Genomic DNA, 144179 nt, shown 5'->3' with positions numbered 1-144179 from the left:
CTATCTTCTCCGGTGGTTCTCTCACTGTGGCTGAACAAGTTCCCTGAATTCAAAGAAAAATGCCAGAATCTTATCTTTCGGATGGGTAGAGGTCATAGACACTCGATCGATTTCTAGTACGATCCGTTAAGCTACACTCTCAATTTCGATGAAGGAACAGATGATGATCATCAGAATGAAGAATAACCTCTGAGGAACTTCACTTCCAGGCTACCTGCTTCGCCTCGAAAATCTGTGGCTGTGAGTGAGATCAGGGCATTTAGTTAGAGATTAATCTTGGTTTCTTAATCTCTCTTCTCCCCTCTTTCTCTATGTTCTATTTTCTCCTTTCTTATCTGTTCTTCATTGAATATTGTACAAAGCCAATCTTTTTTCTTTCTTCGTCTCTGTCTGAATTTCATCTCTATAGCAGACAAATCTGAGAAGACCTGGCTTTAGATTCCTCTTATCTTTGATTCTGGAACAGGGTTTTGTGATATATACGGTAAATGAAGTGTAAAAGGCACCCTACCGACACCAACACCAATATCGCAGGCGGGAGCAATCGAACAAGAGCAGTGAGGAATAGTCTGATTCCTCTTATGAGGAGAAAGAACCTAAGCATTTGTTCTTGTCCTTTGCACAGGAGCTATTGGAAGTATGGCGTCCATCGAACTCGCCACGAAGATCGTGGAGTGCTAGAACCCTAAACCCTCTTTGTGATTCGAGTGACCGGGGAAGGGGTTGTGAGGCTAGGGATGCCCTATGCGTAAAATGGTAAGCTCACAACCCATGAGGGGTATATTAATCATTTGAAGGTAAAATTAACCAACACCGTAACACCTAACTAAGAGACTGGGCTGACAGTAACAACTAACCTAAACTCAAGGGGTGCGGTTGTATAATTTAAAAACATAGGGGGTTGCTCTATATTTAAGACAAACCTCAGGGGTCGTAGTGTAATCTTCCCTTCATATACAAATAACTTTTTATAATTATATTAGGGGAGAGATAACACTACCTGGTTGCGTGTGGCGCGTGGCCCTGCACCAGACACAAGGCCGTGTGAAATGACCACCGTGCCCCCGTGGAAAGGTAAAAATCCCTAAGGGTGTGATGGTCATTTTGTAAGGCCCTGTGTCTAGGCGCAGGGACCGCACATCACACGCAACCAGGTAGCATTCTCTTTCCTCATATTAGATAATAGAGTAAATTACTTGGACACCCCCTATACTATGGCTATTTTGCTTAGTCTCCCCAATGTTTGAAATAATTACTTGAACACCCCTTGTAGTTTACCATTTCTTTCAAGTAGGCCAAGTCCGTTAGTTTAGTGATGATGTCATCGGTTAAATTTTTTGTAATGCCTAAACTACCCTTAAAGGATACTGAAGTGACAGATTTACGCCCTTCTTCTTCCGTCTGCAACCAAAAAAAACCAGTAAATAATGAGGAGCAAAACCATGAAGGGAGAGGAAGAAGGAAAAGAAAGGAAGAGAGAAAGAGAGAAAGCAAGGGAAATAGAGCAGGATCGGGTAAGAGTGAGTGAAAGGGAGTTGAAATATTGAAGAAAAAGTTTCAATCTGGTAGCAGCAGCTTGGATTCCAAGTTTTGGTTAATGCTCTGTCTTGGGTTCCTATTTGAAGTGGTGAAAAAAATCAAAGAAGAAAAGGGAAAAATCTAGGTTTGGATTCTCTGTTCTTTCTTTTGGATTTTTGAGTTTTGTTCTGAAAGATTCAAACCTGAAATGCTGAAATAAATAGAAGAAGAAAATCGAGACGGATTCTCGCCTCCTCAATCTCTTGTCTAACCTACTACTCTAGAAAAATTGCCACATCATTTGTAAGGTTTTCAAGAAGATAATCAAAATAGTGAAAACAAGAACAAGTTCAGATCTGTCGAGATCCATGGCGGAGGTAGAGAGCCAGAAAGCCCCAAGCCTAGCTGCGCAATACTCATTATTTCCATGGCGAAACGAGTTCAGATCTGTCGAGATCCATGGCGGAACAAGTTCAGATCTATCAAGATTTATGGAGGAACGAGTTCAGATCTGTCGAGATCCATGGAGGAACGAGTTCAGATCTCCATGGATCTCGACAGATCTATTGAGATCCATGGCGGAGGTTTGTGCTGGATTTTCAAGACTGAATGTTGTGAGACTCCTGCCATTATTTCCAGGTCTTTTCTAAAATCGATTTGGGTTTGAAATCTATTAGGGTTTGAAATCAGTAGGGGGTAGGGGCAGTGGGGTTGCATAAGGAAGAAGGAGGAGAAGGGGGTAAAACTGTCAAATTTCATTGTTTTCTATTGAATAGGTGATAAGGGTAAAATAGACATTTTCTTTTAAACACTAACAGCAGACTAACACCGTCAGGTTTCAGGGGGTGTCAAGTAATTGTTTCAAACGTTGGTAATCGTAAGCACAATGGCCCTAGTACAGGAAGTGTCCAAGTAATTATCAATTCATAAGAATGGAAGGATGGAAGTGGATACAACAATGATAACAACTCAATCTTTTCTCAACTAAATGGGGTCGGATACATGAATCCTTACCCTCCAAACATCTCTATTCAAGGTCATACTTGATATAAGGCCTAACCTATGCACGTCTTTCCTCACATTTCTCTTATGGTTATTTTAGACCTGCCCCTAGCTCTTTTAGTTCCTTCAATCTAAATCAAATCACTTCTTCATACTGGAGCATCCTACGACCTCCATTGAACATGGACATGCTACCTCAAACGATTTTCTCATAGCTTAATCATTTATTTGGGCAACTCCCAAATCCACTCTAATATGGTCATTGTTTACTTTATCCTTCCTAGTTTTGCCACACATCCACCTAGCACATTATCATCTTTGTTACACTTATTTTATCTATATGACGCTTCTAAATTACCCAACACTCCGCTCCATACATCATAGGCTAACATATCCATTAAGCTCTTTGATATTTAAAAAAAAAAAAAGGGACCTTTTAAGACAATTGCTTGCTAGGTTAGTTGGTGCCTTGTTGATAGAGTGCATTCTCCCATGAGATCATGGGTTTGACTCCCTTGTCTTCATCTTGTGCCACAAGGCCCTCCCTTTCCCCTTTTCCCCCTCCCCTAAGTCCCATTGGGAAATTAGGTAGTATAGACCAAAAAAGGGAGAGAAAAAAAAGGGGAGGGACCTTTAATAGCCTCTATGAGGGTGGACACCTCATTTTGTCATTCCCCTCGGAGGATTCCGTGACGATGATGAGCATCCTCCAAGACGTAGAGTCGATTTATCTGTAGATGTAGCGCAAGTGTGTATTACCCGAGCCCGTCCACAGATTGTTCAAACCCCAATCGGACCTAAAACCATAGCCCCAAAGCACTCCAAGATCCCCTGGAAAAGCTAGCCCTTATCCAAACCTCTTTGGAACTAGCTTGGCCCAACACAAAACCAACCCAAAATCCCCAGTCGACACCCATACCTGGAGCAAACACTAAAAGGCCCCGAGTTGACATCAACCCTACCTACCATCAACATCGATCCATCCCCCCTTGAATGTCGACCAGAACCCTTATATTGTTTATCTCATAGCACACAGGACATTCATGCCGACACCCGAAGCATTTCCATCGATGTCAACAGTTGTTTATCGACAGTAGCTCGATGTTGACCTATCCCCTCTTTGATGTCGACTCGACCCTGTGCAAATTCAAGAAGCCCAAACTTATCATGTTTAGCTCCGATTTCACTTTCTTTCAAGCCCAAGCTTATATTTGGCAACTTAGATGTGAATTTGGCTTTCTTAGGCCCAAAGTAACTCCTCCTTTGGCAATAAACAACTTGTTTACACCTCATTGACCATAACTTTGACCAAACACCCATCGTTAATGCAAAGACATCCATTTCAATGCTTTACCAACGATCCGGATCAAACCCAAAATCCTAGCATGAATTTGGGAGTGCAAACACCCCCTACAACTAGAAATACACCCCCTCTCACTTTGAGGAGGATCCCCGGGTTGAGTCCTTGGACAACTCTGTAGGTCCTATCTTGGCTAGTCAACTCATATCGAGTGATCTTCGAGTATGGACAACGAAGTGCTGCTCAAAGGAGAGCCTGAGAAGCTCGAATTATCGGCAATATTATTTCTACGTACCAATCGCCTAAATCAAAAAAGAGAAGCTAGCCTCCACTTTTACTCAAGTGCAAATCCTTCTAATTAGGTAACGTCTTCTTTCATTTATTTTCAACTAAGCTTTTTGTCCCTTTCTCGCATTCGTTTTGCATCTCTTATTGATGTGTGAACTCATCTCCTTAGATGATGACCACACACACTCTTATTGTTCATCCTTTATACGTTTTCTTTTAGCTATAATCCCTATCCCATGTAGTCTAAGACTCCCCTTTCTTTGCATACATGATACATCTTCCTATTCTCTTAAAGTATGATTTTCATGATTCACTGATTCGTATGTGACTAACATGTTCATGTTTAGTTTCTTTCATATTTATGATGATTTGCATGTTTTATGATTTCTCTTATGATTATGATGTGACGATCATCTATGGATAGTTGTTTCCATCTTCATATTTGGTATCACCATAGTCTCTTGTATGCATGCATTTAGTTTGGACATTCTCTTTACCTTCTAACCATGTTTTCTCTTGTTTAGATTTAGGTTCTTTTTGCATCTCTTCAATATATCATTAGTATATTCTCATGTTTTCATGCATCATATACGTCCTTGCATACTTTCTCTATTTTCATAGTTTTCATCGTTAGAGTAGGTGTTTCATCGGTATATTTCCAAAATTCAATTTTTCTTCATGCTTCAAATTCATATTATCATGTTTTATCCATGTTTTCATTGACATCTTTGCATTCTAAAGATATCCTCTTCATTTACCATTCATCCATGCATCTTAGGCTTGGAGCTTGCATATTTAAGATAGGTTTCCTCATATGTTGTTCATTCTTATCTTGTATATTATCCGTTTACATTATGTATATATACTAACTATGCAGCTAAATACTTCAGGTATGTTTTCCTCAACTCTCCCTTTATTTTACATTCATGTATACTAGTCCCTACCATGCAACCAAACTCCCAGGTATGTTTTCTTACACTTTCTTGTACTTTTTCCTTTATCTTTACTCTTTCTTGTACTTTACATTCCTTCATCAAAAGCATGTTATACCATTGTCTAGCCAAGTAATAGGAAGACCGGCTTGATCGGACAGACTGGGGTACCTAAGACCTTCCCCGAACCGTAACTTGACCCGTACCCAGACCAATGGATCAATTAGTCACCAAAGAGCATCACAAAAGAACCAACTTTTCATTATGTGTCCTAGACCCTCCTTTAGGTGGCGACTCAAACATTCAATTCACTTAATTCTCTCTTCTCCTCAAAGAGGAATGAGGTGGAGAACACGTGATGGTCCCCCGCTGGTATGTGGTATAATTGCAGGGGATAGGTGACCAACTTTGAGGGTGGTCTTCCTCCTTGAACAAGGTTGGGAGAAGAGATATTTTTAATTCATTGATGCCCTCACCCAAAGACCCTTTACAATATATAAAGACTATGGAAAGATTCCATTTTAGGAAAAAACCTAATAGACTTGTCAGACCCTATCACATGCATTTTGGCGTTTCTCTAACAACCCACTACACACATAATCCTTTAAGGTTACAGGCCGTTTCTTGCGTCTATGGCCCCTTCGCGAAACTTCTTTCTCCACGGTGGTAGTGGACGTGGCAGATGATAGAGGAGATGACGTAGCTAGTTGAATCATATCATTGCCTTCCCCATCGCCCAGAACCTTGTCCTCAAGGTTCAAATTTGGGTACAGCTCGCGAAGTATTGAAACATCTTCCCAAGTCATCTCTTCTAAGGGTAGCCCTTTCCAATCAACCAGAACCTGATGGACCTGCCGGCCTCGCAACTGGAGATGGCATTGATTCAAAATTGCAAAAGGCTCCAAGGGTGGTGCATCTTCAGACGCCATTTCTGGCCACCGAAGGGATTGAGCAGCTGGTTTGCCAACACAACGTTTGAGAAGAGACACATGAAATACCGAGTGGATGCGCGCAGTCACGGGAAGGGCGAGCTTGTAACCCACCTTTCCAATCCGCTCTAGGACTTGGAATGGACTGAAGAAACGACGCCCAAGCTTCTGGTTGGCGCGTAAGGCAACAGTCTTTTGGCGATACGGTTGTAGCTTAACAAACACCCAATCGCCCACCGCGAACTCCCTCTCAGTGCGATGCTTATCAGCCTGAGTTTTCATCTGTGATTGAGCACGGGAGAGATTCAACTTCAGAGTACGAAGGAGCTGATCCCTATCCTGTAATGCGCTGTCCATAGCCTTATTGGTTGTATTGTCTGGAATGTATCGAGAAATAACCGGTGGAAGCCGCCCATATAGAGCTTGATATGGCGTCATGCCTGTCGCAGTGTGATAAGAAGTATTATACCAAAACTCTGCCCAGTGTAGGTATTTTCCCCAACGTGCCGGGTTATCCGCAACGAAACTGTGCAAATACATCTCAAGACAGCGATTAAGAACTTCTGTTTGCCCATCCATCTGGGGGTGATAAGAGCTACTCATGGCGAGAGTAGTGCCTTGCAGGCGAAATAATTCACGCCAGAAATTGCTAAGGAAAATGGGGTCACGATCATTGACAATGGACATGGAATGCCATGGAGCTTGGCAATCTCAGAGGCAAAGACCTCAGCTATACGATAACTGGTGAAATGGCTGGAAAGGGCGCAAAAGTGCCCATATTTTGTTAATCGATCCACGGCAACCAGAATTTCTGTCTTGCCGCCCGAGGCCGGCAAACCCATTACGAAATCCATAGAGATATCTTCCCAGACCTGATTTGGGATCGGCAGAGGTTGTAAGAGTCCAGCCGGTGAAGAGTTAGTGGCTTTCATTTGTTGGCAAACAGAGCATTCTGCTACATACTTCTTGACATAAGCGCGCATGCCCTTCCAATATAAATTCATGGCCACACGACTGTAGGTCCGAAGGAACCCAGCATGCCCCCTAATGGAGACTCATGAAATTCGCGAAGGAAAAGCTCACGAAGTGGTGAATCTGGTGCTAACACCAAGCGTTGCTTATAGTATAACAACCAATTGCGAATAGAGTACTCTGGGCATGAGGTTGGATCGTGCTTAAGTTGTCGACAGGTGTCACAAAGGGCTAGGTGCACACGAACCTCTGCACGTAACTGATCCAGAAAGGCAAAGGTGGGTGCTGTGAGTGCCAAAAGAGTGGAGAGTGGAGCAGGCGTGCACGACAGAGCATCGACAATCGAATTCTCCTTGCCCGATCGATACACAATATCAAACACAAAGCCAAGTAGTTTAAATAACCAATATTGCTGCTCTGGGGTCTGAATGACTTGAGAGTTCAGTTCCTTTAAGCTCCTCTGGTCGGTGATGATGGTAAACTTCTGGCTGAGAAGATATTGGCGCCATCTCATGACTGCTTGGGTCAGTGCATACATTTCACGAACATAGGCCGAGGCAGCCTGCATTTTTTTAGACAACTTTTTACTAAAAAATGCAAGAGGATGTCCCTTCTGTGACAACATTGCCCCAATACCAACGCCTGATGCATCAGCTTCGACCGTGAAGGGCACCGAGAAGTCCGGTAGCGCAAGAACAGGGGCTGTGGTCATGGCTTGTTGGAGTTGCACAAAAGCGGTTTGAGCTGGGGTAGACCACTGGAATGAGCCTTTGCGCAGTAGATCAGTGAGAGGCGCTACAATATGTGCATAGCATCGGATGAATCGACGATAATAGTAAGGCCTAAAAATCCCCTGAGGGCCCGGAGAGAAGCTGGAATAGGCCATTCCAACATGGCTGAGATTTTGCTTGGATCCATATTCACCCCTGTCGCAGATACCACGTGTCCCAAGTAATCGATAGAGCGTTAGCCAAAGGCACATTTGGAACACTTCGCAAATAACTCATGCGTTTGAAGGGTCTGCAGCACCTCTCGAAGGTGCTCCAAATGTGTGCTCCACGATGGACTAAATATCAGCACATCATCAAAAAAAACCAACACAAAGCGACGAAGGAACGATCGAAAAACTGCATTCATCGTCGCCTGACGAGGCATTTGTGAGGCCAAACGGCATAACTAAAAATTCAAAATGGTCGTCATGTGTTCGGAACACTGTCTTGTGCACGTCCTCGGTACGAACTCTGATCTGGTGGTCGCCAGAGCGGAGATCCAACTTAGAAAGTATTGAGCTCCCTGAAGTTCATCCACAGTAGGAATAGGGAAATGATCCTTGACTGTGATCATATTCAGAGCACGATAGTCCACACAAAATCTCCAGGTTCCATCCTTCTTTTTCACTAGAATGACTGGAGAAGAAAAGGGGCTTGTGCTCGGTCAAATGATACCCGCGTGCAGCATTTCTATCACCAAACGTTCAATCTCTGCCTTTTGATAGTGAGGTTAACGATACGGGCACACGCTAACTAGCTGAGTGCCTAGTTGAAGATGGATGGCATGGTCCTGAGGCCGTGATGGGGGTAGACGCTGTGGAACAACAAATACATTCTCAAATGATGCTAGCAATTGTTGGAGGTCATCGCTGTCGCAACCAAGGGCTGGAGTGTGGTAGGGCTGAAGTTCAAGACAAAACAGAACTGCAATAGATTCGGTGCCCAGGACGCGACGAACAGCATGAAGTTGAAGCTGGCATGGAACTATAGTTTGATGTCCCAGCAACTTGACACGTTGGGTACCATCAGAGAATTCCAAAGTGAGTTCGCGATAGTCAAAGAGGACCGGACCCAGCTGGGCCAGCCACTGAACCCCCAATACCATATCTACACCAAAAATAGGTAAGATGAAAGCATCTACAGTAATTGGGTGATTAACTAATCTAACAGGTAAGTTCGTGACCATCCCTTCGCATGTGACACGATTGCCGTCGCCGACCGTGACCGAGATATTTGGGGCAACCTCAACTGGGAGGTGCAAATGCTGGGCCACGCGACTTTGGATGAAATTGTGGATGCTTCCTCTGTCCACCAAGATCTGGATTGGCGTGCCATAGATGTAGCCAGTCAATCGTAGAGTAGTAGGATATGGCTCGTCGGACATGGAATGATAAGAGATTTCAGTGGAGGCGCCTATCATCGGCAGTGGAGAATCAGTGACCTCCATAGAAAGGCCCTCGCCAGGCGTAGTAGAATCATCCGTAGTTGTGTCCTCCTCGTTATATTCCAACAAATATAGTTGACAATTTTTACAGCGATGACCCGGAGCATATTTGTCATCACAGTTATAACAGAGTCCCTTCTCTCGACGCTGTTGCATCTCTGCAGGGGAGAGCCGGCGAACCAGAATGTAAGGAGGAGGGGCTGGTAATAATGGAATAGCCGTTGGCGTCGTAGAAGGAGGCAACGCTGGAAGAGTAGTTCGGTTGGGGCTGGATCGCAACGAGAAGCGTCGGGTGTCCAGGAACTTAGCTTCCTACAGGTGAGCGAGGCCAACCGCTTGAGACATGGAGGTGGGCCTAAAGGCCATAACCTCATTATGACTGTCCGAACGTAAGCTGGAGATGAAACAACTAATAAGGAACGCTGGTGGCATAGGCACAGTACGGTTGGCTAGCGCTTCAAAACGATCCTGATATTCAGCCACGGTGGTGATCTTAGTTAACTTAGCCAAAGAGGCTTGAGGATCATCGAAGTCAGAAGGGCCAAAGCGAACCTCCAAGGCCATGGTGAACGCCGCCCAGGAAGGAAACTGTGTCAATCGAAGCATCAACCGAAACCAGTGAAGCGCTGGACCATCCATATGAAAGGACAAAATCAGAAGGCGTTGATCATCGGTAGTGCCATGGTAGTCGAAGAATCGCTCTGCCTTAAAGATCCAGCCAACTGGATCGTCACCATCAAATCGTGGAAAATCTAGCTTCATAGAGCGTGTTTGGAGGGGTCTGGTGGGGGAAATGGCGTGAGAAGTGGAGGCAAGATGTGGGGAACCCAACGGTGATGGTGAATCGGAGGGAGGCGCAGAGAGACGAAGAGCCTATTCTAAGCTCATATACAGATTGGTTTGAAGGGAGTCTAGGCGTTCGGCTTGAGCGGTGGAGGACTCGCCCAACAGCTTGATCGCCTCATCCAACTGACGAAAACGAGTGCCTTCCGCAATTGCATAGAAACGCAATGAAAGCACCAATGGTATGTGGTATAATTGCAGGGGATAGGTGACCAACTTCGAGGGTGGTCTTCCTCCTTGAACAAGGTTGGAAGAAGAGATATTTTTAATTCATTGATGCCCTCACCCAAAGACCCCTTACAATATATAAAGACTATGGAAAGATTCCATTCTAGGAAAAAACCTAACAGACTTGTCAGACCCTATCACATGCATTTTGACGTTTCTCTAACAACCCACTCACACATAATCCTTCAAGGCTATAGGCCGTTTCTTGCGTCTATGGCTCCTTCGCGAAACTTCTTTCTCCACGGTGGTAGTGGACGTGGCAGATGATGGAGCAAATGACGTAGTTAGTTGAATCATATCACCCACCATGTCAATGTCCTCACACCAAGGGCTACAACATAATTCTCATCATCTCCACTCAAAGGTATTGCAAATATTAGAGCTCTTAGAGCACTCTTGCCTACAAGCAAAATATATTATCTCAAATTCAATTGCTAGAGCAATTGTTTGGTGTCCTCTCAATAGAGTGTACTCCCAAGAGATCACGGGTTCGACTTTCCTACCTTCACCTTGTGCCTTGAGGCAACCTCTTTCCTTCCCACTCTCTTGTAGGTAGAGCATATTAGATAGATAGATAAAAAATAATAATAAAAAAAATGGGACGTAATATTTCTATTTCATGGGGAAAAAGACACCTTCTCTCTTGCCTCTACGTTGTTTCTTCCACGTGCACCAGTAACTACCTTCAATCCAATGTGTACTCCAATTTCTTGGCTAATTTTGCCTTCAAAATAAATGAATTTATCTTCCTATTGGTTTGGCTTTATCGGATCTTGTAGATATGGATGCCAGGGGCCATTCCTGTCAGAGATTGTAGATGTTTGGGTTACAATCCCATTGGCAATTATTACCACAGTTGGTTGGAACCCAACACGTTATTGTGTGGGTCTTAGGAGACCAAATTTTAAATTTAATATCCTTCATCTCCCCCTTTCCCTTCCATTAGGGTTCAAATAAGCGGAATCAGCAATGGGATCGGCCTGCTGTAATCGTCCCAAACCCTAAAAATCCTTCCTAGATCGAATGGTTCTGATCTGCAGGAATCGGGATATAACTCGACCGATTTTGATTTGAATTGATCAATTAGATTAGTCTGATTCCCATTTTTTAAACCATGCCTGCCATGCTCCTTTTCTCTTTGAATATCAAAATCCACGTGGCGTTTCTATATTGTAGTAATAGTAAGATTATGCTTTGAGGCAATTCCTCGAATTCAGATCCTCTACTGCTGAGTTGACCGGTAGGACAGTGTTGTCAAGATATGGTGAGACGTGCAATGTCTGTCTTATCCTTGTCCGAGCGCCTTGCCCAAGTGGGAGTAAGGCGGACATTGCACACCTCACCGTGTCTTGCCAGCATGATCCTGCCGGACAGCTCAACAATAGAGAATCCAAATTGGCCTTTCCCCCTCCCCCATTATTGCATAATTAACCATCCTTTTCATTGTAATAAATTTACAAATGTGGATAATCAATAGAATGATAGAAAGAAAAGGCCAAGGGGTTTTGGATTGTAGTAATTGGTTTCATGAGGGAAGACAACCCATAATGCATGCATTATACGACTCCACTGAGTTAATAGGATTGACATTTCAACAACCAAGCATATTATTTATCCGGTCATGATATATGGCATAATCACACGATAATATGAATCATTTACACATTTTTGCATTTGAGATCAATGTATCGTGATGGTCACAATTTTTTGGCAGTAGAAATGGAAGTACAAATTACATATGTGATACAACACTACAAAGCTACCTAGGAGATTGCAATACTATCATGCTACAGAGATCCAGGGGATCGGAGGGAAAGGGAGAGTGAGGATCCCTAGCGAGAAGAAAACAGCCGACCCCATTGGATTGAAATCATAGTTTGGTGCTCCAATTAAACTTTTTAGGTGACTTCTATGGGTCAGGCATCTAAAAGATCCGAGGTGTCCAAGTTGAATTGCACCTCATGAAATAAAAAGATTTTTGGAAAAAAGAATGCTACCTGATCACATGGTCAGTGTGGCATGCACCTGATATAATACTGCCCTACTCTCATGGAAAAGCAAAAATTCTAATTAGATTGATATTTGTGCACACATTCCCATTGACCAGCACACATGTGCAGGCTCTAGAGGCCTAGGTAGCGTTCTCACGCCACAAAATTTTTTAAAAGAAATTAATGAAATAGGATGATACCATGTGGCACAATGCGAGTGTATTTTTGTTTGGTAATAGTACAATGCAAGAGGCAACGGTAAGTAAGGGTGTTAAACGGTCCGGTTTCTGTTAAACGGTTTGGATCAATTCGGTTTTGACTGTTTGTGGATAGAAACCGTAACCAGACCGTTTAACTAAACGGTCTCATAATCAAAACCTGGACCGTTTGGTAAACGATTTTGATTAAACAGTTCGGTTAAATGGTTCTATACGGTTTTGGTTAGATGGTTCTGTACACATTTTCTACTCTATTTATTAATATTAGTTATTACTATTACTTACTAAGTTATTAGGTTTTTTTTTTTTTGTTGAAAAAAGGAAATCATTAATGAAGAAACATGACTACTTAGTAGTTGTTACTTGCTAGATTTTGACTTTTTGTTTACTAAAAAAAAAATTTTTTTGTTAAGTTTTAAAACGGTTAGGCAGTTTAGTTATAATCGATTTTAATTGGATTATACAGTTTGGAACCATTGGATTAATCGGCCTAAATCGAACCAAACCGATTAAAGAAACGGTGTTATTTTTAAAACCATAACTGGACCATTTAACTAAACGGCCTGTGGTTTTGGTTTAAACAGTTCGATTTGGTTTCGATTTAGTTTTGACACCCTTAACGATAAGGTTGCTCCATTGTGACCATGTGGTCACTGGTTCAACGCAATAAACAACCTCTCTATGAAAGCAAAGGTAAGGGCTACATACATTATGACCCTTCCCAGAGGCTCAAATCCCGGAATGGCAGGAGCCTTGTGCACTAGATACGCTATTTAATAGTATAATGCAAGAGGATTGGTCTACTAAATAAGTTGCATTGTGGAATTTATATTATGAAGAAAATGTATCTTGTTAAATTGTGGAATAAAATTTGTTATTGATGGAGATAGGATTTTTAAAGATATGGTGTTCACATTGTCATTGATTAAGACTTTTAAGGGTTAAATTTAGGGAAAATTATGAGATTAGACTATATTGGGTTTGGTCTTACCAAATTAGCCAGTGACAGTTTCACTTAACAAAATTAAACAATATTGGGTTTTAATTTACAAAAGTAACCAATACAGTGTTTCTTCCTCATTTACATACTTCGTTTTACTTTTTTGCCCTCAATACTACTTTTTTTCTTCCCTCCATCTTCTTCTGCAACCCATGCAATCCCATCCAATCCCCTGCCATGTTCTTCCTCCCGCCCAACCCCCTACAATCCTCTGTCGCAGTCGCCGGAGCTGCTGCTGCATCTGCGGTCTCTAGACTACCATCCTCATGATCCTGCTCGCAGCCATCGTTGGTGCCATCATATAGGTCCTCTACCTTCCCCACCTTCCCCATCTTCTCCATGACGGCAGTCCAGATCTCGCAATTCAATGTCATGACCTCCAACGACGGCTCTTCCTCCAGATTAAACTCCAAGATCAATCTCGCCATTTTTACTAGGAACACAAACAAAAAGCTCTTTTTCTTCTATGACCCAGCCACTATCACCTTGAGATCCGATAGTGTCTATGTCGGCAACGGGACTTTCCCGATGTATACCCACGACACCAAGAACATGACCCGTTCTGAGGGCAACGGTGACAAGCACCTGTGAAGATCTGGACTTTTCGCGTCGCCATTGAAGTCGGATCTAAAGAAGGGAGGAATACCAAAGGGGCGGTACAGTTGGACATGAAGGTGAAGGTGGGAGGTCTAAAGACGAAGAAGGTTATGATCAGGGTTACATGCGATGGTCTCAAAATGAACATTTCGGAAGGGAAGACTCCGGCGACTCTGACTTCATCGTCTGATACGACGTGTAAGGTTAGGTTGCGGATCAAAATCTGGAAATGGACTTCCTGAATAATGTGATTTCCTTTTTTCCTTTGCGTTTTAGTTTTCTCCTGAGTTTTATTGTCTCAGAAGTTTAAAACAAAGTTATTTTCGGGATTTTTTTCTCTTTCTGGGTTGAAGATTATAGCTGGTTTGTAAATGTAAAGGATCTGGTAGGGAATTAGTGATGGAAAAGAAAAGGTTTAGGATACTATTATTGAATTGATGTACAATCTTTTAGAATTGGATTTTAAAATTAATTTACATTTCTATGGAAGAACAGGGGATGGGGCAGGAGGGATTGCAGGGGTTTGGTGGAGTTGCAGGGGGTGGGGTAGGACAAAGAACAGAGGGTGGGGCAGGAAGGATTCTAGAGGTGTTGGAAGGGTTGCGGTGGTGGGGCGGGAGGGATTGCAGGGGCTGGGCGTTATTGCATGGGGTTGAAGAAGAAGAAGAAGATCGTGAAGATGCTTCCGTTCCAAGAAGAAGATAGAATAAGATGAGGAATGGAATAATTACATTGAGGGCAAAAATGTAAAAAGAAGTTGAAAATGAGGAAGGAACATTATATTGGGTACTTTTGTAAATTGAAACCCAATATGGTTTAATTTTGTTAAGTGAAACAATCACTGGCTAATTTGGTAAGATCAAACCCAATATAGTCTAATCTAGTAATTTTCCTTTAAATTTTATTTAAGTTGCTCTTTAGACTGGGGAAAGAAGAAAAAAAAAACAAGAAAAGAAAAGGTGTACAACCCAATAATAATATGAAAAGAGCTGAAGAAGATGCATATATGGTGTCTGGGGGGTTGTCTGGCGCATATGGGCTTCCAAATTCAATAATAAGTGATTTTCCATTATACCCATCTCTCCAATAGTCAAAATAATAAAAAATGTAGTCCATGGGTCAGAGAATTATGCTTTAGCAATAAAGACTTTTATTGTGCTCTTCTCTAATCGTGGTTCGTAGTGTTGGGGTAAATTTGCCTGGATCCCAAATATTGACCGATTCAATATCAATTCATTGATACGATCCATGGGTAAATAAATAACAAAAAATGATTTTTACTAAAGAGCATGGACATTTCCATCTGATCTCGACCATTTTAGAGCAATCTAAATCAGTATCAGCCGAGATCAATCCTAATCCAATTTTCGATACCTTAAACCATGTGTCTGATGAAGCAAAAGTACTTCCAAACTTATTGTAATAAAACGAGTGACAAACCTTTTGGATACTTGCCTAAGTATTCACATTTGGTCATGTATTTTTTTTTTTTTTCTATTGATAAACATTTGAATAATGTAATTACCATATGTTGTGGGTACCGCGGCCTCTCCCGAAATGCGATTTACTATGCAGTACGTATACGAAGCTTGACAAACGATTTTTTGTATTTTGACTTATTTCATTTTTGGTTCCTTATATAGTCACTTTTCTCCATTATGTGCTCTTAAGCTAGTGGTATAAGGACCCATTTAACAACAGTGGTTCCTCCGCTTTTATTTGAGGTGAAATTGAGTGCACTTGAATTAATACATCAAGAATTAATAATTAACTGTAGGTTGGATTTATTTGTTCTTATGTTAGTAAAATAAGGATTCATATTTTCATAAAAGGGCAAAACAAGAAATAGACCAAAAAAAAAAAAATTTTCTATAAGGAAGATCTAAGGCCTAATTCTACCATGTTGAGGAATGACGACGTGGCAAATCTGATTGTTGGGTATGTAGAAAAATTGCTAGTTTTGCCACATGTCAAATTTCAATATCAGAGTCAACCATATACCCTGAGGTCATACCCTACTGTGTATATGTATGCATCTCACTGTATCCAGTGGACCCTCTTGTAATCATGAATTCTATTTTGCGATCTACTTCCAAGTGATGGCATGGTAGAATATATATATATATATATATATATATATATTGGGAGAATGTTCTCTGTGTTGGGGGTGCATGCTGCGCCCAGATACATGATGGTGGATGCAATGACCACCCTGCCCCCTGAGTGGCAGGCCCATGTGTCTGGGTGCAACCTGCGCTACGGCACAGAGAACATGAGTCCATTGGTCGAAAATATTTTCCCTTGTTAATTAATCAGGTAATTTGCCAGTTAATTACTTAATTTTTAAGTAAAAGAGATTTACCAACCCCCTCAAACAAAAAAAAAACCCTCCCCTTGCATGGTTGGTCGGTTACACTTGCAATTTGTATTGCTCTGTGACGTTGACATGCATACAACATAACGCCATGGTGAATGCCTTAAGTCGGCGAGGATGGTTACCACCGATTCAATGCCCCAAGGAACGCCCAAGGGAGTTGTAGCTTGTAGAGGCAGGGGACAGGGAGAGCCAAAGAGAGAGTGTACTGAAGAGGGGCAGTGGAGGGGGAGGGGGTAGGGGGGAAAAGGAAAAGGGGTGATGGATTTTTTTATTTTTCCCCCTTAATATTGGGGAATTGCCCAAATTCACATCCACTACATAACAAATTTAAGGGAGAGAGAACGTTGATTGGGCACGTGTGGTGCACTGCTCCTGAGCTCAGACACAGGGGTGCGTAAAATGATTGTCGCACCCCCATAAATGACAGAATTTCCCGAAGACACGACGATCATTTAGTGTATTCCTGTGCCTGGGCACAGGTGCAATGCACGTGCCCAAGTAGCATTCTCTTTTTCAAAATTTAATTACAAGAAAATTAGGTTTAAATTTTGTTTTACATTCACTAATTTTGATTTTGAAAAGGTTTACTTAATCCCCCAAGTTACTTATTGTTCATAGGTTTCAAGGAAAAAAAAAACTGAACTTCCTAAAATACCCCAATACTTCATCTTTTTTATTTCCTTTGTATATGGAGAGAGAAGATGAAGTATTGGGGTATTTTAGGAACTTCAATTTTGTTATTTTTTTGAGACTCATGAGCAATAAGTAACTTTAGGAATTATATAAATCTTTTCTAAAATCAAAACTAGTGGATGTAAACTAAATTAAAACTTCTTATCTTGTAATTAATTTTTACATCTAGTGGATCTAGGCAATTTTCCCTTTAATATTTCATCTCTCTGATTACTTTCCTGATCCAATAAAGTGGATTGGTTTGGGGATAATTGGCCAATTTAGATAGGAAATTTGGATCATAATCAACAAAACCATTATGGCCACAATTCCCCTCACCTTGATAAATCATTATACAAAGGAAAATGCATGACTTATTCAAAGACCAAAGCTCATTATCGTTTCGTGACATTAGATTTTTCAAAAATAAATAAGATCTTGAATTTATTGTCTTTTTCCATATGCAAAAGGATACTTGGATAGGCACATCTAGCGAGTTTTTTAAATAAACAATGGCTAATTTTGCCATGTGGATGGGTGATTTTTATTACAATAACAAGAACAACTGAGCCTTATCCCAACTAAATGGGACCGATTACATGGATTCTTGTAAAGAAAAATAATAAAAATAATTGTAAAAAGGAAAGAGCACAACAACATTTTTTTTTTTTTGGGTAATAAAGCACAACAACATTGACATCAACTCAATAATATACAAACTCCCTAAATAGGGTCAACTACATGGATCCTAACCTTTCAATCAACTATATTTGAAGTCATACTTGAGACAAGGTCTAAACTGTGTATGTCTTTCCTCACAACTTCTCTTATGGTTATTTTAAGCATGTTGGCCCTTAACTCTTTTAGATCCATCAAAATTAATCAAATCACTCCTCCATACCGGAGCATCCCAATGCCTCCATGGAATGTGGCCATGCCACCTCAAACTACTTTCACGAACCTTATTCTGTATCGGGGCAACTCCCAAATCCGTTGTAATATGGTAATTCTTTACTTTATCCTTCATAGTTTTGCAAGATTCATCTCAACATCATCATCTCTACTACAATTAGTTTATCAATATGACGCATTTTAATTGTCCAACATTCTGCCACATACATCATAATCGGATGTACGACTGTCTTATAGAATTTACTTTAAGCTCTAAGGGAATATACTGACCAAACAACACCCCGGGCGCAACTCTCTATTTCATCCATTCTATTTTAATTCTTTGGGCAACATCATCTTCTATATTACCCTCTTCATTTATGACGGAACCCAAATATAAAAAATGATCGCTTTAAGGAATCTCCCTCTCGTCAATATTTACCACCTCCTTAACCGCTATTATGTGACTAAAGTTACACCCATATACGAGAATCTTTGTTCTACTTAACCGAAGACCTTTTGATTTCAAGGTTGATTGATCTCCATAACTCCAACTTAACATTAATCCCTACTTTTGTCTCATCTACTAACATAATATCATCAGCGAAAAGCATGGACCAAGAAACCTTGTCTTGTATGTCTCTAGTTAAATCATTCATGATCAAAGCAAACAGATAAGGGCTTAAAGTTGAACCTTGATGTAGTACAATGGTAATTGAGAACTCACTACCTTGACCCCATGGTTCTTACACTAGTCACCACACCATCATACACACCTTTAATTATGTCCACATATTTGCATGATACTCTTCTCTTCTCCAATATGTGCCAAAATAGCTCTCTTGGAACTCTGTCGTAGGAATTTTCTAGGTCAATAATGACCATATGGAGATTCTTCTTGCCCTTTCTAAATCTTTTTACGAGTCTCCTAAGTCCATCGCTTTCATCGTGGATCGTCCTAGCATAAAATCAAATTGGTTCTCCGATATAGTAGTTTCCTTTCTTAGATGAGCCTCAATAACATTTTCCCATACCTTTGTCGTATGATTCATAAGTTTTACGTCTCTATAGTTATTGCAGTCCTAGACATTCCTTTTATTTTTGTAAATTGGGACCACAATGTTTCTCCTCCATTGATCCTCATCCCTAATTAGTACTTGACCATCTTCAAATTTAATACATCTAACATGGTCAAAATCTCGACTCTTTCTTTCCCTTTAATTATCCTATATATAGTTTTTTTTTTCCTTTACTTTGTGTTTAGTTTTTTATAAAAATCCTAATATTTCCTCGTCCTTGCTTTCCCCACAATATTCATAGCTTCATTTCTAGCAAATAATACCTTTCAAGATCTTCTATCTCTTAAGTCCATTGCCATGTCTTACAACTAGTTTTCTTAGTCTTATTAGTTGCTTGGACCTTTTCATCCCACCACCAGGTCTCTCTAGGGGCATGGCGTTTACCTTTTGATTCCCCTAGAACCTTTTTAGCAACCTTCTTAATACAAGCCGTCATCTCATTTTACATCGTATTAGTGTCGCTTTCAAAGTCCCTCTTAAAGATGTTAAACGGTCCGATTCAGTTAAACCATTTAATTAAACAATTTTAATTTTGAAACCAAAACCAAACCATATATTAAACAGTTTCATGGTTTCCGTTTAATAAATGGTTCGGTTCGGTTTTGATAAATGGTTACTGTTTGATTTTGGCACCGTTATGTACATCTTAGGGTGTTAAGCTGTCTGATTCGGTTTAAACTGTTTAATTAAACAATTTCAATTTTGAAATCAAAATTGAACCATTTATTAAACGATTCGATTTTGGTTTCATTTGATTTTGCACCCTTAGTACTCCCACTTTCCTTGTTTGACCACTTTATAGTAAATGAGTACTTTTTTACTATTGGATATATAATTAATGGCATAGATAAATAGATTGGCCACATGTAGAATTCTAGACTTAAATTTGATCATTTTCTTACCAAAAAAAATTCGATCATTTATTTTCCCTTGTAATGGGTTACCCTCTTGTGTATCTCTATCCATCCCCTAGTGGTCTTCTTAGTTTTTCAATGCTTTATTTTGTCACTGGGAAATCATTGTTTGGACTTTGGATTAAAAATTGACATGTGGGTAGAGGATATATGTGTCTACTTATCCATAAAATTTGAGCCTCACTTGATTTTTCCATGTGAAAAAATGGGGTGCTCGTCTAAGAAACCTTTTGGACAAGTGTATCTAAAATAGTCACATTTTTTCATAAAAAAATAGTTACCTTTTTTTTTCTTCTACATGATGCTATGTGTTTGGGCTAAAACTTGCTAAGGTTGATGTTTACCCTGAAATATAATGTAAAAGCAAAAATTGTTACTGCGCTAAGTTACATAGGAGATGCCATCATGCCTATGAGGATGACCTAGGTTTCTATCACATGACTATCACATGACAAATGAGATGGGGTTCAAATTTTGTAGATAAATAGACCTACCCTATTTATTGAGTTTCAGTCCAAATATAATTCACTAAAGGAAAAAAGATTTATACAGATTATTTTGGAAAGAAAACTCTGTTCAATAGTGTGGCCTACGCAAGTGGTCCCATGAGTTTATCTATCTCCTCTCCAAATGAAAAAACATCTATGCACCTTCGTTTTAAGGAGATATGACATATGAAAATGCTAGGTCGGCCACACTCTCGAACAGGAAATTACTTCCTGGTTCTTTTTTACACCGGCATTTTTCTCTCCTATTCAGACAATTCAGAAGCTAATCCGGGTAATAATAGGTCAAAAAAATTTCTTGTTGACGCGGCACAAATAGAAGGCCCATGGGATTCCCCACGTCGCCTGCGTGGGGATCGTTTTTCCCTTTATTTATTTTCTCCCTTTATGATAATTCCCAGAAGTATAGTAGAATCTCGCAGTCATGGTCGGCCGGCGGTGGCGTTCTCTCGCCCGTGTGCTATGTAGCCAGTAGCCAGCACCCAAACTTCCCGCTAAACAATCTTACATAGGGTCGTCAGTCTCACCGGACCGTGTTTCGAGGGTGTCGAGAATTCTTGGGGAAGTTCAGGTATATTTCAGCATTCGCATCTCTGCAGTCTCTACCATTTTCTTTTCTTGTTTCTCTATTCTGTCAGTGCATTTGGGGTGCTCTCCGATTGCAGTCATAGCATTAGGTTCATTTCGTATATAACGCAAAAGTGAGAGGGGCCTTGGGATTTTCTTTTTTTGCTTCTGTTCCACCATAGAACTTGACTGGTTGAGTTGGAGTTACTTTGTTAGGTTCGGCACTCTGAAATTCTAAGTTTGAGTTGTTGGACACTTGGGGAAATTTCTTCTATGTTGGGTTCTTTGATGGGTTTGAGCTCTGAATGATTGCTGTTATCTCTTTATAGAGGTCCTTGTGGATAGCTTTAGCTTGGTCAAGTTGATTTGTTTGATTCAATAGTTAGGGTCTGTTAGTAAAACCTATCGTTTCATCCAAAAATGCGTACTAGGTCTCCACATTGAGTATTGGGAGAGAGAATTGACTGGTATCTTTATCACTTTACCAAACTGAATTGTAGAAACTCCAGGTGATTCTGAAATATCCCTGTGAATTAGTCCTTTTCTTTATTTTAAAAATCAACCCATTAATTTTGTCTCTATTTTTGCACAATGTTGTAAAAAAACAAGGCTCAGAAATGTGAGAAGGTTGGAATTGGTCTGGCATTGACCTTTTTTTGGGAACAAAATCCAGAGTTCTTTCTCATTTATAGGCAGAACACGTGTTCACTCATACTACCGCCTGGGGGAGGGGGAGACTGCTGAATGTTGGAAGACATATAGTTGTGCATTAATTTGGATGTTTAAGCCTTTATGCCTCAGTGATTAAATCTAGCAACCAAATGACAATACTCCATATGGTCTACGTCAGGATGTTTTGTATCATTCTATTTTCCTTCACTTTCTTTCACAAGGAACTGATGAACAATAGGAGGACTTTACGGGATTCCTTAACTCTAATGGTTATCTACCAATGACATTCTTGTCATTGGTAATTTATAGGGTTGAGAACCACCATTAGAGGGATTCCATCTATTAGATATCCTTTTCCAAATAGTCTTTTGGTTCAGTATTAACTCTAATAGGTTATCTACCAATGACATTCTTGTCAACATGCTCTTTCTGCATGCATGCTATGCTGGTTTGCTTGCAGAATCCTTAAAACTTCTTAAACAAAGAAACTGTTTTTTAGGCTGTAACTCATGCTTCATTGTATGTTTGAAAAAACACCTATATTTTAGAAGAGAATGACAAAGCAAGCACCCTATCAATCTTTTACTGTTTCACATGTAGGTTTCCTGGATCCCGGTGAAATTTCGTACGACATGAATACCGTCAAGATTAGCTGGGTTGGGCAAACTTTTGCCCTAGCTAAGTGCAGTGACTCTGGAGGGAAGAAGTCCCGCATTCGCCGTTCAAAGGAGGAGAGGAAGGAGATGGTTGAATCTTTCATACAGAAGTAATTGTTTTCTCTAAGTTGCTGATTCAGCTTATATAGTTAACTGCTGCTTATTTCTGTTTATTGTATGAAGAGGTGCAAATTGATGGATTGCCTATGAAGTTGTACACTTTTCCCCCTTTTTATGTATTTATTCTACATTTGATTGTGTCATTGTGATTCTAAAGAACAAACCAACTTGCATGGCTCTCGTGCTCTCTCTCTCTCTCTGATAAAGTTTCCTTGTTTATCAGGAAGGATACTTACTTTATTTTCATCATTGTCATTTGACAATACAGTGCAGCAAGAAATGGGAGAATTTTACTTTTTGGGTCACCTCTTCAGCTTTATTTAGATGCCCTTAACAATCTGAGAGGTGAACTTTCTACTGGATCATCATGGAGAAGTTCTTACTAGATGCGCATAAGGAGCTCCTTAGATGAACTTGCTACTGGATCATCATGAAGACGTCCTTACTGGACTCTCATAAGGAGCTCAGTGGATGGCAGATTCATGAAATATGACATTAGTAATATGTAGTCCTTTTATAGATATGGTAGTTCTTGGATTTAAAATGTTTGGGTAATTTCAGAGATTCTGAAGGAAATTTATTTGGTTGTGAGATCTCTCACCATTAGTATGTTTATCACTTCTTCCAGTCCCAAGTCACATCATTCATTAGCATGTTTATCACTATTAAATTTATGTGATATGTTGAACTTGAGAAAATGCCCTCACTTTGTGTTGGCTATTTTTCTGTTGTAGAATTTGATGCTTTAATTTCTCTATATGGAACCACAGCTAATACATTCATTTTTGGTTTCCTTCTAGCTTAAATACAGCAGTAACATATTGAACCTACTTTAACTCTAAATTGTCCACTCTTGGGGACTAAAGTAATTTAACTTATGCTATGATGAACTAATGGATATCTGTCTATTATTGAGTTCTGCAATATTAAATTATTTAACATTAGTGATTAAACTCTTTTTAAACTAAGGTCTATGAATAATAATGAACCTTTTTGTTAATTTTTCTCCTTCGCTTCTTACTTAATTACTTATTAACTATGTAACTCAAAATGAATCTAGTATTGCTATAACTTGATCATTTGTCATTTGAAATTTACTTCACTGACTTCTTCTTTTTTTTGGCGGGGGGGGGGGGAGGGGAGGGATTTTTTGGGTGTCCATCTCTCAAACTCGTTTTGGTTGTGGACTGCTCTATTTGTTGGCAAATTCTCGATCTGAATGTTGCAGTTAAAGATGAATCTTTTTTTAAATATCCTTTCTCATCTTACGTGACTATTTAACTAGAAATGAATGTAGTACGCTTGTTTATTTTTGGGCTGCCCATCTCTCAAAATCATGTTGGTCATGGAGTGCTTTATTTTGTTGCAAATTCTCATCAAAATGTTGCTGTTCACAGTCTGGATTTGGTATTTATTTTAGACACTATCTTGCTTTCAGGTACCAGAAAGTAAACAATGGAAATTTTCCCTCACTTAATCTCACACACAAAGAAGTTGGTGGTTCTTTTTACACAGTCCGAGAGATTGTCCGGGAAATAATCCAGGAAAATAGAGTACTGGGCCCTGCTAAGTTAACTTTAGAAGAGCACGACACTGATCGAGTCTCTGAACATTATCCATTGGGATCAATTTCCATAGAACCTCAAAGTCAATTGTCCATGTCATCTTCTGAATTTTTCACAAGTGATAACCAAAGTATCCGTAAAGAACTGGTTTCATCTTCTGTTGGACAATCTACTGGTCATAATGAACAGTCAGAAAATGGGGAATATATCAATGGGACGTGGATGGTAGGAGAATATAAAGAATCTAATACAGAGAAATTCCTGGAGCAGGGCAGTGTCACAACACAAGTAGATAGTGAACCATTATTTGACAAGGTTCAAGTTGGTGAAAAATTGGATGGAGTTGAAACTGTTCAAGAAGCACCTATCCCCAATGTAACTCCGATTGCAAGGGGCATCAGTGTGGAGACGTTTCCATTAAAATCTGATGGTAAGCCAACTTATGACACAGATTGGATGTCAGGAGAAGCCAGTGACATACCTGAAACCCTGAAAGAACAGGAACCCAAGGAAGCAGAAACAGCAACAGGCAACACTGGTTTGTTGATTCACAGAATAGATTCCACAGAGGAAAATCTTTTTGGTTTGATGGATAAAAAATCAGCTGTAAACAATTCCGAATCATTTCAGGAAAAAATAGGTTGTTCTGAAACCCAAAACAGCACGGTGAGTACTCTTATAGAGGGCATAGGAGTCCCAGTTGAAGTGTCTCAGAATGGTGTCTTAACCTTGCAGGCAGATGATCAAAAGAAGGCAGTTATTGGGATTGAGGTTAGGCTCTGCACCATCTTCTATTTCAATTTTTTTAGTTAATTTGTATGCTCTGCCATTCATCTAGATGCAAATGTCATGAGACTGTGAGCCCTCTTACGTTCATTGTACCTCAAAGAATGAACTAATTGTATGGATCCACGCTAAAAATCTGCCGAGGAATTTTTGAAGGCTGAATGCCCTCTTGAAGCATGGGCCTTCTTGTTAGATTCTTTGCATTATTCACAAAATATGGGGATTGAATTGTTACTTAGGAGTTGTATGTGTCAAAAAGGAATTGTTATTTTCCTTCCCTCTTCGTTTTTTTTTATTAATAAGATTTCTTTATTAGGTTGAATGTTTAAGGAGACTACTTTCAATAATTTTGGGCCGGGTGTGATTGAATATGTTGCCTACCAATTGAACAATCTTCATGAAATGTGGGTTAGATAGGTGTACTCGATGGGCACTGGATTTTGGTTTACTTCCACTAAAACATTTCATTCCATAGTTGTGAATGCCATAAATCTCGTGGAATATTTTTTAGCTAATTTATGTAGGTTCTATTGTTCAATTTCAGCTGAAGTCAAAACATTTGCATCCATTATCCTTATAATTCAATGTTGTGCCTATGAGCATCATATCAGATCAACCTATATTTGCTTACTTATCCCCACAAATTATTTGTTATGTTAAAAAAAAAATTCCATTGAAATTTTAAAAGATCTAAACCAAGTGTTCTTTGTGAAAAATATTGGGAAGCATTAATATTCAACTATGATGGGTGAATGGCTTCCTGAACTGCTCACCCACTGAGGCCATCCTTTATGACCTAATATCTGCCATGTGCACTTTTACAGGGGCCACTTTTTGTGGATAGGTTGGGCCTAGGCCCTAGGGTCACCTTATCACATGTCATTCATCCCACATAGAGTTAGTTGTCTGTGTAGCAGAAAAATACTTTGAAAATACATTAGATAGTCAATTTTTTGGGAAATGATTGGAAAAAATGCCTATGCATTGGAGGTAAATGATTGACTCTGGCCCTGAAGTTTGCCATGTGGCTAATCCATCTGTTCGGAATTTTTAATCACCCTTACACATGGCACAACTTGGTGGGAGTAGTCACGTAGAGGGAGGCTTTGTTTTGCAGGACATCCAAAAGACCTTTTGCCAAATAGGATTATTCAGGCTTTGCTAAAAGGCTAAGTGTGTTCACAATTTTTTGTACTTTAGCTCTTGAATATTTTAATGTTGTAATAAATCTAAGTTTTAAAAGTCACTTAAATATTTTCTGTATTATGAACATTTTCAGAGTAATTGATACTTTTTAAGAAGACAATAGGAAGCAATGTACAAATGCAGCAGCAATTGTGAATGTTGCTAAAAAACCATATTGGCTACTTGTTGACTGGCTTCTTTTTCTGTTGGTAGTAACCAGGGAAACTGGTCATGTGCTGCTAATTTTACCCTTTAGAAGGGTTGCGAAGATGGTGCTGCACCGATGAATTGCTTCATAACATTGCCTCATTATTTAAATATTAAATGTATGAATTTTCAATTTTCTACATTTTCCTTATTCATAACATGGTCAACCAGCAATTATCTTAATTTTATTAGCAAAATAATTATTTACCAAAAGGTTCACCATGAAAAATTTGTGAATGCTGAAATTTTGTATTTAGGGAGCAAAGTGAAATGACCACTTAAATGAATTTGACAACTGAGGGTTTCCAATCCATTACGTCTATTCTATCCATGAAATTTTGTATTTAGGGAGCAAAGTGAAATGACCACTTAAATGAATTTGACAACTGAGGGTTTCCAGTCCATTACGTCTATTCTATCCATGTTTTGTTTTTTCTTTTTGTTCTCTTTTAATAATAATCTGTTCTATCCATCATTTGTGGGGGGTGGTTGTGCTAAGTTGTTTTTCTGTGCTTTTACAGCCTAAACTTGTTCCAGCTGAAGTTCATTCTCAGAATGGCACTGCATCCGGAAAGTCACTTTCTCAGGAGGCAATAGGCAAAACCAAAGCTGATAATCAACATGGTCAAAGCACTGGGGAAGGAGGCAATTCCACTTTAAACAGACTTAACCTGTAAGATTCTCTGAAATATGCGTTCCTTTTTCTTCTTTTTTTTTTTTTTTTTGGTGGGGGGGGGGGGAGGGGGAAGGGGTGGCGGTTTCTCAAATATAGTTCCGAGTTTATTATATACAGTTTTGATTCATGCAATAATTCATTTCTGAGAACTTCTGGAGTTGTGCTCCTGAGTTTCTTTAAATTTTGGTCTAATCCAAGTCTTTTTCTCTGTATATTGTTTCTTTCGGCAGTGAATCATGGGAAGGAGCAACCAAGAAATCTGGCAAGGCAGAAACAAATCCATTTTGGACAGTATTTAAAGGTTTTATCTCTGCCTTTGTGAAGTTTTGGTCCGAGTAATTTCCCCTTATTATGTTTTGAGTGTAATTTGAGAGGCATGTAGGATGAATGAAGTTCTGACCCCATTTAGTCGGGGTAAAGCTGAGTTGTTGTAGTTGTTTTCATACCTTCAAGGAGAATTCAATGCATAAATGGTTGGTGGTGGTTGGCCATATGTATATCTTTTTTTTGGTAGAAGTTGGCCATATGTATATCAATGAACCTTTTGTGATGTTGCCAGTGCCACTCGGCGTTTTCAGCGGGGTGACCCCAAGTACACTCTCCTTTATTTGTTCCTGGTTGCGGGTAATGCACCCAAAGCCCAAAGGGGAGAGTCTGGATCACGTCCTTGTACAAAGACGTTAACTAGTGTCTTGGTACATTTGCTAGGCGACATGTATCAAATCCATCACCGGCGACCATTTGGCCTTTCCTGGATGCAGGTAATGCACCCAAAGCCCAAAGGCCACTGTTTTCTTATTCTTCCTCCTCTCCATTCTGTCCGCATTCCTCTCCAGCAAACTCACCAATTTGGCCAATATCTGGGAGGGGCCAAGCCCAAACCTGAGGTCGTGGAACCTAGAGCTGAGGCCCAAGCCGAACCTGCCCAGCGCCAGAAAGCCCATGCTCTGAGAATTAAGCAAGGATGTGAAAGTTCCAGTGCCAGTCCCAGAGGTGCAGAGGCAGAGGGCGAGACAGAAATGGAGCTGGTGGAGTTGTGAGGCAACGGTGTTTTTCATGATGCGGTAGATATGGGGTTTCCATTTTTGGTGGTTTCACTACTCGCCGCTCACTGGTGTCTGAGGGCATGCATTCCTTCTTCCATTGTTGGTAGCCACTACATCCTGTCTTTTGAGTTTTCTATGTTGTGTGTATGAAGGAAGAAACGAAGAATGGAAGATAGAGAAAAGGGAGGGGGTTGGGGAGGAAAAATAGAGGGGATGTGGCGGGGCTGCAAGTTGCTGAGGGAGAGGAATTGGATAGGGAAGAGGAAGAAGAAGAAGAGGTGGATTCGACGAGGGGGTTAGTCCCTCACAAATGCAGGAGAGGAATGCGGATAGGGTGAAGAAGAAGAGGAGGAGGTGGATCCCAATGTTTTATATTAAAAAAAGGGGGAGTGTGGCCCCTATGCTTGCACGTGTCCAATGAGAGTGCGAGTGGAAGCGTCATGGGGGTTGGGATTTTGGCCTTTCATTGGGGGCAAGGAGATCATTTAGCCCCCCACTGTGTCTGGACGTGGGTGGTACACTCCCCACAGAACTTTTCTCCTAAAATAATAAAAAGCATAGCAAAGGCTAAATGGTTGCCGTGGTGGATTTGACACATGTCGCTTAACTAATGTACCAGGACACTAGTGGGGAGATCTATGCTGAAGACCGATATCCCTGCTGTGGCTTGATTGGAGCAACAAGTCATGTTTGAGCCATTGCAGATTGTGACTGTTTGAGCCTTGTCATTTTCACTAACAATGGTCATTTATGCTGGGTTATTGAAAGGGTGGTGCATATGGTTTTAATTAGGGTTCTTGATGTGATTCATAACCAATTCATCATGCTTTCTTCTGAATCAACAACAAAGGAAAAATGTTGGTTGGATGTAATAGTAAATAGTTGGGGGTATATAGAAGTATTAGCACCCACATATCATTTTCCACTACGAAGGGCACAACCCCACATCTATCTACCTTGCTCCACAAGCACACTTCTCAGTTGCCACATTGACTCTAGTATTCACTCATATATATATACATGAATTGGGGAATCAATTGGTTAAGACTTAAGATACAAGATCACCGGACGAAGGTGAACATCTCCACAACAATTTAGTGCCTATGTACATCTTACTTCTACCCACTTGTCAAATTTCAAGCTAAAAAAAATTCGCCATACAAGATTAGAGGTTGAAAATTTAATGGGAAAGGGCTTTCCATGCCACATCAATGGATTTTTATCCTCTCAAATGCAATGCACTGCCTAGTGCATCACACAGGAAGAGTGATGGATTTTTATCCTCTCAAGTATTGTGCACTGCTTGATGCATCATATAGGTGCACTAGGCAGTACACCGCACTTGAGACGATAAAGATCCCACATCAATCATGGTGCATGAAATGGTTTCAACAATGAGGGATCCCACATGATTAAAGAGGATAGAAAGTATTAGTATGGATCCCACATGGTCAGAATGTAAGAGGGCATGGGATCTTTTTCCCAAATTTGATGCTGGGGTAAGCTATTTTAATGATATAATATTATTTGTCATAAATGAAGTGAAACGAATGGCTTTCATTAAAAAAAATAAAAAGGTGAAATGAACGCAATGATATTCTACCAAAAAAAAAATGAACGCAATGATATGAAAACAAAAATAGCATAAGAACTTGTATTGTCATTATTGGCAGTGATTGTGTAACTAATTCAAATTGTTACTAAATGTAGTAAATGATACTTCATATTTCAATTAAACTACTTGGATTTGAGTAGGAAAATATGATAAGGCTAAGGAATCTATCTTAAAAAGTTTAGTTTCCAGTGTTTGATAATTTTTTAGTTTAATTACATAATAATTGATTGGGAGAAGGGGCAGCGTACGGTGTGCAACCGGGTGGTATTCTCTTTTATTTTTGGATTATACAAGTTTTTTTTCCTTCTAATTTCTTAATTAAGGGAGCGTCTCTTTGTTTGGGTCAGCCAACTTAAGATAGCTGAGTGGGGGTTAAAATGTGGTGGATTTATCTTGACCTAAATGTTTATTGTTCAATTATCCCCCTCCCAAATTTTTTTTTCTTATTCAGATGTCAAGTTTGTGTAGATATCATAGATAGGATCGGGTTTACCTCCACCCACTTTTGAATGGGATCAAGGAGCGGAAAATGGCGAGAATGGGTATCAAGAGGGTATTTAGGAACATATAAAATCCTAGGAAGGGTTTGTGAACCCTAAGATGGTGGGTGAACCGTCCTATATGGGTGGGGGGAAACTTTGTCCTCATAGATATATATGGGAGGATATGTGATTTTATTTGAGTTGAAATTTAATAGGTTGTCAATTTACACCATTCTTAGACATCCAGTGGTATGAGTTGCCACATCATCCTTTTGAATGGCATGATTAGATGTGCTACCGAGCCGACATTAGAAACAAACCACTCTCAAACCATCCCTAGCAAGATGAAGGTTGGATTTGATTCTAATCTATGCATGGTTTTCAAAAATCAGAATTGGATCGATCAAATCAGTTGATTTAAATTGAAAGTGGCCATTGCTTGTTCCCAATTACATCCAAAGCAACAAACTCTAGGGTGTTTGGGATCGAATCGTTGACCTTCAAATCTAATGAGTTGATTGTAAGGTTTTTGAGACCAATTCTGTCTTATTCCGATCAATCCATGAACCCATAACCCAAACCAGCCATAGTCATTTATGCTCGTAGAGTTTGCTGGCACTTTTGTAATAATTATTCTCGCAAATTCATCCTTTAGTTCCGTGGATTTTAACTATCAACGCTTTGTTCCGATGGTTATTTATTTATTTATTTTTAAATTACAAAATTATTTTTGGAATTAAATGACTTTTGCCTTTTTGGTAAACAAAAGGTATTGAAGACTGAAGTATAACTAAGGATGTAAATCGGTCTGAAATCGGGTATTTGGTTTGATTACGGTTCGGTTCCAGGGAATTTTAGTCTGATTCAGATTCGGACCACGTCCCATCTCAGTTATGAAATTTGATATTCATATCAAACCTATACGGTTTTGGTTCCTATTTGGTTCAGTTCCAATTCCTATACTTGGTTTATAGTTTATACTTTATACTACAATATAGTAGTATTATGAAATCTAATATTAATACTAGTAAAATATGTATTATAATATATTAATATTATAGTATATATCAATGTACTATAATATAATTCATAAAAAAAATATACTATAATATATTAGTATCTAAATTCGATTCTAATCATCGGTTCTGATGTTGGATCTGTATTGTATTCTGTATAGTAACCAAGTCCCGCCTCGGTTTTGTTTCTCCGTTCCCGATTGTAATCAAATTCTACTCTTGATTCTTGTTATTTGGTCCCATCCCAATTTTGGATTTCGATGCCGGTTTCAATTTGACACCCTTTGACTAACCCTTGAAAGCTCATGGAAACTTGGTTATTAGGGCAACGACAGAATTGCAAAAAATAAAGGTCCATAATACAGAAAATTATCCTCTCCAATTCCCTATAGCTCAGCAGTGCGATAGTACTAGTGTGGATGTCCGACATGTGGTAGTTTGGACATCCAATGGTTCAAGCTTATTGACTATGTTGAACTCAGACCGTCGGATATCCGAGCTACCACATGTCGAACATCCACACTAGCTCTGCCGCACTGCCAAGCTATAGGGAATTGGAGAGGATAATAATTCCCATTATACAACCAAGGGTGTAGTGTCTATCTGTTTTCTTTCACTTTTCCTGCCATTGGTTGTTTCTGATTTCTCAGGAGACAAAAAAAAAAAAAAAAGTCATTACTGATTACAATTTACAAAGAAAGAAAAAGGGAAAAAAAAAGACCAACGGTACCGAACAGATCTCATCAGTATCTCACACTCAGCCCTCCGCCAGAGCATAAACTGAAAGCAATAGGGGAATTAAGAAACACTGGAGAAAGGGGAAATTTTGGAGAAATCACTGTTAAGTATTATCTCAATCTCATCGAAAGTCTGTTATTCCGCTTCTGAGGGACGACTTTGACTGGAATGCATGCGTCCATCATCGATTGTTCGGATGGATTTTGTTGTTTCGATGATTGATGTTGGAGGTGGGAGTTGAAATGCAGCCCAATTCGCCCTCGTTCCGGAGCTCGGTGGAGAATCCGTTTGCCTTGGATGGCCGTTTAATTGGTGGTTTTGAGAGCCCTAGGGTGTTGTTCTTCCTCTCTTTCCTGTTTGTTCAAGGAGGAGGGATGGATTTCTCCAAAGTTGGAGAGAAGATTCTTAGCTCAGTTCGATCCGCCAGATCTCTGGGCCTTCTCCCTTCTCCTTCGGATCGACCAGAGGTATTTCGTTTTCCTTTTTCCCCCTTATTTTGAATCGGAATTCTCTGCCCCAAACCTTTCTCGGAAATTTCGGTTTTTGTTTGCTTAAAATGAAATTATTGGAAGCTGAACTACATTGACGGTGAAATCTGATAATTTACTCGGTATTTCATGTATAATGTGCTTTCATGATTGACTGGCCTTACGAAAGGTATGAAATTGTGCCAGTGAGCTTATGGATGATAACGCTTCCAGATAGAAAATCGAGCCTTTTTTTTGTTTATCATTTTCAACGTTTGTTCGTTAGTCCACGTGGAGAACTGCAAGTAACAAGTGTAGAATCCCGTGCAATTGATTATTAAATTAGTGTTCGTTGCCAATCTTTCAGTCCCGATTGAAAATCAAATTCCAACCCAGTTCGTACTTTCTTTGAGCTAACATTGAACCCAAAATTGCATTGTAGCTCTAGTTTGATTTGTCATTACATCATGATGAGCTCTCTTGCAGGCGGAAGCTGTTTGTCAATGTTCTGTACTCTCTTACGACTTAATACCTATAGAACCTATATCTTTGGGAGGGGGTAGGGTAGCAGAACTTGTGCGCTTAGTCACAGTAACTAATTTAAATTCCATAGTTGAATGTAGAAAATGGCAAAGATGTTAAGCATCCATTAAGAAAATTGAGTATTTATAGAACTTTGCCCCAAAAAAGGAGGCATTTTATCTTTTTTTGCTCTTACTCTTTCCAGACTTACAGCTATAGTAAGATTTTAACTAGCTATACATCAAGGTAAATTATGTTTAATTTACATGTGAACATAATTTATTGGATATTGATTTGAACTTTGCCTCTGTCATCCCCCCGCCCAAAAAAAAATAAAAATATTTATTATTTATATAAGTATTTGTCACTGTTCATATTGCTTTCTGCCTAACAATTAGTTGCCAATGAATATACTTGGAGATAATGCCATAAAATCTCCTATAATGTCCTGAATGAGAAGCTGCATATCTGCCTGAGATTCCATGCTATTCACTGCATTTTTTTTTTAATCACAAAGGAGTCCTTTTCAGATATAATACAAGTCAAACTGAGGTTAGATGTAAAGGAATTCAATCTGAATGCTTCAGCTTCCATGTGCACTTCGGAAACTAGCTGCTGGACTTTGGTGATGCAGTCATGACCGCCGATTGTGCTTAGGAAGACCTTATTTTGGGCTGTGAATGGGTTCTATAGGTCTTGGGTTACTTGTCTATGTGGTTAATTTTGTGATGGCCTTATTTTTAAACCCATACGGTGTGTGGTGACATCAGCACATGGGATTAGTGTCGTAAGTTAAGAATTTGATATATTTTAGGATTACGTAATAGCCAAGTTAGAGTTCTGTTTTGAGAGTCTTTATATATGTGAAAATACCTCCCATCAATTAAGCTTGATTTGCGTAAAGAATATTGAGTTTTCTCAAGAGATTTCAGATTTGAGCTGTTGAGCTGAGCATATGGGACTGGTTTTCCAGATTGGCCAGTCGTCTTTTCCCTTCTTCTTCTAGTTACTTCATCAGGTGTTCTCTTTCCTTTATTCGTTCTAATTATCCTTCTTATTATTCTCCATTTCTCCTTTCAATTCTACTACTTTCTTTTCTCTCTATTCGGATTCGTGTTCTTCTAATATACCTGCCAAAACTGAATTCTATCTTTCAAATCTGGTTAGTGAGACCAGTTAACATTATTATTGAACATTTGAACTGTTTATCAACTTAGATTATCAGATTCTGCTTAGATTCCTTAATTCTTGAATTGAGGCCTGATTATGCCAGGAAATGAGACCACTATTTCAGAGAACCAAATGCAAAAGTCGACCTTGAACCAGGGAAACCAGTGGGAGATTGATTGCAGCCAGGATCATTTGGGAGTAGCTCCGATATATGATAAGTTACGAGAGAGTTGTTTGAGGTGGCATGGCCATGTTCAATGGAGGCCTTTGGATGCTCTAGTACGGAGGAGTGATTTGATTAAGATTGAAGGAACTAAAAGAGCCATGGCAGACCTAAAATGACCTTAGGAGAAGTGGTGAGGAAAAATATTCAAACTTAGGCCTTTTATCAAGTATGACCTTGAATAGACCTGATTGAAGGGCACGGATCCATGTAGCCGACCCCATTTAGTTGGGATAAGCCTGCGTTGTTGTATTCCATTATCAATTATGTTTAGTTCATTTTTGCATGTTAGTGAGGGACCTGTTGGTGGTTTCCACTCCCTCTCCCCCCCCCCCCCTTTTTGCTGTTGCCTTCTGCAATGATGGAGGAAGTATAGGGAGGTGAGTGTTGTTGGCTGTGTTTGTTCTCTCTCTGTTTGTGGGGTTGGAGGTGGAGGGGGAGGTGGAGGGGGAGGGGTTCCTTTTCTTTTTTGATTGGTCTTTTAGTAGTTCTAGCCACTGCCATGGCTTTCTTGGCACCATGACAGCTATGGTCTAGACCAATGTTTAATAGGAAAATTGGACCAGATGGTCGGGCCATCCACACCATTGACCTTTTATAGAAGGTATTCCATTCCACTTGGCTGACCGAATGGTGCTCAGAAACTGTTGGTTTGTCAGCAGACCATCCTCTCTTAACGATCAGACCCTTTGAATTCTTTGAACTGGATGGTTTTGATTATTGAACAGCTAACAACCAGTTGCAAGATTTTCAACAAAAAGTTAAGTGTGGGTGACGTAAACCCGTTTTTCGCAAAACTACGTCAGCCCTCAACCACGGCGTTTGTTATTTTCTGCACTATTACTGTATTCCATTTTAATATTTAAAAAAAATATGAAATACTAAACAATCCATTGTAAAAACTCGCACATAAGATAATTTGAGCCCAGGACAATTGTTGCCACTATGCCAGACACAGATACAGCAATTATACCAGAACGCACAAAGAGAAATGTTGCCACTACACCAGACATAAATTCAACAAATAATCCTTGACATATTTAATATCTTTTAATATACAGAACCATTCAAGACTGCCGGACTGGATGGTCAGACACTCAGACCACTGGATCACTGACCTTTTTGCCTGAACAGTCTGACATCCAGTCCAGTTTTAAAAACATTGGTCAAGAGAGCTTTTTCTTGACAGGACGCTGTAAAGAGCATATGAAAGTAATCTATTTGTTGGCTTCTGGCTGTCACTTCTGCTTGGATATCATCTTGTTACTTGGGGGGGGGGGGGGGTGTGGATTTCTCCTTGGGTTTGTATAGATTTTGTATGCTCTTATTAAATTGACTTCTAACAATGAAAAGAAAATGAGAATTTTTTTTGAGAATTTTTTTATTGCATAGGCATTGCTGGAAAATGCTCCTTCCATCCCAAACACACCTATACACACTGGGCGGTGGGTGGCATGATCGTGGTATATATTATTCTCATAATTTGTTTGTGACATTACATTGAATCATTTGTCATTACCTCCTAGTGCTGGTAGTCAGGGTGTATCAAATTTCATGCCTCAGTTTTGTTTTAACTTTTATTTGGACTTTTGTGTTAAAATAGTTATTGATTCATGCTTGCTTGCATTATTACACTTGAAGTCACAATGAAACTTAGATTAGTTAGGAGCCCTGAGATCTGAATATATTGTTATTTCCTTTTTGCAGGTTCCTGCACGTGCAGCTGCAGCAGCCGCTGTTGCTCGAGCTCTAGCAGGACTCCCTCCCCACCAAAGACTTAGTCTTCCATCAAGTTCTGAAGAATTGGTTTCCATTTATGGAAGCAGGCCTCGTGGTGAAATAGTTGAGGAATTAGAAGAGGACTTCTACGAAGAGGTTCAACTTTTCCTCAAGATGGAGAGGATGCTCCTGCATCATTATCTTTATTATCCTTATTCTTGTTTCTTTATTTTATTATTTTTTAATGTGAGTTCTGTTTCTGCTTTCTATTGACTCTAAATTTCTAATTGTATTTCTTGCCCTAATTTCTCAAAATCCCAATCCTACAATCGCATTCCTTAGCTTCCTGTAATTTTTCTATTAAATTTTATTATCACCATTTACACTTAATCCCAATTTCAAACCATTATTGACCTTTATCCCTCTCCACCATCTCAGCACTTTTAGCAGTATAGCCGTAAATACTCCACAGCCTAGGCTTCCTGCATCATTCCCATCATGGGCAATAAGGTGTAGCTCTTTGCATGGAAGGGGATGTGTAAAATTGTTGGACATTCAGGAGACCGGATGTAGGGAATTTTGCTGCTCCTAATGGGAACAACTATAGGCTATTGAATTTTCTACTGCGTCTTTTCATGTTCCTAGGGTTTCTAATTCAGAGAACAGGTTCAAGAGAATGGACTATCGACCAAACTTCCAAAAAGAAGCTGGATGACTAAGGTTACTTATGGGAGCTCCTACACTCCTAACGCCTGCTTCTGGTCCAGAATCAGAAGCCAGTGTGAAAATCAGTATGTTTGGGCAACTTCTCAATTCCAATTCCCTGCCAAGAAGCCAGAATTCATTACCCTTTTTTTTTAGGGGGGGGGGGGGGGAGAGGGGACTTGATCTTCTTGAGCTTCTATTGCTTATCAAGGGCATAAAACCCGAGAATCTGTCAGGAAGCTTCTTTGGCATCTTGGATTCTGCTTCTCCAACCTCAGAAGCAGGTTTCTAATACCCTATAAGAATACAAGAATCTGAGAAGCAGGAGTTTAGCCAAACATGCACTTAGAGCAACCCCGTGAAACCCACAAAGCTAAGTTGCCAAATGCCAACAATGTGGTTGGTATTATCAAAACATGCCGGGTCATTCTTTTTTCTTTTCACCTTTTTATCCAAATTCTTCCCTTACACCTCCTCCAGTACCGTTTATTCTCACCTTGCAATCTTTGATGCTCCTAAAAAATTCATCTGCATATTCCTTTAATCATTGTGATCGACAACGAGAACTATGCAGCCTCGATTGCCAATGGCAGTCAAGGTTCTAAATCTCGATTTCGACCCTGGCCGAAACCGAGATTTCCCAGGTTTTGGTCGAAACCTGGTATTTTTAGGGCAAAACTCGACATGTCATGGGCTGGTCAAAACTGGTGGAAACTACCGAAACTGGTCTGGTTGAAATTGGATAAAATTGGTCAAAACTTGTTATTTTTGGTCGAAATTATCAAAATTTCCGAAATATTGTCGAAACCTGGTCGATACAGTATTACATATGGGTTTTGTCTTGGAAACTTGGGAAACTGAGATATCTCAGTTGAAACTTGAAGTTTCGACGGAGATCTTGGACCATGATGACTATGTCATCTTGGCGTAATAAACTCAAGAGAGGGCTATCATGAATCCTGAAAATCGACTAAATTGAGGTGGAGAGTGCTGGCGTATCACAACCTTTATCTGTATTTTGAATTACTATTTAATACCAGACACAGTGGAACCTTGCAAAATGTTAGAATTCGCTTTTGTTTGATAACCTTGCAAAAATGTGATATACATCTCTGAAAATAATTTAAATGAGACTTTTGCAACCTGGAATCCACTGCATTACATTCTATTGCATGGACAGCTGCATGTATTCTTTTTTATATTTCTTTGGTTGGGCTCCATTTGTTTCCATGTAAAAAGGCGGAAATGATTTTTTTTTTTTGTAAAATAGGGTTTTCCACCATTTGTTTTAACGTTAGAAAAAAAACATTGAAAAGTAGGAAAATTGGGCATGGAGGGAAATTTTCAGGTACAGTATCATTTGCATGGAAAATTTACAATGAAACAAACAGAGCGGTGACAACCAAACTATATTTCATTAATGAGATGTACATCGAAAATGGTGAACACATAGATTCACCACTGGCTATACCAAAAAAAAAAGTGACTACATCACACACATGTTGGTAAAAAAAGGAGTATTTTTCTGGATATTTGGGAACCCAAAACAACAAGAGTAATTTTTCATAAACCCCATCCAGGAGGGAGGTGATCAAGCACCAAACACTATCATTATGTGCTTCATTCATTACCACCAAAAACCATCCTATATCCTTGCTACCAAAACTGCCACAAAGCTACCTGAGGGGAGTAGGACACATCAAAGCTCACATCTTTTCTTCTCATCAACCATTAACCTTCCACATGATAAAAGTAGTGACTTCCTTGCCATCCAAAACTCTCAGGATGCCATAAATTGAAATTCCTCAAAATAATACATTAGACAAGAAACTGTCCAACTCTACCAGATTTGATCTCTAAGCTCACAAATATAAACCTTTGCCAGAAAAAAGCTTGCCTTTCTGACCTCAATGCAAGGTAACCCCAAGAATTCAAAATTTCATGAGCCAACTCTCATTGTGAAGGTGTAACTGAAGCAATTACAGATCTTTTGGTTGAATACCTATAATAATAATTCCAGCTTGCCACCATCCCTCAAAACTCACCTACCACAACTCTGGTGTGTTGTTTCACATATCTCTCTCTAGTTGCTTGCATTATGTTGTAGGTTTTCATGTTATTTGTTCTTCTTCAGTTTGAATGCAGGTTTATGCTTTTCGATTTTTTTTGGGGGGGTGGGGTGGGGGTAGGGGAGGTGGCTGCTTGCTCTGCCTTGTTTTTTTGGTTTGTTGATTGGTTTGCTGGCCTGTTGTATTGAGGGTGTTCTTGACTTCTTGTTGCAGCGGGGGGCAATGTTATAATTTATAAAGATAGGGGTCCTACATTGGATTGGTCTCGGTCAATTCTGATACATACTCGATCTCATAGATACATATAGAATTCTTTGGAAAGCCGTATTCAATGAAAGTCGTAAGTACGGCTTGGAGGGAGATCTTTCATTTTTTTTTCAGATCCGCCCTGCAATATGGGGTCAAAAAGCCAAAATGAATGATTTTAGCCCTTCTAAAATGAAAACTAATTCTTGAACCTCTGATACAGTTCCGATCTGGATTGGCAGTACCGACCTGTCTCTGACTGAAGACAATGAACAAATGATTTGATCTCTATAATTATTTATTGGTATTGGATTGACTGGATTGTCCTCATCAGATCCCAATCCATCCAGCCAATCCAATATTGATTTATCAAAACCATGGTGGGGGTTGGGTTCTATCACTCTTCTTTCCTCCTCTTGTTTCTCTTCCCTTTTGTTTTCTATTTCTTTTTATTTATCTATTTTCTGTTACTGACAAAAAAAGGAAGACTTTGAGTAAAGTCTAGGTAGGTTTACTTGATTTTGAAAGAAGTTGTAATATGGTGTTCCCTTTGCATTAGAGTTATTGTGAAGCATTTACGAAAAGCTATTGTTATTTACTTATTTGTAGATATGACTATCCAAAACAAAGAAGTTTTATGTTTGCCTTAATGTGAGTTCTTCTAAAGCAGCTGTCCAAAAGATATGTTTTGGAAAGCTGTTGTAATTCCTTCATTTTGTGCAGGATTTTGATCCAGTGAAGCATGTTCTGGAGCATATTCCATCAGAAGGAGATGAACTGACCTATTTTGAGAAAAAGGTAGTACTCCCAACTTATTCTCTTCCTGGCCAGGGTTTCGTTTTCCCTTATCGCTGAAGGACATGAAAATATTTAACGGAAATGGTATTTTCTCTATTTCTTCAACTTGCAAAATTCCCACTTTTTTAAATTTTCTTTGTATTAACTGATTATAATTCTATAAATAAAATTGCATGGCCAAATAGGTACACGAACATATTTATTTCGGATACGGGTTGGAGTTGAGTTGCATTGTGGTTTTATTGGTAAATAATTGTAAGATTTATATTTGATGAAAAGGGGCTAACCGCATATACAAAAATCTTACCAAAGGCCTCAATCAGATCAGCCACAGGCTGTACAGGAAAAGAGTCTGTGATTCACATGAAAAAAACCTCGCAGTCATTGGAGGAGCTGATAATAACCAGGAAACGCTTCCTTTGCATTCCTGTATTTTTTTAACGGCTCGTGTATGGTGGAAAAGGTGACCCTTTACTCTGGCCCATAGTTGTCAAGGCGGCAAGGCAACCCAAGGCAGTGGAGGGGTGCCTAAGTTCTTAGGCGACAAGGTGCCCTGCCTAGGCGACCAAGGCGCCCAAGTGTTATTTTTCATTTCCCCTCTTTTCTAACATTATTTAGTATGCTACAATATATACCTTATATCATAAAAAATCAACATTAAGACACATCAAGTCATAAAAAATCAACATAGAAGTGATAGAACTAGAAGATAGCAGAACGGAAGAAGCAAGCTATTGGAAGTTTGAAACAATCAAAACATACATTTGGTTTATACTGTTCTTGGAATTGATCATTGTCTTGGTATACCTAGTCTCACATTTGGTTTATACGGTTCTCAGAAAATATGATCTTATCTACAAGTAATTAAATTGCTCTCGATTTAGAAAAATGTTCGTGTTCTCTAAGAAGTTTGACTGTTCAAATGATTTTATTTTTACATGAGACTTTTTGTATTAGGTAGAGCACAAAACCAGCTTTACAACAAATCCAAGATTGCTTGAATCTGATTTATATTGAAGGAGTTATGTTCCGGTCAAACCTTATTTGGTGTGCATGAATGCTATCAAAATCGCTTTGAATGAAATTATTTTTGTATCTATAAAAAACAAATGAATATCTTACCACTCTTTTGGTTTTTAGTAATGTTTTACCATATTAAGATCTATGAAATTTTTAGATTTGAGAAAAACCTCAGCATTAGAAAGTTGAAAATTTCACTTACCGCTGAAAATCCAATTTTTGTTCTTGAATTGGGGGGGGGGGGGTTGACTTTTTAGTATTTTGGAATTTGATTTTTTAACTATTTTTATGGGGGGGGGGGTTTATTTGCTTATTTATGAATAATATTTTAAGTAAATGAGAAACATTTACATAAATGATATTTGACTTTAATAAGGGCCAAACCTAGTTCGATACCATTGAGGCGTTTGATACCACTAAGGCGACAGTCGCCTAGACCTTAAAAGATCCGCCTGGACGCCTAGGCGATGCCTTGACAACTATGGCCTAGGCTTCCAGGCACCTTGGCTGCCTAGGCGGGTGTCTTGGACGCCTTGCATCTAGGCCCCCTCCAATGCCTTGGGTTTCCTTGACGCCGTGGCAACTATGTACCTATTGCATAATTCAGTTATTTATTGAACGTTATATGTTATAGGATGAAATTATGTGTAGAATAGGTTATATAAGGGAAAAGATACAGTAGGCAACGGTGTACACTAGTGACATAAGGTTTGAAGCCAAACTACCTCTTGGCTTTTCCCTCCCCCCTCCAATCTAATGATTTAAACATGTGTAAACATGCTTACATAGGCACTACAAGAAGTTTCAGGGCAAACTTCTATCATTTGGCAACCGAAATGGCCATTTTGAATTGACCTGCGAAATGGATCAATCTTGAGCTATTTTTCAGATTTCGATTGTATATTTCGGTTTTGCTCAGGGTTGAAATCCTGGTCAAAACCGGAATTTAGAACCTTTCTCATTGGTGACCTTTAGAACCAAAGAAAAATGTTTTTTTGGGTTTTCCTTTATGAGGTGTTTGCTGGTCTTCCTGCTTCTATTATTAGATGAGGCTGAAAATATTTCTGTAGGTATATAGCTCAGGTTTTGGGGTTTGTATGGTATAACAGGTCTTTTAATCTATTAAACATTTGGCTTAGCTGGGGGAAAAAATGATGTTCTGCTTATCTTTAGGTTGAGGCTTTCTGAACCTATCACATACTTGCAGTAACTTTGTTTTTGATATGTTTGGGATCAGTAGTTTCTGGGGAATTCCATATGATAAATAATGTGCAGAGTAGGTAATTTCATTTTGAACATCTAATTATATGATTTACTAAAGGTTTCTCCTCAGACAGACATTTGAGTGTGAACTTGGACGTACGTCTTTTTAAGTGTCAAATCAACCTTACTGTATAATAGGTGCTTGTGTTTTTCTCATGATGGCTCACTCAACACTTTCTAGAAAGCTGTATTTGATTCATATTCCAACATAAATTTGTGTTTCTCTTAACAGGCCACTCTCAGGTTAGCACAGCTAGATAGGATAGCAGAACGACTTTCTCGTCATGTTATGGAGCACCATGAAGAGATGGGTAAGTTTCTTGTGAGGGTGTGCATAGGCCATAGCTCAATTATTTTATGTGTTTGTGCTTTGCATATATCTTTATAATTCTTGAAAGAGGCTGGCACATGGTGTAGAGATGCACTCTGGATTTTCTTTTGGCTACCAGGGTTCCGGCATTGTAAGTGGTCTTGTGGATGTCTGTCTAAGCACGATTGTATCTTTGTGGTTCATTGGTATTCTTTGATATATTTCAATTGAAGGAAATGAAGGTTCCATCTAGTATTGGTTAATTTGTTTCATTATAATGTTCATTTTAGCTTCAAATTGATACAAATAACAAAATCTCAATTTTTTTGATGAATAATTATGTATTCATCCAAAGAATGGATGCCAATGCAGAGTACAAGCGTAAGCAAAAAGTTTAAATGGAATAAGCTTAAAAAAAGTACAGAAATACATACGCAAGAACTTTCTTGACAGTCCATAAAGGAAACAATAGCCCTATTATTGTTGTTGTTATGGGTACATTTTTTTGGTGATGTTTGGTTGTATACTTCGTTATTACATCTATTATCATTTCTAACCTTGATAGATCCCTCAGTCTGTTTGATAAGCCTCGTTGTGATTCTCTATCGATCTGCTTTGGTCCCTATAGTTGACCTTTCTGTGTGAGGTTCTTTTTTAAAAAAAAAAATAGAAGCAGGGTCTGATGCAGGAGCACTTCTTTGGGCCTGTGCAAATTCATTGGGGAGCCAGATGCAGAAGAATCGGGTCCAAATTTAGTTTTGGTCCAGTAGGATATGTAGGGATTTATCTATTTACTTGGGTTATTATTATAATTTGCACTTAATTTTATATGTGAATTTTTGGATCGGGTTAGATAATTAGGAGATAAGAGTTAGATTTTACTTCTATTTCAGTTTTAGACTACAATTATGATACTTTCAAATTTTTTATATTTATAAATATGATTGTAATTCCAGCGATGGAGTAGTTGAATATGGAATAGAAAATTGATTTGAGTGTGCCTGCGTGCTCTCCCTCTTCCCTGCAATCTGGTAACTCTTCTTTTCTTGTGTATTTTCTTCTTCTTCTCTTGTTTCTCTCCCTTTTCCTCCCTGTTTATTGGTAACTTGTGCAGTTCACACCCTTTGGCTCTATCCATGAATTATCCAGTAATTAGGTCTTTTCACAATGTACCCTAAGTCCTTCACGATTATGGTTGGATCTTCCCATTTCTTACCCTTTTACCTATCTAGCTTTGTGGCTTGTGTGAGAGTTCCTCTACCTAATGCGACTGTAGCCTTAGAGCCTTGTATACCTCTAAGGCTACCGAAAACCAGTCGTGACCTGCAACTTCCTTCTATAAGCCAAGTATTGTTCCAGCAGGTTCTCTTGAGTATAGGTGACTGAATCCGTTGATTGGTTACTGGATTTAACAGGTTTTTGACGCGGTAACATATTCCCAAAGTCCTAGAGCCAATAGAGATTCAAAGAAGGAGTTCTCTCCTTTGATGCGTGCTGGTTTCTTCCGCCTCCTGTTTCGGCTAGAGGTTGAAGATGATCCAACCCCCACGATATAAGAGCCCTAGTTCCTAAATGACCGATTTACCCCTCCCTTTCTTTATTCCCCTTTGTCCTTATTTTAACTTTCATTCCAAGTCTGTCCCTACTCAATAAATAGTAATTTCCGTTGTGTCCCCTCTTCCTTTACATGCCAAGTACCTCTCCAACATCCTAATTCATTACAATTCTGCCACCAGCCCATTTGCTACCTTTGATATATTTATGGGTTTGCCATTATCTTCCTACTATTGGCTATTGTGCATTTGGGTGGGCCCATAGCAAACCCAAATAGAATTGTTGAGCCGTTGGTCACATTAATTTGATATCAAAGCCAAACCTGAGGCTACATCGTGGAGATTGATTCATACGATTTATGCCATTCGATTATTGATGAAATCCATACACTCCAAGAAAGTCCGCGAATGAGACTTCGTGATCTCCAAACAAGGCTTGGTGATCTCCAAACAGGTTGTTGAAAGATTGTTGATAATCCTGACCCTTTTTGTGATTTGATGTCTAACATGATAGAAGCTTCAGAGGACTGATTAGAGGTGGCAGAAAAGGTGAACAACGAAAGTGACAATCAAGCTGAAGCATAGTTGTCACGGCGATCTAAGTCGGTGGAGGGGTGTCACGTCGATATATCGACATGTCGCCCGAGCATGTCGACCATGTTTTATTTTTTATTTTCTCTATTTTTAATGTGTTAATAGATGTATACTCAAGCCATGTTTTATTTTTTCTCTATTGTTTCTCAAATTTTAAGAAGAAAATTCAGAAATCGAAGAAGAAATCGAAGAAATCGAAGAGGGAAAGAAGAAATCGAAAGAAATTGAAGAGGGAAAGAAGAAATCGAAGAGGGAAGAAGAAATCGAAGACAGGAAGAAGAAATCGAAGAGGGAAAGAGAGACAGGAAGAAGAAATCAAAGAGGGACACCATGGTGTAGGTTGCCATGCAACCCTCTCCAGCGCCAGGACGCCATGGCATCGCCATGACAACTATGAGCTGAAGTAAACGGTCCGATCAAGATTGAGGCTGAGGAATTGATCGACAGTCCGATTGCAGATGTGAGACCCCACGACCAGATTCTAATCGGAGAGATATTGTTTGCTAATAATTGTCTGGAGATCGTGACGGTTGATCGTGAGATGCGTTGTATCATCGCCCCATCAAAGCTGATGATTGTGCCATTGTGGATGGCAATGGGGTGATGCTGATTCTCTCATTTTACAAAACTCGAGGGTGAGTTTTTCTCAACACCAGGGGAATTGATGCAGGAGCACTTCCTTGGACCGGCACAAATGCATTGGGGAGCCCATATGGAGATGAACCAGTACAAATTTAGTTTTGGTCCAGTAGTATATGTTGGGATTTATCTATTTACTTGGGTTATTATTGTAATTTGCTCTTTAATTTTATATTTGAATTTTTAGATTGGGTTAGATAATTAGGAGATAGAGTTAAGATTTTACTTCTATTTCAGTTTTAGACTACAATTAGGAAACTTTCAATTTCTGTTTATTTTATTTTATTAAATATGCTTGTAATTTCAACGATTGAGAATTGAGTATGGAAAGAAAGTTTGAGTTGGGTTTAACTACTGGTTTTGGAGTTGTGTGCAACCAGGTTGGTCGAGTGCGATCTCTCTTCCGCCTTCTACTTCTTCTTCTTCCTCCCCTTGTGTTAATTTACTCCTTCTCCCTTATTATTCTTTTCTTATTCTTCTTTTAATTCCAGAATTGCCCCCAACTAGAACAAGTGTCTCCTTTTAAGTCCTAGTTCTGTTTTATACCAAAAGGAACCCTACACTGTTCATTATATTTGTAGTTCTGCCACTCAATTCTTGATTTGAGTTATTTAATGTTTGGGTGGGCCCATAGCGATCCAATTTCGGGGTTTTGAACCCCAAGATTGCATTAGGGTCCTTTCTGGATTGAGGTTTTGTATTTGTGGGCTTTTCTCCTCTGTGCATGTAACCGTGCATTTGGAGGAAAGAAACAGGACTTCTAATAGTGCTAGACCTTCAGGCTATTGTAGGAAAATGGGACTGGTTCTTTTTGTCTGGGCATGCGTATTGCTGAAGTTCTCTGTTGTATCTAGTCAAAGATGCTAAGGAAATATAGAATATATATTTTTTTCCTGGGGGTGGGAGAGAGTGGTTTTCTGCTGTATTTCGTTTTCTTTGCTTTTTTCCTCCATTTATTGTAATACAATCTTTACACCAATTGTTAAAAAGGACATACTTTACATGGATTGTCAATTTTATATTTTAGTTTGGCAAAAGGTTTTGTGCACGACTGTGCCTGCAACCGTTGGATGGGGATGAGGAACCTTGTACTGTACACGATCATGTTGATCCAATGGTTGAAAGTACAACCGTGCACATGCACAGCCGTGTATGAAAACTCTCCCCTTTCAGTTTCTAACAAAGTGTCCATTTATTTTTTGTTTCAATAATCTGGTATTCTTTCTCCATAGTTTTTGATTTTGTGGCAGTTCCTTGACTTTCTGGTTGTGAGTTCTTAGTTTCATTATGTATTTCAAAATGCGGAACTTGGATTTAAATGGGTTTCAATTGTAAATGAGATGTTTGATACTTATTTTTGGCCAGTGAAGGGGATGCATCTGGTGAGGGAACTGGAGCAAGATTTGAAGGTTGCGAATGTCATTTGCATGGTAAGCAAAGAATGGGTTTGCATCTAAATTATGTAATAATCTTTTGAAGTAAAGATGGCTTGGAACAATTGTTTTATATATTTATCAGGTGCTGGTTTATTCTCCTTGTTGGATACATCCCTAGAGTTATTAGTTATATTGTTGCCATTCATGTGCTATTTTGCAGAATGGGAGAAGGCATCTAACATCTTCAATGCAAGAAGTATCAAGAGATCTTGTTGTCACTTCATTTGCCAGAAAGAAACAAGCTCTTCTGGTACTTCTCTTGAAATCCTAGCAATTAGCAGAACTTATATTGCATATGATGATGGTTAGTACAATAGAGTACTTTGTTCTTTTACTCCACCGTTCATCATCTGCCTAGACTTGATTCAAGGAAAGTGGATGCATCTGGCTTTGTATTATTTTGGCCAATGAATAGTTAGTGGTCAGTAGAACATTAATGTATATGCTCTAATTTCCAATTTGGTCATGAACCATCTTCTAAAGGATTTCAAGATTTGCTCTATTTTGCTTCCCCCTATGATTAGAAATCCTCTTAAGTTGTATCTGTTCACTGTATCATTTTCATTCCAGCATGAGGACTGAATTAGTTAACCATTGCCATGCTGTTATTTTGTAGCAGAGAAATTATTTGCATGTTACAGTGAGCAATTCTCTGGAGAAAGCCCCTTCCCACATTCCTCACTAGTCCTTCTCTCCATTCATCAAAATCAGGGCAACTCGGAGATGTTTTTAGGGTTTCTTGATTTTGAATTGGGGGGGGGGGGCATGGCTTGTCTAGTAACATTGCTCTTTTACAAGTTCTTCCCTTAAATGCATTATTTGTCCTTTAATAAATTGGGAGGGTAAAAAATGGGAGAATACTAAAATATGTGGAGCACAAGTTATGGTATCTACGTGGAAGTAATGGCGCCAGTAGGTGGTAGGTCCTACTTCCTAGGATGAGGAAAAGTTGGTTGAGGTAGGTAGTGTGCAATGAAGGCAAACAAATGTTTCTGTGATAATGGTGACGTGGACTAGGTTTTGCTGTATCAGGAGGATATGGTCCTAGTGAGAATCTACAGTGCAACATTCCTGTACTGGTGGTACAAGATCTGTTTGTTGGGAAATTGGAATCCCACTCTCCTAAGCAAATCTTAAGTTGGTTTTGATGATAACAAACACATGAAAGTATTTAACATTTCCTCTTAGATCATGTATTGTAGCCTCAAGTCAAGTGGCAAAAATCAAGTGAAGGATGAAAAATAAAATGATGAAAAACATCACTTGAAGGCTAAGGGACATCATACATGAAGATCAAGGAGTTATGAATATTGAAGATTGAGGAAATCTAGGATCAAGCTCCATCAACAAATGGAAGAAGAATACTTAGCTTAGAATAGATCACCTTTGCATGTTGTAATTTGCATATCATTCACATGCATCTCATAGTTTAGAATCTAGATAGACCTTAGGTGATGTCCAATGACCCACTAAAATGACCCAAACTTATTGGATGTAGGCTGCTGTAAAAGTACCCAAAGTCAGATGATTGAAATCAGGCCAAGTTGTCTGACGATCGGTCCTAATGGTCAACCGATAAAATAGACATGCAACTGTTAGAGAAACAGAATTTTTGATGGTTGATACCGTCAAAGCTGACGGTCGACCGGATCATGACAGTTGCCTGATGGTCGACCAGACATCGACTGACAGACCCCAACGACTCTTTAATGCCTCAACAATCATATCCTAATGGTTGACCGTCAGAGGCAAAAATATAGCCGTTAGACCTTTTTCTCCACTAACTTTTTGAGCATCAAAGTGCGATTATAAAGGCTATCTTTGCACACCATTATGACCAATGAACTACCATCCAATTTAGAGCTTTATTGTTGAGAGATCAAATCAATTCCAGATTACAGTTTGTGTTTGAGTTCAAGAATATTCTTCAAGTTCACATCAACAAGAACTCAAGCTTTCAAGTCTCTACACTTTCTCCAATCTACTACATCAAGATGAGTATGCCAAAGAGCTAAAAGTGCATTCATCATCATATCATCATTTGCACTCACTACAAGGAGTAGGGTCACACTCCTTGTTAGGTAACAATTCAATTCTTCCATTGAAATTGTTTTTGCTCTTGAGTTGGGTTAACTCTAGATTGAGTATTGTTGTATTGCATTAGTCTAGATTGCACTTAGACTTGTGCAAGGATCCTCTTATCCTTAAAAGATTGGATTCTCTTATCCTTAAAAGATTGTAAATGATCCTCTTATCCTTGAAAAAAATTTGTAAAGATGATATTTCTCCATCTATTGTATTGAAAGAGAAATACTAGTGGAATTGTCTCAAAGTGTTGAGAGGAGTGGATGTAGACTTGTAAAGTCGAACCACTATAAATCTTTTTGTCTCCTCTATATGGGCAATTACTTATTCTTATTTGTGAATCACTCTAACATAATTTCACATCATTCATTGTAATTCACAAGTAATCGAAAAAGAGGCAAAACCCACTAGTAATAACCTATTCACCCCCTCTAGGTTATTTCACACTGTTTAGCTTATGACAAACGACTTAATTGTGTTTGATATAGTACCTCCTTGGTGACTCAAAATTGTGTGTTTGTCCAAAGGATAAGAATCTCAAATTCTCATTACTTTTAATAAATTCATTCTGCTCTTTTGCTGGAAAAGTGCTTTAATCATTAGTCATTACACCATAGTAGTGTGTTATTTGAGTTGTACTGACTTTTTTCTTTCTAATAAGCCAAAATATTTATTAATCCCCCCACTCTTGCACTTTTTCATGTTCTCATGACAATCAGCCACCGCCTAAGGTGTATTCTTTTAATCATTTTCTGATATACGGTTTATTTATTTAATCATTGATGGGGCTAATTATTACCAACACATTAATTGTGTAATTATGTTTTATGATAAATATGCATTCACATTGGACCTACTTCATTAAAGATTACTTCCATGTACTAAAGTATTTCATATGTGCTGCATGACTTTGGAAGGTAATGCGTCATCAATTATCCCATATCCTACAAATTCATTGGGGATGCTTGAAATGAATCTTACATTCTCTTAAAAAAAAGAAAAATATTGCAAAAGACCCTTTTTTTGAATTTGCAAATAGTGGTCGGAAGATAATTGATTACAATTTTGGAATCAAAGGAATTTTAAAGAGTTGGGTTGAATAGCTAAGGGAACACGGAACACATCCTTATCTGAGAATCTGTTCTACTAAAGGTTGTTTTAGAATCTCATTGTATACAATTTCTTATGTCATAATGGATGGAATAAGGAGTTAATCCTTTGTATAGCATTCAATCCTAGTCTTTCAACACCTGGTTTTAATGGGTTAGTAGTTAGAACCCATCACTCTATTTTGTTGAAGCCTTCCATAACCATTTTGCTGGAAGGGCTTTGTTACTTTCCTTTATCCTCGATATTGAGCTCTCTGTCCTTGAACAAAATGATCTATTAACATTCATCTACTTGTGTCTGATTGTGTTGATTGTTGTGGTCACCTGTGTTGAATAGATCATGAGCTCTATTCATATGTGGTCATAAAGATGATCTGATTGAGTCATGAGAGTCGTGGACTGACAAGAATATTGGTACTTGTAGGACATGCTTCCAATTCTAACCGAACTTCGTCATGCAATTGACATGCAAGTGGCACTTGAAGTTCATGTTGAGGAAGGAAATTTCTTCAAGGTGGGTTTGTAATTTTTTACTCACATATTGAAAGCTTTATTATATAGAATTTGAATGACTAGATCCTTTATAGATTAGAAACTGTCTATGTACACCATCAATAGATAACTAGCCTACTAGCTCATTAAATATTTCAGACACAATTGTGAAAAATATTGCGCTTTGTTGAATATATATCCATTCACTCAAAAAAAAAAAAAATAAAAATTCAGACACAATTGTGAAAAATGTCTTATATATCATCAACGTCCTTTTTTCATTTCACAGATAGAATCTATATTTTTATGTATATTTCCTGAAATAATATGAGGTGAGTTTTCATCTCTCAATATTTTGTGCAGGCATTTCAAGTCCTCTCAGAGTATTTGCAGATTTTGGAGAGTTTTTCAGAGCTTTCAGCCATACAAGAGATGAGCCGCGGTGTAGAGGTGAACTTTTCACAAATTTTGAAACTATTAGTTGATTCACTCATATAAAAGAACATTTAGAAAGCTGTTTCATTTGCTCACCACTGTGGACTGGTTCAGTGGTTCATTTGGATAGTTTTTCCTTTGTTAGCTCTTGCTTTCTTTCTCTTTCTTGTCCATGTTGATAACAACTATTAATTGTTCGCATATTAGTTCATTACTGTTCTTAATGTCTGCAGGCTTGGCTAGCAAAGACACTTCAAAAGCTAGATTCTCTCCTATTAGGAGTCTGCCAAGAATTCAAAGAGGAGAGCTACATAACTGTCAGTATATCCATCTCTAGCAGTGAAATGGATCATTGTTTTCTTTTGATGGGTACACAGTCTGAAGTTGTTATGTTATACGTATTGATCTGTACTGTTGGTTTTTTTTGTTTTTTCCCTCATCTTAGATTAATGACCTTTTGTTTTGATTTCAATTTTCACTTGATAATAGAGTTCTGAATTAAAAATATTTATTTCAAAACTCAGCAATATAGGAAATTTCGTGACATATATAAAGTTGACTCAACTTAGGTCTCTAGATTTCTAGTACTAATTTTTTTTTTGATGTAAAATAATATATTCTAGTACTAAATTAAATCTGACTTTTTTTTTGGGTGAATAATATAAGGGAAATTCACATGTACCTCGCCTGATGTAAGGCCTAATAACTGATCCACCCGTGAGTTTTGAATATTTACGCATACCACCCCTGCTTTCCAAAATAATTGACAAATACACCATGCTGTTAACCTGGGACTTAACCGTTAGAATAAACTAAATGTTGACCAAATTGCCCTTCCTGCTAAACTAAACCTCTTTCTCCCATTACTTGGTCCGTGGAGCAAGAACAAACCGAGAAGAAGCTCCTCACTACCTATGGCACTTTGCTTATCCATTCCCATAATCAAATCCTGTTCAGTGACTCTTAGAGGATAGTAGAACACTGAGCACCAAGTTGCACGGTGAGTTTTCATCGTGCAGGATCGGTACATCACAAAAAATCCAGAAGCAAAACCAATCGATATCAGTACACAGGTCAGTTTGGTTGGCCAATGGACTTTGGTCTTTCTTCCAAGCAAGAGTTGGGTAATCCTAGTCCGCAGAGGTCTGGATTTCCTTGCAAGAATGAAGCTGGAAATCTTGAGATTAGAGAGGACGGAACCCTACCGGATAGCCGATTGTAAGAGACATTGAACAGAGCAAGCTTCAGGTTCTGTCGGAGGAAACCCTTTTGGTTAGTCTCCTCTCCAATTGGCCTAACCATCAAATCAAGTACTCAGGAAGAAACCCTTTTGGTTAGTCTCCTCTCCAGATGTCTTTATAGGGCTGTGACAATTCCGTTCTGAGCTGAATCCTCTGTTGCGTTGGCCATATGTATTCTTTTTCCTGAATAATGGACATCAGTAATGAAGCAAAACTTGATCGATTCTCAATTGGTCCTTCTACAATCATTGATAGGACAATTTCCTTTAGAATCTTGTTTTGCAAATCCATGTCAAATCTAAGGGAACGAATTTTCCATGTTTTATTGAATCTTGTCTGTCGATTGAGGGACTTTGTGATGCCGGTGATCTCCTGGTTTCATCCCCAAAATCCACAGGGGATATTGGCAATGATTGCACTTATAGTGTTCCTGTTGAATAGTAGACAATTGTTAAAATGAGAGCTGAATTGGCTTATCGGAGGAAATTTTGGAGACCGATGGAGAGCAAAAGAGGTTTTGAGACTGATGATAGTGGGATTGTAGATGGGTTTCAAAAGTGAAGAGATGAGAAGGGGAGGATGGATGGTGCATTTCAAGGTTGCGTAGATTCAATTAGGGTAAATGGGAAAGTAGGAGAGATGAATGTAGAAGTGGGTTTTTGTTTGGGGTTTTGGAAGAAAATAATCAAAAGGAGAAAACGGATTCAGTAGGTGATTTCAGATAGAAAAGAAAATAAAGAAGAAAAAATCAGAGGAGGGGGGGGGGAAGAAGAAGAAGAAGCATGCGATGAGTTTTTTTTTTAAAGAAATTAAAAGAAGAAATGAAGGAGAAAAGGTTAGAAGAAGAAGAAGACTCACAGCTATTCTGGTTCATCCCGCCAGTGCCGTTGCAACTCCAGTGGATTTTTTCGATTAGGTCAATTGTGTTTTAGAGGTAAGTATGAGGACAAGGGTGTATTGGTCATAAAATGTCCAAAAAACTCCTACCGTTCGCAACTAACGGAAACCACCAACGGAGTGGGTGTATTTGTCAATTATTTTGGAAAGCAGGGAGGTATGTGTAAATATCCAAAACTCACGGGTGGATCTGTAATTAGGCCTTACCTCAGGGGAGGTACGTGTAAATTTCCCATAATATAATTCATAACCAAAGAGAAAGGAGAAAGAATCAAAACAGAAAAATACAAATGGAGCTATATTGAAGAAGAGGGGAGCTGCAAGATAATCTAGGTGAGCCTCCAGGACACAATAATGTGCCTATTTCGAGGGGAATCCCTATAATGATGACCAAAGAGGATAGCTTGCTTTTGATGTCAAAGGTGATGGAGTCTGAGATCTGCTGTAGAGTTCTAAAGCCCAAAGACCATCTTCTAATGTTGTGCTGCATCCAAATATGGTTAATGGCAGCGGCAAAGTTTAGTCTACCCACTTGATCACAGATAGATTTCTCTGCAAAGGTCATGGCAACCCATAGCCATTCTCTTTGAAAAAGAAGAATCCTACCAGGACGAGGCCAACATTTTGCAAGAAGCCCTTTCCATAGAGAGGAGGAAAGGGGGCAGGTAAAGAAGAGATGATCCACTCTTCCGCAGCATTCCAACAAAGGCAGCAGGAGGGGGGGAAAGGCAATCTGGCGATGAATGAAGAAAGCCTGGGTATGAAGGCAGTTGGAGTGAGCCCTCCAAACAGTAAAGCTATGACGGCTTGGATACCAAACCATGTTGCGCCAAGGGGCTAAGGGGGGCCGCGAGATCTTATGAACTCCCACACCACTTTAGAACTGAAGATGCCAAACGGAGATGCAGCCCAAACCACATTGTCACCTCTACCGTGGGGCCTACTACTTGAGGAAGGCAAAGCATTCCCGATATCTGGAAGCAACAAAGAGGAAGATGGCAGGGGGCCCCATGAGCCATGGCTAATGATATTTGCTACCAGAGATTTTTACTGAGGCTTGTACTGTAGATGACTCTGGCACTAAACAAGTGGAGGAGAACTCCTAAAGGATACCACTGGTCCAGCCAAAAGGAGGTAGAGTAGCCATCATCAATCTGACTAGAGATGGCCCCAAGAACAAGAGTCCGAAACTTGAGGATTTTGTGCCAGACCCATGATGCATCTGAACTGGAGGGAGCTGTCCAAACAGAATCATTTCGGAGGAGACCCGAATAGACCCGCTCTACCCAAATGCTTTTCTTCTTGGCTACAATCTTCTAGATCAGCTTGAGGATGCCAGTTGAATTTCGCTTCTTTGATTCTTTGCAAGCCAAGACCACCTTCATCTTTTGGAAGGCAGACTGCAGCCCACCTAGAGACTTCTAACAGTAGAAATCCACCACATTAAATCTGACTTTAGAGACTTCTAACAGTAGAAATTTAACCCACAATAGCTATGTCCTACAAGAACCTCCTACACTTAGTTAATAGCTAATAATTTGAAAAATGGACAAAAAGAGCAAATTACATAATTACCCCCAAAACTTAAATTAATAAAAGCCTACTAATATACCCATGACAACCCTTTATGGGCCTAAGATTGAACCCAAATCTTTGTTAGTTGGACTGGATCTTTGGCTGAGCCAGTTGGGCCTGGGTTTCCATACCTGTACTTGTTTATCCAGCCAGTCTGAAGTTGCTACATCAGTTACATCTACGGACTACGGGGGGAAGTACAAAGTAATGCAACCTGGGGTTCCAAAACCCTGATGTAGGTCACTTTGTGCCCACCAAACTGAATAAATTCCAAAAGAGCAATGATAATTATGTAAATTCTTATAACAGTTTAGGACCCCTTTGGCAAGGAAACAGAATTTAGGATGGAATGGTAAATAAATTTAAAGAAGAAGAACCAATATGATTTTCAAAATGGTATGGAAATAAATGAACAAAACTTAGGGAATAAAGGATTTTTACGTACAAATCTGTCCTTTTTGTAAATTCCAACAGTTGATTAACTTCAACCTCATGATTTCTCTGGCAGCACAGTAACCCGGTTTGAGTTTAATGAAGGGAACTCTCTCAAAAGAACACTAGTCGAACTTAAACTTTAGGACTAGGTTGCTAACCTCAGCCTTATGGAACCCTACAATCAATCATCCGATTGATCAATCTGGTAATAAAAAATAATCCTGAAACTCGTCCTGGCGGTAAGAACAGGTTCCAATCTGGTTGCAGCTCCATTTCACACAACAGGAGGTGATTTGGGGGATGAAACCCTGGGGTTAGGGTCACCTATGAGGGGGCTGCGTTTAACCAAAATCTCAGGCCAAATGGATTGATCACTAGAGAGTTCGATGAATTCCTTCACAATTTGGTATGGGCGACCATAGCAGGGAAAGAGAAATAAATTAGAAAATAATGGAAGAAAAGAGGAGTGTAAGAAGGAGAACAGTAATGGAAGAAGGAGAAGAGTAACAGAGGGATAGAACCAGGAAATCATAGCTGATAGGACGGGCCGATTCGGGGGGGAGAGAGAGAGAGAGAGAGAGAGAGGGAAGCAGGAACCAATCATGCAATTGCTACTCGCAGCAACATTAGTAATTTAAAATAACTTCATTCTAACCAACTCTAATCTGTACGTCTTGGTGAGTGCTTACATTTATAATTAAGAAGAATTCAAAACAGAAAAGAACTCATACCGTAAGATAGGAAAGAGTCATTCTAGACTAAACTCTTCAAAACATAATTTTAAAAGGGGTGGAATTTTTACTAGAGTTTCCCACCTGTATAAGCCTGTTTCTTCCTCCAAAACTAGTTTAATCAAGAACCACAGGCTAAGAATAAGCCTGTTTCTTCCTTCTACTCTGGTACTCGAGGGAGTATCTAGGATCTGCATCACAGAGTCTCCTTGCTAAATAGCTTTTGGGGTTGGATTGGGCTCCTCTCCCGTGTGGTACGGTGTGCAGCGCACATCGTGCAGCTGGGGAATCCCCGATCCACACGCCAGCGTGTCGGGATGTTTGCTGGCCTGAGGATCAGGGCTCCCCAGTCGCATGATATGCGCTGGAGAGGAGCCGGATCCTTCAGGGTTTAGTTTGGAGAGAGAATTTTCTCTTGGTCTTGGTGGTGTGTGATCATTTGGGCAAGATATGAAAATGGATGCGTTTTTGAAACAAGTGTAGAAATATTCAAAACCTGTCCACTAATATTGGCTCCTATTCTGATTGATTGCAAGTTTTTAGTGTTTCAAGACACAGGGAGAGTTGTTTTATGTGAACCATTTTTTTTAAAAATTTTCTGTATAAGTTTAATTCTTGTTTTGTATGACCAAATAAAGACTTCTGTTCTTCCACCCACATATCTTTGGGTTATAAATCTTTTTGTGTCTACTTTTCCACAATCTCCTGAAATAACATTCCTCTTTCTCTTTGGTAATGAATTTTTTATTCACCCAAAAAAAAAAAACATTATCCTTTGCCTTAAAAAAAAAAAACACAAAAAAAGATATTCTAGTGGAGATGGTCTGGGTCTATGGCAAGTACGTGAAACCTTCTGAATCATGGTTTCATATTTCAATTTGTAAGTTGTGTTTATAGCCATCATCAAAGCTAATGGACACTGGACAGTTAAAGTTAAATCCTATTAAAATTGCTATTTGAAGGGCTAGAGGTATGTATAGAATGGGAAAAATTTTTGTGGGAGGGAATGTCTAGAGTATTTGCTAGGATTCTTGTTATGAAAGAGTGGTGAAAGTGGATTGGTGAACAGAGTTTTCATAGAAATAGATGTTTCTACTGTCATAATGAGGAGACTGAGGTGACAACTGATTACTTATTCTGGGAATGTGAGGTGGTTGCAGCAGTGTTGGCAGGATTTTTGGGTTTATGCGAAATGGGATGGAATCATCTCCACTGTTTACTTCACAGCACAAATTGAATGTTGGTGCAAAAGAAAAGGTTCTATGGCGGCATCTACCATTTGCAATCCCATAGAGAGTTTGGAATGAAAGAAACAGAGAAATCTTCAGTGAGAAGTCAAGAAGTATCCCTATATATATATATTATACACACACACACACACACACATACACACATCAATTCTACGCTTCTCATCAGGTAGTCTTTGAATCATAAAGAATTTGAAGGCATTCAAGGAATTGTCACTGGCGAACTATGGTGGAGTTTAGTTCAATCTTAATGAGGATGCCGCATGTATATTTGTTTTCTTTTCCTATTTAAAAGTTGGGAAAATGTTCTCTGCACTGGGGGCGCAGGATGTGCCCAGACACATGGGGGATGGGCAAAATGACCGGCCCCTGAATGACCAAAATGGCCGCCCTGCCCCACCCTGGTGCCGCCTGCGCCCCGGGGTGCTCCCAGGCAGAGAACATCGCCCCTTAAAAGTTTTATTTGTTGTTTGATGGTATGAAGTTTATGGAAAGGATATGTTGCTCGTATGAGTTATCAATGATTTTCCTTTTTGGCCTTTGCCTATTAGAGCTGTCCTGCCTCTTTATGGTGGTTGTCATTACTCATTATCACCACTAAGTTTCTTGTGGCTATTTTTTTCATCCCTCTGGGGGGGGGGGGGGGAGAGGGAAAGAGAGGGAGGGGGTGGGGAAGGCTTCAGGCTCTTGTTATTAGATTGAATTAATACATTGCATCCATCATATTAGCAATTCTCTTTGTGTCCTTGCATTTGTGAAAAATGTTTAGTTATTTGTTTTATGTATGACTTCTTTTCTGCAAATTTGGGGTTAATATGTTAGATTATCACATTGCTGGACAGGTAGTGGACGCTTATGCATTAATAGGGGACATAACTGGTCTCGCGGAAAAGATTCAAAGCTTCTTTATGCAGGAGGTTCTATCAGAAACTAATTCCATGCTGAAGAGTATTGTGCAAGAGGTATATGCTCTTTTGCTGGAAGAAGAGTTCTACTGTTCTGTTGCTGCATTTTAATGATACTGAATGTCTTGTGCTAACATAACAAGGACCATGTTGCCACGATCTGTGACTACAAATCTAAGATCAAGTCCGACCTATCCTTGATCTATGATTGTATCTTGTAGGGGTGTCAAATCCTGGCCTGCACTGGTAGGCTCCTATTAGCAGAACTGTGAATGAGAGAATTAGAGAATGGCTAGAATAATTTCATTGATAGGTAAGCCCTCTATTTATAATAGAAGGAAAAATTACAAAGGGGGCAGAAATACCCCTAACTAGCTGACTCTATAAGAGCAGCAGTCTATACCTCATGAATAACAATTAAATTACCCCAAAAGGACTACATATTCCAACACTCCTCCTCAAGCTGGATTATACATATACTAAAAGACGCTCCAATTTGAACTAATAAGGAAAAAAATGCTAACACTCCAACATTCTAACACTCCCAAAAAGGACTAGAATACCCCCATGGTATTCTGGATTACATTTTCCAACACTCCCCCTCAAGTTGGATTATACATATACTAAAAGAAGCTCCAGCTTGAACAAAATGGGAAGAAACAGAGTTGCAATAGAATCCAGCTTGACAAATGAATGAAGCTCCCAAATAAACCTGCAAGAACTTGAAATAATTGATCTTCAAAACCTGGACAGACATGATCAGCAAATCGGGATTGGAATTTCTTCCAAAAAAGGCAGCTTTCAACGATCTTCAATAGTTATCCAGTGATTTATCTCAGATTGTCATAGTGACATAAAAACTTGGAGATAAACAACTAGGGCAGGTAAGCAACGGAAACAACTGAATCAGGCAGCGGAAAAAACTGAATCAACCCAATTGTAAGTCCTTAAATAGGCAAGCAACAACCAAATATCTTCAATACTCTTCAATCTTTCAATCTCCCCCTTACGACAAACTCAACCCAATAACGAAGGATACCCAATGGCAAAGGTGGAAAAAACTGATCTTCTGTGTTTTGCACATATGTTCCTGCAAGTTCTGCTTTCTACAATGTCTGCAAGTGTACTGTACACAATCTCCCCCTCACGTGTAGTAGTACACGTGGACATAACGAAGATGATGTAAGAGATAATGGCAAAAGTATGATGTTCCAGAATTTTCCAAAGGTGCTATGGGTAATGAAAAAAGGAGGAATGACAAATTAGAGTATACCATAAACTTCCAAAGTGGTTATGGGTAATTGCCAAAGGTATGGTATGGGATATGGGTAATTGAAGAAGCAGTGGGATAAAGAGTCTTGAGGAAAAAAACAACGCACCGTATCAATTTTCAATCTTCTTCAATCGATGAAACAAACTTCTTAGATGGAAACTCTTGCAGGGGAGAAACACCAAACTCCAATTTGCAGATCTGATGTAAATAAGAAAACAGATCTGATTTGAAGCAAGGAAATGCTCCAATCTTCAACGCTTGATCAATCTTCAAACAAGGAAGAACCAGTGTGCAAAACTCCAATCTCTAAACTCCCAGATGCTGAATAGAACTGATGAAGATATCTGGGCATAATTGATGTAATAAGCTTCTAGAAAATTGGATCAAATCTGAAGTAGAGAACAATAATGCTTGGAGCAATCTCCCATAGTAAACTGAATATAAACATGTAGAAAAGCTTCACACAACTGAATAGATTTGTAGTCGCAACCAATAACCATTGAACAACTGTTGTAATCCCAAATAGAAACTGATCTCCAAGGTAGTAGATTTGATTCTTCAATAAGGTGAGAGAATTTCGATCTCCAATATTAGGCAGACATAATCTCAAGAACAGGGCAGCAGTAATCCTTATGAAGGCAGCATTAACATGTTAACCAGTCATGCTTATAGAAGACAATCAACAGAACCAACAAGTAGAAGGCAATAACTCAGCAGATCCAGTAGGAATTGATGCAGCCAGCCACATAGGAACCATAAAAAAAGTATAGGTTGATAGTTGGATTGATGAAACCTGAATTTTTCAAAAAAATACTCCAAGAATGAAGCTGATATTTGGGTTGAATATTCCTCTGATGTTGATAAAACTCCCCTAAAAAAATCAGCAAGATAGGACATCCCTAACCCTAAGATCCATTAGAGTCAGGGTTTTGTAAAAACCCTAAAAGTTGAGATCGGTTCTAGGGAAGGGGGCTTCAAAACTTGATGATGACTTGTCAAAGATTAATGATGACTTGTAATCGATGTTGTGCTCAACTGCTTGAATGGATCTCCAATGCGAACAACCAATCTCTTGTTGGGATTGAGACTTGATCTTCAAGAGGGAGAAACACCAAAGAATTGCAGAAAAAATAGGGCAGCAGCTATTGCAGGTAGAAGAACTTCTTCAAGCCATTAATTTTTGAAGTAGATTGTCCCTCTTGATGGTAGAAACACCTCCAAAGAACTCTAGCAGCAACAAGCAACCCTAACCCAAAAATCGATTTGTGTTAGGGTTTTGTAAAACCCTGAAAATAAGGATCGATTGGGGTTAGAGGTCTTCAAAAATTTGGAAAGAGGCTGATATTGAGGTCAAGTGGTCTTTGAAGTGGAAGAAATCAACCCACAAAAAATTAGAAAACACTGAAACCTTTAACACTCAAATCGATTGGAGTCAGGATTTTGAAAAAAACCCTGAAAGGGAGATCGATTGGGTGAATCAAGGCTGGAAAAGAAAAGAGAAGGGAGTAGATGGAAAAAGGTAGATAAGTACTGGGAATGGTTGCGTAGGAAGCTCCAACAATGGAGGATCAGCCTTCAATAGAGAGAGAGATCTGATCTTCAAGGAAACTGGAGACCTTCAAATCGCAGAGATTGTTCCAGCAGATATCGATTAGAATTTAGGTTATTAAAAAAAGGAAGGTAGGATGGAGGAGGGCAGCAACTAAATCATTGGTTTAGGTTTACCTCATTAGTGCTGGCCACTTACAAGGATGACAGACAAAAAAAAAACTAGAAGAAGGAGAAGCCGAGAGAGAGAGAAAAAAGGGATGGATAAGAGAAACGATGGTGAGGGGGGGTGTTCTGTAACCCTAGATCAGATTAGGCTGCTCTGATACAATGTTAGCAGAACCATGAATGAGAGAATTAGAGGATGGCTAGAATAATTTCATTGATAGGTAAGCCCTCTATATATAATAGAGGGAAAAATTACAAAGGGGACAGAAATACCCCTAACTAGCTGCTCTTAGAAAAATTACTAAGGGGACAGAATTACCCCTAACTAGCTCACTCTAGAAGAGCAGCAGTCTATACCTAATGAATAACAATTAAACTACCCCAAAAGGACTAGAATATCCCCACGATATTCTGGATTACATATTGCAACAGCTCCTTTGGAACCGACTGGTTACAGGCCAAAACCAGATCCACCATTTAGTAAATTGTCCGGTGCTGGGCCTAGACCGATTATGATTCAGGCGTTCATGGTGCTTGGTTGTGGCCCTATAGGCGCCTGACCGTGACCAACAGATAGTGGTAAACCGATAGTTTATAGCCCGATTAAACTGTTTAAAGGTTGATCAACTTGTTTATGGCCCGTTTATTGTCCGTTTATAGTATGTTAGCCTAACTAGCTCGTTTGATCAACTGATGCTGTAACGGTGCGGGGCCTTAAAATTGGTGGGGATCGATTAGGCCTGATTGGTTGCCACCTATAGTATTTTGTGTCTCCTTGATTCTAGACTCATTCCTTCAGCCTGCACTAGTGGGGAACAGGTAGCAGTGCTTGAACACCGACGACTGGTCCACTTAAGGACCTTCTTACGCCACTATTTAACCTGTTTATCGGTCTGAAGCCAATGGTTTATAGGTTCAAAGCCAAACTGAACCGATCATAGTTCGAAAACTCATCTCGACTCTTCGTCTTGACCAGGTCGAGACGATCGAGATGTCTCCGAGATCTCAGCGAGTTTGTGCATTTTTTCTTTTTTGTTTCGGAATATATATATACCCACTCTCAACAGCAGGTAACAATAGGTTATTTCAACTCTTAGAACTGCCAACAATACCCAACACATATAACAAATAACCCCAGCCCAAATAGAACAATAGGCAGCAGTTATAAACCCCTATCGTAGAGCAGAAACAGTGCCCCAAAACCTGGGAATGAACTGCTCCTAATAAACACAGCAACAGTGAACAAAAGGGGAAGAGATTACCATCAAACAGCAGCCTTGGTATGTGGAATACACTGTTAAAATCTCCAGCCAAGTTAATGGCTAGATGCTGAGATATCACAGTGACTTGAAAATAGAAGGTTGGTTTCAGAATTAGAAGGTAATATGCTGTTTTGAAGTTTGAGTCTAGGGGCAGATAGGTCTTTTACTGTAGTTATTTCAGTCTTTTGTTATTTTCGGTTTAGTGTAGGGGCATTACTGTCCTTTTTGTTCTTATTATTTTGTTATTAATACAAAGGCAGCTGACCTGCATTAGAACTAATCGTTCTGCCGCAGGCCCCTTTCCCTCTTCTCTTCTTCTTTCTTGTTCTTCTTCCTCTAATCTGGTTAGTGGTTCTTGGTACTATAACATGGTATCAGAACTAATGCTTCCATTAAAATTTTTAGGTCTGATAATGCTTTGGAATTTGTTCAAAATGAGATATCTTCTTTTTGTGATGCTAACGAGGTGATTCACCAAACTAGTTGTTCCTATACCCCTCAACAAAATGGGGTAACGGAACGAAAGAATAGGCATTTACTTGAGGTAGCCCGGGCTCTCATGTTGCATATGCAGGTGCCCAAACATTTTTGGTGTGATGCAGTCCTTACTGCTTGTTTCTTGATTAACCGAATGCCTTCAGCTGTACTTGCAGATAAATCCCCTTTTTCTATTTATTTCTTGACTTACCAATTTTCAGCTTGCCTCCTTGGGTTTTTGGATGTGATTGCTTTCTTCATAATCTTCATCTCCCTTGTGATAACTGATAAGTTAGACCCTAGGTCAACCAAATGTATCTTCCTGGGTTACTCTTGGACCCAGAAAGATAAGTGTTATGACCCAATATCTACCTCTCCACTACAGGTGTATCGGCGTAAGAGGCGTGTTGAGCAACTCAACACAGATAATACTGATCCATCTACATCGCTTCCTGTACCATCATCAACCTCTGGTGGAGATTCTAGCTTACCTGCTCTCCTTGACTTACCAGCTGAACCGGATCCTGATGACTTACCTATTGCCACTTGGAAAGGTAAGCATTCATGCACTCAAAATCCTTAGTTGCCTATCCTGTTGATAAGTTTGTTTCTTTGTCTCATCTTCCATCGTGCCATCATAGTCTTGCTACTTCCCTTTCTACCTATACTATTCCTCGTACCCATACTGAAGCTCTTGCTATCCCTGCTTGGAAACAAGCCATAGATGTGGAAATGAATGCCTTACTGACTCGGCATACATGGGAGTTGGTGGATTTGCCTCCTAGCAAAGACCCGGTCAAGTGTCAGTGGGTATATACTATTAAGTATCATTCTGATTGTTCTTTTAAGTGGCTTAAAGCCCGTTTGGTTGCTAAGGGATACACCCAAACCTATGGTGTTGATTATTTCGAGACCTTCTCTCCTATGGCCAAGTTGAACTCAGTTCGCCTCATTATTTCTATGGCTGTGAATTTTGATTGGCCCTTATACCAGTTGGACATTAAAAATACCTTTCTTTATGGTGAGTTGCTCGAAGAAGTCTATATGGAGCAACCTCTCGGGTATGTTGCTCAGGGAAGAATGGTGGCATGTGTGTAGGCTGCATAAGGCCATTTCTGGGCTGAAACAGTCTCCCCGAGTCTGGTTTGAGAAGTTTAGTTCCATTGTGACTGATTATGGTTTCTCTCAGTGTTTCTCAGATCATTCTGTATTTGTCCATTGCCAAGGAGAGAAATTTGTAGTTCTTGTTGTCTATGTAGATGACATTATTGTATCAGGAAATGATGAGAATGGGATCAAGGAGGTGAAAAATTACTTACAGCAACCTCTCGGTTATGTTGCTCAGGGGGAGAATGGTGGATGTGTGTGTAGGCTGCATAAGGCCATTTATGGGCTGAAATAGTCTCCCCGAGCCTGATTCGAGAAGTTTAGTTCCAGTGTGACTGATTATGGTTTCTCTCAGTGTTTCTCGAACCATTCTGTATTTGTCTGTCGCCAAGGAGAGAAATTTGTAGTTCTTGTTGTCTATGTAGATGACATTATTGTATCTAAAATGATGAGAGTGGGATCAAGGAGGTGAAAATTTACTTACAACAGCATTTTTAGACTAAAGACTTGGGCCAGCTTCACTACTTTCTTGGGATTGAAGTCATTAGAATCAAAAAGAGGATCAGCCTACCCCAAAGAAAGTATGTGTTAGATATCTTGACCGAAACTGGTATACTTGTCGCAAAACCAGTGACATTCCTATGGATCCCAATCTGAAATTTGGTACTGATGATGGTAAGTATCTGAAGGATGTTCATTCCTCCAGAAGTTTAGTTGGAAAGTTGTTATACTCAAGGTTTAAAGTATCGGTATCGGGTATCGTATCAGTTGGGCGATTTAAGAGACGTATTGTATCGTATCGGAGATACGTATCGTTCGGTGTAGAAACGCATGAAAATGATCAAAATACACATGAAAATACACTTTTGGACACAAAAAACAATATAAACAAGAAATTTATGTCATATATCAATGCATATATACTAAGAATTGTGAATAATCAATAACCAGACAGGTGCGACACTTTGAAATTGTTATAAAAGATTAAAAGATGAGATTTCTTACATGTAGAGGTACTCTATTGCCATGAAGAATGTCGGGGTGGATCAAAGTCATGTCTGTAAGGGTCTTCAGGAATAGGAGTGACTAGGATGATGTTGTGTACTGACCGAACATAAGCACAATACTGAGCCCAGTCGAAATACTGATGGTAGTGACTCTCCCAGTCATAGAAGAATCATGTGTACTGCTCTGGAGTGGCTAATGTGATGAAAGCACTAGGTTGTGGTTATGCCTCTCCGTATCCATAACTTTCATACTCTACAGAAGCCCCATGTCCATAGCCCGAAGAAGAACCTGATGCATAACGCCCATGGCCTGATGAAGCACAAGCATGATCAGAACTAATGCTAAGTGATTCCATGCCACTCATAAGCACATCACTATCATATGGATTGGGGCCTTTGTGGGAATGCTTGCCAGCCTTGCCCTTGCCCTTGCCCTTGCCCTTGCCCTTCTGAGTGTAAGTCTGATGGTGACCACCATGATGAGTATCTTGGGTAGCATGTGTGTATCTTGCCTCACATGTGAACTGCATCCCAGCTTAATGTTGTGAAGCCTCATGGCCACCACCACCATCACCACCACTACCTCTAGCACTACCACCTCTATTAATGTCGTTTTTCACCAAGGAATGGAAGCCCTCAAGTGATTTAGGCAAAAAATTGGATTTCAAGTTTGATTTTAGGGGTTTTTCCTTGGCTGGACAGGTCTTTTTTCCACCTGGAGAAGCCTCTAGTTCGTGTTTTGCTGGAAACACTAGAAAAAAGCACGTGTTCTGTTAAGTGTCGAGACGTCTCGAGACGTATTAGTACGTATCGGTCGATACATATCGGTATCGATACGTTAAAAAATAATAAAAAAGGAAAAAAATACGTCTCAGCTATATCGATTCGTATCGACCGTATCGTATCGTATCGATATGTATCGGTCGATACGTATCTATACAGTCGAGACATTTTATTTTAAAAAAAAAATAGAGACGTCTCGTTATGTATTGTATCGACCACAACCGATACCGAGACGTATCGGCCGAGACGATACGAGATGGACCAATACTTTAAACACTGGTTATACTTGATTGTCACTAGACCGGATATATCTTATGTTGTTGGAGTTCTCAGCCAGTTCATGCAATCCCCTTTTAACTCTCATTGGGATGCTACTATTCGGGTCCTTCGGTATTTGAAGGGTGCTCCTTGGAAGGGGCTTATTTATCGTCCCAATAGACATATGGAGCTTGTTGCCTACTCTGATGCAGATTGGGTAGGTTCTGCTTGCGATCGTCGGTCTACCAAAGAGTATTGTACGTTTGTTGGAAGAAATTTGGTTACATGGCGAAGCAAGAAACAGACCACTGTTGCCAGATCCAGTGTTGAAGCAGAGTACATGGCTATGGCTCATACTACTGCAGAATTGATGTGGATTAGATCTTTCCTTCTTGAGATGGGGTTGCCAGTTCCAATCCCTATGAAGATGTTTTGTGACAACCAGGCAGCCATCTATATCGTTGGTAATCCGGTTTTTCGAGAGGACAAAGCATATTGAGGTGGATTGTCACTTTGTTTGCAGTGCCGTCTTGGAGAAACTGATTGAGACACCTTTTGTCGCTTTGTCTGATCAGCTAGCTGATGTGTTTACCAAATCTTGATTTGCCCCTAGTTTTCGATCTTGTTGTAACAAGCTGAGCATGGGTGATATATATGCTCCAGCTTGAGGGGAAGTGTTGAAGTTTGAATCTAGGGGCAGATAGGATTTATACTGTACTTATTTCAGTCTTTTGTTATTTTCGGTTTAGTGTAGGGGCATTACTGCCCTTTTTGTTCTTATTATTTTGTTATTAATACAAAGGCAGCTGACCTGCGTTAGAACTAATCGTTCTGCCGCAGGTCCCTTTCCCTCTTCTCTTCTTCCTCTAATCTGGTTAGCAGTTCTTGGTATTATAACATGCTGCAGACAAATCCAGCCGTCAGATCTTCTTCAAATCAATATCGAATGGATGGTCTTGTATCAGGAATCAAGCCTCCAAATATCAGCAACAGTTGATAAATAGATCATAGATGCTCAGATCTGAGGAGTTGATGTTGCAGCAGGATTTCTTGGAAAACACAGAATCGCAGGCCTGTTATGGCTTCTCCAATCAGTCTCGATTATAACAACTGATAGGGAGTTGTGTGGAATTGTAGGAGGCTTCAATACCAATAATTATTTTCCGTTGATCTCAGACTTGCAGGGAAATAAAATTCAGAATAGGGGAAAAAGAGGTATCGAATGGAGAAGAAAAAGGGGAAGAAGGAGAGAAGGGATACTGGCTATCTCACTTGAAGGTCTTTCACCTCACTGCCTCTCACAGATTCTCATTGTACAAAGCAAATTTTCATTCATCTAAATCGTGGGGAGAGACTCAAAGGGCTCCATTACATAATAGTGCTAACTTACTAAAAGCAGAAAGAGAAAGTAAAAAGGAAAGTCCTAGAAGCCTCTTACAAGAGAATATTGAGGCTTGCACACTAGGTAATCTAAAGACTTGACTAAGTAAACAAGGACTGAAATAAACTTGGAAAGTAAATAATCTAAGTCTTCATACAGCTGTCCCCCATGATAGGCTTTGAGTGAACCAAAAACACCCAACCTGCATGGGTTTGCCCAGCCAAGGCTGGTTGGTCCTATGGCCCAAGGGTCTGGCACTTTAGGTGGCATATGGACCAGTCCCTTTTGGATTCCTGTGGCTGTACTTTAAGCCCAAGAATCAATCTACATCATGTACAGTCACTAATTTGTTTCTCTCCAAGGGTGCCTAGTCTTTTTCTTTATTCTTGTTCTAGGTTTATCTGTTTTGATGCTGTGTGTTGATTGATTTTTGGGTTTATATTGAGTGCTTTTAAATAGTTTTGCTACTTTTATAAGGAAAATTCTTTTTAGGTTCTAATTTGGATGTTGTAATATGGGTTCAAGGGTAAAATGGTCATAGGGGTAATATTGTCCTTGTACCTATTCCAGAACATTCTTTCTCTTATTATAAATAAAGGAAGGCTGTAGTCACTCTGACTAAAACCATTATTCAAGGATTCCTCTCTTCTCTCCATCGTGATTTCATCCTAGCAGCACCACCGCTAGTAGCCACCTCTGCCAGCAGCCACCACCTCCGCTAGCCTTCTGCCAGCACCTAAACACCATCGCTAACCTTCCGCCAGCCCCTCAACACCACCGCCAGCCTCCGCCAGCCTCCCACCACCTTCTTACACGACCGCCACCCTCCTGCGACCCTTCCTCACACTTTTTTTTTTCTCGCGGGAGGCCTTCCAGCCACCTTGTGATTTTTTTAAACCCTCCCTTGGGGGTGAGTTGACTCCCACCAAGGGCTCTTTTCTCTGCCAACTTTTTCCCCTATGCAGTGAACAAATTCTGCAAATTTTTTTTCTCTGTTATTGAGATTTTTTCCTGTGACCAGCCACAATGCCTGACTCATCTGAGATTACGTATGCTTCCATTAGCCCTAATGGCACGTCGCAGTGTGATTTTGTTTCTTTTCCAGCCAGTCCCATAAAATTAAATGGGACCAATTGCCTACTGTGGTCTCGTTCTTCGTTCTTGTTTGTTTGCTATTGGTTCTCGTGGTCTCTGGCACATCACGGGAACTTCTGCCAGGACTGCTGAGATTGGTCATGCCCAAGATCGGTGGATGAATTTTAATTTCTTGGTTATGTCCAATTTGGTGAATTCCATGGAGCAAGAGGTTGCTGGTCAGTATCTTCTTCTTGATTCAACGGCCAAGATATGGAAAATAGCCAACGACGTGTATTCTCAGGTTGGGAATGCAGCCCAATGCTATGAGCTCCGTCACAAGATTCACTCTACCAAGCAGTTGGAGTTGTCGCTTTCTCAATATTATAACACTATGTGCACTATGTGGCAGCAGTCAGTGTTTAAAGTATCGGTCCGTCTTGTATCGTCTCGGCCGATACGTCTCAGTATCGGTCGTGGTCGATACGATACATAACGAGACGCCTCTATTTTTTTAAAAAAATAAAATGTCTCGATTGTATCGATACGATATGGTCGATATGTATCGATACAGCCGAGATGTCCATTTTAAATTTTTTTTTTAATTTTTTAACGTATTGGTACATATTGATATGTATCGGTACATATCGATACGTACCGATACGGCTCGATACCTCTCGACACTCTTAAGCAGCACATGGGTTTTGTTCAGTTTTTCCAGCAGAACCCGATACAGAAAGGCTCCAGGCGGAAAAAAGCTGTGTCCAGCCAAGGGAAAAACCCTAAAATCAAGGTTCAAACCCATTTTTTCGACCTGATTTTTTGAGGGTTTCAAATCCTTGGTAAAAAACGATTTTAAAGGAGGTGGAATCACTGCTTTTGCTGCATCCAACAACCCAGATTCGAAATCAAAAGGTGTTCTTGAAGGTTTTGGAAAGTTTTTTGAAAAAAACTTGATTTTTTTTGTTCAAATCTTTGGTTTTAGGTCTGTTTTTTTGCTATGATTTAAAGAGAATAGGTTAAACTAAGTTAGGTATGCATTCTTTGTATACATTTGCAAAGATTTGAGTTCAAATCTTTGCATTTTTCACCCAAAATCGAAAATTGCTTTTCATCCTAGTTGCTCCTATTCTTGAAGACCCTTACAGACATGACCTTGATCCACCCCGACATTCTTCATGGCAATAGAGTGACTCTACATATAAGAAATCTCATCTTTTAATCTTTTATGACAGTTTCAAAATGCCGCATTTGTCTGGTTATTGATTATTCACAATTCGTAGTGTATATGCATGATATATAACATAAATTGATTGTTTATATTGTTTTTTGTGTCCGAAAGTGTATTCCCATGTGTATTTTGATCATTTTCATGCGTTTTGCACTGATCGATACGTATCTCTGATACGGTATGATACGATACGATACGATACGACGTCTCTTAAAATCGCCCGACCGAAACAATACCCGATACCGATACTTTAAACCTTGGCAGCAGTTGGATTTTCTGGGCACCTTCACTGCAACCTATGATGTTAATGCAACAGCCTTCTGGAAGTGGGAAGATGGTCTCCGTGTGTTTGATTTCTTGGCCGGCCTCAATATTGAGTTTGATCAGATCCGGGCAAACATTCTGAATCGTGATCCTCTGCCCAATCTTGAGCAGGCATAGGCGATTCTTTCTTCTCTCTGGTGCTCCATCCTCTGCCCGTGGCAATTCTTCGCGCTCAGTTACTGGTGATCGACCATTTGGGGATCGCCCTCCTATTAAATGTGATCACTATGGGAAGGAGTGGCACACAAAGGACCGCTGTTGGAAGCTACATGGTCGCCCTACTGATACTTGGGGGCGTCGGAGAGGTGGTTCCAATCGGTCCAATAGCACCCATGCACATCAGGCCTCCACTGAAGAGCAGCCCGAGCAATCTCTTTCTCATGTTGTGGCTGAACTACAAAATCTCAAGGATATGATGACTCGTTTGGACACGTCTTCTTCAGCATTTGCTTCTTCTTCATTGGCTGCCTCAGCTGTTTCAGTCATATACCCGATTCGTAGGTGATTGACTCTGGAACAACCGACCATATGACAGGTTCTTCCTCTCTTTTTTTCAAGTATTTTCCTTTATCCGGTGATACTAAAGTTCGTGTTGCTGATGGATCTCTTTCTTCTATCTGGAGAAAGGGATCTGTACAATGCACATCCTCTCTTTGCCTGTCCTCTATCTTGCATGTTCCAAAATTCTCTACTAATTTACTCTCAATTAGTAGTATTACTAGAGATTTAAATTGCAAAGTGAATTTTTTTCTCAGTCATTGTTTGTTTCAGGACTTGGAGACGGGTCGTATGATTGCATGTGGTAAAGCGGTTGGTGGTCTTTATGTGCTTGATGGTTCATCGGCAGCCTTGACATCTCAGCCTTCGTCTACTAAATCTGATTCTGCTATTTTGGAGTTAAATAATTGGCATCGTTGTTTGGGCCATCCCTCGATGAGGGTTTTACTTGGTCTTTTTCCAAGCTTAGTTAAACGATGTAATAAATATAATCTTTCTTGTGATGCTTGCATTTTAGCCAAGCAAACTAGAATAGTTTATCCCATTTCTGATAATAGAACTTCACCTCCTTTTGGTTTGATACATTCTGATGTTTGGGGGGCTGCGCGGTGTGTTTCTACTTCTGGCTTTCGGTGGTTTGTCACCTTCATTGATTGTTATAGTCGGACCACTTGGGTCTACTTGATGCATAATAAGAGTGATGTTTTCCCCTGTTTTACCCTGTTTCATAAGATGGTTCAGATCCAGTTCGATGCCAAAGTAAAAATTCTTCGGTCTGACAATGGCAAAGAATATATGGATGGGGCCTTTCGATCATACTTGGATAACCATGGGATTTTACATCAGACCTCTTGTGTGGATACTCCTACCTAGAATGGAGTGGCTGAACGCAAGAACCGGCATTTGCTAGAGGTGGCTCGATCTTTGATGTTTGCTATGGCTGTTCCTCCTCGTTTCTTGGGTGGTGCAGTCCTTACAGCCACTTACCTTATTAATCGGCTTCCCTCAAGATTCTTAGGAGGCCGCTGCCCGTTGGATGTACTGTTGGGTTCCTCTACCTTTGTTGTGGCCTCCAAAGTTTTTGGATGTGTGGTGCTTGCCTGAAACCATCATGTTTACGGCAAGTTTGACCCAAAAGGGCTTTGGTGCAATTTTTTAGGCTACTCGGCTACTCAGAAGGGATACAAATGCTATCATCCTCCAACCAGAAAATTATTTGTTACCATGGATGTTGTGTTTTGTGAATCAGAGGCCTACTTTAAATCACCGGTACCTCTGCAGGGGAGATTCCAAGTGATTCAGAGGTCCCACTGATTGTTCCTTTGGATGTTCATATACCTACTATAGAGGATTCTTTTGTGGAACTGGAAGATGGGATTACAAGTCAGGAGCAAAAAATGGGACAGATTGAGCAGCAACCAGTCCAGGGGAGAAAAGTTTGAAGAGCTATTCTCAAGGAACATCTTTTCCTTCTCAAGGACCTTTGTTCAAAGAGAACACCACCACTGATCGTACTTAATCAACACCTACTCTGAGTCATTCCACTCATTCTCCTGGTAAGCTTCCTTCTGATCCTAGTCTAGATTTACCTATTGCTATTCGGAAACCAAAGCGAAGTTGTACACAACATCCAATTTTCAATTTCGTTTCCTACAACTCTCGAAGTCCTTCTTTCCATGCCTTTATGTCTTCATTATCCTCTGTTACTATTCCTAACAATTGGCAGGAAGCAGTAGTAGAACCAAAATGGAAAGATGCGATGAATGAAGAAATGCGTGCCCTAGAGAAAAATCAGATCTGGGATTTGGTGATTCCTCCTCTAGGGAAGAAACGCGTTGGCTGCAAATGGGTCTTTGTTGTGAAGCACAAGTCCGACGGCTCAGTAGAAAGGTATAAAGCAAGGTTGGTTCCCAAAAGGTTCACTCAAACCCAAGGAATCAACTATCAAGAGACCTTTTCTCCTGTGGCAAAGATGAGTATAGTGAGAGTCATCATTTCTTGTGCTGTGAAACAAGGTTGGGATCTTCCACAACTTGATGTGAAGAATGCCTTCCTACATGGAGAGTTAGAAGAGGATGTGTATATGGAGATACCTCCTGGATTTGCCTCACCAGATACCTAGGGAAAGGTGTGTAAGTTGAAGAAGGCATTATACGGCTTAAAGCAGTCTCCTCGGGCCCGGTTTGGTCACTTTCATAAAGCCACGGTTGCTAATGGATATAAGCAGAGCAATGTTGACCACACACTATTTGTTCAAAGAGTGGGACAGCATATCACTATTTTGATTTTCTATGTAGATGATATAGTGATTACCGGAAGTGATACACAAGAATTCAGAAGTTGAAGACCTATTTGGGTATTGAGTTTGAGGTTAAAGACTTGGGCAGATTGCGGTATTTCTTGGGAATAGAGGTTGCCTATTCAGCCAAAGGTATATATCTTTCCCAGAGAAAGTATACTCTTGATTTATTGAATGACACTGGGATGCTTGGGTGTAAACCTGCCGATACACCTCTGGAACCCAACACACACTTGAAGAGTAAGGGAGGTGACCCTATGGATAGGAAGTTATCGGAGATTGGTTGGGAGATTGATATATTTATCCCATACCCGACCAGATATTGCATTTGCAGTAAGTGTAGTCAGCTAGTTTATGCATGATCCTCAGTCTTCTCACTTGGAAGCAGCATAGCGGATCCTAAGGTACCTGAAGTCCTCTCCTGGTAAAGGAGTCCTATATTCCTCACGTAGTTATCTCAGAGTGGAAGCTTATACTGATCAGATTGGGCAGGCAGTCCTAATGATAGAAGGTCGACTTCTGGATATTGCACCTATGTTGGAGGTAACTTAACTACTTGGAGAAGCAAGAAGCAGGCAGTGGTAGCTCGGTCAAGTGCAGAAGCTGAGTTTAGAGCCATGGCACATGGCATCTGCGAACTTCTCTGGCTCAAGGGGCTTCTTCCAGATCTTGGAATGTCAGTTGATCTTCCCATGAGACTCTATTGCGACAGCAAATCTGCAATCAGCATTGCCCATAATCAAGTCAACATGGCCGTGCCAAACATGTTGAGATTGATTGGCACTTTATCAAGGAGAAGCTGGAGCAAGGAGTCATTTGTATTCCGTTTCTTTAGTCTAGTGATCAAGTGGCTGATATTCTTACTAAGGGAATTGGTAGTAAATTATTTTGTTCTATTGTTAGCAAGTTGGGCATGTTTGACATGTATGCACCAGCTTGAGGGGGAGTGTTGTAATATGGGTTCAAGGGTAAAATGGTCATAGGGGTAATATTGTCCTTGTACCTATTCCAGAACATTCTTTCTCTTATTATAAATAAAGGAAGGCTGTAGTCACTCTGACTCAAGCCATTATTCAAGGATTTCAACATTGGATTTGTTTCTCTTCTATTAATTGATGCATTTAAGGTTGTTTCAGCTGAAACCATTGCATGAGTTTGTTCTTGAGTTTCTTTGAAGGGATCTTAGATTTGATGGTTGCTAAGAGATATATAACACGATAGGGGGAGTCCCCCTATCGTGGTTTCCTTTATTAGTTTATGTCTTAATTGTTAGTTTCCTAGTCTAAGTAAGTTTCTTGTTTTAGGCTTTAGGCTTAATTAGGTAAGAGTTATATTCCTTTTGTAATTCTGATTTGGTTTAATATAAATATATGTTGGCTAGTACGGTAGAATACAGATTCTATCGCACAACCCTTTTCTCCCATTGTTCTCTCTTCTTCTCCATCTCGTTCTCTCTTCTCTTTTCTCTCTTCTCTTTTCTAGGCACTGGTTACAGGTTCTGGGATTCTTTACATGGTATCAGAGCAATAACCAGTTGCCGGTTTGAGAGTTGTTTTTAGATTCGTTTTGTTTCAATGAAGATTCTTGTATGATGAAGCATGTGCCTATCGATTTGCTGCTGCTACTGCTATTGAGAGTGATCAAGTATTTCTACTGTTCCTGAACAAGGGTTTCGTATATTCAGATGATTGAAAATATACTACTATCGTTTGTAGACTGAAGCTTCGTGCTTGGATGGAGAATTTGTGGGTTACCGTCTAGGGGTTTTTGGAATCGAGCTTGCATCTGGAAAGGTATTGGTTCTCGATAGCGAGGCTGTCGGTTGTGGTTGAAAATAGTTATTTCCCTGCTTGCGTCTCTTGAAGGATAAAGATGTGGTTGCTTCTAAATCCCTTTTCGATTTGCTTTTGGTCTTGCTGGAATTGCGATTGAGATTGGTTGTTGTTTGCTTGGATTCTTGGTTCGATTTGACCTACCAGAGCCTTCAAAGTGATATTGGTATGATCAATTCCCAGGTTCCGCCTCTGGTTCAAGCTGAAGATGGGAGACCACTGCTATTCTTCGATTTTCGGGTTTTCTATTACGAATGGGTTTCTTTCTTTGAGTTTGTTTTCTTGCCATTTGTTTGCTTTGGTGGTTGCGTGACTGTCAAGGAGAAGAAGACAGTCACGTTACCTTCTTGTCTCCTGTCCATATCTTTTTTTTTTAAGTTAGTTTTCCTCTTTTGCCCCTCACTTCTTTACTTATCTCCTTATGTCCATATTTTACCATGCCTTCCAAGTATGTCCCCCTTCTATAAATACTAATTCCTTCATTTGACGCTCCACTATTTGGTTAATTACAGCTATGAGATTCCTTTTTTTTTCTTTCAAATTTGAGTTATTGACCATTTTGCCATTCCCCTATTTATCTACCCAAGAGCCACTTGAAAATTCTGGTTAATTACCAGATTGCCACTACTTCCTTGTGTTTGTGTTTTACCTATCTTGGGTGGATCAATAGTTGGATTTTAAGATTGGGATTATATTGGGATTGAAAGATTAATTACAAATTTGCCATTATCTTGCTTGGGTGGACCCCAGATCGCATTGGTTTGAGATTTTAGTTATTATCGTGAGGGGTGTTTCTTTTATTGGCGATTATATGTAGCTGCTCTTGATTGAAGATTAATTTATTGGGATCTTATTTGCTGGTGGTCTTGCTTATAAGATTTGTTGAGATGTTATTGGTCGTTCTTTGTTCATGTGTAATGCTACATGTAAGGGGGAGATTGAAGATGTCTACTATCTGTGAAGGTGTCTGCTGCAAGCAATTTTATCTGAGACTTTTTTTTTTTTTTAGTTCGGGACTCAAGAGTGAGTCTGATTGTTGTTGGAGTGCCTTCCTCGAGATGGACTTTTGCGTAGCCATTGAAGCTGCATTTTTGTGGACTTTTGTGTAGTCACTGGACCTGCACTTTTACGGGATTTTGTGTCACCATTGGAGTTGCACTTTTGTTTGTCTTTGTTGGGGCAGGTCACTACTTGCATTTTATTGCCTTCATTGGGAAGGACGTTTGGTGTAGCTGTTGAGTGCTGCATTTTGTTGACTTCCTTGGGAAGAGCTTTTGGTGTTGGCGTGTTGCTGTTGTTGATTGGATTTGTTTGGACTGCTATTGTTGATGGATTTATTGATTGGAGTGCTGCTTTGAGCTCGCTGGCATCTATGGCTACATGTGTTCAAGCCTGGTGCTGCCTTTCATTTTTGATCTTGTTGGTCCAAGCTGGAGCTTTCTTCTGATATGTGTATACTCCAGCTTGAGGGGTAGTGTTAAGAGATATGTAACACGATAGGGGGAGTCCCCCTATCGTGGTTCCTTTATTAGTTTATGTCTTAATTGTTAGTTCCTAGTCTAAGTAAGTTTCTTGTTTTAGGCTTTAGGCTTAATTAGGTAAGAGTTATATTCCTTTTGTAATTCTGATTTGGTTTAATATAAATATATGTTGGCTAGTACAGTAGAATACAGATTCTATCGCACAACCCTTTTCTCCCATTGTTCTCTCTTCTTCTCCATTTCGTTCTCTCTTCTCTCTTCTCTTTTCTAGGCACTGGTTACAGGTTCTGGGATTCTTTACAATGGTGATCAATTATTCATTGCCCACTTCCATCCATCTTTAGTTATTCTTTAGAATGCTTCCTTGTTAGCATGTTGGTGAAATCAGTATAAAATGCATTTCTTACGACCTTATGTTCATCAAGAACTGGGATATATTTATTGTAATTGTACTAGATTCTAATGACTGAATTTTATTTGGTCTGAAACTTTTTGTCCATGTTCTTTTTGTTTTCTTTTCTTCTTACTTGCTGTTGGCTGGTAAATGAATTTCTCAGTAGTGTTTGTATTTTTATTGTTATCTATTATTTATAAGTTCTTGCTTTTGGACACGTGCATAGTTTGTATTTTCTTTTCTTGCAATGAAAGGAAATTTGATTTACTTTGGCAGGATCAAGGCTTACATATTGTGGAAAAAAATAGGTATGTTTGTTAATCATAATACTGTTTCAATTTTTTTTTTTGGAACTTAAATTTCTGATGGCCTAGGATATATTTTAGATGATCTATTTGCTCGAGTTCCCAGTGCTGATCAAAATGATGTATAGTTGGTTCATTCTGGCTGCAAGTTGTACATAATTTTAGATAATGCATTTCTTTTTCATTCTGTTATGCATATCACCTAGTTTGGTTTTCATTTTATCTTTCTCTGTTCAGTTAAAATATGTGAAAACAGTACTGATTTGATGCCGTTAGTGGTAAATCTTTTTGAGATTTTCTTCTAAAAAATTATGTATTGTTCGTGATTTCTTGTTGTATCTTTTCTGTAAGACTATTGATTTGGCAAATCCAACAAATTTCTCTCTCATAGCCTTATAGGGATCATTTTGTCTTGGCTAAGAGTTCATGACCGTATTCTATTTAAAATTAAGTCATGGTACACCATGAAGCCTCTGCTTCAACCTCCGGCAAGCCTCTGCTTCAACCTCCCCTTTCGGGCATGAACTAGTTCCCCTACTGCTGGTCCCTCTGTCTCCTAGGATGGTCGGTCACAATTGCTTTTTTCCGTGGCCCCTGATGAGCTTGTTGCCTCTCTCACCAGCCCCTCTCCTTCTCTTCCACTTACCCTCCACTTTGTCGCTGCAAGCAACCATCAACTCCCTCTTGCATATCGTCTCGTCCTTGGCTTTGGCACCTCCCATTGCGGAATCTGGGGAGCTCTTGATCCTTCCCTCACCAAGCTCGCGATCTTTCGGCTCCACTACCCTCCCACCCCTTTAAACCCTTCCCTCTAACTCCCTTGGAGCGGGCTCCACCCCTGGAGATATTTCCCCTTCCCAAACTCTCTTTTGCCCTTGGCCTTTAGCCACGCAGTCCCGTCATAGGCCCATCGCTCAACCCAACACTCCACATCCCTGCCCTTTACGCCCTCCTCCTGGGCCTCTCCTTAGGCCCACCCTCTTATCTCCTCCCCCTCATTTAGCCCGCCAACTTCCTGTTGGGTCAGCTTCCCGGGTTCAACCCCTTTCCTTGTCGGACTCTACCTACCCGATTGAGCTCCCTTCTACTTTACTTGACATGAGCAGGCCTGCCACTCTCTTGCATAACCCAACTCCCATTACCCATCCTCCCTCTCAAGGCCCTCACCCCAGTCAAGCTGTTCTTCGCCACCTTCCCCCGCATCTGACAACTTCATCCCCCCTCTTCGGGAATAGAGGCAATGTCAGATTAGCACTCCTGCAATCCCTCGTCATGCTACCCCATTGTCAAGCTCCGAGGAGCCATTGCCGCAACCCCCTTCTGTTTAAATGAATCATTGTTTTCTTTGGAATACGAGAGATCTTAATTACTCCAAACAATCTGAAGTTTGCTCCCTCATCAAATCTCTCTGTGCTGGGTTTTGCTGCCTTATTGAAACAAGGATCAAAGAGCCTAATGCCCACCATGTAGTCCCTTCCTTGGCCCCCCTCTAGGCTCTTCATCTTTAACTATTCCCACCACTCCAATGGCCGTCTCTGGTTCCTCTGGGACCATGCCATCCTCCCGCTTCATCTCTTGGCCTCTTCTTCTCAGTTTCTCCATTTCAAAATTTCAGATTCCCATGGTAACCATCCCTCCCTCTTCGCTGCTGTCTATGCCTCTGTCCTTTGGAGAGATCATACCTTTGGGCAGACCTTCGCCACATTGCTGCTCAAGTGGGCTCTCTTCCTTAGCCCTTGAGGGGGGGGGGGTCACGTCAACGTTATGCGGTTTGGTCACTAGAAGAAAGGAGGTGACTACTTGGTCTACTTCCTATCGGCCCAAGCCCTCCACTACCATCACAGATCTCACAAAATTTCCCTTTCGGGTCTTCACCAAAAATGTCGGAGCGGGGCAAACTTTGAAACGGGTACAAGAATTCGAGACACAACATAACAAAAATCTCTATGGCTATCTCTGGTTGCAAGGGAAATAAGGAGAAGGGAAATGAAATTAAATCAAAACTAAAATGGAAACTCTTGTAATCAAATCTAAAATGAGCTTGACATATAAGCAGGTTGGATGGGACTGAAATTTTGCAAACAGGCAGACCCAAAGGTCCCTTGCTAATACCTCAAGTTTAGCGAAAGTGGAGATGGTCTTGTGGTAAAATAGAACAATGAGCTTGGTCTGTGATGGTAGCGGAGGGCTTGGGCCGATAGGAGGTCAACCCGGCCCGATGGATCGACCCGACTTGGAGGAGTATTTGTTTGTTTTATTGTCTTGTTTTGTTAGCAAGAAAAAGAAGTGAGATTTGGGGTTATTTGAGTTAGGGTTTCTGGGGAGAGTTCTTGCAGAGACCTTTGAGTGCTCTTGAGAGATCTCCGTTGTATTTTCTTCCATCACATAGTGAATCCTCTTCAGTTCGCCCGTGGATGTAGCACATCATATTGGTGTGTGAACCATGTTAAATCTCTGTGTCATCTTTGCTGTGTTGTTGGTTTTCTTTATGTTTCTCAGTGTTTGCGTTAACAATTTTGATGGGGTGATTTGCGCTGGAAATGACAAGTGTTTATCAAGTAGTCAGTAGTCACAATTAGAAGATGGAGAGCTGACTTGAGAAAAGAAATTCAATTGATTGCTTGACCAAGAAGACTCGAAGTGGAGTTTGGGAAAGAGGGTTGGTTTGTTTTATTTGACAGGGCATGAGGCTTGCATTGGTTTCTTTAGATGAGCTAAAATCCAAGATCATCTTGGTATTGATTGGGGTTTTGATAGATGATTAGAACTTGGAGAAGGGGTGGGGGGTGGGGGGTGGGTGGGAGGTTCAACGATAAAAAAGACTTTACTGGCTGGGATAGAAGATTTTGTTATTAAGTGGCAATAAGCATTAGTATTTGGTCTTGGGGGTGAATGCCTGCTCTTTTTGGCCTTGTCTTGTGTTCTGTCAGTCTTTGTTGGTTCATGGTGGTTGTGGGGGATCTAGGTGTTAATGTAGTCCAGGTAGGAATTACTCCCACTAGGAGTCAGGGTAATAGGATCACAAACAAGGCTGGCCGATTGGGTTAGGGTTTATTAATTTTAGGGCAAAACTAGGGTTAGGGTTATTATGGTATAAGAAGATTGGGGTTTAGATGAGTTTGAAAATTCTGCAAATTAGGGCAGAATTGACCTATCAGGATTTGGGTTTTAATGGAGTAAGGTGATGGAGGGGTTAGGGTTGGAATGAAGGGCTAGGTTTTGGATTGAGTGTAGGAGGGGGTGAATGACGGACTCGATGGAAGTTTGGGGATGTTCTAATCGCTGGAGGTGGGTTGCTTGAGAATCAAGCTATGGATCGAATGGGAGAAAGTTGCAGGTTTAATGGAGAGGATGGGTTGCTGGTTTATGGTCTGAAGGGGAATCGATGGAGAGGTTAGGTTTGGGCTGGAGGATGAGAAGTAGAAGGTTTAACAGAAATTAGAATCAACTTACTGGTTTGAAGGAAACTCCAGGGGCTGCAACTTGAATACTTGAAGAAAACCTCCTGATCTTCACAATGCAAGGAGTCGCAGGAGTCCACTCACCCTATCCACCTTGATCCACAAGGATATAATACTCAGAGAGCAATGACAGCAATAGCAGCAAGCTTGAAAGCAAAATTTGATTAATTGAACTGTGGGGGAGCCTCCCACGATGGTGAGTATTTATTAATCAAAACTGAAATCAAATCCTACTCAGACTAGGAGTTGAAATCCCAATCTGATTCCTAATTACAAACATATCAGACTTGTAATCCAAATCTGATTCCAAAAACAAAGCAATCCTCTTAAAAGAAATCGTGGAGGTGAAATAAAAGTAAAATAAAACAACTAAAATAATTAAAGGCCAAAAGACTAATTTATCCTTAATTAAAGTACTTGAAACAAAACTATGTATGGGAAAAGGCTCCAACAAAAAAACAAAACAGCAGCCTTCTCAAGGCTACTTCTTCTTCCTAGTGCTTGGACCTGCATCAGGTGTGATGGGTGTCGGGTTGGTTGTTCTGGGTTTTGTCTGTGGCCTTTGTTGCTGTGTTTTCCTTGGCTTCGGTCATTTATTTTTTTGATAAGAAACAATTAATAAATTCCTCATGTTTTTTTTTTTTTTTTTGTAATTGTTTCTTAAATAAAAAATAGGGGGGGGGGTGGAGGGAGGGCCATTATATTAATTTTAGAATGATGTTAGTAAAAGCCACGGATTAGCGAGTCCAGTAATAACAATGATGATGATTATAAATTGATAATTATAATTATATGAAAAAAAAGTACTCATCCTTTGTTTTTGAAAGGATCCATGTAGCCGACCCCATTTAGTTGGGATAAGGCTCTGTTGTTGTTGTATGAAAAAAGTACTCACCATGGACTGGTCTTTGCCATGTGGAGGCTTTTCTAGCGGCTATTTGGATTGGCCATGTGTCATGTTTCCTGGCCATTCAGCCATAGATTGTGAAGTCTGACTGCACTAGAAACTTGACGTATCAGTGGAAAGTGACATCCACAAAGTTTGAGTGCAAACTAAGCTGCCATGTCAAATAAAACCAAGGCCTGGGTAGAGATGCTACCCCATGGCCCATGGAGAGAACATCCCTCTTTTTTTGGGGATTTTGATAGTGAAAACTTACGTAGTCAATTGTTTCTTTATGACAATTGGAACCATAGTATACTGTGGGTACAAGAATGAGAGGAATGACATTAAAGAATGTAACAAGGCAAGGGCAAATTGTTCAGTCACTTCTTATGTAACTGAAGATTAGGTTTTTTGAAGGGAGAGAAACTCAGTGGTTCAATGTCTTAAAAAGAACCCTGAAATGTTAGTCTTGTTGCTCGTTAGCTGCATTATGTTGGTCTAGTTCGTAAAGATGGATTTTTATGAAGATGCATAAACTATCATGATTCTTTCCACTTGTTCAAATTACAGTAACTACACATGATGGTGAAATTTGAGGGAAAACTGGCATAATTTCCTTTTTCTTTTTGTGTTGATGGGTGCATTATCTCAGGAGAGAGTATTGTCAGAGTTGGCTTTTGAATTGCTGATTGCTGAACAATATATAAATTCAACTTATTAATTGATTCACTTTAATGTTCTTTCTCCAGACTCACATACAGTGATCTCTGCCTTCAGATACCTGAATCAAGATTTCGACAATGTTTATTAGGAACATTGGGTGTCCTATTTAAATTAATGTGTTCATATTATTCAATCATGAGCTCTCAACCTGACAAAATGGTAAGGAAAACTCCTAATACTTTCTTGCAATTGCTCAGTTGTACCTCTTTATCATTAATATTCGATGTTAGATTTGTTTTTTATTTCTTTTTTGCTGTGTTAGCTATCTCTGTTGCTTCTGGTGAAACTAGATTTTATAAACACATTAATGTGGTTATTCTTCTATCATGTACATTGCCTAATTATTTACTCCTTGGGATCCCTTTGCCTTGTTCATGTGATGATAGTTATTCAAAGAATTCCACATGACTTAAAAGTTAAACTGTACTCTCTTCTGGACCAGATGGCTGCATCCTCAATACGTCATCAAAATTTGGTTGGTGACTGTATTAAGAAATGAAATTGTCAATCAATTTTAGTGGCACAGCCCATATCAAATAACTTGTGGGTAATTTGACTTCTGAACCTTTTTATCATATGATGCCAAGTTGATAATTGAAATTAAGGTTAGGGTATTGATCTTTACATTACCTATGTAGGAAAGGATAAGAGAAAAGGATAGTGCTAGAACAAATTAGAAAGGAATGAATTTTTTGTATGTGGTTTTCTTAGTGTGGGGTTGTTTCTTACGGAAGAATATTCCAAGGAGACAACTAAGATCTATATAGATTACTTTCAGTGACTAAATTAGTATATTGTTAGTGGTCCTAATGTGAGAATTTGATTCTCAATGAAGCTTTGTTAACCGCAATTAGAACCCTTTTGTTAAAAGTTCTTTTGAGCTCATTTTCATGAAATAGAATCTCATAACGTGTTATTGCTAATGGTTATAAGGTGTGTTCCAATCCCATTCTTTTCATCATTAGCTCCTCTCCCCCCTCCCCCAAGAGCTTCTTTGTGATCCATATAGATTTATTTTTTCGAAATATGGGAAGACATTTTTTTAATATCTAAATCTCTTCTCTCTCTCTCTCTCTCTCTCTAGATATTATTGTAATATGTGTAATATTTTGGTACAGGGGTAGTTTAGTCTTTTGGTTGTAACCCTATTGTAACCCTACAACAACAAAGTCAGCCTTATCCCAACTTAATGGGGTTGGCTACATGGATCCAAACGAAACAAAGTATGGGAAACATAGTTTTAACCTATAAATAAAAAAATAAAAAAAATGTGGAAAGAGATGAGAGAAAGATGGGAATAAATAGAGAAATGAAAGATGAAATAAAGAGGCTAGTGTCATTATTGACACAAGTCATAATTTCCCAAATCCCAACATGGTATCAAAGCTGAGATCCACCTTGGGATTCTCAATGACCTAGTCTCTATTTCTCTCTCTTTCTTCTCTTCTGCCATGCCCTTCTTCCTTCTCTTTCTCTATCCACCTTTCACAACCAGCATCACCACTACTTTCCACTTACCACCGTCTTCCACTTACCGTTGCCACCCTCTTACCTCCGCCACCAACTTCCGCCCCCTCTCTTTCTCGTGGTTCCAGTGAGTCTCTTCTTCACCCTTGGTGGTAATTTTTCCCTCCCACCAAGGGCTTTTTCTGTTGGTTTAGACTCGATCTGATGTTTTTTTTCTTCTCAGATCTGATTTTTGGTTATTCATGCTACATTTTTTCCTTTGTGGCATGCTTTGGTGATCTCTTTTGGCGCCCTTTGCACGTGCAGTTGCTTTTATTATTTTTTTCAGATGGAAGGAGCAAAAACTTCAACGACTTCAACCATGTCCCCTGTTGTGGATGGAGGAAACACCCGTCATGATTTTCCTACCATTCCCATGTGCTCCGTTAAACTTGATGGGAGTAAGTATTTGATGCGGTCGAAGTCTTGCTTCCTATCTATTCGTTCCCGTGGCTTTTCTAAATATCTTACAGGAGCTTTGGAGGAGCCTACAACTGCCGATGCTGCTCAAGAGAAGTGGTGTACCGACAATTTCTCTTGTTATGGCCTTTCTGTTCAATTCGATGCAACCCCAAATTGCTAAGGGTTACCTTTTACTTGACACTGCTGCCCAGATCTGGCAGGCTGCGAAGGAAACCTATTCCCAGGTTGGGAATGCTGCCCAGGTGTATGGGGTTGAAACAGAAAATTAGTGGTACAAGCAGAAGGAGATGACTCTTTCCCAGTACTACTCTGAGTTAAGAGGTATGTGGCAGGAACTCGATTTTTATGATGACTTTCATCCTCTTTGCCCAGGTGATGCTTCTGCTTTTAAGAAACGGGAAGATAGGCAACGTGTTTATGAGTTCTTGGCCGGCCTGAATGTTGAGTTTGACCCTATCAGGGCTCATGTCCTGAATCGCGAACCATTTCCCACATTGGCCCAAGCCTATTCTTTGGTTCAGTCTGAGGACAGTCGACGTATTGCCATGTTGCAGCTGCATTTTCAAGAAAGGTCTGCCTTGCTTTTGGGTTCTCAACCTCGTGGAGGGAGTTCCTCCAACTGACTAGGGGATCGTCCCCAGCCCATGAAGGATGTCCTGAAGTGTGATTATTGTGGCAAGGAGCACTACACCAAAGATCATTGTTGGAAGCTTCATGGGCGTCTTGAGTTTGGTACTTGTCGTGGCCATGGGCGTGGTGGTTCCAGTGGTGGACGTGGCCGTGGGACTCCACCTCTTGCTCATCACACAGAAACTACGACTGAGAGTTCTGCTGGTTCTTCTGATTTGCCTTTTTCCCAGGAGCGGCTCTGTATGCTTTGCTAGATGATCACCCAGCTTTCTGCTCCGTCTGCTGCACCGGCTGCCACTTTGTCTATTCCGTCTGAGTCTCATCCTGCCCACTCAGGTATTTATTTTAATCGTCCTAGTGCCTCGATGATATCCACTCCTTGGATAATCGATTTGGGTGCTATAGACCATATGATTGGTTCTCCCGACCATTTTTCCCAGTATTCTCGATCATCAGGTAAGGATAAAGTTCGTATTGCAGATGTCGCCCTTTCTTCTATTTCTGGGAAGGGACTGGTCAAAGTTTCTAATTTTTCCTTATTTTCTGTTTTACATGTCCCATCTTTCCCTAATACTCTTCTTTCCATTAGTAGTATTACACAAGCCTTGAATTGTAAAGCGACCTTTTTTCCCTCACTGTATTTTTTATGACATGATGACGGGGGCAACGATTGGCAGTGGTAAGGTGCATGGTGGTCTCTACATTCTGGATAGTGGTTCGACTCCTTCTCTTTCTACCCAGGCTCTTCATATGGACTCCTCTTCTACTGCTTTGACAGAATTACGTTTATGGCACCAATGTTTGGGACATCCTCCTTTGGGCACTTTATCTACTATTTTTCCCACTTTATTTTGTAGATGTAACCCAAACCAGTTTTTTTTTTTTTTTGTGATGCTTGCGTTTTTGCCAAGCAAAACAGAACAAGTTACCCTAGTTTGGGCAATAAAAGTTTAGTTCCTTTCTCTTTAATTCATTCTGATGTATGGGGCCTTGCCCACTGTGTCTCTATCTTTGGTTACCGCTAGTTTGTTTCATTTATTGACTGTCATTCCCGCCTTACCATGATTTATTTGATGCGTTAGAAGAGTGAAGTTTTTTATTGTTTTAAGCGGTTCCATGAATTGGTCAAAACACAGTATGATGGTCAGATTCGGATCCTCTGCTCTGATAATGGGAAAGAATATATGGAGGGTTCCTTTCAGTCTTATCTTGTGGACTTGGGCATTATCTATCAGACCAGCTGTGTTGATATCCCAACTCAAAAGAAACAGAGGGTATCTATACCCGCAAAGATGACCTTCATAAGTATGGTTTAGCCTCCGGCGGAACCTACCTTGACTTAACTAATATAGCCATTAAAGATTATGATAAAGCAATCAATGAATGGGCACAAACATTTGCCATTCTCATTGCCAATAATAAGGCTACTTGGACTGCTGACAAATTCTTGGAATACCTTAGTGGTTCACTCCAAGGCGATGTCCTACAGTTTATTAAAAAATTCGATCAAACTGAAGACGACAAAGTGGCTAAAACCAACCTGCTAGTTCTCCAGAAAAATTTTGAAAAAATTTATGGGGTAGCAAAGTGCAAGAATCGTCATCTCCTAGAAGTTGCTCTATCTCTTATGTTCGAGATGCATGTACCGGCCCAATATTGGAGTGAGGCTGCTCTCTCTGCTACTTGCCTGATCAATCGGATGCCCTCTCGCATTTTGGCTTCTCGCTGCCTTGTTGAGGTTATTACTGGCTCTTTATCCTTTATTGTTCCCCCAAGGTTTTTGGCTGGTACTCTTCCACTTGGAAGGGGTCCAAGTGCTACCATCCTCCTTCCCGTCGGATGTTGGTGACTATGGAAGTAGTATTTCATGAGATCGAGGATTATTATCCGTTGGCACCTCTTTAGGGGGAGTCTATTGCTTTATGTGAAGATGTGCCCTTGGTTGCTCCATTTGAGGTAGGACGGCCCTTGGTTGAGATGGGGATGACCAATGATAGTGTGCCTAGTACTGTTCCTGCTGTTCCTGAACCTCCCATTATGGGGGAGCCTAGATTGATAAAAGTCTGCTCAAGGAAGAACTTGGAAAAAAACTACACCAGCCACTCAAGTCAATATCACCACTGCCACTGCACCACTTCAATCATTTCCCTCTGATCCAACGTTTACATCTTCACCTGGTAACGATCTCTCTTCCTAGTACTCATGATACTCATGATGCATCTCTAGATTTACCTATTTCTGTTTGCAAGGGGACTGGACTTGCATACAACACATAGTTGTCACGATGGTTAGGTGACCCAAGGCGGTGGAAAGGATAAAAAATAAAGGCGACGCCAAGTAGGCGATCAAGGCCCTGCCTAGGCGACCAAGTCAACTAAAGCGCCTGGACGCCTAGGCGACGCCTTGACAACTATGTTAAACATCCCATTTCACATGTAGTGTCTTATAAATCTTTGTCTCCATCATATCGGTCTTTTATCTCCTCTCTGTCCTTTGTTTCTATTCCTACAAGGTGGCAAGAGGCTTTTGCAAACTCTAAGTGGAAGGCTGCCATGCTTGAAGAAATGCGAGCTCTTGGGAAAATAACACTTGGGATCTGGTTCCTCTTCCTCCCACCAAGAGACCTGTGGGCTGCAAGTGGGTATTTACTGTTAAGCAAAACGCTGATGGGATTGTTGATCGGTACAAGGTGAGTTTGTTTGGGAAAATAACACTTGGGATCTGGTTCCTCTTCCTCCCACCAAGAGACCTGTGGGCTGCAAGTGGGTATTTATTGTAAAGCAAAACGCTGATGGGACTGTTGATCGGTACAAGGCGAGTTTGGTTGCCAAAGGCTTTACCTGGACATATGACATCGACTACCAGGAGACCATTGCTCCTGCTGCCAAGATGAACACCATTCATGTTATTATTTCATGTGCAGTAAATTTTGGATGGGAGTTGCAGCAACTTGATGTTAAGAATGCCTTCCTCCATGGGGAACTGCAAGAAGAAGTGTATATGGATGTTCCTCCTGAGTTTTCTTCTTCACAAACTCAAGAGAAGGTATGTAGGCTGAAGAAGGCATTATATGGCCTAAAGCAATTGCCGCGGGGTTGGTTTGGTTGGTTCCATAGGGCTATGATGTTAGTGGGATATAAGCAGAGCAATGCTGATCACACCCTATTTATTAAGCGGGTTGGTGATCACCTTACCATTCTTATTGTCTATGTCGATGACATAGTAGTTACTGGAAATGACCCTGTTGAGATAGCTACTTTGAAGAATTTCCTAGGGAAGGAATATGAGATCAAAGATAGAGGAAAGTTGAAATATTTACTCGGTATTGAGGTAGCCCGATCTACTAGAGGTATATTCCTCTCTCAAGGGAAATATATTCTAGATTTTCTTTCAGAGACAGGTATGCTCTGATGTAAGCCTGTAGATACTTCTATCGAGGCTAATTCCCATTTAAAAGCTCAGGTGGTGAGTTGGTTGATAAGGGCAGATACCAACGCCTCGTAGGACGTCTCATTTATCTGTCCCATACCATGCCTAACATAGCATATGTTGTGAGTTTGGTGAATCAGTACATGCACGACCCTTGTGTTTCTCATATGGAGGCTGTCTTTCGGATTCTGAGGTACCTAAAGTCAGCTCCAGGGAAAGGTATTTTGTTTTCACCCCATGATCATATGCATGTAGAGGCCTTTACTGATGCAAACTGAGCTGGTTCACCAGATGATAGGAGATCAACTTCTGGATATTGCACTTTTGTTGGCGGCAACCTTGTTACCTGGCGTAGTAAAAAGCAGAGTGTGGTTGCTCGGTCTAGTGCAGAGGCTGAATTTCGTGCTATGGCACATGGTGTTTGTGAGTTGTTATGGCTTCAAGGTCTCCTTTGCGATTTGGGTCTTCTTGTTCATGTTCCCATGATGTTATACTGTGACAACAAGTCTGCTATCAACATTGCCCATAACCCAGTTCAGCGTGATCGGCTGATCGCACCAAACATGTTGAGATTGATCGTCACTTTATCAAAGAAAAGCTAGAGTTGGGCCTTATCTGCATTCCTTTTGTGAAGTCCAGTGAGCAGTTGGCAGATATTCTCACCAAAGGGCTTAGTAGTAAAGTGTTTCATCCATTTTGTGCAAGTTGGGCATGTGTGATATCTATGCTCCAACTTGAGGGGGAGTATTGTAATATGTGTAATATTTGGGTACATGGGTAGTTTAGTCTTTTGGGTGTAACCCTACTATAACTTGTCTCTATTATAAATAAAGAGGCTAGTGTCATTATTGACACAAGTCATAATTCCCAAATCCCAACATATATGGAGCGGTGGAGGTGTTTCAAAGGTTGTTGTTTGTAGTTGGTTTAGTGGTTTTTATTAATATAAGGTCTGGAAGGGTGGTAAATGTTTTGCTTTTCTCTTTTCTGATCTTTGGGCCTTGCTTTTGCGCATTCCAGATTCCTGCCATTGGGTCCTGTTCTGATAGAGCTTCAGCCCCAACCAATTGGCCTTCATTTCTGGTAGGTGCATCACTGATAATATTCTCCTATGCACTGAAATTGTTTGAGGGTTCGATAGGAAATCCCACTCCCCAGCAACTCTCATGAAAATTGACCTTCATAAAGCCTTCGATTCTCTCCGTTGGGACTTCCTCTGTCGTGTCCTACTTAAAATGTCCTTCCCCCAATCTTTGTCCATTGGACCCACTCTTGCATTTCCTCCCCCTGCTTCTCAGTCTTTGTGAATGGTAGCCCTGCTGGCTACTTCCCTTCCTCTGTTGGCATCTGCCATGACTGCCTCTATCCCCTTTCCTCTTCACCTTGGTGCCTGAAGTCCTCTCCCATAACATCCAAACCAAAACCGACCAACTTTTAATCTCCCCATCCCCAAATGCATAGTTCTCATGCTGTCTCACCTCGCTTTTGCTGATGATCTTCTCCAAAGGCAATCCCTCCTCCATCTCGTCTATTATGTTCTCCTTGCATCTCTTTGAGAGTCTTTCGGGCCTCCGCTTTAATCTCCTTAAATCCCACCTCTTCCTTTCTGGTGTGTTTGAAGTGGACAAAACCACTCTTCATGGGCTCATTGGTTTCTCCCTTGGCCATCTTCCCGTCAAATACTTATTGCTCCCCTTAATTCCGGCCAGGTTGAATAGTCGTCACTGCACCCTAATGCTTGATTTTATCCGTAAAAAGCTCAAACTTTGGAAAGGCAAACTCCTCTCCTATGTTGGGAGATTAGAGCTCATCAGATCAGTTCTTCAATCTTCCTATATCTATCATAGTTATCAAGACGGGAAGGCGACCATGGTGTTTTAGAGGGAAAAAAAGAAAGGTGACACAGCCATGGCTCCCAAGGCGACCAAGGAGTCTGGACGCCATGGCGATGCCTTGATAACTATGATATCTGTTGGTATGGGGTCTTTGGACTGCCGAAAGCCACCATTAAAGCTATGGAAATCCTTATGTGTGCTTTCCTTTGGAAAGGAGTTGAAACCTGTAGATTCCTCTACCCCCTCATTTGGGCCACCACCTGCCTCCCCAAAAAGGAGGATGGCCTTGGTTTGAGAATGAGTAGGGACTCCAACACGACAGGTATCCTCAAATTGATTGGAAAATTGTTTCCAAACATTAAAGCATATGGTGTAAATGGATCTATTGAAGTCCTCTCAAGAATAACTCTCTTTGGTCTGCCCCCTATCTCTCTGGTGCTTCTTGGATCTGGCGTAAAATCCGTCTCCTCTGCCCCACCGCCATTAGATCCATCTCCAAAAAGATTGCCAATGGGACTTCCACTTCCTTTTGGCTTGACCATTGGCTCCCCCTATCCTCTCTCTTCCTTCTCTCCTTGGTCCAAGCCTCTTTTCCCCCCCCCCTTCCATCCGGCTACCCCCCCCCTCCCCCCAATCAGAGTGTACGACCTGGTTCCCCTCCCCCAATGGTCTATTTTCCTCCTCTTCAGCTTGGAACTTTGATCATGTTTGTGCCTCCTCGGTCCTTTGGAATAAGATTGTTTGGTTTAAGGGTCACTTCACCGCCACAGCTTCACGGTGTGGAGAGCCCTCACTCATTGTCTCCCCACCCAATCCTTCCTCATCCTTAGGCAGATACACATTCCCCCTCGTTATGTACTATGTTGGAATGGTCTAGAGGACATTGATCACCTTTTCTTCTCCTGTCCCTTCTCTACCTCCATTTGGAAACGAGCCTTAGATAGTTGCTGACCAGACTGGCCTCGCCCTTGAAGATGTTTCCCCCTTCTCTTGGGAGTGGCTTTGAATTGATATGACCTTCGGGAGAACTACTTGTGATATTGCAGGGAAGCTTACTTTTGGTGATACTCGGAGTGGAATCTTCAGAGATGGACCTCCAATTCTCGGTCTCTTGACATGATTTGGAAAGCCATCTTCTTCAATTTCAGCTCCAAACTTCTCTTGCTTTCCCCTTGTACTGTGCTTGATACCCCAAGGAACAGGCGTATTTTTGTCTCCTGAGGTTCACCTGTTTCTTTGTCTCAACCTTTGGGTCTTCCTCCTTAGGGATTGGCTCTTGTTTATTCCCCCTCTTTTCCTTGTATACTCTCTCTCTCACCCACTTTTGGGGTTTTGGTAATGAAATTTATTCATCCAAAAAAAAAAAAACTACTAAAGATTGGATTGAAAAAAGAATAAGCCTTGGGCAATTTGGCAAAGAAAAAACTACTAAAGAAACCAAAGACTGTGAATGACAATGAGTGGAGTACATTTGATGGCAATGAAGGCAAAAAATTGTTGGTTGCACTTGTCCAATGCATATGTCAGTTGGTCGGTCCATGACCAAACTACTAAGGTATCAGTTGGCACCACCAAACTCATGCCTAGGCACACTTTGATGAGTGTTAAAAATTTAGAAGGTTAATTTATTTAATGAGTAGTGAAAAAACTGCATTGATGTTAGTTCATGATATTCTTGTGGTTTACAGAGAATACAAATAAATCGCTACAATAAAGCACTTTCTTGAATTTGAGAGCATTGTCATGTATGATTGGATTTACGGGAATGAGCTTGTGATTACTTAAGCATTCTTGTGAATAGATTAACTTGGTGTTTTTTGTATGGTGTATTTAGGATAGTATTTAAGTTCTCATAACTATATTTATTTTACAATGCATGTTGATGGGTAATGCAGATCAGAGGTACTTAAATAAGTAACCATCTCAGTAGCAAAACCAGAGCCAAACAGTGACTTGTTCCATTTTCTTGTTCAAAACTGAACCACAGTTCAGTTCTGGTTCACTCTAAATCTTGGGGAGTTAATTAAGTCTTAGTCTTTGTTATTTTACTATAAAGTAAATGGATTAGATTATGGCACTCCAAATAGCCTGCAGCTAGGATAAGTTTTAGTTTTAGTTTATGTTAAGATAACTATGCCTGTTTCTTTGTCTCAGCGAGATTTTGATTTTGTCTCGAGATATCGCAAGATGGTCGAAATTCGACCGAGTTTTTGCATTTTTTTTATTCGAGCTGCTGTTTCGTTTCGGTCAGGTCGAGATACTCGAAATATGCGAGATCTTGACCTAGATTTCACGAGATTTATTACTATGGTTATAGATAGGGACTCTGAGTCATATACACCTTACTTACCTATTTTGTTAAGTTGTAATCTCATTATAAATAAAGTGGACCTCTGTCATTATTGACAAGTCGAATCATTCCCTAGTCCTCTGATTCTCAACTGTTTACTTGCTTATTTCAGTTTCCTATTTGTAACAGGATTCCAATCACAGTTGGGTTTCCTAGTCTATCCATGTTTTGCCTTAGAGTAGGATTGATTTTGATTTGTTACTACCTTTCCTGAATGAATCATGTTTCAGTTTGCAGCAAGTCTATATAATAGTGTAAAGGCCAAAGAGCCTCACACAATTTTTATGTTGAATAAAGCTTGGCTTTTTTGCCCTATGTTCTGTATGATTCAGTGCGGCCTTTAGTGAGATGCTTGGTTCATATCAATTTATCCTTCTATCACTCTTCTTCATCTTGTCCACCATGAAATCAGGTCAGTAGTTTCATACTTGTGCATACCCTGTTGCTGGAATTTCAAGCTATTTTTTGTTGAAGTCTCATTTAAAATGAGACTTCAGATTTAGCAATCGGGCTACATTCTGAACATACCCACGGTTCAAAATCCGATGCTTGTACTGGTTTTCTGGAATCGTGATTCCAGTGGGATTATTCCATTCCTCCATATATGTCCATAGGATTTTATCTATATTTTGGGATAGTTTGCTTCTCCATTATTCTGACCTGTGACCAGAATATTAGCCCAATCTGATTTATGGATTTGAGATTCCTATCCCAAATAGGATTCTTCAGATTCTAGGAATCTAACCATTGGTTTGCACCTAACTTTTGGCATCTTATTCTCATATCAGAGTAGAAGGTTCGACCAGCTATTGAATCACATCAGAATCTTTGATTTCATGATATTAAAATTCTCTTGAATTCTAGTTCTTGTCTTGACTCGCAAATTTGGTTTCTGTTTAAGTTTCTAAAACCTAATCTTTTAGATTTTTAGAAACCCATTAATTGGTTCTTAAGTTTCTTGGGGATTGGACAATGTTGGGATACTCTTTAAGTTTGTGATGTGGTCTCAAACTTAGCTGAATAGTTCATTCAGACTCGGGACTGCCCTAAGCAAGCAATATCTGATTGTTAGGGTCTAACCATGTTTTAGATTATCATATTTTTAATCATTTAGCATTGAATATTTTAATCTTGTCAATCTTTTATTGGTCTATTAAAGATTATGTTCTAAGGTTTGTGACATTTTAGAATGCTGATATTTAAAGTAGTTGGGTTTTATGTTTTTATGCTGTATGAAGGACATTTTGAGTGATTGTTGGATTGGTTATTCTTTCCATCAATAACTCGTCATTTTCAGTTTTGGGTTTTTTAGCCCATCTTGAACTTCTTTTTGGTCTTAGAATTTTATGTTTTTTTATTATTATTTTTATATTAAAGAGAATTTTTACCAGGGACTTGCATCTATTGTTTCAGGATTCAGAATGCCAGACTAAGCACGTGAAGCAGGACCCTAATGACATCTCTGCATGTTCAGAAGATGTTCACTTGCCAAAGAATTTGAGTAAATCCCAAGCAGAGAATGGGTCTCTTTCTGATTCTTTGGATAGAGTGCCAGTTAATTCTTTGCCAGTGGAATCTACAACAAGCACCATAGTTGTGAATGATATTACAGGAACCACTGGGTCCCTGTCCTTAAATGCTCATGATGCAACTTATGAGGGAAGGGATGATGATGGTAATGCAACATCAAGCAGTGCTTCTTGGGATGATTTGAGGAAAGATGCTATAGCATATGTTGCACAGACATTACAGAGAGGGCGAAAGAACCTCTGGTATCTTACCACAAGTCGTGTGTCAGTATTACTTTCGTCTTCTGCTGTTTGTTCAACAAGCATGCACCAATTCTTGAGAAATTACGAAGATCTGAATGTCTTCATCTTAGCTGGGGAAGCTTTTTGTGGAATTGAAGCAGTTGAATTCAGGCAGAGGTTGAAGATTGTTTGTGAAAATTACTTCTCAGCCTTTCATCGGCAGAATGTACATGTATGTCAGTTTGTGATTAGCATAGGGTTCTTATTATTTATTTATTTGTTTGTTTGTTTGTTTATTATTAGTGTTATCATCATCATTATCATTGTTATTATATTATTATTTGCATTCTTCACAAATATTTCAGAATTTGTTCCTACATTTTATTTCTTTGAATGAATAATATTTTATTGTGCAACAGTCAATTCTTATTTTTAACTCTATTTTAAATTTGATTTTTGATACAGTGGCTAACTACACATCAATTAGGCTATATTTGCCTTTTCTTATGCATGGTAGCTTGTGGATTGCAACAGTTGTTAAGCTGAGAATTAGTTTTGATGTTCTGCTGCAGTCTTGTGGAATTAAATCAGGTCGCATTCACTGAAGTATCCAGAATATTAATGTCAGGGTATAAGAAAATACTTGCAGTAGCTCTCCATGTGGGATATTCTTAATCATATGGTCTGGGGTAGGATAATTACTCTCTACTACCCTACTTTTCATCTTTTTCTGCTAATTTGTCAAACAGCTACCATTGCGTATACAAGCATATGACATCAATTTGGTAGTCCAGTGAGCACATTATGTTGCATAAAAAAAAGAACTTTGCCAGTGAGGAAGTATGCCCTGGTAAACGCCTTTGACCTAGTTTTATGGGAAAGGGAGCTGGTTTCCAGTCATGAAAGAAAAAATTCCTATTGAAACCCACCTACTACCCTGTTCTGCTCTCGAGTCTTTTCGATTTAATCAGTTGGGACCTGCCAGTCTAAACAGCTCAGGCTGGGACCGACCAATTAGGAGCTGTATGGCAACGTTTCTATTCCAAATTAGTATTTCTGAGTCAGAAGTACTTTTTTGTGTTTTAGTTAATTTGGAATACTTTTGTTCCAAAAAATGTTGTATGGTAAAACTGGAAAAAGGTATTTCTGCATCTAAAAAAAGAACAGAAACATGTATGGAATGCATATTAACAAAATTATTTCTTCTGTTTGTACCAAATTACATAAAATGCCATCCTACACATTTTTAATACTCATATATTTGAGAACACAATTTTAGCCACGTTAGCAAGATCGTCGAATGTTTAAATCAGACACGTGTGGTAGCACTGGGTAGCAGTGGTGGTGATGGTGGAGGCTCGAGAGTCCGTAATATCAAACCTTTTTGTTTTAAGTTTTTGTTTTTTAAGGCTTCTTCAAATTGTTTCACAATGCTAAAAGTTGCTCCATTGTGACCAAGTTGTTGCGAGATCGAGTCTAGAAACAGCCTCTCAGCAAAACAGGGGTAAGGCTGCGTATATTATGACTCCCCAGACCCCCCAGTGGCGAGAGCCTCATGCACTGGGTATGCCCTATTTTCAAATTGTTTCTCAATTGGCCATAAGAAGTGTTTTTTTTTTTTTCACCTGGTTTGTTCAAAAAATCATAAAAACAGACCGAACAACACATACAAGTTCTGTTCCAAAAAATACAAAAACAGCAGAAGAGTTATTTGGCCATGCTTTATAGCATGATGACTTGGGCTCAATATTATACAAATGCAGACCAACATTCTATGCCCCTCCCTCTAGTAGGTAATGGTGGAGACAAAACTTTGGGCCAGCTTGGAACTTTCACATGATGCTAGATTTCTTTTTTTTTTTTGGCGAATAAATAATTCATTACCAAAACCCCGAAAAGCAGGGAGGGGGGGAGATTCAAAGACTCAAGCCCTAGGGAGAAGGGGCAGGAGATTGAAAAAGAGAGACAGATACGCACCAGGAGACAACAATACGCCTGTTCCTTGGGGAATCAATAAGAGAACTATGGGGTAATATGTGGAGCTTTGAGCTGACATCAAAATAGATGGCTTTCCAAATCATATCAAGAGAACGGGAGTCGGAGGTCCCCATCTACGAAGATTCTGCTCCATCCAAATGTGGGAGATAACAGCACCAAACACAAGCTTGCCTGCAGTATCACAAATAGTATTGCCAGAGAAGGACAAAGGTAAGGGTCTTCTTCTACGGGGCCAACAGGATTCAGGGGAATTTTTTCCAAATAGAAGAGGCAAAGGGGCAAGAGAAGAAAAGGTGATCGATGTACTCAAGACCGTTCCAACAGAGGATACAGGAGGGAGAAATAGGCAGCTACCAGTGGAGGAGAAAGGATTGGGTGGGGGAGGTAGTGGGTAAAGGATCTCCAGACAATAACACTATGGAGGGTGATATGACCTTTAAACCACACAAGGTTGCGCCAAGGGACAGCGGGGGCTTGAAGTCTAACAAAGTCCTAAACTGAGCGGGAGCTAAAAAGGCCCGAAGGGGAGGGGACCTAGGAGACTATATCCGATGATGAAGGAATGGGGGGGGGGGGGGCGGAGGGACCAGGCATCATGGAAGATGATGGCAGAAACTGGGGCGTGTTTAGGAATACCAGAGGAGTACACCAAATGGGCAACTACAGTGGAAAAGAAGACTCTTAATGGATGCTAGAAAAGCCAAAGGGAGGTTGATGTCCCATTAGCAATCTTGGAAATGGTAGCTCTAAAGGCTAAGGGGCGGAGGAGGAGGATTTTGTGCCAGACCCAGGAGGAGTTTGAAGGCTGGTGGATAGCCCAAATGGAGTCTTTTTTGAGGAGGTAGGAATAAACCCAGTTGACCTAGATGGAGTCCTGCTTAGAGGAGATTTTCCAAAGCAATTTTAGAATACCAGCAAAATTTGTATCGTGGATTCGGCGCAAACCCAGCCACCCTCAGCTTTCAGGAGGCAGGTAGCAGCCCAGCTAAGGGGATGGAGGAATTTAGGAGATTGTTTTCCTTACCAAGGAAACCGTAGAAAAGGGATTCCAAGGCTTTGATGGTGGTTTTGGAAAGCCCATAGATGCCGCTCCAATAGATATAGGAGGATTGGAGAATTGATCTTATCAACTCAACCTTTCCAGCATAGGAAAGAAGTTTACCCTTCTAGAGTTGGAGCCTTTTACAGATGAGATTGAGCATGGGGGTACAGTGGTGACCAGTCAGCCTAGTGGGAATGAAGGGCAGGCCTATGTGCTTGACAGGGAGGGAACCAAGGGAGAATCTCGTCAGGCGGAGGAGGGTATCCTTCTCCAAATCAGAGACACCCGAGAGGAAGATGTGGGATTTTAGAAGATTGATGTGGAGACCCGAGAGGGACTCACAGAGATGGAGGGGGAGGACATAATGGAAGAGATAGAGGAGGTGGAGGCCTTAAAGAAGTCATGACATCGGCAAAGGCAAGATGGGTGATATTGAGGGCTTCACATTTTGGGATGGGAGAGATAAGGAGTTGGTCAGTTTTGGACTGAATACTCCGAGAGAGAACCTCGAGGGCAAGGATGAAGAGGAAGGGGGAAAGAGGGCTGCCTTGGTGAATATCGACTGAAGAGGAGAAGAAACCCTAGAGTTCTATTTAGATTTAAAATGTTTGTATGGCTTGCTTCTGTTGACCTTACATTGATTTCAAAAGGAAACTTAATTTAGGTGATAATGAAGGATATATTCTCCCTAGCATCTTGCTATACATTCTTTGAGTAGTCACCTTTTTTTGCCCAGAAATTCTCAAGTTTTACTGTTTTCCCATTTTTTGCAGAAATTCTGCTGAAACTTCTCAAATTTTTTTTTTTATCAGAAACAACTAAATGATGTATTAATTTAAATGAAAAGAAAGGTAAAATTAAGGTGTAACCTAAGTATTCCCTCCCTCCCCCCAAAGAAAAAACAAAATGTGCCACTTAAACTTTCTGTCACTCCCCGCGATGGGAAATCAATCTAAATCGAGTTTGAGCTTTGGGTCAATATAAGATGGAAAATTGGATGTGTTTTCAAAGTCTGTAGATGGTGGGGTTGTCAAGCTTGTTCTGGAGGTGTTCTTTTAAGGGTTTATGGAGACCCTGGTGATTGTGATTTGTTAGTAAGGTTTAAAGTATCGATATCGGGTATTGTATTGGAAGGGTGATTTTAAGAGAAGTAACGTATCGTATTGGAGAGATGCAAGATATTCTAAAGATACGTATGGAAATGGTCAAGAAACGTATTGAAAGGCTCAAGATATGAGCAAAATACAGTTTTTAAGCATAAAACACTATAAATAAGTAAAATATAAATATATTATTTATAAAAGGAGAACAAAGTATGACGATACAAGTGCATTCAATTGATATGTATATAGGATGAGGTTTTTACATGTACTTAAAACCTTGATTGTTAGGTTGGTTTTGGAGGATTCTCTTGGTTCCTGGGTCGCATTTAGGTTGCTGCGCTAGTGTTTTCTTTTTCTTTCCTTTTACTTCTTGCTGTGCTTTGCCTTGATTCTGTGACTCTCCTACTGTTCACTTCATATGTTATTTGTTTGAGACTCTAAAGAAGAAATTTTCGGTACAATTAGGTCAATTTGGGGTTCAGCATCTAAATTATTCAACTATTTTCTGCATCAAAGTGTTTATTATATCTGGATTTGAAAAAAAATTGATGCATACTGTGTTTAGAAGAAACCATGAGTTTTAATTCATGGGTTTCCTTTTGTACTAAACTCATCATATTGACTGATATTATATATGGATGTGGCTGAAAAGATGACAAAATTGGTTTGCATTGTCCAGGCACTGAAAATGGTCTTGGAGAAGGAGACTTGGCAGATAATGTCACCAGACACCATACAAGTAATTAGTTTAGCAGGCCTTGTTGGTGATGGAGCAGCTTTAATTGCTCCATCCGATGGGAACCCCGCCAAATTCGAGGCACTTCATTCCAAGAAATCTCCAGACCCAGTTGACTCTGGCAACCAGAAAAATGGATTTTTTCAATGGCTTAGAACTGGAAATCCATTTCTATTAAAGCTGACGTCTGGTTCCATCGAATCTCTGAGCTCTTCCCTACTGCTTAATGGGACAACTGATGAAAAGCTTTTTGAAGTCTTACACAATGATAAGTTCTCTCCAAGGAACGTTGACGTGAATCATGTGAATGGCAATAATTCTGTTCCTGAGGATGAAAATGAGGATCTCTTAGCAGATTTTATTGATGAGGATAGTCAGCTTCCTAGTCGGATATCTAAACCCAAGCTTTCAAGAAATCATTCTTCCCATTGGAATGATGACGAGACGACAGCACAAACAGGATCCTCGCTTTGTCTTCTAAGGTAGAAACCTTTGCACGTTCATAGTTTCTGATACTTTTATACATGTATTTAGCTGATTGAAGGCATAATAATTAGGTTGATGGACAAATATGCAAGGCTCATGCAAAAATTAGAAATAGTCAATGTTGAGTTCTTCAAGGTATGTTCTAAAATTTTAAATGCGTTAGTTTTCTTATGCCTTTTTTTGTTTGGGGCCGGGGCTCTAGTGATGCATTTCCATGGATGTTTTCTGCATCTGTTTCTCATTCAATGAATCATTGCAGGGAATCTGCCAATTGTTTGAAGTCTTTTTCCATTTTGTATTTGAAACATTCAGTCAGCGAGACATACATCCTAGTGGAAAAGGCTTAACAGAATCTCTTTCCTGTAAGATCCTTTTCCTTTTAATTTATATTTCCAAATATCTGACATTTTTGTTAGATAAGGCTTGACCTACAGCTTCTATTTAAGATAATTCATACACTTGAAGGATTATATTTGTCTTCTGGTGCCCAGGCCGACTCAGGACGGCATTATCTAGAGTTACACAGGATTGTGATCAGTGGATAAAACCACAGATAGTATCATTTTCTTCCTCTTCTCCAACTTCTTTGAACACATCATTCCCACAAATGGACGTTACTCCTACAAGTCCTCCAAGTCATGTGCCTAGTACTTCATTTGGGCTCAAGGTATTCATTACATGCTAAATATTGCAGCTGTATGCATTGTTTTCCTTCTTTTTTTTTGGGGGGGGGGGGGGTGGTGGTGGTGGTGGTTTAGAGACAGATTTGTTTTTCCATTTGACTAGTTTTCTCTTGCATGGTCTCTATTTCATTGTTCACTTAATATATATGAGAAAAAGAAAAGGTAAAAGCAACATGAAACAAGAACCCAATCTCGAAATCTTACTGCAAGCATATGAGAAGAATAGTTCAGTGCAGCAAAAGCAAAAGAAACAGAATGGGAAAAGTCGAGGGCAGGATAAAGGAAAAGAAGTTAATTGGGAATCTGCCCCATCATCCAAGGTGGTTGATAACGTTCAAGGAGATAACATTAACTACATCAGCTCTCTAATTCCTTTTTAAAATAAAATTTCCCCTGATATTACTGAAGAGAACTAGTGAAGCAGGATGATATGGGATGAACCACCTTAGTAGATTAATTTTTATAATGTTGGGTATTGAGAAGCAAAAGGATCTTCCCAAGGTGAATCTTATCGCCACTACTTACAACATATCTGGAGTGAGGAGGAGTTGGAAGACATAGCTGGCATCTATCCTGGGAAGAACAGAGTAAGCTGACTATAATGAGCTTAGTTTTATAACCTGTGAATTTTGTCTTTATAGCACCAATGAGGTTTATTCAGTGACAATTGAATTTGGTACTCAGGGGCCAGGGCTATGATCATGAAGAAACATAACTATAATTTAATATTATCAATGGATCAATTTGCTTGCTAGGGCAGTGATCCGTGATCAAGTGGGGTGCAAGGTGATGCTGATATGGACGGCTGGAGGAAGGAAAGCTCTAAAATTAAAAGATGTTGTGGCAGGGGAAAACATTATTTTCCGCAATGGGGAAGCTCTTTGCGAGTTGGTTGTTCTGCTGTTATGGTTGGGCTTTCGATCATTTCCACAAATATGATGGAGAGGGATGGGTGGATTTGTGTAGGTCTGTAGGGGTGAAAAAGAATTGTTGTACTGTTTTCTTGAGTTAGTTGGTTGGTTTGTTTGTGGAGTGTTTCGTAGTTTTTCCTTCTATTTTGGCTTGGCCTTTACAGCGGCATCTCCTTTATCTGTTTCTCTCTTGCTTGTAATTTGTTCTCCTCCTGTTGTTTATCAAGTAATAGTAATAATAACAAGAATAATACTAATACTGACAATTACTATTTTTTTTTGCAGGAAAGATGTGCAGCTGCTGAGACGGTTTCTCTTGTTGCTCGAATATTGCATCGATCTAAGCCTCATCTCCAGTCAATGCTTTTGCAACATAATGCAGCTATAGTTGAGGATTTCTATGCCAATATTGTATGAATCTTTGTTTTCCTCTGATGATGTCATAATTATATTTGATCATCTTCATCCTTATTAGTTTTTTCCTGCTTCTTATCTCCCCATTTTAAAAATAATGGTTTTTATCAGGTGGATTCTGTGCCAGATCTTGCAGAGTACATCCATAGGACAACTGCTAGGATGCTTCTTCATATCAATGGGTAATTTCATGATAATCTAGGCTCATATGTGCGGAAATTATTTTTAATTGTAACAAAATTAAGATTATATGTTAATTTAACTAGTGCCTGTGTAAATGATCTCTGTGTCACATACTCACATGTAATAACTAATGTTGCTGGAAAATTTCTATTCTCTCCATATTCTCTATCATTCCTCTGCAGTGTATTTTTTTTCGTAGTTCATTGTTGAGAACAACATTTTAATGTGGTGCAAATACGTGTTCTTCCATGCTCTCTGATGTTCATGGCAACTTCGCTGGTTGTGCCTATAAAGGACTGAAAATATTAATGTCTGAATTTATTACCCTGTGCAAATGGGTGTTGTATTGTGTTGGTTATTATGATTTTAAGGTAATATTGTCAGATATTCCAAATTCCTTGCCTCCATCTTTTCTGGCTAACAAATCTTCTCTAAGCTTCACATGAGGAAATATGTTGAAACACTGTAATATCTTTAGAAACCCAACGAAATGGCTACTATAGAAAATGTGCTTTGGAATTTAGAGAATGATGTAGTAAAACAAGTTTGTTACTCAATAAATTTTTGCAAATTGTTATTCTTAGTAATAAATGTGGCTCAAGTAACCAAAATTCTTTCGCTGCTGCAAATATTTGGGACTTTGACAGCAAGAAGTCCAGCCTTTTCATATGTTGTTGATATCCACTCACCATGTAACCAAAATGGATATATTTTGAAATTATATCTTTTACTGAGGGTATTTATCTTTTGGAATGCTTTTTATTCTTGTCTCTTTGGTCATATGCTGTAATATGTAGTGGTATCATTGTCAGTTCTCTTCATCAATATAAGAGAGTTGATAGGAAACCCTCCAGTGTGCTCCCATTCCCTTCCTATCCTTTCTCCTTTCCTTCTCTCTCATTCTAAACCTAAGATATAATTGTTGAAACTTCAATAGCTGCTATTTGTGCAGTTATATTCATGTTCTATTTAGTTTTTGTTTTACGTTTTAGGTGAAAATGTGTATGGCTTGGTGTGGTTTGACCTATCAGATTGTTTGACCAATGTTACATTACAGTATCTGAACTCTACTTAGTTACTAAAGAGGGTTATCATTTTTTTTTAGGTGAATACAAAATCTATTACCAAAGCCTGAGGGGGGCGAGAGGGAAAGAGGTGGGGGGGGGGGGGAAATATACAAAGGAAAGAGAGAGAGAGAGAGAGGGGGGGGGGGGGGGAGAAAGAAACAGACCCCAGACCCAACTAAGGGGGGGTATGGAACCGTAAAAGAGCTTTATCTAAACCCCTGGATACAATAATATGCCTGTTCCTTGGGGAATCCAAAAAAGTCATATGAGGCAACAAACTAAGCTTAGAGGAGACATCCAAAAAGATGGCTTTCCAAATCAGGTCAATGGAACGAGAGTTGGAGGTCCATCTCCTAAGGTTCCTCTCCATCCAAATCTGGTAAAGAGCTGCACCAAACACAAGCTTGCCAATAATGTCGTAGATAGAACAGCCAGGGTAAGTCATGACCAGCCAGAGCCATTCTCGAACGAAAGGGAGGGGGTTCCTGTTGCGAGGCCAAATAAACGAAAGGGCTTTTTTCCAGATGGTAGAGGTAAATGGGCAAGCAAAGAAGAGGTGGTCAATGTCTTCGGAACCGCTCCAACAGAAGATACAAGAAGGGGGGGCAGGGATACTTCGGTGAAGGAGGAAGGCAGGCTTGGGTTGGAAGGCAAAGGTTAAGGGTTCTCCAGGCCAAGAAGCTATGGTGAGGGATGTGACCTTTGAACCAGAGTAGCTTGTGCCATAGGACAGTAGGGCTTGGGTCCTAACTAGGTTCCAAGCAGATCTAAAGCTAAAAAGACCGTTTGTGGAGGGGAGCCAAATAACTTTGTTTGCATGAGCTGGGGGGGATAGGGGAAGGGGGGGGGGGAAAGAGAATTCCAGATCAAGGAGAGGGTGAGGGGAAGAGGGGCTGGGGGGGTCCAAGATCCATGAGAGATGATGGAGGATAGGGGGGCTGACTTGGGAATGTCGGAGGAGTAAATTGCTCTAGCCCCAAAGAAGTTATAGAGGACTCCATTGGGGTGCCAGGGCAAGCCAGAGGGAGATGGAGGACCCATCAGCAATAGTAAGGAGGTGGCTCTAAGCGCCAAGCGAGGAAGGAGGAGGATCTTACACCAGACCCAGGAGGAATCCGAAGGGATGGAGACGGTCGAAATGGAGTCTGTAAACTAATGAAGAAAAAGGAAGAAGAAGAAGAAGAGAAGCTGAGAGAGAAGAGAATTTGCAGAATTGGGAGAGTTCCACGATATGTATTACTCTCCTCTAAACCTTCATTATGTAATCACTTAAAGGGTAAAACAGTAAACACCTAAATAAATAAAAGAAACAACCTAATAACTAATAGACTAATATACCCTCCTCACTGTGCTTTCGGTATTAGCTCTCTGCACTAATTCCAAGATCACGATAACACTCCCCCTCAAGCTGGAGCATAGATGTCAATCATGCCCAGCTTGTTACAAATATAATCCACTCTTGCACTTCCCAATGACTTTGTGAACACGTCTGCGTGTTGTTCTCCTGTACGGATATGGCCAGGAGAAATTAAACCTTGTTGTAGCTTTTCTCGAATGAAATGACAGTCAACCTCAATGTGTTTCGTCCTCTCATGAAACACCGGATTTGAAGCAATATGGACAGCAGCTTGACTATCACACCACAGTTTCATTGGAGCATCATCAACAAAGCCAAGTTCAGTCATTGATTGCTTTACCCACATCAACTCACAGGTAACATGTGCCATAGCCCTATATTCTGACTCTGCACTGGAGCGGGCAACAACTGTCTGTTTCTTACTCTTCTAGGACACCAAATTTCCACCAACAAATACACAGTAACTTGTAGTAGATCGTCTATCAACTGGAGATCCTGCCCAGTCAGCATCTGAAAAACCTACTATCCGCCCATGACCATGATCACTGTAGAGAAGACCACGTCCAGGAGCCTTTTTAAGATAGCGTAAAATATGCACAACAACCTCCCAATGAGATGTCCAAGGAGCAGACAAAAACTGACTCACCACTCTAACCGGAAAAGCTATATCAGGCCTAGTCACTGTGAGATTTTTCAATTTTCCAACAAGCCTCCAATACTTTTTTGGATCACCTAAAATCTCACCATCCTCTGCAACAAGTTTTAAATTAGGATCCATAGGAGTATCTAGAGGTTTAGAACCTAGCATTCCTGTTTCTGACAGAAGATCAAGAACATATTTCCGCTGTGAGAGCGAGATCCCTTTCTTTGACTGAGCAACTTCCACACCCAAAAAATATTTCAGCCTTCCCAAGTCCTTGGTCTGAAATTTCTGCTGCAAGTGTGCCTTCAAACCATCAATTCCAGAAACATCATCTCCTGTGATGACTATATCATCAACATAAACCACAAGAAACAATTTTCCACCTTCAGAACAACGGAAAAATACAGAATGATCACTATCACACCGTGTCAGCCCAAACTCTAACACAACTTCAGTAAACCTGCCGAACCAAGCTCTAGGGGACTGTTTCAGCCCATAGAGAGATTTCTTCAATTTACATACTAAGCCAGACTTCCCCTGAGCAACAAACCTAGGAGGTTGCTCCATATAAACTTCTTCATGCAAATCACCATGCAAGAATGCATTCTTGACATCAAGCTGATATAAGGGCCAATGATAAGTAGCAGCAAGAGATATCAAAATACGAACAGAAGTAAGCTTTGCCATGGGAGAAAAGGTATCCAAGTAATCCACACCATATACTTGGGCATACCCCTTGGCAACCAGACGGGCTTTCAAGCGAGCCAAGGACCCATCAGGGTTCACCTTCACCACATACACCCAGCGACAACCAATAGCAGTCTTCCCTGAAGGTAAGGGAACAAGATCCTAAGTCTGATTTTCTTCCAATGCCGATAATTCCTCACCCATAGCAGCCCTCCAACCAGGACTAGACAATGCCTTTGTGACAGACTTAGGAACAGGATGGTTCTCAACAGTATGTAAACAAGAATGAAAGGTGGAAGACAAACCATCATAGGAAACAAAGTTAGAAATGGAGTGTTGGGTACAGGCCCTAACCCCCTTACGACGAGCAATAGGAATATCAAGATCAGAAGAAGGTTCCAAAGGAGGAGGATCATTACCTATCACAGGATCTGCCGGCAAAGTAGGAGATGGCATAGAAGTCGATGTAGCAGGGGTCCAAGGACATACTTTCCATTGGTGACGTTGAAACACACTAGGTTGAGGTGCCGGTAATGAGGCAGCCTGCAGAGCATGGTGAACAGTAGACCGAACAACAGTAACAGGAATATCATCATCCAAGTCAGACACAGTACTAGAAGAATGAACAAACGGTGTAGACTCAAAGAAAGATACATCAGCTGTAACAAAATATTTTCGCAAGTCAAAAGAATAACAACGGTAACCCTTTTGAGTGCGAGAATAACCAATAAACATGCACTTGAGAGCCTTGGGATCCAACTTGGAAACACTTGGACGATGATCATAAATAAAGCAAACACTACCAAACACACGTGGTGGCAAAACAAACAGTGGCGCAGTAGGAAACAACAAAGAAAAAGGAATACCACCACGTAAAACTGAAGAAGGCATACGATTAATGAGATAACACGAGGTTAAAACAGCATCTGCCCAAAAGGATTTAGCCACTTTCATCTCAAACAAGAGACAACGAGTAACCTCCATCAAATGTCTATTTTTCCTCTCAGCCACACCATTTTGCTGGGGGGTGTAGGCACAAGAGGACTGATGAATAATACCACGTTGAGTCATAAAATCAGCAAAAGGAGCAGAAAAATATTCCTTAGCATTATCACTACGAAGAACACGCAAAGAGTGTGAAAACTGATTATTCACTTCATGCACAAATGCACAGAATATAGAAAATAACTGAGAACGATTTTTCATTAAATAGATCCAGGTAACCTTGGAATAATCAACAAAAGTTACAAAGTAACGAAAACCCAAAGTGGAAACGACAGGACATGGACCCCAAACATTGGAATGAACTAAAGACAGTGGTTGGTTAGACCGTTTATTGACTCTAGGTGGATAACTCACATGGTGGAGTTTCCGAAACTGACATGACTCACAATTAAAACTAGAAATTGACCAAAAACAACCATCAAGAAGCTTCAAACTCTCCAACGAAGGATGACCCAAACGACAATGAATCTGGTGGGGTGACGCCACACCGGTACACGCCATAGATGAAGTGTCCTCAAGTATGTAAAGTCCCCCTGATGCATGACCTCTACCAATCATCCTCTTCGACGAAAGATCCTGAAATACACGAGTCAGAAGAAAAGGTTACAGAACAGTTATGGGTTTTAATAAATCGACTAACAGAGAAAAGGTTAAAAGGAAAATCAGGAACATAAAGAACGGAAGACAAAGAAAGTGAAGGTGTAATATGGACAGTACCAGTACCAGTCACCTTAGCCAAGGAACCATTAGCTAAAGTGACACTCGAAGAGGATTGCTGAAAAGAAGAAAGTATACCTGAAACGCCAGTCATGTGCTCGGAGGCCCCTGAATCAATGATCCAGGGACGGAAGAGACAGTCGAAAGGCATGCAGTGGCATTACCTGTTTGAACAAAGGTCGCAGTTGGAGGCTGGGCTGGTTGAGAAATCTGAAACTGTGTATAACGGGCATATTCATCATCAGACATCTTCATAGTCTTACCCTCAGGCTGTGGAGAAACAGGAGAATCAGCTATAGCAGAATTGGCAAACTGTTGCTGAGTTGGTTTGCCATGAAGTTTCCAACAGAAACGTTGGATATGTCCTGGATGACCACAATGATGACAAGTGCGCACAAAACCACCAGAAACATCAGAGGTACCCTGAGTACCCAAGGTAGGTGCCTTACTAGAAACACCAGCCCCACCACCACGACCACGGCCACCACTACCACCAGAACTGACATTTCCACCACTACCAGCCCCACTGTTGTGCACACGGTTGGATGGAAAAGAAGCCAGGGCTGAAGTATCACCATCAGTAGTGTGTTCCCGAGAAACACGAAGAACTCTGGAAAAGGTTTCAGACAAAGTGGCGACCTTGCCACCACAAAGAATTTGGGAGCGAACAGAGTTAAATTCCTTCCCAAGACCTCCCAAAAAACCCATAACAACCAGTTGTTCCCGCTGGTTCTGCATCTGTTCTACATTGGCAGTGATAGGAAGTAATGAATTAAGCTCTTCATACATTCTCTTAAAATCAGCAAAGTACTGGGTCAAAGTACGGCCCTTCCTATCAACCTTGTAGAACTCTTGGGACAAGTCATAAATGCGGGAAAGATTGTTTTGTCCAGAATACAAAACATTAAGATACTCCCACAACTCCTTCACTGTGTCAATGTGTGTCACCAAGTCCACAATTTGGTGATCCATAGAATTCAGCATTTGTCCCAAGATTCGAGCATCAACTGTCTCCCACGAAGGGTCATTCTCAGGCTTAGTGTCGAAGAGGTGTTTGTGCTGATCACGGCCAGTTAACACAAGCCGAACAATTTTCTTCCACTGCAAAAAATTGGTAACCCCTTCCAACTTCTTCTCGGTAATACTATTGGAAGAGGAAGAAAAAATCTCTGTGGTTACTGATTTTGAACCTTCAACAGATTTCAACTCATCACCCATGATCTACTTGATGAAGTGAAGACAACATAGAATGAAGAATGCTGAAAACAGGGACAGAAATCGATAAAGACTAAAGAACCTTGATAGAAGTCAATAGCGGCAGCAAAAGGCAGCAATCAATTCCCTCAGATAAAACCTTGACAAAATCCGATACAGATAGTGGAGGCAGCAATCGATCTCCTCAACCAAAACCCTGACAAAATCTTCACTTCATCCAAAAAACTCCTTCAAATATTCCTCAAACAAAAAGAGAGACCTAATTCTTAATTCATAGCATGAACTAGTCTCTAAACAAATCCAAAACAGCATAGGTGCACCTTCAAACGAAAATAGAAGAAACCGAAATGCTTCAAGTCTTCAAAAATATTTAAAACTTCAATCGAATGCGAGATATGGGAAGCAGTGATCCACGAAATCTATAGCAGTCCTTACAGCTCTGATACCATGTAAACTAATGAAGAAAAAGGAAGAAGAAGAAGAAGAGAAGTCGAGAGAGAAGAGAATCTGCAGAATTGGGAGAGTTCCACGATATGTGTTACTCTCCTCTAAACCTTCATTATGTAATTACTTAAAGGGTAAAACAGTAAACACCTAAATAAATAAAAGAAACAACCTAATAACTAATAGACTAATATACCGTCCTAATTGTGCTCTCGGTATTAGCGCTCTGCGCTAATACCAAGATCCGATAACAGAGTCATTTTTGAGGAGATGGGAGTAAACCCAATGAACCCAAATGGAGTCATGCTTAGAGGATATTTTCCAAATAAGCTTCAAAATTCCTGCAATATTGGAGTTACGGATACGGCTAATGCCAAGGCTTCCTTCAAATTTGGGAAGGCAGATGGATTTCCAGCTGACTGGATGGAGGAATTTGGAGGTTTCCTTCCCTTTCCAGAGGAAAGCACAAGAAAGTGTTTCCATTGCTTTGATGGTGGCTTTAGGAAGGCCAAATATGCCACACCAATAAATGTAAGAAGATTGGAGAACCGATCTAATGCATTCGAGCCTACCCGCATAGGAAAGAAGTCTGCCTTTCTAGAGTTGAAGACGCTTGCGGATATTGTCAAGCATGGGGGTCCAATGATGACTGGAGAGCCTAGCAAGGATAAGGGGAGGGCCCAGGTATTTCATTGGGAGGGAGCCCAAGGAAAAGCCCGTAAGGTGGAGGCGGGTGTCTCAGTCGGAATCCGAGACACTAGAGAGGAAGAGTTAGGATTTAAGGAGGTTGATGCGGAGGCTAGAGAGACTCTCGAAGAGGTGAAGGGAAGACATGATGGCAGAGATGGAAGAGGGGGAAGCTTTGGAGAATATCATAAGATCGTCCGCAAAGGCCAGGTGGGTGAGGTTTAGGTACTTGAATTTGGGAATGGGGGAGATAAGGTGGAGGTTTGTTTTGGCTTGGATGCTCTTCGAAGAACTTTAAGGGCTAGAAAGAAAAGGAAAGGGGAGAGAAGGCATCCCTGACGAATCCCAACTTTAGAATGGAAAAAGCCGGCAGGGGAACCGTTGACGATAACAGAGGAGGTGGAGGAGATACAAGCCAGAATCTAGAGGATGAAAGCAGGGGGAAAGCCCATCTGGGAAAGCACATCGCCGATGAAGTCCTATCTGAGGGAATCAAAAGCTTTGTGAAAGTCAATCTTCGTAAGGGCAGCGGGCGAGTGGGATTTTTGGTCAAAGCCACACACAATTTCAATGCAGAGGATGATGTTATCCGCAATGCTTTTGCCAGAGAGGAAGGCAGATTGGTTGGGGTTGACCAGGGATGGGATGACAAGCTGGATTCTATTTTCCAGGACTTTGGCAATGAAATTGTAAAGGAGATTGCAAAGAGAAATAGAAATAGGTGAGGCAAGAGGGTTATCATGCATTGAATTTATTTCAAACCACCTTTTATATGACGGTCCTCTTTTTTTTGTGTGTGCAGTTGATTGCTTTATATTGTGGGTTGATGTTAGCAGAATAATTTTGTCAATAATATCATATATCTTGTTCTTATTTTTTATTGCTTTGACTGGCTTGATTATGATCATGTGGTGCTGGTGGACTACATGACGCATCATTCTGCTATCTTTTGCCATGTACTTTTGAGTCCTTATTTGTTGATGTCTATTGGTGAAGCTGCAGTCAAGTAGGAGCTGCTATATTCTGTTTTTTTGAAGATTTTGAACCTTTTTTGAGTCGGAGATTACTCATTTCCTTTTGTGGTTAGTACATTTTATTTTGTTTGCGAGAGGCTCATCATGAAGGTCAGAAGTCTGTATTTTCTGCTTCATGTATTCCAGCTTCTACATCATTATCTTTATATGGTGATTAGTTTATCAGGAAGTTCAGTGTAGAACTATAGATGGTGACCTGGTCGGAAGCACCTATCTTACTGTCACGGACAAGCATAGGCTACAACTCATTTCTTTATTTCATTTAATAATTTTTCAGGGAATGACAACATAGTATATTAATGCTGTGTTTGGTATGCATAGTCTAGGTCTTGTACCAAGTATGACCTCGATAGAGCCTATTGGAGGGCAAGGATCCATGAAGCAGAACCCATTTAGCTGAGATTCTCCTAACTTGCTAGGCTGTGCCTGTTTCCTCTTACTTTCGTCTTTCTTTTATATTTCTATTTTCCATCTTTCATTTTACATTTGCCATTTTTTATTTCTCATCTCATTTCCCATCCCTCTTTGCCCTATCTGTTCATCCCCCTTTTTTTGTTTCAACCAAAGTTTTCCGTACTTTGTTTTGTTTGGATCCATCTAGCCAACCCCATTAATTTGGGATAAGGCTGAGTTTGTTGTTGTTGTTGTTTGGTATGCATTTTAGGAATGCATTGTAGGTCAAAAACACATTCTGAGACAAAAAAAAAAAAAAAGAAGTTTGGTATGTGATAAACCATAAAAATACCCTCCAATCAGTGAGTGACACATGGCCGGTTCAAGGCTGAACCCGAATACCAAACTGAGACAAAAGCCGGCAACAACTGGCAGGAGGTGACAACAAGACTGCGTCCCCGAGACCCAACACGGCCGAGCACTAAGGGTCGAGCACTCAGGACCGAGGATGGAGCCGAAAGCAGCATGGCCAGCCATAAGGGCGAAAGTCAGTTAGCTGAGCACTGAGCCAAGCCCACCTGGGTCGACCACACGACTTGGACCACCGAGGACGAATACCGGGCCGAGCAACCATGGGGTCAGTCACGCTGGGTGAGCTTACCGATGCCAAGTCGAAGGCCGAGGCTTTTCGGATGGACCCTTCGTTATCATTGTGTCTCCCACCTCCGTCGACGAATGAGCCGAATACCATGGGGTCGGCCATTCAACGCCGAGGCCTCTCCAGAGGCGATGATTATCATTCACCAAAATCGCCACGTCATCATATCCCGACAATCACGGGATATGGATCAGGTCGTTATCTAACGATGGAATCGAATCACGCTCCAATAAGGACTCTTACGTTATTAAGAGTCCGACTCCGAAAATAACTCATCTTTGCTTTACACGAAAGACCCCAACCAAAAAGGGACTTTGGCCATGCAAAGACTCATCTCCGCCGCTTCAACTTCGTCCTATGAATACCCAGGTATGGAGCTCAAATGCTCCTCACTTTTCACTATGTTGAAACGCTGTTGCATTGGAGACCTGACTTAGGCATCGGGGAGTCCTTGGCCGGAGCCACATAGGCTCTCTTGTGCTTACTCGGTTTTTGCAGGCTCATCCTTAGACGAACCGGGCGACGGAGGTTTTCACACGCAACAGATTTGGCGCCGTTTATGGGAACGACGTCAGCTAAACATCGTCGTTTCTTCCAATCAAAAGAGCGATGACAATGGTCGTGCAAACGAGATCGGGTCAGCACGGTTCCGCCTCTCGCGGAGAGGTGCAGCCCGATAGACGGACAAGATCTTGCCGCCCCCTGAGACTTACCGGTAAGGTGCGGTTGGAAGATCCCCGCGAGGAGCGGGAACTCAACGTAGCACGAGCGTCGCGGCCAGCCCGGTCCTACCTGGAGACGGAGGCAATGGAGGAAGTGTCCTGAACATGGCAGCGGAAGGCCAGCCCCAAGCGGAGCAGATTCCGGTCGGGTTGAATTTGCCGCCACCACCCCCCATGCCAGAAAATTTTGACCTTGAGGCCCCGGCGAACAATCGGCAAGTTATGGACATTCAGCTGCAAGTGCTCCGCACCAACGAGATGCTACGTACCTTCATGAACCAGATGGCCCAGGGGAGGCTCTTGGGCCACCTGCTGGCCGCGCCAACATTAGCTCTCGCACTCGTCGAGGGAGATCCGCAGCAAAACGCTGGCTGACGCTGGGGTTAGCCGAGCCGAGCCGCGTCATCTCTTCCGCCCCGCCAAGACACCCCACTTCTGAATGGGAGTACTCATCCTAATGAATGGGAGCATCTCCCAAGCCCGAGAGCGAGAGCAGAACTCGAACCGGCGGCGTCGGTTGCTAGAGGATTGGTATTCTCAGGCCGACTAGGGGAAAACAGGCAGTGGAGGGGACACCGAGGACGGCGGGAAGACCCCAACGAAGGTCACGCCGTTAGAGAGATCGATCCCACCATAGTCCTCGGCGCCGAAGCCCAATGCACCGAGAAGAGCAACAGAGAAGTCCCCGTGGGTCCAACTTCCAGAGTGAACGGCGGACGAGAAGGGGTGAAGCTGATTAAGCCGAGAACGGCGGTTGACCTTGACTGGATGATCGCGAGGGCCGACCTCGGCCCTCGGGGCAGAATGACCGAGAGCCCGAAACCGAAGTAGAAAAGCGATTACGAGAGTTAGCCGAACAAGTTGAAGGATTGAAGAAGCAGATGACTGCGGACGCCTACTCACTGGTCGGGTGGCATCCCTACCCTCTAAAAATTATGACCGCGCCGCTTCCGACTGGGTTAAGGCCGCCTCCCTTCGACAGGTATGACGGTACCACTGACCCGACGGATCACATCAACTACTTTAACGCAATGATGATCATATACGGGGGAACAGAAGTCGTCTCCTGCCGAGCCTTCCCTTCATCCCTTAAAGGTGCCGCGACATCGTGGTTCTCGTGGTTGCCGGCGAACTCCATAACCGGCTTCGCCCAGCTCTGCCGAGCCTTTGTCACACGCTTCCAGAGCAGCATAAAACATAAGAAGACGATGGTTAATCTCCTGAGTGAAGTGAAAGCCCGATGAGTTAATCCTGGCATTCGTCTCCCGCTTTAACAAAGAATCCTTGGATATCAAGGATCTGGATGAGGCTACGGCACACACAGCGATGAGCAATGGTCTCTCAGGCATGAACCTCATCAAGGACTTAGCCCGGAAACCGACCAAGAACATGGCTGAGCTCATAGTTGTCATGGCGTCACGGCGATCTAAGTCGGTGGAGGGGTGTCACGTCAATATATCGACATGTCGACCATGTTTTATTTTTTATTTTCTCTATTTTTAATGTGTTAGTAGATGTAAACTCAAACCATGTTTTATTTTTTCTCTACTGTTTCTCAAGTTTTAAGAAGAAAATTCAGAAATCAAAGAGGGAAAGAAGACAGGAAGAAGAAATCGAGGAGGGAAAGAAGAAATCGAAAGAAATTAAAGAGGGAAAGAAGAAATCGAAGAAGGAAGAAGAAATCGAAGACAGGAAGAAGAAATCGAAGAGGGCCGCCATGGCGTAGGTCGCCATGCAACCCTCTCCAGCGCCAGGACGCCATGGCGTCGCCATGACAACTATGGCTGAGCTCTTGGAAAGGTGTAATGAGTTCGCAAACATGGCAGAAGTGCTTCAGGCTCGAAAAGCAAACGAGGGAGAAAGCAAAAGAAAGAGATCGGCAGAAGATGATCGTAAGGAAGAAAAGCGGACCAAGGCCGACCGCCGACTTGAGAAGACAGACCGAGCCTGAAGTCCCGACTACACTCCTTTGAATACATCGTGGAAAGAAATTCTGATGTAAATTCAAGACGAAAGATTTATTCGCAGACCGTGACCGAAGCAAGCCGGGTCATCTCGAAATCCGAACAAATACTGTCAGTTCCACAATGATACCAGCCACGACACCGAAGATTGCTACCAACTGAAAAGAGAAATTGAAGAGCTGATCAAAGCAGGACATCTGAGGCGGTACGTAAAAGGGGGTTGAGACGAGTGCGGAGGTCGACGACCGAAGGAAGAACGAGCCGAGGCGGGACGGCCGAAAGACCGAACACGATGAAAGCAAGGCCCGACCCAAAAAGAAAGATGACGGATCGGAGCTAAGCAGCACTAAAGGAGCGCCCATATACACCATCCTTGGAGGACCCGGGCAAGAATCCACTAGGAAGGCCAAGGCTAACGCTAGGTTCGTCACGGTTGCTGAGATGCCGAGCAAGAGGGCGAAGTCTGAGGTAACAATCTCTTTCACCGAAGCTGACCTCGAAGGTATAAGTTTACCTCATTACGATGCTTTGGTGGTGCAGGTGGAGATTGCGAAGACACCTGTTCACCGAGTATTGATAGATACGGGTGCATCGGTGGACCTGATGTCACTCGACGCATTTCGACAGTTCGGCTTCGGCGATGACGTGATCAATTAGAGGGAACCTCCATACACGAATTCTCGGGAGCCTTGGCCACGATCAATGGGTCAATCGAACTACTGGTTGGGCTCGGGCAAGCACCGTGTCAAGCAACGGTCAAGGTCAAGTTCATGATGGTGCGATCGGTGGTGGTCTTCAATGCCATACTCGGTCGCCCCTCACTCACCGCCCTCCAAACCATCATTTCGCCAGTGCATCTGAAGATGAAGTTCCCTACTGATAACGGGATTTGAGAAATCCGAGGCGACCAAAAGAAAGCTTGAGAGTCCTACGTGACATTCATCAAACAGAACAAGGGCAAAGTTCGAGGAATGGCCATATGTCTCGAGAGTATCCCTAAGGATCAACGGGATGAGCTCACCGAGCGACGTGGGAAACTTGTGGAAGACCTCATCCCATTCTCCCTTAGTGATGAGGATCCCGCTAAGAGGGTGCAGCTCGGATTGCTATTGAGCGAGGAATGGAGGAATCGGCTAGGAAATTTTTTGAAATTGAACGTCGACGTCTTTGCCTGGTCGGCCGCAGACATGTCGGGCAAACCGAGGCACATAGCCGAGCACCGACTTCACATTGATCCGGTCCGATTGCCTGTTCAAAAGAAAAGAAATTATGCCCTCGATCGGCAGACCGCGATCAAAGAAGAGGTGGAAAAGCTCTGACGGTCAGGCTTCATCCGAGAAGAACAATTCCCGACTTGGCTGGCGAATGTCGTCATGGTTCCCAAGCTGAATGGGAAGTGGAGAATGTGTGTCGACTACATCGACCTCAACAAGGCGTACCTGAAAGATGAGTACCCGCTACCTCGGATTGACCTGTTGATAGACGCCACCACCGAGCACGAAATGCTGAGCTTCATAGACGTATACTCGGGAAATAATCAGATCCTAATGCATGAAGAGGATGAGACCTACATGGCCTTCCAAACCGATAAAGAAAATTTTTGCTACAAAGTCATGCCATTCGGGTTGAAGAATGCCGGAGCAACATACCAAAGGATGGTGAACCACATGTTCAGAGAGCAGATCGGCTGGAACGTGGAAGTGTACGTGAATGACATGTTAGTCAAGAGCTTGAGGGCCGAGAATCACCTGGCCGACCTAGAAGAAGCTTTCGGAGTACTGAGGAAGAATAGAATGAAGCTGAACCCCGCTAAATGTGCCTTTGGCGTGACTTCGGGAAAATTCCTTGGCTTCATGATCTCTATCCGAGGCATTGAAGCCAACCTGGCGAAAATCAAGGTCATCTAAGTGATGAGCTCCCGAAGACGATCCGAGAAGTACAAAGGCTAAATGGAAGAGTAGCGGCACTGGCACGATTCATGTCAAGATCGGGTGACAAATGCCTACCGTTCTTCAAGACTTTGAAGAACCTTCGGAGTCCAAAAGATTTCGTATGGACAGATGAATGCCAACAAGCTTTCGAGGAATCGGAGAATAACTTGGAGAATCCTCCTCTCCTCTCCCAAACCGAGGCCAAAGAAGAGCTCCAAATCTACCTAGCCTCAACCCCGGTAGCGGTCAGCATGGTGCTGTTGAAGGAAGAAGGTAGGGCACAAAAGCCCATATACTACATCAGCTACGTTCTCGTTGATGCCGAGACGAGGTACACTAAATTCAAAAAGATTGCATTTGCACTTGTGACGGCCGCTAGAAAGCTGAGGCCGTATTTTCAAGCTTACCCGATTACGGTGCTAACCGATCAACCCCTTAAGAAGATACTGCACAAGCCGAATGTGTCGGGTCGGTTGATCGCCTGGGCAGTGGAGCTAAGTGAGTACGACATCAACTACCGTTAGCGGACAGTGATAAAGGGGCAAGCTTTGGCCGACTTTGTTGCTGAGTATACCATACCTGACCCTGAAGTTCGAGGAGACGAACCATCAGAAGAGGCCGAGGCTGAGCAGTCATGGATCATGAACGTAGATGGCTCGAGCAATTCCACCGGGAGTAGAGCGGGTCTAATACTAGTTAGCCCCGAGGGATTTCGCATCCAGTACACCATGAGATTCAAGTTCTCAGCCTCCAACAACAAGGCCGAGTATGAAACCCTCCTAGCCGGACTTCGAGTCAGAAAAGCCATTGGCATCACTCGATTGAAGGTGCGGAGTAACTCACAGCTCGTAGTCAACCAAGTCAACGGAGAGTATGAAGCCAAGGACGAAAGGATGATGGCCTACTTGGGCCAAGCCCGAGGACTGATCTCCGAACTTCAGCACTTTAAAATGACTCGAGTACCAAGAGAAGAGAACACGGTGGCCGACTCCCTCTCACGGCTAGCCGAGGCCGACTTCCCAAATCTGAGCCGATCAGTGTACATCAAAATTTTGGAGAAGCCGTCCTTACAGGAAGAAAGAGTCGCACACATTGAAGAAGACGGTCTCACCTGGATGGACTCGATCGTCAATTATCTGGAAAACGACCAACTCTCGGAGGACCGAGACGAGGCAAGAAAGGTTAAGATCAGGGCCGCAAAGTACACGATGATCGACGGAGTCTTGTACAAGAGAGTTGCCTCGGCACCGCTCCTTAGATGCCTCGGGCAGAAAGGCGCCGAGTACACCATGACGGAAGTACACGAAGGGATATACGGGAGCCATATGGGAGGCCGAGCACTGGCATACAAGATACTTTGGCAAGGATTCTATTAGCCGAGAATGCAGGAAGAGGCTATGAAATATGTGAAAACGTGCGAAAAGTGTTAGTTGTTCGCACCCATCCCGCGCCAACCCGCAACGAAACTGACCGCAATGTTGAGCCCGATTCCCTTTGCGATGTGGGGAATGGACATACTTAGGGATTTTGTCCTGGCTTCCGAAAAACGAAGATATCTGGTTGTAGCCATCGACTTCTTTACTAAGTGGGTCGAGGCTGAGCCTTTGGCCACCATTACCGAAAAAAATATGGAAAAATTCTTTCGGGACAAGATTATCTATAAGTTCGGACTACCCAAAGTGCTTATCACGGATAATGGCACGTAATTTAACAACCCCAACTTCCGAGAATTTGCAAACACTTCTACATAGATTTCCGCATGGTGGCAGTGACTCATCCAAAAGCAAATGGACATGTAGAAGTGTTTAACCAAACACTACTAGCAGGGATCAAGAGGAGATTGGATGAAACAAAGGGAAGATGGGTGGAAGAGCTACCGAGCATGCTTTGGGCGTACCAGACCACCGTTAGAACGCCAACCGGAGAAAGCCCATTTCGGTTGGCGTACAGAACCGATGCGCTTACCCCCGTGGAGGTCAAGGCCTCATCGTATAAAGTACTCAGCTTCGACGAGAAAACGTAGGAAGTCGGGTTGAGGGCAAATCTTGACTTCCTCGATGAAGTAAGAGAGAATGCGCTACTCTGGAATACCACATACCAGCAGAGAACGGTGAAATATTACAACTCTAGAGTGAAGGAAAGACATTTTCGCCAAGGGGACCTCGTCCTCAGGAAGACTAGTGCATCTCAACCAAAGCAGCAAGGAAAGCTCGCACGGAACTAGGAGGGACCGTAGTCACCATACATAGTCTCCAAACAAATTCGCCCAAGGATAGATCGCTTGAAGACTCCGAGGGGCAAGAGGATACCAAGACCATGGAACTCCGAGAATTTAAAGAAATTTTACTAATGAAAATGACAAGTTGTTGGGCTCGGCCTCGGACCCTTGCTTCGGCCTCGGTTGAAGTCGGACCCTGGCTTCGGCCTCAGTTGAAGTATGCTCGGTTGGAGTCTGCCTAGATTTGTTTTGTTCAGTTAAAAAATTGTTTGAAGTTTGAAATTTTGACATCAATAAAATGAAAATTTCCCCCATTTCATAGTTCATCTTCAAGCCTACGATACACCAAGTCATAAGATCAATCCTCATAGATTGGCTGACACCGAAGACCGACCCTCATAGGTCGGCAACGAAGTCGTAAGACCAATCCTCATAGATTGGCCGACCTCGAAGACCAACCCTTGAAGGTTGGCAACAAAGTCATAAGCCCAACCCTCATAGGTTGGCTGACCCTGAAGCTGGCCCCCATGGGTTAGCAATATTACAATATCAGGGCCTAGCATAATGCCCGAGCCAACCGATAAGGTCTTAAGAAAATTCAAAGTAAAAGACCAAAGGTATGTAGCTCGGACGAGTGATCGGACTCGGTGTTCGGGCACGGGAACGGCATTAACGAAACGATAATATATAGTTGTGCTACGAATAAGGAATAGCCGACGACAAATACTTAGAAAAATTTCCCAGGAAAAGATGATTTCATTAATTTAAGCCGAGCAGCTCGGCACGGTACATTTGAAAAAAAAAAAAAAAAAAAAGGGGAAGCCGACAGCTTGGCATAGTGCATTCAAAAAGGAGAGAAAGAAAAAAGGAAGAAGATTGTTTTTCCACAACCCTGAACGCGCGAGGGGCATTTACATTGTCAAAGAAAAAGGCAAAAAGATTCAGGAGGCGGGGTGACTTTGGGGTCCTCGGCAGCAGTGGTCTGCTCGGCCACAGGGTCGACCTCAGTGGAGATAACTTGGAGCATTTCGGTCCCGTCCTCGTCTCTCTGGTCCTCAACCACGGTGGCTGCATCCTCATCGAATTGAGAGAGATCCAGATGTGGATAGTGGATACGCCACCCTCAGCTCGGAAAGGAGCTCAGCTTGGCCATCGTCGTAATCGACAGTATAGGAAGGCTTCTTTAAACCGTGGACCACCTCCGCGAAATCCTCCGACTGCAGGTACTCCCCCACAGCATCATTCCGAGTCTTTAGGAGATCGGCCTCGGCATTCTTCTTCAGGCCCTCGACCTCGGCCTTCAAGTCCCCACCTCAGCCTGCTTCTTGAGGGTGGCGTTGTCCGCGATCAAGAGGTTGAGCCGAAGGGCCGCCTCGGTGGCCTTGGAGAAACCCTGGAACAGAAATTAAGGTGAACGTCAGAGCGCTGAGGACAACGACGGATATGCAACCGTGTAACCAAGAAGAAACTTACCATGGCCATGTCCTGGAAGAGCATCGCCGACAGCTTAGCATCGCTCAGGTCCAAGAGGAGTGCATTGTCAACGGGAAGTCAGCCAGTGTCCAGCCACTCCCGAGCGTGAGCGGCCGAGCGCAGAGTCGAGTCCCCCTGAAAGAGGCGCCAGATTGGGTGGATTGGGAGATTGCTAGAAGAGGCCCTCCCCAAAGCCAGACCAGCCGCGGCCGAGGCCGAGGCTGAAGAAACCCTTGGAGGAGTAGAGCCTGTCATGTTGAAGGAGAGCAGTTAGCGCTTGTTGTCCTACCTCGGGCTCAGCTCGCCCTTCTCCCTCCTCTTGTGGTCAACGGCCTTCGCGCCCTTGGCCTCGATGCTGACGACGACATTCTTTCCGGTTGGCTCGGCCGTTGTTTTGACCTTGAGCTTCTCGACCTTGGGCTTCCCGGCCCTTGCCTTTGCCTTGTCGGCAGCCGCCGCCTTCTCCTCCATCATCTCGGCCTTCATCCGAACCGCGTCCAGCTGGGGGAGGTTGCCTGCCACTGCGAGAGAAAGGGGGTGGTTAGACCATTATACAAGGAAAGAGTGAAGTTTGAGAGGTCGGCTCGGCTTTCCTACCTGGAGTCAGCCTCCACAGTCAGAGGAAGTCCTCCTTTAAAAGTTGCAGAACATTAAAGGGTGTCTACCGAAGAATTTGGTCGTATGAGGTTTAGTCGTACTCGTTCAGGGGCGACACTCGATTGACATAGCTTAGCTTGATTTGCTTCCACTCTGTCCGGAAGGGACAGTTCGGGATGGAAGCAAAGAAGAACCGGGCTTCCAATGCTTGTTGGAGGTCGGCACTTAGGCAAGATACTTGTGCGCGTTCATAGCCGAGCACTTCTGCGCTCGGCGAATGAAGTAGTACCACCCATTGTCCCTGTACCTCTTCAAGTACCAGAGCCGAGCAAAGCGGTTCACGGTCGCAATCCGACCCATCCTACCGAAGAAGACGTGGAAGCCGTACATGAGCAGCTACGCATTCGGGGTCAGCTGACCCAGGGACAAGCATAAGTAGTTCAAGATCTGGTCCACTAGGCCGAACATAGGGAAGCGGAAGGCATACTTGAAGGCGATCTCACACAGGGCCACCTCGCTAGGCCTGATGAAGTAAGCCATCTCCCGAGGATTGGGAGCTCGGAGTCGGATATCCTCGGGAATCGCGTACTGCTCCCTCAAAGCCTTGAGCTCAGACTCGGTCACAGTGCTCTTGACCGACCCGACGCTACCCTTGGCGGGCTCAGGATTGTCGGAGGAGTCAATCGACCCTTCCTCCTCATCATCGGAAGACCCAACTTCGTCTTTTCCCGAGGAAGACCCCGAATTCCCCTCACAGTCCTCGCGGATGGGCTAAGGCTAATGGCCGGACTCTTGGGGTAGAGGAGCTTCAACACTGTCGTTTGGACAGGATTCCGCCACCTCGGGCTCTTCCGAGCCCAAGCTCAAAAAATTTATTATTGGGGACAAGGCTGAGAACTCTCGGCTCGGGCTCATGATGTCTCGCATCCCGGCGAGAACTTCCTCTACTGAATCAGTACCAACTAACATGATGAAGAGAGAGGAGACTTACTAGTTGATGATGACGAAGAGACGAGCCGAATGCAAAGGAGAGCCGAGCGCTCTGAAAATGTGAACAAGAGCAAATGAGGGACAAATCTCCCCTATTTATAGTAACCGAAGCGTCAAGATCCAACGGCTGAGAGAAACCAGGGAGATCTAACGGTCCAGATCGAGGGACGGTTCGAATTCCCGAGCGCCATAATTGCACCAAGTGACATGTCACACGTTCTGCGAGATGTCGCCTAATGTGTCACTGACAACATTGATGTTAGAGTCTGTACGAGACGTCTAATCCTCGTAAGAACGAACTCGGGTTCGGCCTTGGGAGAGAGTGATCGACATCCCAAAGATCATACTCACCAAGGTTGAGCTGAGCCTTGATGAGTGAGGGGCTTGTGATAAACCATAAAAATACCCTCCAATCAGTGGGTAGCACATGGCCGGTTCGAGGCCGAACCCGAATACCGAACCGAGAGAAAAGCCGGCGACAACCGGCCGGAGGTGACAACAAGACCGCGTCCCCCAGACCACCCCAGTCGCCAACACGGCCGAGCACTAAGGGTCGAGCACTCAGGACCGAGGACGGAGCCGAAAGTGGCATGGTCAGCCATAAGGGTGAAAGTCAGTTAGCCAAGCACTGAGCCAAGCCCACTTGGGTCGACCCCACGGCTTGGACCACCGAGGACGAATACCGGGCCGAGCAACCATGGGGTCGGTCACGCTGGGTGAGCCTACCGATGCTGAGCCGAAGGCCGAGGCTTCTCGGACGGACCCTTCGTTATCATCGTGTCTCCCACCTCTGCCGACGACTGAGCCGAACACCATGGGGTCGGCCATTTGACGCCGAGGCTTCTCCAGAGGCGATGATTATCAATCACCAAAATCGCGGAGCCACGTCATCATATCCCGACAATCATGGGATATGGATTGGGTCGTTATCTAACGACGGAATCGAATCACGCTCTAATAAGGACTCTTACCTTATTAAGAGTCCGATTCTGAAAATAACTCTCATCTTTGCTCTACAAGAAAGAGCCCAACCAAAAAGGGACTGTGGCCATGCAAGGACTCATCTTCGCTGCCTCAACTTCATCCTATAAATACCCAGGTATGGAGCTCAAATGCTCATCTCACTTTTCACTAAGTTGAAACGCTGTTGCATTGGAGACCTGACTTAGGCATCGGAGAGTCCTTGGCCGGAGCCACACCGGCTCTCTTGTGCTTACTCGGTTTTTGCAGGCTCATCCTTGGACGAACCGGGCGACGGAGGTTTTCACACGCAACAGTATGTATTCTGTTTCATGGATGTTAGAGAATGCGACTTGTTCTGGAATGCACTACATAGCCCAATCCGCATTCTGGCTGAGAACGAGAATAGCCCGTTCCAAACGGCTTTCTTATTAAGAATGCATACCAAACACAGCCTAATTGAATGTAATCGTATGAAAAATGGTGCAGAAGAGGGTTCACCAGAATTCATTGTTAAATGTATCTCCAAATCATTGATGGTGTCTGTTCATCAAGAGTGGCAATGAACTGGCAGTTGAACTATATAATTTGATTTTTTATTAGTATGGAATTGTTATGTTTCATGACTGTAACTGGGGCTGTACCGCCTCCCCAACTTATATATTTATGGCTTGAAACTACTAATCCAAATTCTTGATGACTTGCCTCTATTTCTATTCTGCCCAATAGTCCTTTGTCTTGGAGATCAAATTTCACCACTTTAATGTTAACTGCTTTTGGTGGGAAAGTTTTCAATTTATTTATGGGGAAAGTTAATAGAGCTTGTCGTGGATATAGGCATGTTTCAATTAGTTTTCCAAGAAAAATAGAAAATTGAGTGGTAATATCATATTGGTGTTGATCTCACAGTTTTCTGAACTATTAGCTACTGAAGCATCATTGGTTGTCATTTATGAGTTGGACTTTATTGCAACTTATGTGAAATATTACTGTTGTAGACATTACCTGATTTCTTGGTCTGCATTCTTATTTTTATTTGTTGTGCATAGTTACTAGCTTTGACAGCCTTACAATTCCAGGTATGTTGATCGGATCGCTAATGCTAAATGGGAACTAAAAGATCTTGGGCTAGAGCACAATGGGTATGTTTCCTGAGGACTATCTTTTGTATTTGTGATACGTGGTTCATTATTTGAAATCTTGATCTTTGTATTGACAGTTTCTGTATCTTAGTTAAGAATGTTGGACTTCTCGTTTTCCCTTGGGATCATATCCAGTCAAAACTGTCAAATATTACTTTGTTCAAAGAAATGCCGTGATTGAAGATGCTCTTTGTTGTTTATTTGGTATTTATTACAGGCAAAGCCATCTTTGTGCTGCCTGCCTAGCAAGGCCTTCCTATTTGGCTCACTTCATTGTGCCTCGTGGACACATGATGTGGTTATTCTAACCTTAGGGTAGAGAGAACATGGTCTGGATTTTGTACATGTCAAATTTCAGAGCCTAATTGAATCAAATACCCCCATGTAATCGCATGCATCCCAATGTCTGCCTTTGCACGTCTATGGTACTCTGACCCCTACTGTGCACTCTCCCATAGTCCGGTTTTTTTAAAGCTCTATTTTTTCAGTTGGCAAAATCTGTTTGGGCTGAAATTTAATATGTGAGCAGGGGACCTTGGGTTTGCCAGTCCACCAAATTTGGGCCTAACTGAGTTGCTTTGTGTCATATATTTGGACCACCCAGGAAGGCCTTGCAGGAAACTGGTCCTATTTATTGAATGCCATGTACCCAAAGTGATGGTTAGCAAGTTTGGACCAAACTAATTGGATTTTTTTTTTTTTGGAGGGAATAAAAAAGTCATTACCAAAGAGAGAAAACAAGAACCCCCAGAACACAGGGAGGAAAGAAAAGAAGGGAGACCCCAGGAAGCAACAATGAGCCTGTTCCTTGGGGAGTTTACACAAGAGGAAGGAGGGGAAGAGGAGGAGGATTTGGAGCTGACATCGAAAGAGATGGAATCCCAAATCTGCCTGAAAGACCTAGAGTTGGAAGTCTATCTCCTAATGTTGCGCTCCATCCAAATATGTGAGATGGTAGCCCTAAAAGCCAACAACCCAATTCTATTACAAAGCGAATTGCCCCCCAAACTAATTGAAGTTGACTACCACTTGATATGAGATAGTGGTTTCAACAATTATAACAACTCCATATTTTCTGACCATATTATTTTTTTACTTACAGAAAACTAATGGAAATTTTGATGACCAATTTCATATTAATTGAAACTTCCGTTTGAGTTTTGCGTTGAACTGCTGATATGTGGTAGTTTATCTTACTTTTTTTTTGGTGCGAAAAGAAAAACAAATAATTAATTAAAAACTATAGATAAATCTACAGTGTTCCCATGATTCACAAAAATGTGCCGTCGTATCATAGCATGGAGAGCTATGTTTCTAATTAAGTTAGTAGTGTTATGATCCTCATTAACACAAAAACGAAGATCCTTGAGAGCCTCAGATGTTCGCAGCAGGAGAGGTTGAAGATGCCAAGGCCAGGCAATGCTACTATGCTAGTGGGGGTTGGAAGAAGCAGAGTGAGATCCATGTTGCTGCACCAAATTTCTTGGACCCTACGCTGCAACGTATGTGCATGCTTGAGTCCCTCCATAATGCCAAAAATCTCAGCCTCCAGGGCATCTCCTGATTTCAAAAATCCTGCGGCTACCAAAACAAAATGTCCTTCCAACAATATGCAAATAGCCCAACCAGAGATGTTTAGGACTGGGTTAGAGACTCCTGTGCAAATTAAAATAGGATAATTTAACGAGGGGATGGGGTCATGAACAGTGATTGGGGAACAATCAAAAGAGTCCTGATTAGATACATCACACTGGAAAGATAAAATAGGGGGGGCGAATATTTAGATCGCAAATCCAACGAGATACAGACTTAAGGACCAGATTAGGGTCAAACCGGGTTTGACCAACCCTTTAATCACCTTGTTTCTGACATGCCATATGAAAAACAAGTAATAATAAACACACAAAAAAACCAGATAAGAAAATGTTTGTCAAAAGATCTGTTAGAGAGGAGAGAAACACATAAGTTTGCCAGCGAGAAGAGTTGGAGAGAAACTTGGTTCTCAATCCTAAAGGACCTGCAGCCCAAATTTGTTTAAACCATTCACATGAGAGGAAAAGGTGCCAGATAGATTCAGCACAAGAGCCACAAAGAACACAGTATCAAGATCCATTTTGCTTGAATATCTTTGACTGGAATTCCTGCACCAAAAAAAATTTAAACCTTAGGATGTGAATTAAGTTGCCAAAAAACGCCACCACTGAGAGATCTTAGAATCTCGAGAAGAGCAAAATGTGGGTAAAAGAAATTTAGCAGCCAAACGAGTCGAGAAGTGGCCATCCCGCAAAGCACCACCAACGGTCCTCAACACCTGAGTAGGAATGTTAATAATTTCCTCTACAAAAGCAGAAAGGAGTACAATAAAAAATAAAGATATATTCCATTGATTATTTAACATTAAATCACAAGTAAAGATATCACAATTAGAGTGATGCAACTCAAATGGAATGGAATGACCAGGAATAGTGGGGATCTAAGGATCCTCCCATAAAAAAAGAGCTTCTTCCATCTCCAATTTTGACGGGCACAACTTTCTTGAGGGTGGGAAGCAGATTAGTGATGCTATTCCAAAACCAAGAGCCTCTCTTAGACAGCACTTTGGGATTAAAGATGGATCTGTTAGGGAAATATTTAGCCTTTAACACCTTAACCCAAAGAGCAAATTGCTCAGTAAGAAGCCTCCACCCCAGCTTCATCAATATAGCCGTATTATGAGTCGAAGCCTTATGATGTCCAAGAGCCTCTCTTAGACATCATTTTGGGATCAAAGATGGATCTGTTAGGGAAATATTGAGCCTTTATCACCTTAACCCAAAGAGCAGATTGTTCAGCAAGAAGCCTCCACCCCAGTTTCATCAATAGAGCCCTATTATGAGTTGAAGCCTTATGGAGTCCCAGCCCCCCCCCCCCCCTCCCCCCCAGAAAGTGGAGAGCAAATCTTATCCCAACTAATCAGAAGCGCTTTTTTGGACTCTCCAGACTCACCATTCCAGAATCTAAGGCAAATTGAGTCCAAGCTGCGGCAAACTTTGAGAGGAAAAAGGAAGCATGACATAAGATATGCGGGAATAGAAGCCAGGACTGACTGAATAAGAACTCTATGACCAGCAAAGGAAAGGAAGTTGGATTTCCAAACAGAAAGTCTGTTGCTGACTCTACTGACAATGAACTCTAGGTCTTTAATCTTAAATCGGGAGTGGAAGAGCTTGGAACCCAAATAGAGAGAGTCCCGAGACATCTGTTTAATGCCTATTAATGGAACAAAGTTTTCTATGGTCGCAGGGGAACATATTCTTACTAAAAACCAACTCACTTTTGCTGAAATTGATGTCCTGTCCTGAAAAAGCAGAGAATAAATCAAGAATTGATTTAATAGTGAGGAGGTCATTTTCAGTGCCCCTGCAGAAATGGTAGTTTTTCATTGTTATGCTGAACTTGATGAAATTTCATGTTGGATTTTGATTGGTGAACTCCTGTCTTATATGCTTCGCCCATAATTCCAATTATCTTCTCTCCTAGTTTTATAACATGGTTAATTACAAATAATTAAGTCGTAGTTTGATGTTATTTGATGTCTTATTAGGTATGTTGATTTGATGCTGGGGGAATTTAAGCATTATAAAACAAGGCTTACTCATGGGGGAATTCACAAAGAGGTAAACGCATAATGAAATTATCACTGCATAAACATGGCTCATTTTTCTTGTGAGGCAGGGTTATGCTAAGTCTATTTTTTGTAAAATTTTCCAGTCCTTGAACTGTTAATTCAGTGATCCGTGTGCCATTCTCTTTCTTTCCTGTTTTCCCTCTTGTTTGTAGACTACATTTGAGTGGGCAAGCCTTGGTGCAATGTAGAGATGTAAATGGATAACCGAAATCCAAATCTGAATCCGCATGCATATCCGTTTAGGGACATCTGTATTCGTTTAGAGATATCCAGAAAATAATCCAAATACTCCGATTAAAATCCGTCTGAAAAAAATTCCGAATACTTAATAATAAAAAATTAAGTAAATAATGATTTTGAGGGTTTTTTAAGATTCAATAGGTTCTAGAATATGATGAAAAGAGAATCATGATCTAAGAGATATGGATTGAGAGTGAATTGTATCCGCTAGGGGGAGGAAGGTCCGGGTTACACAAGGCAGAGTTGTAAACGGATGGTCAAAAATCCGAATCCGATACGCATTTGAATCCGTTTAGAGGTATCCGTATTCAACCAGGGATTATCCGGCTCCGATCACATCCGATCCGTATCCGATCCGAATCCGATCCGTTTACATCCCTAGTGCAAAGGTTAAGTTGCACTATTGCAACCTGTTGGTTGCGGGTTCAAAACTCGGAAACAGCCTCTCTTGTAAGGCTGCGTACATTTGCCCCTATCAGATCCTGCAGTAGCGGGAGCCTCATGCACTGGGACACCCTCTTTTTTTTTTTTTTTTTTTTTGTAGGTTACGTTTGGATTTTTTGAGTGGGCAGGTCTTATGCAACGGTAAGATTGCTCCTGACCAAGTGGTCGCGGGTTCAAGTCTGGAAACAGCCTCTCTGTGAAAGCAGCGGTAAGGCTGCATACATTATGACCCTCCACAGACTCCACAGTGGCGGGAGCCTTGTGCACTGGGTATACCTTTTTTTACATTTGGAAGCTTTTTCAATTCCTTAATGCTTGGATCCTTCTAAATTCTGAGGGCAATTTCTGGTTCAACTTGTGAATTAGGCTCAAATTTTATGTGCATCTAATGATTCATATATCATGCAGACATGAAGACCTAAAAAGTTCTGGTTACCTCCCATTAGTTATTTGACACAAAGAACAAATATGAAATAGCAAGATAATACGTAAGATGAAATTGCAACAATATTTTTAGGATGTCAAGTGATTTAGAAATAAGAGCTAAAATAGATTTCAGAATCTTAAAAGGACCATAAATGATCTTATTTGGCATGAGACTTGTAGTTGCTGTGAACTGGTAAGGAGTCTGAACTACCCCCAAAGTAAACTATAGTGAAAGTAATCTAAGGGGCTGAAATTTGTTGGGGGGTTTTTCACAAGTTTCAAAACATTGCTTATAGAACTAATGTAAGGACTGGATAATGACCAAAAACCCAAAATAGATGCCAAGACCTTGAATCTTTAATGGCATCAAATTTTGGAAACAGTTTGTAAGTAGGCTCATGATTGAGGATTTGACAAGCCAGTAGGATCTATTGGTCGCTTTTACATAAAAAGAATAGAAGATAACAGGCATATTCTGAAAACCTTCAGTGACTTCAATTGAAGTTTTCTAATTGTATCATCACTGTAATTAATTTTAGGCTATGCAAAAACCACTCTACTTTCTGACATTGGATATTTCACGCACTAGGACACATGAGAGAAAAAACAACTTAGTTTTTCAACGCTTACCAATATATAATTAATATAGTTTGCCATGTAGATACTTCTTCCAATAGCTTTGCTTTATGCTCATGTTGATTTTTTAAGCTATTTTAGAATTATGTCTCATGAAAATGTTTACCAAAAACCTACATTTTTCAGCTATTAACTTTATATGATATACTTGGCCTGGTAGATTGGTTCTTTTATGTATGTCTATATGCTATGAATATTAGTTGAGCTATTCTGGAATCATATCGTGTAATAAACGTAACGAAATGTACAGATATGTCAAGTTTTTCTACTACCAAAATTTCTGAAATCACTGTTAGAAACTTCATGTCAGATACAGACATACAGTTGCCAGATTTCCATCATTTACTTGATGAGCTGCTCGATTGTCTTCACGAAGTCAATTTGTTGGATGCCCATCTTCCAGATTGAAGATTTAATATTTCCTACTACTAAAAGATGGATGTGTATGGACAGTGGAAGTCCAAGGAATTTCAACAAGAGTTGCTACCTAGATCAGGGTGCAAGGGCCATAATTATGACTGCATGGTTACTGATTCTATTAAGTTTCAATAAGGATTAGGTATTGTTTTTTGCCCCCTTTGTTCCGATTCATGAAAACATTGAATAACCATCCAATGCCAGAATAAACAATTAGAAGCTAGAACTAAGCGGAATAGGATGCAGTGTATTACTGTTTTTCTTCCCCCCCCCCCCCCTTTTGGAGAGAGAGATAGGGGCATAAGAAATGTTATTATTAAAATAAAACAGAAGAGAGGGCTAGGTGAGGTACCCTATCCACAAAAACAGAGCAAGAGCAAACACAAAACAATGAACACCCAACAACCAACGCAGCAGCCTCAGCCCAGATACAGAGTGATCAATGAGAAAAAATAGAAGAGCAAATATCACTCTCTTATGCCACTAGTCAGTATCAAAAGAATGTTACAACCGCTTATTCCAAAAGCTTGAGCTGTTAAGTAAGGTCCACAACAATGTATATCAACATACAACAACTCCCTCCTGTGCTGAACCCAGTAAACAAACTAATAGGTGGTCTTCCTGGAAATATTAAACAAAAGTTTTCCCCTCACATCTTGGTCACTCTTATTTTTTTGTTATTTCATAATACAGAATAAAGTGTCGCCACCTAGCTTAGGGTCTAGGACCCACATCTAAAAACATGACTCCATGACGACTCCAATTAATGTAGTCCTAGGTAGGAGTAATCCCACTAGGAACCAGGGTAATAGGATCTCTCTAACAAGGCTGGCCGATTGGGACAGCTTAGGCTAATTAGGGCAGAATTAGGGTTATGGTTAGGGTTTTATTTGGTAATGATGTGCAGAATTTTATGAGTCTAATGGTATAAGTTGGATCAAATTTGGTTGAGGATGGAATTCTAGGGTTTTGGGTAGGATGCCTTATGAAAATGGACTGTTTGTAAGATCTAGGTTTAGGGACAGATTTTAGGAAAGAGGTTTATAGGGTATTAATGGGCAGGTCTAGGGGTGATTTTGGTATAAAGAAGTTAGGGTTTGGATGAGTTACAAAATTCTGCAGTTCTGGACAGAAGTGTGTTGTAGGTTTTAGGGTTCTAATGGATCTATGGATTAATGGAAGGGATGATAATAGGAGTAGATGGAGCTTAGGTTAGAGGATTAGAAGAAGAAGGTTAAATGCTGAATTAATAAACTACTTACTTGAAAGATTAAATCTTCAATGGTAGCAGCTTTGAAGAACTAGAAGAAGGACCTCCCGATCTACAAGATGCAAGGAGTCGATCGGAGTCCACCAATCCCTTCACCTTGATATTACCCACAAGGTAGCCTTGATTTTACTCACAAGGTTCACTCAACAGAGCGAGCAGCAGCTATGGCAGCAAACAAAAGCTTTTTCATTAATCAAATTCGTGTACAATGCTGGCCTCCCTTACAAACTTATATAGAAGACTCAAAAATAGACTTAGACACTAAAAAGGAATAGCCTAACCTTATCCCTAACCTATTAGGCAACTTAAACTGACTAGGAAACTCAAATAGACTCAAAATAGAGTCCTAATGACTTAAAACAACTTAAACTACTTAAAATCAAGAAGATTCCCTAGTAGCCAATAGGATATAAGAACCTCTTAGCCAATAGGACCACTTCACTTAAATTAGACCAATTGAACCAATTGGATGCAACCAATTTAAACCGGTTCAATTAAAAACACAAAATAAAAACTAAGTATTGGGCTAATCCCGTATGCAACCTATATACCCTATTTCGTGCCCACTAAAGTGGCCTAATACATAAAAAATCCTTGGGAACAAAGGCCCAACATATATATATCCCAACCCTACACTTATTCCCAATGAAACAAGCCCTATTTGATGATGAATCTGCATCACCAATGGTACTGGTCACACCAAAAATAGGGTACAAGTCAGGTTGCCGTCCGAGGAAGGTTTTAGGCACCCTGGTCCATCCGGAACCGATTTTTCTATTTATTTGGCATTTTTATTAAATAATAAATATTCTCAAAATCAAATATACAATAGTGTAAAATTCTAATTCACAAAATAAAGCAAAGAAAGTAAGATGCTAAGAAATTAAATAAAAGAACAGAGGACTTACCTCATGCGTTTCGCTACAATACAGAGGTTAGTATACATAATTTAACATAATCAAATAAAACATCATATAATATAATAAATTAATCTACACTACTTTTTGTCAGTAAAAAAAAAATAAAACCCTAATTTATAAATACATGATATTATAATAATGCCATTGTATACTACAAGAAACCTAAATCTAATAATGCCATCATGTGGCACCAAGGTTACATGACGTAGGGGCACAACAACAACACAGCACAAACCCCTCACACATACTAGGGATCTAACACCCGATCTCCTGGCTTTGATACCATGTAACAACTGCTTATACCAAAAGCTCGAGCTGTTAAGTATGGGTCACAACAATGTATATCAACACTCAACAACAAAGAAACCCTCCTAAGATTCTCAAAACTAAGATAAGCTTTAGTCCAAGAAAAGTTATACTTCAAAATCTTCATATCGAAATAAAAGGATCCAAAGAAAAATATTGAAAATTCTTTTGTTTCATTTGTTCTAAATTTTCCCATAAATTGCAGCAGAACAAATTCCCCACAAGTACTTTCCAACTAGGCTTAGTCCCATGCATCTCCAGCTTCACAAATGGTGCAATGAATGGCGATTAATATTACTAGGATGTTGCAATTGACAGAAAATAAACTTGCTTACATGCTGAACTCCAAATTGAAAAAAAGAAAACCTAACATGCATTTATTCTTGAATTAAATAAAAAATAAATAAAAGGAAAAATGGTTGAAAACCTATAGTACATGATAGTTTGAGTTGAAACCAGGTAAAGAACTTTCTGTTAAACTGTAAAAATATCTAGAGATTTCAAACATAGCTTTATATACTTGATTCCCTCTATACTTGGCATGAAAAATTAAAGGCAAAGAGAATGAGAAGGAAAAAATATTGAAAAGCAATCGTGGAGGAATAATTTTACTACTCTAAGTGCAGAAATAACTCAATGAGGAATCAAACGATGCTAATGAAATAGAAGAGATCCAGACTAAAAAATAGAAGAAATATATTAAATTTGAAGTTAAAAACAGATGTCTCCTTGCTTTTGGTCTAACTTAGACCCAGTCAGGCCTAACTCGATTTTTTCCTAGGCTTGGCTGAGTTAGAGTTGAGAACTCAGTTTAAGGCTTTAAGCCCAGTAATCGACACCAACTTGGCCCAATCTTGCTGGAGATGCTGCCCTATTGTTGCATTTGCCATGTCGTTTGTAAAAAAACACAAGCTGCTAGGATGAATTGAAAAGAACCAGATCAAGTAATGTGTTGCTGTATGTCTAAAGGAGTAACTAGGAGGGGCATCTATGGATCATTGAGGCTTACAACCGTGGAAGTCATGTAAAATGCTTGAAAATGGTGCAGAAGCTTGGATTTCAATCTTTGATTTGTTCTGGATGAAGAAAGCAATATCAGGTTTGATTGTTGGGTTTTTGGATTTAAGAATCAAGCAAATGATTGAAGAAATTAGGTGGGATTTTTTTTTAAGCAGTATGGGTTTATGTATTAAATATTGATCCAGAAAGGCAGCTTGTACACTTAAGCTAGGGGTTTTATTGGATACAAAAGAAATGGAGTTCCCAGGTCGGAGACAAAGGAAATAGGAGATGTCCCATGTCCCTAAAACAGGTTCTAATGAGAATTCTTTGATGCTTGAGCGAATCAGTGGATTGCTCAGATCAAAAGGAACCTTGTGATTTCTTTCCAGTTAGGTTGGTTTTAATGAACCTAGTAATATATTATCAGTCTCAAATCATTTCAAAATGGTATAGGTGTCTCCTGAATTTTGTATTTTTGGTTTTATAAAATGGATTATTGTTAAACAGAAGATTCTGGACTACTTGAGACGTTGGTAAACAATTCTAAGCCTACAGATTAATCAATGCAATACTCATAGCCCCAAATGCTTGTTGGAACTGTCTCTCTTCATAGGAAAGGGAAACCCTGGGTCACCATAGACTAATCTAATGACTAAAAGCGGTTGTCTGCAAGAAATGTGAATTAATGAATTTATGTCCAAAAGCCAAGATTCTCGTCTAGGGGGTCAAAATTCTAGCAGTTTGGTACGTAGTTGTAGTTTCCGCACCCCAAGGCTCCTACAATTGCAAAACTATTGGCAATTCTCTCACTGTAAATTAATTACTAATTATCAAACCATTTACCATATGGATAGAATATTGAGAAACCAAAAGGCATCCCACTGATAGCTCATTCAATTTTTCAATTTATGATATCAATGAGTCTTGCTAAACTTTTTGAATGACTGCAAACTTTTCAAAAAGGAATGAAATAAGCATATATGACGATGCACAATCATGAGCTAGTCCATGTGATAGTGGACCAGGCAAGCATCTCATCGGTACAATTTCAGCTTAAAATGAGTTGAAGTAGCTAAAATTACCACAGATGCCATTATGTATTTTATCTTCTTCTACATTTGATGGTATTTTGGTAATTTTAATAAAACTTTGAATCAGATTTGAGCAACTTTCCTTGCTTACTTTGGACTAAAATTTGGCCATTGAGATGTATGTGGGGTTCTCTAGCATATGGACTAACCCATGAACTGCCAAAGTGCCAAGTGGAAGATAATGAAGCATTATACTTTTTTTTGGTCATCTCCTTATCGAGGGCTCATAGGCCACTAGGGGTTGGCATCCCAATTCAAGGAAGGGCGGCCAGGTGGTGGGGGCAGCGTGTTGGGGGGGGGGGGGGAACAGGATGTACACATCCGATTAGGGGTGGGGGATGGAGAGTTGAACATGCGACCTCTCCTTGGACTTAGGCCAGCACTCTACTGCACTAGCAGCTACCACCATGCCAAGAGATGCTTCCCCCAGCATTATACTTCACCAGGCATAGTGATGCCTAGAAGGACCCAATAAAATAAATCATCTATTTTTATTTTTTTTGGCAAAACCATATAACTCTCAGGGGTGGTTTTTATGCACAATCGACATTGGCAATTGTGTGATTTCTCAAATGAGGAGATGGGGGTTTGGTTTTTCAAGGGGACTTTTGTCCCCATCCAACGGTTTGTGCACAGCCGTGCACAAAACCTTTTGCTTTACTCTTATTCAAGAATATAGAAGAAGGGGAATAAAATGAGAGAACAGATAAATTACTTGAAGAATGCACCTTAGTGGATAACATTAAGTGATTTAAGTTACCTCTAATCTATCTCTAATTGCTTGCGTCCAATTTTTATGCCTCGTTTCAAATTAATCTTGACAGTCTATAAATGAAAAATAGTGCGAGAAAGATTGATGCAACTTGTGATGCCTTCCATTAGAAGAGAAGAAAAAAAAAATGAAAGGGTAGTAATGGGAGAACAGAATGGTAGGGTTTTAGGCATTTTCTTTCGTTTTTCCTATTTGCATTTAATTGTGGATGGGCCCTGTGGTGTGAACATACCAAATCCCTATATAGTTTCGGTAAATACACAGGTGTATATGTGGGTAATGATATATAATTTCAGAGAGGAGGGGACTTCAGGTATGGGATCTCACCCCATTGATAATGTGCCCATAGACATATATATAATGAAAATTTCAGGGGGTGCCCTCTTCCCTCCACGGCTCTGCCCATGGTTTCAACACATAAATGATTAGCCCCTTAATGGTTCCTAATTTCTGGAAACTACTAGCCCCGATCATTTTGAAAGTTATTTCTCTCTGATACCAGGTTCAGGATCTCCTTTTAGAATATGGACTTGAAAGTGTTGCTGAAACACTTATCGAAGGCCTATCACGAGTGAAGAGATGTACTGATGAAGGAAGAGCTTTGATGTCATTAGACCTTCAGGTTTTCTTTAACTATGCCTCGGGTGCATGCTTTTCATCAATTCCTTTCCTCATTGATTTAATTGTTTTGGTAGACTCTCAAGCCAAGGTGCTCCTATTTCCTTCCAGGTATTGATCAATGGACTACAACATTTTGTCTCTGTTAATGTGAGGCCGAAGTTACAAATTGTTGAAACTTTTATCAAGGTAAACCATATAGAAGTTCAATTTTAGTGATGCAAGCTTCTTGAGGAAATATCAGAGCTACTTGTTTTATCTTTATATGACCTTACTGTCCTAAATAGTTTAGAGCTGTTGTGAAGTATTATTATCTGACAATTTCTAGTTGGCTTTGAAATGGTCTGCCATGATCCAGCAAGTTAGAAAATTATAGTGATATTATGATAGACGTCTGGGCTTTTTCTTTTTCTTTTTATGGTTGTGTTTGCAAGAATTCTTGAGAGAGAGATTTTAAAGCAGTTGGTCTAATTGCTACTCTTCCTTCTCTGTGGTTCTTTTTTCTTTTCTTTTTTTCATTTCTTTTCCCTTTCTTGTTTGTGTGGCTGCCCCTTGTATTTCTCATCCTTTTTCTTCAATAAATTTCATCCTGTTGATGTTTAAAATGAGAAAAGTATGTATAGTATGTATATACTTATCAGAAAAACTAAAAGTCATTTGTTAGTGACAATTAGAATCATTACATGATCATGCTACCTTGCCAAATGGCAGACATGGACAAATGCTCTCATAGATTGCAAGGGTTCTTGGGATTAAGGTCAGTCTTGAGATAAGTAGTTCGCTGGGGATAAACATAGATGTTTGGCAGAGAGAGCATTTTGCAATCACTTTAGGGTGTAAGAAGGAAAATTGCCCAATCAAACATCATGGTTTGCCGGTTGATGGGTATAACCCTAAATCCTTGAGCTTTAGGGAACTAAGAAACTTGAAGCTTGAGTAACCTGCGTACAAGGACAGCAATATGCAACTTTTGAGAACTGGTGTTTGGTCGAAGGTCCAGCAAACTTACAGGTGTCTGTCTTATTTCTACACACTTTTTATGTGTTTGTGATGGGGTTGGGTGTTCTCTGATTATGACAAAACCCGCAGCCAGTGGCACCAAATAACATACCAAGCTGTGAAAGGATTATAATTTCCAACATGTATTACATAGAAAAATTTGTTTTATTCTTATATGAACAAATATCTTTTCCGGCCACATTTCCTTCAGATATTGTTTGCCTGTGATTATGGTCCTTCCCTGACATCATCCTTGCACTCTGTAAAACAGGCCTACTACCTTCCTGAAACTGAATATGTGCACTGGGCACGTGCTCATCCGGTAAGATAATGTTTCACTTTCATGCCAGAATATAGAAATAGATTTTTAATAAAAATATTAGTAAATATTGCAGTGTCTAGTTTATCTAAATCATTAATATCTGTTGTCTTGCAGGAATATAATAAAAATCAAATCTCAGGGTTGATCAATCTTGTTGCCACGATGAAAAGTTGGAAAAGGAAGACGAGGTTGGAGGTACTCGAAAAGATAGAATCAAGCAATGTGTAGACTTCAGCTACTCCCATATGGCCCTAGCTTATGAATTTCATGCTGTTTTCCCCCCATCCTCCCCCCTCCCTCCCCCAACCAAATGCGGTTGATGTAAATTGGATTATTCACTTTATTTATATAATATGAATATGCAAAGGTTGTACATTCTCCTGTGTCAGTTTGTATTATTTGTTTATCCATGAAAAGAAACATCAGTTGTAAATTTAGGAAACATAGTAACGTCGAGAATATGATTCATTAGTTATCGTGTTGCCCTTGGGTTGTATGACCGGTGTATTTTTTGTGGACATTGGTCAAGGATAACTCTATTAATTATGTCGCTCATTTCTCAGTCCTAAGGTGCATTTTCACCTAATGAAGAACCTATATGTCTGAATTTAACCTTAACCATAGCGGCGAGTCGGCACTATATTTCTTTAGTCCATCTTCAGGTTGCCAAGTTCTCAACCCATTTAATTACATTTCGAGAATGCTGTGCAAGGATACAGAACCCTAACGTGCCACATCAGGGTTCTGTTTGTGGTTCAAGCTTTAGGCAAGACTTCTGCTTGGAAAAATGTTTATAAGAGCCTATGTATGAACATAGCATCTCAGACTTCATAAGGTTGAGATTTGCCAACACTTGTAACCAGAAAGAGGTAAAGAGAGATTCGCTTAATGAAATGGTTGAAGGCATAACCATGTACGTGCACAGCTGTGAATAAAAACTGGGTCCTTTTTTAAAAAAAGAAAACATTCCAACCAGTTAAGCAGCCTCAATTAATTAGCTTTTCCAGTAGAGTTTATTTTATTAATCATCTTTTATGTCTAAATCTTTAAACATCAACTGTGCACACTCACAGCGAGGATGTCTTCTGTACAAGTACACCCATATCAGTCTCCCTCTCAAGTAATTGCCTGTGGAGGGTTTCAGATTGCTCTTCAGCTTTATTCATCGCATCTGAAAACCCAAGTCATCAATCATACCATACTTATTAGTACCAAAGCAAAAATCATGCCATAGTTATTAATTAATGGGTCAGCATTCTCTATGGAGGAGTGTGGCCCCTGTAAGTGCAAGGGCCAAAAAGAGAGCACGCATTGGCATCATGGGGGCAAGATTTCCGCCTTTCATCTGAGGGTTCATTTTAACCCCCTTTGTGTTTGGGCGTGATAAGTATATTCCCCTACAAAGAACTTTTCTCCTTAATTATAATATTTCGTCGCCAAAAAAGAATCATGCCATATTGTTTCTACAACATCAAGCATTAGGGCCTAAATAGTTAATCATGCATCCAACAAAAAAGAATCCCCTCTCCCCTCCCCTCCTCTCCTCCCTTTCTCCCCCTCCTAATAATAGGGAAAAAGAAAGCTGCTTGGTGGACACATGGGTGTCAAAATGACCACCCCACCCCTCATATTGAATGCGTGGGCGTGGGCGTGGGCGTGGGCATGTGCTTTCATTGGTTCCCGTGCCTGTGCTGGGGCCATGCAACCAAGTAGCATTCTCTCTTCTATAATAATGATAAAATAAATGATAAACAAAATCAAATTTTAATTTACCTTGCAGCCTTAGAGTTCCATCTTTTTGTCTCTCCAGATCATCCAGTTTCTCTTTAGCAGCAGCTAACTCAATAGTACAAATAATTCTACATTGGTTTTTCCATGTAGATACAATTGTCTTGTCAGTATAGCTTTTTCACATAGCCAATTTGCAGGAGGCATTTCAAACGCTCGTTGCTAACCTAGTTTGTAAGCTCCAAGATGCGTGGGTGCTTTTCCAAGTTTTCTCCTATTCCAAGTCAAAATACCTTGCATCATATGATGCGAAAAAATAAGGTGTTTAGCTTAGGAAATTTCTATCAGATTTGGAGGTAGTATTCAGCTATGTGACAACAGAGGGGCAATTGCACAAATAAAAGAGTCTAGAGCTCATCAGAGGAACAAGCACGTGCAGCGAAAGTATCACATTATCAGGGAGATCATTCAGCAAGGCAACGTGAGTATCTCCAAAGTAAACACTGCTGAAAAAGTGTCTAATGCCTTGACAAAGGGTTTGTCTCCAGGGTGTTTGAAAAACACATGAAGGGCATGAGTTTAAAATGTTTGGGAAACTGGTTTTGACATACAAATGGGAGATTGTTGGATTTGTGTGTCCATCAAACCCAATTTGTTCTAATTTATTGAACCATTTATACATTTTGGTTTAATATTATCACATGTGATATAAACTTTTTTAAGCAATATATGTCTGTGAGTTTACACTAAAAATGGCTATGAGTTTACACTAAAAATGGTACTCATGAGTAGGATTTGGGCTGGACAACCTTATCATATGGTCATCGAATTGGGTATGCTTAGACATGTTGATGTCAGAGTACAAATGCGAATACACATATTGGTGTGTATTGGCGAAGAATCTGCATGTGTTAATTCCCTCATGTATTATTGCAAAATGTGAACGCATTCTTTGGTTCATCAATGCCTAAGGTTCAAGAGAATCGAAGCCGGTGTTTGGACCTCCACTTAGTTTCACCCAAGCGTCACTGGGAATGCACAGACATTTTGTGAATGAAAGAGTCACTCAACATGGTCTTCGCTGCTCGATTGGGGAACATCAAGGAGAGTTTGTCTGTGGATGGTTGGATGAGAATCAGGATCCTATACTGTTTTGAAAATTGTTTTTGCAAAACTTATTTTCACATAAAATGATATATTATATGTATATTTTGATTAAAATATTTAATCGTATTTTGCAGATTCCGATCACTTACACAGACACTCTGATATTGACATGTACTATGGAATGGGGTTTGACAGTATTAATAAATATGCCTTAGATTCCATAACGATGATGTTGATTAGTGGAGGGTTGATGCAAAATAAGCTGTTCTTATGCAAGGGTAATTTTGGGATTTAGGAATTGATAATTGATTTATTTAATTTTAATGAATGTGATGCAATTATTTAATTATTCATTAATAATTAAATTAATTAATTATTTACTTTCTCTTTTAGATTATGCTTCTTCACCAATTAGAAAACCCATTAGGAAAGCCTTTTTAATTTCAAGTCAAACTTGAGGAGAGAGAGAGCCAGTCTCTCACAAGGAATAAATGAGGGACTCCAACTAGGGCTACAACAGTGTCGGGTTGGGCCGGGCTTTATAGAACCCTAGCCCAACCCTAAGTCCCTTTAGTTGGGCCCAGGCCCAACCCGACCCTGACTCAGGGCCAAAAAAATCTAACCCTGACCCGCCCTCAGGGTCGGGCCGGGCTGACCCTGATTGGCCTTGATCATGGGAAAGGGGAAAGAAATGCATGGGCTGGAATAGACCGGGGAGAACATTATCAATTTTACATAAATAACACTATAATAAAATGTATTATATCACTTATTGTCTTCATATATATTATATTATATAAAAAAATGTGGGTGATGTTTAAAGTTTACAATGTATATAGGGGAAGTTTTCATACACGGTCGTGTCCCTTCTCACAAAGTGTTGGAAAAGTCATAAACCCCCACCCATTAATTAATGCCTTGAAACTCCCACCCTCTCACATACACGGCTTACACAGCCGTGTATGAAAACTTTTCCCATGTATATAATACATCAATATATATTTTATAGTATAACTTAAATAAGGCCCGGACCAGGCCAAGCTTAGCCAGAGGCCTCAACCCTAACTCAAGGCCAGAAATTTCCAATCCTGACCCGCCCTCAGGGCCAAATATTTTAGCCCAGGCCCTATTCGGGCTCAAGGCGGACCAGGGCGGGGTCGGGCCAACATGGTTAAACTTGCACCCCTAACTCCAACTATATAAAAACAAGGGGGGGCGGGGGGCGGGGAGTCTGTCACACCCCCATCCTAGCAAATGGATAAAATACTATAAAAAGGGTATGACTAGGATGCTTACCAACATCCTAAACCGCCTCCAGGATCACGGATGCAATGGCTTACCTCACAATCACATAAATGAGAATCAGATCAATTATTAGAATAGCGGAAGACTTATAATTAATACTGTTGATCCTCATTTAGGGAATAACTACAGTGGTAATAAATACATAAGGTGGATTATCCTTGAATTCAAAAGTTAATACAACAGAAGTTCTTTGATAAGTACAAAGAAAGGAAAGAAACCTACATAAAGAAATGTAATATTCAAAAGTAACAAGAAGAAGATAAACATCAATGGTCGTAGACCAACTTTCGCATCCACATCCTTTACCAGGTCTTTTATCATCCACCGGTACCGTTCAACCTGCATCACATTCTAAAAAGAAGGGTTCCCCGATGGGTGACCTTCCACTAGCCTAATGAGTAGAAAATTGAATCCACACATACACACAACAAATATAAGACTGCAAACTGAACCTGATGAGCAAACATCCTTGACGTCCCATACCACCAATGATGAGTCACACATTAGACCCGATTTACAGTCATGCAACAAACACAACAATATGATATGTAATATGAATAATGATGATGATTATGATGAGATGTAATGTATACATGGATGCTATACTGTGTAGAGTAATAGAATTGTATCCTTGGTACCGGAACACACCCTCAATCCCCAACGATACAACACCATTAATCTATGACATAGTAAAGCCATATCCCTGGTATCGGAACACACCCTCGATCCCTAACGATATACCCCTAACTACATCAGTGGAAGCCTGCTGGTCTCGGAACAAACCATCGGTCTCCCAACAAGCCTCCGATAATCTCAACCACGGTACCAGAACTTACCCTTGATCCCCGGGCTGGATTATCAGTAAGATGATACGGCGTAGGAACTTACACATCTACCTTCCGTATCCCTTTAACACAAATATCAATCAAATATGCAACATACTATATAAAACAATCGTATCGAGAGGTATTCTGAGTGCATCGACGTCCCATACCATCTAGTACCCAGGTACCAGCACGACACGGCACATGACAGGCCAAATATAATATATGAATAAAGACATTAAACAAACCACAGTATCATCTCATACAATTCCAACCACATTTGTAACACATAGTCATCAATTATCACACACATGAACACATTCATAGATAAACAGTGCAGACATGTATTTATGCATGAAGTGCATCACATAACATGAAACGCATCAAGCACAACATTTAAACATAGAATCACTCAAAATAAAACAAGATCCAATCCCCACTCACAATATAGTTCGTGTTTCGTTGATTTGATTTGTCGTTCGATGTCCGCTAAGTGCGTCTCCTCACACAATTAATAAAGCCTAGGATAGTGGAGAAGAGTGTTAGAAAGGGTGGGGGAAAGTCCCTTAGGGGAAACCCCATAAATTACATAGCCTGCAGGCCTTTAGGGCAGCATCGGATGCAAGCTTGGTTGTAGGTAGGGCCTTGCATTCGCTCTTGCATTCGATCAAGGCATGATACAGATTTGAAAGTATTCTTTAACCTAATTTGTCCCACTTGGATCTGTAAGTCCCAAAGATAAGAGAAGGGTGTTCTAGGGTCCACTAGGGCCTGGTTACATCATTAAATTTATTGGGTCTGGAGAACTAAAGGGATTGAACTCCCAAAGGTCACATTCTAGGGTTTTAAGTAATGAAACCCAAACTCAGCAACAAGGTTGCAAGGAAGGTTCTAGGATTGTGCTTAGAGGCAAAACCTCATTAATGAGGTCTAACACTGAACCAAGGTCACCCCTTAGGTTCCAAGTGAAACCTCAAGGTCCAACTTCAAACTCCAAAGTTTCCCAACCCAAAACTAATGAGGGAAAAAGATTTTAAGGATATCAATGGTAAGCCTTGGCACCATAATAGATTACTTAATTACTATAATTAGGAGCATCTTAGGTTGTATTTAAACCTCTCATTAAACCCTATTAAGTTCTACTTCGATATCCATGAAGTAGGCAAGGTTACTGAGATATAACTTAAATTCTAAAGTTACTATCTAAATACATCAACCAGGTTTTGAGTTCACTTTTGAGGATCACACACTCATATTGGGTCTAAGGTTTCTTCATAATAACTGTAACCCTTTGAGTCTAGTTTATAACGCAAGTTGAATCATATCGATACAATATGCGTGGACCAAGTTATGGTCAAAACAGTGGGTCAAGGTCAAATGTCAATAGTTCTGGGGATGGACGGTTTTATTGGTGGTTTTTCTCAGAACATGAAACCGCAAGTAAAACCTTGCTAACTAGGGGCTTAGGGAAGTCTCTGCAAGGTGCGATTTTATGTGTGGTTTTTCTCAGAGCATGAAACCGCACATAAAACCTCTCTAACCAGGGGCTTCTTAAGAGGATGGTCTCAGGGTGGTTGCAGGGGCGGTTTCTCGTAGGTCTTAAAACCGTAGGTAAAACCACATGTCTCCAAACCCCAAAATCAAGGGATTCTTCACCAAGGTTTCCATTGCCAAGTAGATTGGAGGAAAGGAAACACCAAGAGAGCTTATTCCTTGGCACATTAGGGTCCTAAGACCTCATTAGGCCTAAGCATCCCAAGGATTCAATAAAGGAAAGCAAGGAGAACTTCATTTAGGGCATAATAGAGTAGAAACCCTAGGTCTTTCCATTGGGATGGGATTGGGAGCCTTGAGGTTAGCCAAAGAAGTAAGATAGCTCCACCATGATCATGCCCATGAGTTCACATTGATCCTTGGGTCTCAAAATAAACCCTAGGCCGATTCTCTCCCATCTCCCAACCCAAAACCCAAAATACAGAAGGAAGAAGGCCTTAAAGGCTTACCTACCTCAAGGGAGTGGTACCCATGTTGAGGTTCCAAGAAGCAAGATCCTCAAGCCCCCCTATCAAGCTCCTCCACACCTCTTCTCCCTTCTCTCCTTCCTCCACGTTTTAGGTTTGGTGAGAATAGTAAAGAGAAGTAAATGCCTTTAGTTCTAAATAGACAAATGTGACTTTAGGACCCGTTTGATTGGGTAACATTAGAATAGAAACCCATTTTTAGTTCATTAAGTCAAATGGGTCTATTGGGCTAAATGGGTCGACCCACTGGTTTCAAATAGAAAAGAACCCACTTAGAGATGAGTCCAACCACCATGGGATTATAAGCCCATCACACGTTCCCTTAAATAAGTGAGACCCACAATTAAAGTATTCCCTATTCAACCATAATAGCTTGGATGGTTCAAACCTCAACCCGCACTTTGAGGACACTGAAGGGAGGGGTAAGTAATTAAATTAAAGGTTTGAACTTACATCTCCCTTGTCATGGTTTGTCACCCATGACCCGAACAGTCTCGCCACGGCAGTGTCAAGCTCATCACTGAACAAGGTTTCCAAGTGAGGCAACGCTCCGGGGTACACTCTCTGGTACTCTTCACTTCCCGGACTAGTACTTGAAGAAAAATCAATGAAGTCGCCGTCAACGAATTTCCCCCACCGTCGATTGAAGAATCTTTCCTCCATAGGCAAGCCCGTAGTGTGGTCAATGATTTTGTAGTTGGGTTTGACCATCATGGAGAACAGGTCACCAGTATACATGGTAGCGGTATCTACACGTCACGAGGAAGAAATAATATTTAATTATATTCCTGGGGTGCGAGTATAACATCGTCCCCACCTTACAAGAAATTTTGTCCCCAAAATTTAAGGCAGCTAGGGTCTCAAGGTATAAGGGTTGTTGAATAACATCCCAAGTCACCCACATCTTAACTAAGTCAAAGGTCGGGTCAAGATGAGGCAGTGCCTACATGGCACAGCAAGTCAAGTTTTTTTTTTATTTTTTTATAATTCCTTTTTCCTTGTATGGTCACATTACCACAGGGGTGTGGTTCACAATAACCCTAGGTTTCATTGGGTTAAGAGTCAGTAGTTACAACACTCCAGAGGTAACATAAGGCTTTACACACTAAACTAAGCCACAAGGAACAAAAGTCCCCCAAGTTTTCCAGATCAGGTGATACCACTCTGGCCTTTATTACTCTGGTCATTTTGGGGTTACAGGACTTAACATGTCCATTTCC

At 40.8% G+C, this 144179-nt stretch overlaps 2 protein-coding genes and 1 pseudogene across 2 annotated transcripts; all 3 read left to right on the top strand.

Moving 5' to 3' along the window:
- The first annotated feature begins 13774 nt into the window (after positions 1 to 13774).
- Positions 13775 to 14344, top strand: LOC122655090 (annotated as a pseudogene).
- Positions 14345 to 20740: 6396 nt separating this feature from the next.
- Positions 20741 to 27294, top strand: LOC122653908. The gene is made up of 5 exons (XM_043847867.1): positions 20741 to 21042; positions 22311 to 22476; positions 23925 to 24822; positions 26751 to 26902; positions 27136 to 27294. Exons 2-5 carry the CDS (start codon positions 22343 to 22345, stop codon positions 27242 to 27244), a joined length of 1293 nt encoding a protein of 430 aa, XP_043703802.1. The 5' UTR covers positions 20741 to 21042; positions 22311 to 22342; the 3' UTR covers positions 27245 to 27294.
- Positions 27295 to 31892: 4598 nt separating this feature from the next.
- Positions 31893 to 136521, top strand: LOC122653907 (syndetin). The gene is made up of 25 exons (XM_043847866.1): positions 31893 to 32269; positions 35892 to 36059; positions 39647 to 39721; positions 42237 to 42315; positions 46466 to 46530; positions 46697 to 46786; positions 50155 to 50244; positions 50586 to 50672; positions 50891 to 50974; positions 57626 to 57745; positions 76362 to 76393; positions 81487 to 81619; positions 93047 to 93616; positions 98207 to 98745; positions 98821 to 98884; positions 99009 to 99111; positions 99241 to 99416; positions 100629 to 100754; positions 100869 to 100939; positions 122782 to 122844; positions 126428 to 126500; positions 134538 to 134657; positions 134765 to 134842; positions 135924 to 135974; positions 136089 to 136521. The coding sequence occupies exons 1-25, from the start codon at positions 32024 to 32026 to the stop codon at positions 136200 to 136202; spliced, it is 3417 nt and encodes a 1138-aa protein (XP_043703801.1). The 5' UTR covers positions 31893 to 32023; the 3' UTR covers positions 136203 to 136521.
- The last annotated feature ends 7658 nt before the right edge of the window (positions 136522 to 144179 follow it).

The sequence above is a fragment of the Telopea speciosissima genome, chromosome 3, assembly GCF_018873765.1.
Source record: "Telopea speciosissima isolate NSW1024214 ecotype Mountain lineage chromosome 3, Tspe_v1, whole genome shotgun sequence".
Classification (NCBI taxonomy): domain Eukaryota; kingdom Viridiplantae; phylum Streptophyta; class Magnoliopsida; order Proteales; family Proteaceae; genus Telopea; species Telopea speciosissima.
This window is presented reverse-complemented; position numbering and strand designations above follow the sequence as displayed.

What these genes read in the sequence shown, in the direction of transcription:
- LOC122653908 (XM_043847867.1), top strand. Translation starts at nt 22,343, where the DNA reads ATGAATACCGTCAAGATTAGCTGGGTTGGGCAAACTTTTGCCCTAGCT. An exon ending in GTTGAATCTTTCATACAGAA is followed by an intron (nt 22,477 to 23,924) that starts GTAATTGTTTTC and finishes TCTTGCTTTCAG; the next exon opens with GTACCAGAAAGTAAACAATG. An exon ending in ACTTTAAACAGACTTAACCT is followed by an intron (nt 26,903 to 27,135) that starts GTAAGATTCTCT and finishes TTCTTTCGGCAG; the next exon opens with TGAATCATGGGAAGGAGCAA.
- LOC122653907 (XM_043847866.1), top strand. Translation starts at nt 32,024, where the DNA reads ATGTTGGAGGTGGGAGTTGAAATGCAGCCCAATTCGCCCTCGTTCCGG. An exon ending in AAGAGGAGAGCTACATAACT is followed by an intron (nt 50,975 to 57,625) that starts GTCAGTATATCC and finishes ATTGCTGGACAG; the next exon opens with GTAGTGGACGCTTATGCATT. An exon ending in CATATTGTGGAAAAAAATAG is followed by an intron (nt 76,394 to 81,486) that starts GTATGTTTGTTA and finishes TTCTTTCTCCAG; the next exon opens with ACTCACATACAGTGATCTCT.